The following is a 144,179-nucleotide window of genomic DNA, read 5'->3' on the forward strand; positions in this document are numbered from 1 at the left end:
TAGCCCATTCTATGCGTTTCTACCCTGGCCCATGTTTCCTGGAACATACAGATCTCATGTTGCTCTAGAAAGAGCCCCCATTCTGGATTTTCCAGTTTAGAGGATAGTCTGGCTAAGTTCCAGGAAAGAAGCTGTAGACTTGAGGAGCCCACGTGATTAACTAGTCTAGGGGAATAGATGTCGTGGTTCTCTTGAGTGCCCCTGGGAGATTGGCAAGACTCCATCAGCTGCATCGAACTACCATGGTCTGGTGTTAGATTCATAGAAGCCCTTTGCAACAGATGGGAGATTTACTATATCGCGCAGTTCTAAACTGTATGTCTGTGTACCTTGGTGGGGTGGATCAAGAAACGGTAGACTGGTAGCAGTTATCTTCTGTTTACCCCTAGCTAATCTGTGTTTTCCACCCCTATTTTCCAGCACCTGTGCCTCATTCTGCTTCAGGGTTCCTCTCCTCTGTGTGGACTCCCTGTGCTGGGGGAGGCCTTTCTTTGATGGTCAGGTCTCTCTTGTGGGGGCTCGATACTCACAAGTCAATCTACTGACTCCAAGTGGTTAAATCTGTTCGATACAGGTATGTTATAAAGTAAGGGGGATGATTGGTCTGTCCCAGTGTAGAGTATTGTTTTGTCTGAAACCACTCCCCCCTCTATTGACGATCTCTTCTTCTTGTGGGTGGTATGAGGCCGGGGGGAAGAAGTAGTCCAATGGGAGAGATCTGATGCCCCCCTTCTCCCAATGGTGGCAACGGTCTATAAGGGAATCCACAATCATTGTATTTCTAAAATTAATCACAACACAATCACCAGGGACATCTTTTGATCTCCAGCCCACGCCAACCCACTCTGCGGGTCATGAGGATTTCTTTTGCATCTCTGTATGAAAACTGTTTATGTTTGGCTAGCCAGTGTATGCATTTATTTTTAGGTCAAAATGTGATTCCTTGCTCCCCTTGTTAAACTCCGGAAGTCCTACTAATATAATTACATAGGTTGTTGAAGCTGGGGGAAGACTGATGCACAGTAAGGCTGGCCCTGTTTCATGACTGTTCTCACATGGGGCACTCCTCTGTCTGGGCCCCTGGTTAGGAGGATCGCATGCTTATGGCCTTGCTGTGGGAGGTCCATTGTTTCTTCCTATCTGGGCCCCTTGATTATACCCCTGGCAGTGAGTGCTGTATTCTTTTCCAGACCCCGCAAGACTACTCGAACATTTACCCTCGCCCTCCTGGTTTGAGTGGATTGCCATTTTGGAAGTGAGCATATTATCTATTATTAGGGGTTCCGGGCTGGTACTTGGAAGGGCTGATTTTGAATTCAGAGGGTTTACCAATTCCTTCCCGCTTAGGGCTACCTCTGTCCTATCAACCCACAGTTCGACCAATTTGGCGAGCTTGTCTATCCGTTCCCACAAATTTTGTAACTCGTCTTTCACAATGATCCTTACTTGGACCTGTATGTCCACCACCACGTTGGTCACCCAAGCTGGCTTCTCCAAGCCTGCTTGGGGTGGTGCTCCTGGCCTGGCCACCCCAAATCGCCATTCATCACGTGGTCTGTGGTTTTTTCATGTGTTTTGACCCCATAGGTGCAGCAGATTTGGTCTTCCATTTTTTAGTGCGGGTGCCTTCCGGGTGTGGCTCATCCACAGAGCCCGCTGCACTGGTCCTTGGGTGGGAAATTGGGGTTTCTTGGGCCGGGACAATGAAGATCCTATTTCTTCATGATTGCTGAGGGGTTGAGCTAGATCAGTAGTTAGCGACAGACATCTTTCAGTTAATTCAATTTCTGTGGAAACTACACCTATTGCCCTCTGAAGCATCCTATCTATTGAGGTTGGTTGGAGGGAGGATGCCAATTGCATTGGTACCGTGTGGGATTTTCCCACGCAGGTTCGCCTTCCCATAGTTGCAAGGGGCTCGTGGGAACACCCAAATCTTTTTGAATAGCTGAATACCACGAACAGGCTTTTCAATAGGTCATGTTAAAAGGGCCTGTCTATGTGAATAGAACCCTAGAGTAGTAGTATCGTGTGGCTAGAAATGAAATCACTGACCTTGGAATCCTTGCTGAATCAGAGCTTCAAAAATCCATCGATCTTCTGTTGCAGGCCTAAGGGGGTGGCCCTGCCCGGCCTCTTTTGGCTGTAGTGTAGTTCCTATATCCCTGATAGGCTCTGCGAATTGGAATAACATACACTATAGATTTGACATAGGACTGAGACCAGTATGTCTCTATCGAGTACATTAAACTTAATTACTTGTGTGTGCCAGCTAACTCAGAGGTCACTAGAAACTTCTCGAATAAACAAGAAGGGATTAGTTTCTGACAACCGCATAAACATGACAACTTTATTTCCCTTAGAGTCGGAACAATGTCAGAACCGTGGAAACAATAGATAACAGTTTCACTCAGTCAATCGTGCATGCTTCGTTTCTGTACAGTTACATAGAAATAGAGAGACAGGCGTTGCAATAAAAAGGGTTTATTGAACAGTCTTATTTCTCGTGCAAGGGATATGAACTGCTACAATCATAAGACAGGCTGCGAAGTACAATATGTACAGAGTTATCAGTAAGATAAAATAATACTGCAATAGCATGGTTTGTAGCTTTGACATATAGTCATAAAATACATACATAAATAACACAGGCTAAAATGTGAATACTCATCTGATGCGTCTAAATTGTTCTACTCCAGTGTACCTAACCTAAGTGTAGCACGAGGTAAGAAGTAGGTGCTGTTTTCTAAAGTATAGCTAGCTATAGTTTAGTTTTGCCCAGAGATGCCAAACGTTTCTCTAAGTTCTAGTCTGCTCCATACCTTAGAATGTGTGAGGTAGGAATCTCTTTCCGGGACTCGATATCTAACACCCCGCAAGGGGAGTCAGAAAAACTGGAGCCGGATTCTCTGCAAGGAGGATGACAGCGTCTGGTCAGTGCATTAGGCTGGAACTCGATCTCCTTCCGAACTTGCCGTGGCGAACCGCAAGTAGACAGTCTAACTGGACCGTACCGGAACCGTGGTTTGCCATGGCAAGTGCAGGTATATTTATACCTTGAAGGTGTTTAGGAATGCCTGTAATTGACGTAAAAGTCGGGCATCGGAACGTCATGAATGAATCCCTAAGGAATAGATGTTCATGCATAATAATGAGTTCTTGGAGAAATCAATATCCAAGCTAGGGAAATTCCTAAAGGCTTAAGAGTCTGGTTTTCCAAGAACTCGTTGTGACGTGGATTGATGGATGTAGGAGACCATGTCTGTATTTGGTTAGCATGGACAATGCCTAAATAAGGGCTGGATTTTCTATGCCTAAATAAGGGCAATATGAATTATACCTATATAAGGGCCTAAATCGGGAAACCTATATACGGAATCTAAATCTACACACAACACCCACTCCAGTTTCGTATGAACGACATTACTAAATCCTAAACATACTAAACATGTCTAAAAGAGAGTGTTGCATGATAATCTAAAACATATCTAAAAACATATGTCCTAAAAATGCATTAACAAAACCATTGCTATGCATAAGGTGCTGTACATATTAAAAGCAATGTTTCATTCGGATCACTGACAGAATATCGAGGAGGAGAATATCGACCTGCCAAAATATCGAGGAAAAAATATAGAATGCCAAAATATCGAATTCCTATCTACAAACAGGTAAGTACAAAAATATTCAATCCAAAATATCGTTATAAAAAATATAGATGGTCAAAATATCGAATTTTTTTAAATGTCTTAAAAGTAATGTAAAATTAATGAAATAATAAATATAATTAACTAAAACATACTTAAAAATACTTAAATAACGTTACAATTAATAAATAATTAATGTAAGTAAAAATAAAACTGTACATATATATATTCACGTAATATTATTAAAAAATATTCAATATTTTTAGCGTAGGATAGCGGGCGGGTAAAATGTACTATTACCACTCCAGTAAGTGCAACAGTAGGGAAAGCGTTGGATAGCGGGTTGGTAAATATTACTATTCCCACTCCAGAGAGTGCAACAGTAGGGAAAGCGCTGGATAGCGGGAGGGTAAAAATTACCATTCCCACTCCAGAGAGTGCTACAGTAGGGAAAGCATAGGATAGCGTAGGGGTAAAAATTACTATTCCCACTCCACAGAGTGCAACAGTAGGGAAAGCGTTGGATAGCGTATGGGTAAAAATTACTATTCCCACTCCAGAGAGTGCAACAGTAGGGAAAGCGTTGGATAGCGGGAAGGTAAAATTTACTATTCCCACTCCAGTGAGTGCAACAGTAGGGAAATCGTTGGATAGTGTAGGGGTAAAAATTACTATTCCCACTCCAAAGAGTGCAACAGTATGGAAAGCGTTGGATAGAGAAGGGGTAAAAATTACTATTCCCACTCCAGAGAGTGCAACAGTAGAGAAAGCGTTGGATAGCGTAGGGGTAAAAATTACTATTCCCACTCCAGAGAGTGCAACAGTAGGGAAAGCGTTGGATAGCGGGAGGGCAAAATTTACTATTCCCACTCCAGTGAGTGAAACAGTAGGGAATACGTCAGATGGCGTAGGGGTAAAAATTACTATTCCCACCCCAAAGAGTGCCACAGTAGGGAAAGCGTTGGATAGCTTAGGGGTAAAAATTACTATTCCCACTCCAGAGAGTGCAACAGTAGGGAAAGCGTTGGATAGCGGGAGGGTAAAATTTACTATTACCACTCCAGTGAGTGCAACAGTAGGGAAAGCGTTGGATAGCGTAGGGATAACAATTACTATTCACACTCCATTGAGTGCAATAGTAGGAAAAATAATAATTTATTATTTTATTAAAAATAAATGAATTATTAATACTAATAAAAAAAGTATTAAAATTAATTACCAATCACACAATCTTTAAGAATTAATTAATTATAAATACCAATAGATATATTTTTTAATTAATTACCTATTAATAATTAATTAACAACCAATTAATTTTCAATCCCAAAAAAATATAAATACAAATGATACCAATTAATAATAAATTAATAATAAATTAATTATCAATATACAAAAATCATTTCAATAACTAATTATTTACAATTAAATTACTTCCCACCATATTCCCCTATAAACCCACAACCCGCTACAAATAATAAATTAATACAATTAACATAATTATCAATTAAACAATTAATACAAATTAATTACCAATTAATACACATTAATTACCAATTAATAATTAATCAACAACCAATTAATTTTCAATACCACAAATTGATAAATAATAAAAAATACCAATTAATAATTAACAGTAAATTAATTATCAATACCCAAAAATATGTTCAATAAGTATTTAATTATAATTAAATTACTTCCCACCCTATTACCCTATAAACCCACAACCCACTCCGAATAATAAATTAATACCATTAATATAATTATCAATTAACCAATTAATACAAATTAATTACCAATTAATAAAAAAGAATTACCAATTATTAAAAATTAATTACCAATGAATAATTAATTACAATAAAATAATTATCAATACCAATTAATAATTACTTAATAACAATTAAATTACTTCCCACCCTATTCCCCTATAAACCCACAACCCGCTACAGAAGTAAAACGCAAAATTAAATTAAAAATAATTAATAATTCCTAAAAATTATTATTTAATGTACTATAATTAAATTACTTCCCACTCTAATCCCGTATAAACCCACAACCCGCTAAGGAATTAAATTACAGAAAAATTAAATAACATAAAATTAATTACTTTAAAAATATTCATACTTACGTTCCAAAATTAATACATACATTTAACACATATACTAACACTTAAAACACTATAAAAAAATTCGATATTTTTAACAACTATATTATGACTGTCGATATTACTTTCTTCTATATTATGTAAATCGATATTTCTTATCTGATTTTCGATATTCTTCACCACTATATTTTGGCAATTCGATATTCTGTCCATTCTATATTAAAAACTCGATATTCTGTCGAGTCGATATTTTTTTTTCGATATTATGACTGTTTACCGTTTCATTCTAAGCATATGTGTGTATTGGAAATGCCAAAAAGAATGAACCAGAAATATATACACATGATGAAATGGCTCGTTAATACAGAAGAAAAAGGGCTGAAACTATTTCATATCAGGTTAACACAAATCAATTGTTGATGTGACATGGTGGCAAAAAATGTCCCTGGAAGATTTTCAAAGAATTCTGTTCTCTATGAATAGTTTTTCTACTAGCATTACTGTGCCAAAAAATAAAAAAAATACAAATTTGGAGAAAAAAAATTAATCATAGGAAAAAGTTCCAAAGTTAGTCCCTTGTCTGAAAAGAATGAAGGCCAAATCCAGAGTCTCATCGGAACACTGCGTGCCGGAATCAAAAGTCAGTGTGTGGGCTTGGAGAAAACATAACATTTTCTAATCCTGTAGACAAAAGTCATCTACCGTTGTAGGTGAAAGTTGGAATACCTTGTTTAGAAGATTAACTGCACATAGATGTGAACTATCGCCTTCAGCATTGGTTGCATCAGCAATGTTCGAATCGGATGTTACCTGCATGCCTGATGTTTCCTCTCGTACCTCAGCAGTAGCAATTTGCGTCTGTGAGACCTCAATGAATGCCGTCATCAGTATTGGTAGCGGCTGGGGACAACACAGAGCATGGGCTGTTACTGGGTCCAGCAGTGTATTGATATCCGTAGGCATGACTGATGGGAGTGTTAGACAGAGGTTTTGTAGCGTCCAGCCCAATAGCATGATAGAACGTAGCTGAGACTGACCATGTTGCAACATGACCAAGTCTTGTTCCATGATGTCTATGACAGAAGACACAATGCTGTCCAATGAATATATTCTGGACGACAGAGTCGTTAACCCATTGTCTACCACAGAGAGAGTTTTCTCTAAATTAATACGATCAATTTCTCGTATTTGTTCTGCAGTCTCTGCTTGGGTAACCTTCCATGCTTCATTATAAGCAGCGTAGATACCGGCATATGTGAAACGTTTTTGACGCAGTTTTCTTGGTCCTAGCAAGAATTCCCTAAGGTCTGCGCCTTCTTGAAGTAAAGTTAAGTGTTGTTTTACATCCTTCAGTGGATCTTTCTGTAGCCAATCAAGGCAAAGTTTCCCTACACTGTTTGTTGTTACTACCCGTGGATGCTGTCTTTGAACATAGCGTGGGTCTGGCCTATTGATAGTGAAACCCTGTGTTCAGGAATCAATCTTGACAGTTATTTGTGTCTGTGGGCCAGAGCAACCAATTTTTCCATTCTGGATCTGATCTGTTGTGATGCAAAATATTATGTACGTCGACCTCCCCCGTGTAGTGCTATTACTTGTAGGTATAGGTATGGTCGGTGTGTTCATGTCTTTGATCTTGGCTAATCCAAGGCAAGACGTTTGTTAGACAGTGTCATTCACAAAACATAATTTGCTCAGGGATGATACAGGCTCTAAACAAAGCTTCTACCCCCTATACATGCCAATCTTTAGTACCCCAGACAGATTTTGTCTCAATGTTGTCTTTCCAAAAGTCGAACCCCTGTCTAGACAGTTGGGCAATAAAGGCTGCAGAATAAATCTGTTTCGTATTGGTTAACATATTTTTCGTTCCTGTCTTGTTCACATTTTTAAAGTAAAACGTTTCTGGATTAGACAAATTGTAGCCTGAAAAATATGGAAATTTAATTGCAAAAGTTTTCAAACTATCCTTTGGCGGTGTAGGACACTGTTCCCATTGGTTATACATAAATACATTTCTAGGTGTAGCAGATTTATGCAAGAAATGATGACCATAGTGGTTATAACAATACATTTGTTCATAGTCTGATGAACCTTCTAAATATTCATGATTTGTGAATACTGTAGACATTGCTAGATCAGACATCATGTTATTAACAGTCTCAAAGTCCCAATCATCAGAAAAGGTACTAGAGGTAATAAAGTCACTTAATGAAATCTTACATAAATATGGAATCTTTAAAATCTCTGAGGGGCCAAAAATGTCATATTGAGTTTGGCCCCAAACTATACCATCGTGTATAGGAACGGCTAAGGTGTTCACTGCTGATAAGTCTCTTGCTTCACGATGGGATGATTTGTGTGGCTGGAGAAGTAAGTTCACTCTTTTACTTGCTGTGTCCAGATGAAGATATCTTCCATTTATCAGCATACCCAGAGTTAATACCAGAGCTAACCAAAGTAGAAAGAAGAATATTCCCAAAACAATCCATAGTTCAATCCATGGTGAAACCAGATAAGTCTTTTTCAGGAGATGAAAAAAGTCTGTTGCTTGTTCTTTGAAAGTTCTTTGTGCTGGCGTCGTTTCAGGTTCGCTGTGATCCTCAGAAAACATATCAAAGTTCATGAAATAGCCAGAGGCAGTTCTGTCAATGGTTGGAATTACATCAGGGTTTGTGGAATTCGCTGGAACCAGGTGATCACTTGTTACTTCATTGTAGACAGGTGTATCAGGACGAACTGTTATTTGGATTTCAAGAGGGATGAGCTCCATAGCTTTGTTGCGTAGTCCTTTATTTCTCACTGTAGAATCTTCAAGGTGATGAGTCTCTCAGTTTGAACCTCTTGGATTGTAGCTAGAGGAGTGCGTCTGCTACATTGGCAGAGTCCACTTGGCCTACTGCTTAGTATCGGCCACATAGTGTGGTTTGATCAGGTAGATGGACACAAATCTTTTCTCCTTTTTACCAGCAAGGGGCGGCAAAAGCACTGTTCTTGATCCGTGGATTGCTAGGACAGGTTCTGGTTGTCTGTAAGAAGACCCAAATTCCTTCTTGCCCACGATCTTCTCTCTAACTAGATCACCAAGCTTTGGGATCCAGACAGGCCTTGCTGGGACGGCCTTTTTTTCCCCAGTGATGGTTGGCTTCAGGAGCACGTTGTTTTGTTTGGTTCTTAGTTCATTTAAGTCCTGTAAAACAGCCACACGATATTTTATATCAAATTTCTTATTTTCCATCACTGTGCCTTGCATATCAAGGTCCGGTACCAACATTCTGGTTCCAAATAGAACTTCATATGGAGTGACACCCCCTAGAGAACTTCTTGGCAAGTAGTTAAATGCGCGCTGGACCCCATAAAGGTGTGACCCACCCATTACCCGAACCTAATACCCTAGCTGTTATAGACTGCTTTATGTCCCGTTTTTTCTTTCCACAACAGAATTTCTCTCAGGATGGAATGGAGAAGAATACCGCAATGCTACGCCCAAACTGGCCATGGCTTCTTTGTAAGCTCAAGAGCTAAACGCAGGACCCTGGTCAGAATGTAGTGTGCCAATTGCGTATGTGCCGATAAAGACTCGCAAATCTTTTTAAAAGTTTGAGCGTCAGTCGAGCGCTGAGGCCACATCCATAGGAACCTAGAACATGAAACCACTGTGACCATGATATATTTATAGTTAGTATCCCTTTGTAAGCGACCGCAGTGGTCCAGGTAAACACATGCTAATGGTTTATCTGAAATTAACAGGGGCGTCTGCGCAGGACGTTTCATAGTAGAGACTTTCATCTTCTTGCATAGGTCACATTCCTAAACATAATTCCTGGTCTGTTTCCTAATACCTGGCCACCAGTGTCTCTGTTTTAATAACGATACTGTGGCGGAAACACCTGCATGGGCAGAGGCGATCCCTTCATGTGCTGCTAGGATTAGTCCTAATCTATGTTCCATGGTTTGTATCACCCTATCCCCCACTCCAGGGATTCGAGCAAACAGAACATTGTTCGCATCAATTATATATGAGTATTTGAGTGGAAATTTTTTAGGTAACGCTGCACCGCTGCGTTTGCTTGAAGCATTGACAGCCAGCATTATTTCACTGTCCATTTTTGTTTTTGAACGAGTGATTGCAGCTACAGAAGCCGTTTTCACAGCCCCCTTCGCGGCTTCATCAGCCAATGAATTCCCTTCAACGTGAACGCCATCACGTTGATGACTCAGCGTGTGTATCACGTGAGTGTTTTGTAGTCCGCTTCACAACTGAACTACTTGTTCCCAAAGCATTTTATGCTTGATTGTGCCACCTTTTGCATCTTTAAACCATTTTGAAGCCAATTCTGCATATATTAATTGTAAGATTGAACACAGTAAAAAGAATCGCACACTATGAGTGTGGGGAATTCGCGATCCGTGTTTTCAAGTGCCATCTTGAATGCTTGTAGCTCAGCTCGCTGAGCTGTACAATCTCCTAGAGATTGCGTTTTTGTGACCATTGGTATGAATTTGCCATCGCGCATACGACCTTTAACGATCGCGCATGATGCACTGTACGCTTATTTACTCTCTGTAGCAGGTTGTGCAGATCCGTCAGTATAAATTATAAATTCGTACTGATCAAGAGGGAGAATTTCAGTAGGCAGAGGACATTCGTGTTCGTATTGCAGGAATGCTTGTGTTTTCAAGTAAGGATCAAAAACATATTCAACATCAGTTGCAACAAGAGAATTAACCCATTGTATCCATCTCGGATGTAAACCTTTTGCATTCGGAATACTCGCTTTTGTAACTGCCTCTAAGGCTGGTACAGGGGTGACGACCATAATGCGTTTCCCCTGTGCTAGGGCTCTTTCTTTTGCTACAGCGGTTTGAACTGCTGTCAGAATTTTTTCGGTAAAAGTGAATTTCTTTTCTGCTTGTGTATACAAGTGTGATTTGTATGCAATTGGCACTTTTTCACCTTCGTTAAAAGTTAAGTAGGTGAATCCGCATTGACCCAAAATTATTCGGATCACTAAGTTGCGTATGATTACGCGTGTTTGCAAGTGTTTTGTTGGTAACATGTCTGTTTGAAGTGCACTCAGAATTTATGTGTGGTCTTGTGTCAAAGTAGTGGCTTTGAAATCAGGTTTGATTAATTTGTAGAGAGAATAAACCCTCTCTGCGTAGTTTAGAATGTATGTTCTTCCAAAATTCAGGAAACCTAGAATCGACTGTAAGTTTTTCAGCGTTTTTGGAGGTTGGAGCAGCGCACACTTTTCTAAAAAGTTGGCTGCCAGGCTTTTGCCTTCACTTGAAAGTTCATATCCTAGGAAAAGGACGTTGAGATGGACAATTCTGGACTTTTTAAAGTTGAATTTTTAACCCTGAGAAGCGAAGCCCAATATAATGGTGTTCACCCTGTTCAAGTGTCTGTCTAGGTCATCGTCTGTCAGATATATATCATCGACATATGACAATGCCTCACCATCATAAATTTGTAGTAACTCTGTTACCCTTGCTGAGAATAACCCCGGGTTGGTTTTGAACCCCTGTGGTAGTCGACAAAATTGACGCTGTGTCCCCATTATTGAGAAAGCGGTCAAATATCTACTTTCAGGTGCAATGTTTTGACATAAGAAACCATTTGAAATGTCTAATATGGTTTTGTACTTTTTACGTACAATGTTATTCATTAATGCTGTACTGTGTGCATTTTGCACTGAAAATGTTGTACAAGAAGAGTTTAGGTGTCTGTAATCCAAAACTAGACGATATGTATTGTCTGGTTTGGAGACAGGAAACAAAGGATTGTTCATTGATGAGGTGCATGTTTCAATCAACCCCTGGTATTTAAGTTGATCTAAGATCTCCCTGACTTGTTTTTTAGCTTCTTGCTTAACTGGGTACTGCCGTTGTGCAGCTGGTTGATTTTGTAACTGGATTTTGTGGTGAGGTGAGTCCTAATCCCATCCTACATGATTCTTGTATAATGTTGGGGCCTGGGCCACTGTCCATTTCCTGGCATAAGTATATTTTAAGTGTACTGGAATATCATTGGAGAAGGCTGGCATAATGATGTCTTCACCATGTGGGCACTCCCTGACACATTCTGGTGGCCAGTCTTGTTCTGCTAGAAGTATATCATAACTCTTTGAAAGTCGCTCCCAAAAGAGTGCTTTCACTTTTCTTGGTATGTATCCCTCCATCCGGAGTGTTATTTCATATAACCTATGCGGAGAACTAACCCTGGTGTCTGCAGTTTCAACTTGAATGTCCTCATTCAAGTCCACTGTCTCCAGAAGCCCCTTCAGGTTCTGGCGAGCTACTGTAACTTCTGCTGCACTGTCCAACATTATCTGAGCCCATCCTCCGTTCTTGAGTTGTGTTCTCAGAATTCTCGGCATGTCTGATCTGCAGACCTGCTACTTTGTTTTGGGAGAATTGAGGTTTTTGTTTGTTTTTCTGAACGTTTTGATCGTCTTTGGACGTCACGCGTTCTTCTTTGTTGTCTGACCATCCTCTTCTTTCGGATGTCTGTGATGACATCTGAAAGGTACGAGAGGAACGTGTATCAGTATCTTGATATCTGTCAGGTTTTCTCAAATTATCCCTATTCCTGAGACTGTACCTCCTTTCAGAGGGCTCCTTTGGAGGAGACCTGCCTCGGGAATGAGGTCGCTTCTCTTTGGAATGCTGTTTGCTATTTTCCCGCTTCTTTTTTAGAAGAGGTAGGAGTGTTTTTAGCAAAGGCCTTTTCAGGTCTTTCAGACAGTTGTGGTTTAACTGGTTTCCCTCCCAAACTGCCTCTGCCTAATTCTTTATAGGATTTTTCAATTATTCTGGCTAGTTCTTGTGGTTGTTCTGTTACATTAAATTCCCTTAATTTCTGGCGGATTGCCACTGATGCTGCTTCTCCTTTAATATTAGATAATATTTTTGTTGAGACCTGGTCGAAATTTTTAAGTAACTTCATACCTAAATTCAGAGCAGGCTCTGCCTCGTATTCGTTTTGTATCTGTTTCAGGACATCAGGTATTACAGCCATAGATGGAACACCATGTGTTTTTGTGTAGATTGCAGCAAAGACTGTGCCCCAAGTGGTGCAGTATTCCAGATGTGGTGTGATCCCCATTAGTAAACAGATTGTTAGAATTCTGTGTTTCTCATAAGGGCTGCTATTAGGAAATACTGCTTCGATTTGTGTAATTTTTTGAGCTATCCAGAATGGAATTTGTTCATGTTTTGTGGGCATTTTACCCATGACTGTGTGTAAAGTCTGTGGAGTGATTTTTACTGTATTCCCCTGATGAGGGGCTGGATTTTGAATGGTTAATGGTGGTTGGACTATGAAAGTCCGCATGACATATTGAACTAATTGTCTGTAGATTTTGATTAACTCCTTGAGTTGAGCAAGTAATTCTATGTCTGACATTTCTTCAATGTCAGGATGAGGTGTATAGCCGGCTAAAATCGGTCATGTTGCTCCTGGTCTACCTAATGGACCGAGCCTGTTAATGTGATTGTAATGTTTTAGGGCGCCTTTAAACCAGAGATTATGCTCCTGGTATGTGAGTGGGACTTCAATATCCTCGAAAGGAATATATTCCTCAGGTGGTTCATCTTCTTTGTAGAAGTGAAACGTTTTAGTTACTGGATTTGATTCTGGGAATAATATCCATGAATAGAATACCTCTGTCTGGTGAGATTTATGTGCCTCTATCACAAAAACTGCTCTACCACCTCTTGGTGTTAGGCCATGTTTTATAAGTTTTAGAGTGATGGCTCTCCTTAAATTTGGAGCGATGGTTTTCGCATTTTCATCGGTTTAATTAAAACCTGTATTATCAAAAAGTACCGCGACATCGTCGGGTACAGCTCCACCAGTATCGGTGTTTCTGCCGTTTTCGGACATTGTTTAATGAAATTTTGTAGAGCAAGTTTCAAGAGAACAAAGATAAGGTGCACACTATTTTGGAACACTGTATCCTTCAACGTTGAACAAACCAAAGAGCTAATACATAGGCTGATATTAACACTACCCACTCCAGACATCTTATGGAGTATTATGAGTAGGGGTCTCTGAGAAAAGCACGACTGAGTTACTTCAGTATCTAGCGTTAAATTAGTGCCTTACCAAACCGTTGGGCGCCATGTAGTGTAGTTCCTATATCCCTGATAGGCTCTGCGCATTGGAATAACATACACTATAGATTTGACATAGGACTGAGGTCAGTATGTCTCTATCGAGTACATTAAACTTAATTACTTGTGTGTGCCACCTAACTCAGATGTCACTGAAAACTTCTCGAATAAACAAGAAGGGATTCGTTTCTGAGAACCGCATAAACATGACAACTTTGTTTCCCTTAGAGTCGGAACAATCTCAGAACCGTGGAAACAATAGATAACAGTTTTACTCAGTCAATCGTGCATGCTTCGTTTCTACAGAGTTGCATAGAAATATAGAGATGGGCGATTCAATAAAAAGGGTTTATTAAACAGTCTTATTTCTCGTGCAAGGGATATGAACTGCTACAATTGTAAGACAGGCTGCAAAGTACAATATGTACAGAGTTAGCAGTAAGATAAAATAATGCTGCAATAGCATGGTTTGTAGCTATGACATATATTCATAAAATACATACATAAATAACACAGGCTAAAATGTGAATACTCATCTGATGCTTCTAAATTGTTCTACCCCAGTGTACCTAGCGTAAGTGTAGTACGAGGTAAGAAGTAGGTGCTGTTTTCTTAAGTATAGCTAGGTATAGTTTAGTTTTGCCAAGAGTTGCCAAAAGTTTCTCTAAGTTCTAGTCTGCTCCATACCTTAGAATGTGAGAAGTTGGAATCTCAATATCTAACACCCCGCAAGGGGAGTCAGAAACAATGGAGCTGGATTCTCTGCGAGGAGGATGACAGCATCTGGTCAGTGCATCAGGCTGGAACTCGATCTCCTTCCGAACTTGCCGTGATGAACCGCAAGTAGGCAGTCAAACTGGACCGAACCGGAACCGTGGTTTGCCAGGGCAAGTGCAGGTATATTTATACCTTGAAGGTGTTTAGGAATGCCTGTATTGACGTAAAAGTCGGGCATCGGAACGTCATGAATGAATCCCTAGGAATAGATGTTCATGCATAATAATGAGTTCTTGGAGAAATCAATATTCAAGTAAGGGAAATTCCTAAAGGCTTAAGAGTCTGGTTTTCCAAGAACTCGTTGTGACGTGGCTTGACAATTGTATGAGACCATGCCTGTATTTGGTTAGCATGGACAATGCCTGAATAAGGGCTGGATTTTCTATGCCTAAATAAGGGCAATATGTATTGTACCTATGCAAGGGCATAAATCGGGAAACCTATATACGGAATCTAAATCTACACACAACACGGCCGTAGACACCCATGTACGTCCCTCTAGGGCTTTTGCAGTGCCTCCAGGCGCGTGATGCGGGCGGCAGCAGCAACGTGCCGCAAAGGAGCCTGGGACCTGGAGTCCTGTCCCGCTCCCCGGCAAAGTGGCAGCAGTGGCGGCAACAGAGTTCCGAGCTTCCCACGCTGGGGGAGTCCTCTAGAGCTTTTGAAGCGCCTCCAGGCACGTGATGCGGGCGTCGGTGGCAGCAACGTGTCGCAAAGGAGCCTGGGACCTGGAGTCCTTACCTGCTCCCCGGCAAAGTGGCAGCAGTGGCGGCAACAGAGTTCCGAGCTTCCCACGCTGGGGGAGTCCTCTAGAGCTTTTGAAGCGCCTCCAAGCACGTGATGCGGGCGTTGGTGGCAGCAATGTGACGCAAAGGAGCCTGGGACCTGGAGTCCTGTCCCGCTCTCCGGCGAAGTGGCAGCAGTGGCAGCAACAGAGTTCCGGGAGTTAAACAAGCGTTTAACTCGTAATGCCTGAAATTACGCTAGCATAACTTAGATTTCGCCAAGGCCTAAATATGAATTAACTTTATCATTCATTTTGATGGAAAGATGGTACTAAATTTAATTGAATTCCATATAAATATATATGGCAGAATAACCTATAAAACTAAAAAGTATAATGCACATGAACTACAAGAATAATGGCAATTAGATTAAAATATTTAATTCAGTGCTCTCGTTCTCACATACGAGTGTTCACATTCAGCACATAATAGGTCACCATATTTTCCATAGATTGCTTCTATTGTAAAATTGTTATTTACAGACCACAAATACAGATAAAGTCAGCCCACCATTCTCTAACATCAGGAGGAGAGTCAAGCCATGTCCTGGCAATAAACAGTCTATAGGAGCAAAAACATATACAATATTGACAAGACTACAGGGAATTACTGGTGAACATCCAAGACTACTCAAATTAGAAATTTAAATAATTTTAATATGGAATATTTTCCTTGATTCTCTAAACACTCCGACCTGAAAACCAATATGTTTGATTGTAGGAGCACTTGATAAATTAATGGACAGTGTTTGTTTCCATGATTGTGCAACAGAAATATTACGTTTCCAGTAGCGGCTGGTTGCAGGGCAGAGTGGCAGGGTGGTGGTGGGGGTGGGGGAGGGACGACGACAAATATACATACAAAGAAGGAAAAAAAAACTTAACCTGTCACCCGCTAAATCGACAATCTTCAGCTACTGACTGCAGCCAGTTTCCTGACTCCTTATGGCCAATCCTGATGCTACTCTCATGCATGACAGTAGTGTCAGGATTTGCCTGAGTGGCCTGGTTGTACGCTCCCAGAGACTGGAAGCCTGTGCCTGCTGTCTCCAACCCGGAAACGCAGCTCGGGTTGGAGACAGCTCAGTGCGCATGTTGGGTTGGCCGTCCTAAGACGGCTGGCCAAACTGACAAGCACACTGATAGCAGTGCCCACCACTCCTTCTCTGTGACTGTCCCTGCGATAGCCCTGTTTCTTTGACTCGGCACTCAGAAGCTGAAAAATAAAATGATAATAAACCTATTTTACTATTGTTTTATTTTTCAAGTTTTTGGGCCTCTGGCAGGGGGGACGACGCTCGTCCACCACAGCGGAGGAGCTGCCTCTGAGAATTTCCCCTACAGCCCTAGGCGTTTAATCTTTTAGGAGTGTAATAGAGCTCCTGCAATATGTGGTCTGGATGTAATTTAAGGTGGAGTACATTCAGTGCTCTTTTCCCCAGCATAATGCTCTGAGTGATTCCCTTTAAGTGAACAGTCTCCCAAAAGCAAGCTGGTGAACCATTTCTTAACCTGGTAATGCAGGTTGTCACTCTCCTCTCTGGTAATAAATGGCAATTAAAAGGCAAACTCTACTTTTTAGCCCTCATCTACGTAAGACCTTAAATGCATCCAAAGATCAGAGGGGCATATTAACAAGGGCCGGCGATAAATATCGCAAAGCGCGCTTAGCGCTTGCATATTTATCGCCGGCTTGCTCTGGAATTTATCGCCCGGTTTGCGCGTTATTAACAACGCGCATCGCCGAGGCGATAAAAATTCCAGAGATAGTTGGGATATCGCCGTTTTCCATGGTGGAAAACGGCGATATCCTAGATGATAGGGCCTGTGGTCTTAGCCACAAAATCCACCCCCCATGTTAAGTATGCCTTAGTCAGGAATTTAACAGACGTTAAATTCCTGCATTAAGGCACACTTAACGCGATTTTAAAAATCGCTACTCTCCCTTGTTAATATCGCGAAGCTGCCTTCGCGATATTTTCCCAAGGGAGTCTTGTCAGGCACGCCTCCTTTGCATCTCATTAGCGATGCGATTGGAGGCGTGCTGCAAATGGGTGCTAAGTCAGCAAGACACGCGATAGCGTGTCTTTGCTGATAAGGCGATGAAATTATCGCCGCTTTTAGCCCGAAAACGGACGCAAAAGCGGCGATAATTTCATATCGCCGCCTTGTTAATATGCCCCTAAATGGGGATAGATTAAACTCAAAGGGAGTAAATTGAGAAAAATATGCTATAGTCTATAGATACTTAAAGAATTCTGTAGCTGGGAAAGTTTGCGGCCCAACAGATATCAAATGAATAAAAAGTTGTCCCTTCGAACTGTTGACCCACATATTGCAAAGATTAATTAGCCCATTGAGAAACAAGTTTATCATGTGAGAAGCTGAAAAAGAGAGGATTATGCCACAAAGAAATTAATTCTTTTCAAAACTTGTAATATGCTGCAAGTGTCATATACCTAGTTCCTTTAAAGTATGCAGGATAAAAAAAACTACATGTGATAAAGGATCTATATGGAATCATATATGGCCATGGTTGATGGACAAAGCCCAACATTTGGGAGAGTCTGTGGGCTAATGCTGCAGGGTGCTAGAACCTAACACACGGAAGAGCCCGCCGTGCTTGTAAAGGCATTTGGAGATCCCACACTGCTCTTCAGGGCATCATCTACTGCCAGGTGAATTCTGTTCAAAAGGATTGAATAACATGAAAAAGGGCAAAAGGCACCAGAGAGATATAGAGTAAAATGTATACAAGAAGCAAGGAAGAATGGTTACCTAAGTAAGAGAGAAAAGGGTTATCATTTAATTTGGCTTCATCTTCCATCACAGTAGACATTTTTACTTCTACGCTGATGACAGAAGAAACAAAACATATATCATTATCAGTACCCTGTCATTTATATATTGTCAGAGTCTTAAGTCAATTTCAGAAATAACCAGAAACTTTACCAAAATTACCAAAAGCCTCTTTCGCAATAGCTTTAATGGCTGTTGATGGATCAGAGGAGGAAATGACGATATCATCAGTTCAGGTAGTTATTTACATTCAGCCTTGTGCACAAGAAGGGGCAGACTTTCTATAGAACTTTAGAGGAGCCTCATGAATGGCTCCAAATTAAGTGCAAAGATTTGAGGTGAAAGTGGAAATCCCTGCTTCGTCTCTGTAATATTTTTAAGCACCAGTTAAAGGGTGAAATTGACCAATAAACAAACAAAATCTAGGATCCTTGTCTTTCTTTAGGAACATTGAAATATAAGCTCCTTTTCATGAAGATGGGATTTTCGTATCCGATCAAAGGTATTAAAAATCCTTCGATGAACATGGAAAGGAAACTGAGAAAAAGGTTTGCAAAATTCTGAAGGAATTATATCTGACCCTGCAATTGTGTTTTTGTCAAGTGAGTAATGGCCTTTTAGTTGTGCAGATGAAACAGGAGATTCTAAGGAGTTTTTCTACATGACCGTTAAACTACCCTTATCTACAGGACGCAAATAGTCATCAATTTGGATTTCTTGATTTATCGCCCACCTGGCAGAATGTTTGACTTCACTTCCACTTTAATGGAAGCCATCACTCACTTAGCACTTAGAAAGTCTAGACTTCTGGTGCTAGGTGACCTTAATGCTCATTTTGAAGATCCCCTAGACAATGATGCCGTTGAGATTCAAACGCAGCTTCTCTCAGTTCAACTTGAAATGAAAAACAAGGAACCGTCTCATCGACTAGGTCACCTACTGGATCCTATCTTTGGGAACTGGCAGGGAGTTCACACCTCACAGTCTATACCCATACCCTGGTCGGATCACCACATTATTCCGATCACGATGCAACTGGACAGAACTGAGCATTTTCAACATCAATCTCTGCGGTATAAACGCAGAAAATGGAGGAGCTTCTCTATAGAATCTTTCATTAAAATCACTCAGGAGGAGGGCCCTCCCAAAGGGGAAGACTGTGAAGCAGCTAATAATAATTTAAATATTATCGTAACCAAGGCCCTCGATATCACTGCCCCCAGTCGCATCATGACTAATGCTAGGAGACTAAAAAAAGCTGCTCCCTGGTTTAGCCAAGAACTGCAGACCATGAGAACCAACTGCAAAAAACTAGAGAGAGCTTGGCGCCTGAACTTCTGCGCAGAAACTAAAATAAAGTATAAAGACTCTCAAAGAGTGTACTATAAATCTGTACGGTTGGCCAAGGCAGAACACTATCATTCCCGTATCATGGAAGCAGGGAATTCCTCGAAGGAATTATTTCAGATTTACAAAGAAATATCTGTAGTAAACACTAACTCCTCCATTCACAATGATTCTGTGGAGTCATGTAATGAAGTTGCACAGTACTTCTCAGGTAAAATCAATAAAATATATACCAGCTTTGCCAATCATGTTGAGTCGGCCTTCGACTTCACAGAGAATGACAGTCTTATTAAGACTCTAAAGTGCCTCAAATCTTTTGAAGTTCCCTCATACGAAGCCCTGGCTATACTATGTAACAAAATCAAATCGGGCTCTCCCCGAGACCCGGCGCCTCCGAAAATTTTAACTGAAGCCTTCCCTGCTCTAGAACCTCACTATAGACATCTACTTCAGATCTCATTCTCCACAGCTTGCCTGCCGGCGGACTGGAAACAGGCAGTTGTACTCCCTATCAAGAAAAAGCCGAATGTCAGCCTAGACAGTATGGACAACCTTCGGCCAATTTCCCTGCTACCTTACTTAGCCAAGCTAGCTGAGAAAATTGCCAACATCCAACTCATGGAACATCTAGAAGAACATGATGTTTTCCATTACTCCCAGTCGGGTTTCAGATCCAACTTCTCCACGGAGACGGCTCTCCTCAGGGCCACTGAAACCCTACGCAAGGGAGCAGACGAGGGCAAGACCATGGCCCTCATCATGCTCGACCTTAGTGCCCCGTTTGACACTGTAGCACACTCCATCTTGCTACAGTGTCTAAACAAAGCTGGAGTAACCAACAGAGCTTTGGGATGGCTGAAAGCCTTCTTGATCAATAGAAGCTTCCAAGTCCAAAGAGGGACTTTCCTCTCAGACAGTGTGCGGCTTGAACAGGGGGTGCCTCAGGGATCGGCCTTGAGTCCCACCCTGTTTAATCTATACATGGCCCCCCTGGCTGAAGTGGTGCAATCGTTCGGCGTGGAGCTTGTCTCTTACGCCGACGATACGCAACTTCTAATATCTTTGACGCAGGCCCCTTCCACGGAAGCCGCTAACTTTAACAACTGTATGAGCAAGCTGGCATCTTGGATGACAGAGCACTGTCTAAAACTGAACGGAACCAAAACAGAGGTCATCATCATTGGAGGTGATGAGACCAATTGGACTAAAGAATGGTGGCCTACCTGTTTAGGTCCCTTGCCCCCTCCCAGTCGGGAGGCGAAGAACTTAGGAGTATGGATTGACAATAAGCTATCTTTTGATAGCCACATAAAGAAAACTGTAGGCAAGTGCTTCGGAGTGATGAAGACTCTCAACCGCACCCTTGACTTGCTGCCTCTCAATTCCAGACGGACAATGACGCAGGCACTAATTACCTCCCGGATTGACTACGGGAATGTTTTACTCTTAGGCACATCGGAGAAAAACATAAAGAAATTACAGGTCATACAAAATTCGGCAGCACGCCTAGTATTAAGACTGCCTCGCAGAGCCCCTTCTCGACCCTCATTGGTAACTCTCCATTGGCTGCCTATCAAGCAGAGGATAACTTTTAAAGCTCTGCTATGGTGTCACAAGATCCTCCATAACAAGGCACCTGCCTATATGTCGGATCTGGCCTCGCCATATGAACCTAACAGAACCCTTAGATCCAAAGGTACAGGGCTGCTCAGAAGTGCCCGTCCTAAAAAGGCCAGAATGGGAGGTAGATCTTTCCGCACAGTGGCAGCGAAGTCCTGGAACCTCCTGCCCATGGACATCAGGTTAGAGGTGAATGAGACCTCTTTTAGGAAGAAACTGAAAACTTTCCTCTTCGATCTGTGATAGGCTCTTTTTTTTCTACTCATTTCACTCTCTCCTCAGCGCGGGGACACGCCGGGAGGCGTCACCAGGCGCTTTACAAGCTCCTTTAAACTTAAACTTAAACTGAATGGATGTACAATCATCTTTGTTAGGGATTAGTAATAAATATGAAAAACCTTGGTTATTGTGTCCTTGCCTGTAACTGCAGCCCCTCGAAAATTAAAAATAGTATTTATAAAATTGCTACTTGCAAGCTCCTTGACTTGAAAGGTTGGCAACTGCATCATGCTTTCGCTATTTTCCAAACAGCGACTGGGCAGTTGTTGGGGTGTTCTTTATGAATTAGTCCAGAGTCTCGTTTTTTAACATTTTTAGGAAGTTGGAGGCATATTATCAAGAAACGGCGTTACAATTATAAAGCGGTGATAATGGGCTTGATAATATGCCCTGAAGATTTCCCATAGAAGCCCATGTTCTGGTGTCAACATGGGCTTCTATGGGATATTATCAATTTCATTATCGCCGCGTTAGCGGCAGTTGTCTGCCGCCAAAGCGGCGATAATTTTAACGCCATCCTTGATAATATACCCTGTAGTTTCTTCAGAAAACAAAACTGTTTTATGTGATTGTAGATTTTGTTCCTTCATCTAGCATGCTCAATTTCCAGAGTGAGTGGCTGTTCTCTGAGCGTTTAAGTTTCAATCGTTATCTTTCTTATCACTGTGGATAATGTAACTGAGGGTAACCACTTGTATCACTGCTCTCAAGGTATCCCCTACACAATCGAGTGAAGCTGAACCTTCGTTTTCTTTACAAATTTTAATAAACTTTCAGTTATGCAAGCGCAATAGCTATAGTGTACGACTTTACGGTTGGAAGCCTCGCTTCTGTGGTGCATCTGCGGCTTGGAATATTCTGAGGATAGAGAAAGAGCACGTTGAGTTGTGATCAGATATATTCCAGGGCTTCAGCATCATAGAGAAAGTGGAATAGATTTACATCAGTTCTTGAACTCAGCCTATTGGAAACAGAATAAAAAGTAAAGCCAAGAATAGTAGCCACACAATGGGGCAAACCATCTATAACGCCTTAGACATTCATGATATATAGCTAAGCAGCCCTTGAACATCTCATTCGAAAGGGAGTAGTAGGTCTACATGTGTTATAAGTGCTGCCAGAGGCAGACTAATATCTCCAGTAAAGTTGTGGTCCTTCCCAGAGAGTCAACTCAGTAAATAGGCTTAGAAACATTTCAGGTTAATCTAGATTAGATGCAAACATAGTATGTACAGTAAAAGACATATTAGTTTAAGTAATTCTGCAAACTACCTACTACCTCTGAGGGACACATTTTATGTTAGAACAGTGGGCAGTGCTTACGCTGAAAGGCAACTGCCAAGTCTACCCTGCTTTATAGCCGCCAACATCTTGAAACCCTCTGACAAAGATTATCAGCATCATTCTTGGTCTGATGAGATTCTTGCAAGCACATATGTCTGTGCTCTTTCCCCAGAAAAAGGAGCTATTCCTGCATGCAGATTTTTTCCCCATGGATCTTAACCCTATAAAATTCCAAGTAAGAACTTGGGTACTCTGTCTTCTCATATCATTTTTCTGTATTATCAAGACAAGAAGACCTTATTAATCAAGATGTGATCCCAAACACATCAACAATATTTCCTTTTTAAACATGAGGATACCCCTCTTTCTGCTTGGTGCAAAATTCACCGGCCCTCTTCCCCAACCCAAATCCCAATGGCAACCCCAGTACCTATTTCCTGGTAATCAACAGGTTCAGAGAGTGAACGGACTGAGCCCCCTCCTCATAGTACCAACAAAAATAAGTAATCACACTGGCAGATGTGTCCTTTGAAGACCCACCCTACCCTTCAGAAACCACTTCCAAGCTCACAGAGAAAAAAAAAGGACATGTGAAATTGAAATTAAGTAAAGCCTTGGCCCTCGTGTCTGTGGCACAGAAGGTAGTTTGGTTGTTTAGTAATGTCTTTAAGTGAGCTGGTTCTTGGACAAAGTGTTGTGATCCCAATGTCTGAAGAGGTGCTATCATTTGTTCAAGTCTCCAAAAATTCTCAACTGTGCCTTGGAAAAAATCCGATATGCCAAACAAAAAGAGCTCGACGACTTAAGTGGGGCTATATGGATGTGCTAACCGAGATATCAACTGATGGAGAAGATAATTTCTTATGTATATATGAATAGTTTGTGAGTGGAACGTGTTCCATTTTTTGAAGGAGAATTGATAGTCACATTGACTCTGCATGCCGATGTCCCACTCACTCCTTTTTGGAAAGGCTTTCTGGAAAAGATGGACTTTCAAACATCTAAAATCATCCTCCTTTGTGCCTTCCACAATACCCAGTACAAAGTTTTACCTCATGCAATCTTCTATGACCACAAGCAATCCAGTTAAATCTTGAGCATGATGTTCTTGCACAATAAATCAGTGTTGCAGTGATGTGGGTGTATCCTCCAAATTACTAGTTTGTGTGTTCTTCATGGTGGTACTGTCATTTCTTACCTCTTCATTCTGTGCAGATAGGAACTGATAAGTAAACACAGTAGTAGGTTCCCCGCTGTCAACAGAGCCTACCCACAGAGACCACATTTTCAACATCTTCTGGCTGTCAGACACTACTAATTGCACAATCATGACATCAGCAGTGTGTCTCACTTGGTCAGCAGAATGGTCCCACTATAGATGGTCATGCACTTTATCAATCCTCTGATTACCACATCCTCCAACCCTGGGTTTATTTTCTCAGTCTCTCTTCTTCCCATCTTTACTCCAAGTGCCTCTCGGTTCCAGCTCATCATGAAGCGAACAGTGCTAGCCCAATTGTGTTGCATCAATCTCTATCTCAGGTACTTGCTCAGATACGTCCAAAGGTCAAAAGAATTCATCTTGCTTCTCCAGTGTTTCTTCTTTCTCCTCTATAAATACTTTTGTCATGCTATTAGTCATATTATCAGTTATTTTATGGCTAGGATTGTCAGTTGGACCAGCAGAGTGACCTTGTTTTTGCTCTCTATAGTTGAACATGAAGTTTGGGCTACATGCCCATCTGTGGTCCTGTTCCATTGTTTTCTCTGTTGTTCCTCGCCTCCTCTTCATAGTCCCCCTTATGGGTTAGATGGTAAGGTGGAGGGAAATGACAGACAGGCTGAGGTCAATGGATAATGAGGGGGCTCAGAGGACACTGGTCCCAGCAGAGAAGAGAACCACTCTGAAGCAAATGTTTACTTTGGTATCAGAAGACAGATGCTTCTTCCTAGAATATTCTGTTGCTTCTTGGTCCTATTGAGAGTGAATCATTGATTCTACCCCAGCCAAAACTTCACAATTAGAGGAAGGCTTTGATGAGGGGGTGCTGCAGGAGCTTTCAGTGCCTCTCTCTTACTGCTGATGCTTATCTCGGATGGCAGAAGGGTCTGAGCTGTGGACACCTCAGAGGAAGTCTGTCAGTGTTCGGCTTCCGAGGTACTTCTTGGGTCCCATAGCAGGAGCCGGAGCCCGGCCCTTCATGGAAGCGGGAGCTTGGTTGGCTGCAGTCAAAGGTATCCTACATTCTTTGTCAGTGCTCACTTGGCTCACGGGCCACCAGCAAACAATTATGTTCCAGCAGATATAGTCTGGAAGGCAAGTAAGATGCTGTCATATGAGTGGAACTCTGCCAGTACTAAGACTCTGTCAGAAGTAAGAAGGAATTTTTGGTATCCAAGTATTTTTGCTGATATGAAGAGTTATGTACACACATGTTCGATCTGTGCCTAAATTCAAAGTTCAGATAGTAAACCAGTGGGGTTGTTGAGCCCTGTGCCTGTTTCATCTATTCCTTCCCTTACAGCATCAATGTTGTGTACTAGAGTTAAACAACAGTTCAATGTTGCACAGATATTCTAGCAATTATAGATCATTTGAATAAGATGGGTCTTGGAGACTCAAACCTAGTGCCCTGCCCCCTACCAATACTGATCCACACAGTGTGGAGCTAATTTCATTTCGTGCCCCACTCGATTTGATACATACACTTTTATTGAAGGTTTGTCTAGCTTTGAGGTACCTACTATTAGGGGTGGAGGCAGCCCCTCAATAATAGACTATGTCTTTGTTGTTCGCAATCTAGAAGACTTTCTCTTAGTTGTTCCATCTAGTTATAGCGACCACAATCCTATTGAAATCACGCTATTGCTCCATCCTAAGAGAAAGTTTAGGCGTGATATTGAGGCCTGTCATTGCTACTGATAACCTGAGGCTGTTGTGGCGCAATAATAGGAGGCAATCTGGAGTTGGTGACTTGTGTTTGATTGAGGAGGACCATGGCAATCAGGTGGTGAAGGCCTTCACTGATCTCTGTTCAGGGATCAGGAAGGCTCTCCCGAAACCCTACCGGTCTACACCAGACACCCCAAGATGGTTTAATTCTGAATGCTCAGCAGCAAATAGGGCACTCTCCCTAGCCCTGGTATCCAAACCCAGGGACTCAATATTAGTGGCTCTCCTGTGCAAGCAATACAAAAAGATAACCACTAAATGGTGGCAGGAGGTAGGTGTAACAGAATGGAAAACGTTAGTCCCGGCATCACAGCTGGACAATCGTAAATCATTTTTTCACCACTGTATCTAAGCCGACGCGCAATATTAGGCCCTCCAGCTCTATCACAAGTAGTATCGTCAGTAAGATCTGGGAGTTGCATTTCGGTAGAATATATGCAGCACCATCATCCCTTGACACTTTAACTATAGATTTCTGCTATGGATCATGCTTTCAGGTGACCCTAATAGAAGTTGAAGATGCCCTTAATCAAAGTGTTGGCAGCAAGGCGTCGGACCCTGATGAGGTTTTAATAAAAAAACAACGTTATCTTTTGGGCTCCCCTTCTCGCGAACGTTTTAAATGCCCTCGCCCACTCTTCTCTGCCCTGTACATGGGGTCCTTCTATCATAGGGCCTATTTCAAAAAAGGACATCGCTCACTTCCAGGTTGCTACCGGCTTATCTTATGAATTGATAATACTGCTCAAATACTGGGTAGAATTATCTATAATAGAATTATGGAATGGGTATGAGAGGAGTCAGTGTTACATCAATGCCAATATGGGTTAATTCATAAAGAAGGAACGATTGAGCAGCACATCAATTTAAATTTGGTTCTACGAAAATACACAGTGGCTAAACAATCCCCTCTTTATTTAGCATTCATGGATCTAACATCAGCTTTTGACTGTGTGAACCGGGTTAAATTGTGGCTTCTGTTATTGCACCAGGTGTGGATACAGCATTAGTTCATTTCCTTGATGATCTACATATGGATATGAGGGCAAAGGGTCCTATTAGTCCACAGGGCAAGGTGTGAGGAGATGTAGGCATTCATTGTGGAGCGAGGCAAGAATGTGAGCTGGCCCCCCTTTTATTTATCCTCTATATTCATGATCATCGCCCTTTATTAGTGCGTGCCACTCTAGATTCACCCATCATCAAAAGCACGCCGCTCCTCACACTTCTTTAGGCAGATAACGCACTGCTAATGGCATGCACCCCCAGGGCACTGCGTCAGTTAGGGCATGCCTTTGTTGATTTTATGGCCTCTCCTGATCTACTGACTAAGTTTGCTAAGTCTCATATGATGGCTTACGGCCCCAAGTGCAGGCCCTTTCGAATATGACAATTGGTACACATTGCTTGAGCAGTAACAATACCTTTCCATATCTAGGCATTATTTCTTCGGCTCATGGGTCAAGGTCTTCAAATATCGTGCGCCGTTCTACCAAATTCACCATGGCCAATGGATCGTTATGCAGCCATCCACAACCTGCAGGGTTGGTTCTCTTACCCCCCTGTTAGAAATATAAATGTTGCCCTGCCTACCAATTGCTATGGTTGGGGGGAAGGTGTGGGGATCTCTAACTGTTAAGATACCACAGTTGTCAACTTTCCCAAGAAGTTTATTTCATAGAACCTGCGCCACCAACACTGTCAGCAGCCCAGCTCCAAGCTTACAATTGCCATCGCTAGAACACCCCGTCCAAAGGCTGCCAACATTCCCTGCATGCGCTGCTGACTCGTAATAAAAAAAGCATTGGCATAGCCAATAGGTCTCGCCTTTGGGACCTTATAAGTGTTTAGCCATACAGCAGTTGCATAACTAAATACTTATAAGGTCCCAAAAGCGAGACCTATTGGCTATGCAAAGCAAAGTAAAAGTGATCGCGATCAAACATAAAAGCGGCCGTGCGGCCGCTAAAGTGAAAGTAATCGCGGTAAAGCGCTGCGCGCGTGCCCGCGCACATGCACTGTAGCTCCAGGCTGGCCTGGTAGAACTTTTTGGAGCCCTCTCAATAAGTCTCACCAGGCCAGCGCATGCGCTGGGTCAGGCGAGACCTAAAAACAAGTATCTCATGTCTAAGCTGACAATAGGCCCCCAACAATCTGAGCAAAAACTTGAAGGTTTTCAGGGCTAATAGGTTTTTTGTTTTTTGTTTTTTTATAGCAGTTTAATTTTTTAAAATAAAAATAAATGTTTGCTGAGGCACTGCCTGAAACTTGGAAGTCTCTACGCAAGCTTACAGGGCCATCAGGACGCCGTTGTACTGATGGTTCCTTTGAAGGCACAGAGAGCTCCAGCAAGCAGGGGAACCTATCTAACTAGGGTGGGAAGTCGTCCACGAGGGTGGCTGAGGTCATATCCTCCACCACCAGGGAAAAATTCCATTTGGCAAGGGTGGGGCGGGATTTATTGTCAGCCATCATCACGGACGACTCTCTGACATTTGGTGTGCCATCACAGAACATACGAATAATAAAAAAAGTGTGATAAGAAGTGTAGTTAATGTAGGGAAGGTGTTAGTAGAGGCTGCTGCTCATATTGTTGGCTTTCTTCTTGAAATTAATTCTTGTACAATTGTGTGTTATCTTGTGTCTAGCATATGAAGAAGAATGCGTCTGCCTAGGCCTTTGATCTTGTTTCACTGCTATTGCTGCTAGATTCTACGCCAGCATTTTATAAATGAAAGTGGCAAATGATGAAAGAATGCTCTTTTAACAAATCATTATTACTAATTGGTATTGTCAATGACAGTACTAAGCCTGAAACTGTATGAATAGGAATAATGCGATATACTCTCTGGCAGGAAAGAGTGATTTCTGTGGAGAGGCCAGTGTGTCCAGGGTTGGGACTCTCTAGACTTGGTTTGCTTGAGGTCTGAGTCTCTGAAAGCAGGTTAGGAGAGTCAGGTTTAAGCATCTTGGTGGATGACGACACTTAAACACTGGCTTGGGTGGTTGGTGTGGGGAAGACCACAGTCAGAGCGCTGTGCGGGTGAAGGGACTACCACCTGGGCGCGGAGATGTCTCAGCTGTGGTTCTCTTTTATGCTCACACTAATCAAATAGTGGCCAGATAAGCAGGTGTGTTAAATACTACACCCAGTACACATTCTCACTTCAATTTTAAATTGTTTTAATTGGTAGCCCGCACATGCTGTGTGCACCTTTGGGATGTCAGCAAATATAACAGATGGAACAATTCACTTATGACAAGATCAAGGTGCGCATGTTCTCCAGCAAGTTGGTCTTCTGGCGTCCTTGGCCAAGAACGCATTTTATGTTTACGAACATCACCACTGAGATCTCCACAAGTCGGAGAGATGGATGCTACTCTCGAAGACGCCTGGTATCGTGTGGTCTACTACTTTAATTATTATTTAAATTAGATGCTGCAGTTCTGTCTGTGTGCTATGGAAGGTACAGGGGACTGGTTCCTAATGGATCAGCCGGTTTCTGTGTGACAGGTAGCTGTAGCGTCCCATTGTGGATCATGTGATCCCCAAATCTCTCCATTGACCTGTAGGGGCTTGCCTCCAATGATGCTGCTTACCTGTTCGACTCTGGCTCCTACAACCTTCCTAATGGCTGACGCGTCTCTGCCATGGAGAGGTCGCCTTTCTTTGGAGTGTTATTTGATTCACCAGATATCTTACCTGTTTGTGGATCCTTGTTTTGTGCACCTGATGGTCTTATGCTTCTTGCGCACTCTAGCAGCCTACTACTTATTTTTCTTTTACAGTCTACCGAATGTGTGAGATTCACTCCTATACACCTGCATGGTCCTCAGACGATCGGCTGAAAGATGTATTCAGGTTGTCTTTTCTCTTAGTGGCATATGCTGCTGGTTTCCCTTTCTGTGGAGGCCGATGCTTCTTTGAGGCTGGGGTTATTACTCATGACAAGAACTTCCTGACAAACATTGCTCCTCCAAGGCCGGTCCTTTCCTGGGCCTTGGAGTGATACACACTTCATTGCCATGACCTTTCCTTATGCAAGGCAGTTCACCAACATGTCCTGTCCAGCGCCTTGAGACCCTCATGGGTGAGTGGCGCGCTTGACAATTTCCTGATTGATTGATTGATAAAGTGGGCACAGAGCTGCAACTATCATTAGTGCAGCAGGTGCAGTGGCACCCAGTCTAGTGTGGGGCCCAATGTACCCAAAGAAGACCTGTATGTCCTTCCCAACCAGAGGCAAGGTGGCCCATGTCCCTTGTTTGTGTTAAGGCACTGAAGATGGACCAACACTGCTTCCCACCACAGCTGGACGTAAACATCAGTCTGTTTCACTAGAACATTGTTTTTCAAAAAAGATTACATACTATAGATACATTGAGGGGCTTTTGATCAGCAGGCTCCACCTATTGGTCAATCCCATTTTGCCTCCTTCCACCACAGCACACAGCAGATGCAAATGGGTCAGTGAACTAAACCCACAGGCTCCCTTCACTCTCAGTGGCTGCACAAAGATTCTGCCATCATTCACATCTACTTAAAAAGAGTTTCCTTCTCCTCCGGGACAAAGCTCTTTCAAAGTATGCTCTCTTAATCTTAATGTTGTATACTATCTTTAAAAAGCTGGCTGTTTCCTTTCCCTGCACTTCGGCTGCGCGTATACATGTCAATTTACTTCCTGCCTCCTTTTCATAGCTGCTCTTATAAAGTGTGTAGGTGGCATTGTGCCAATGTGGCTGCCTGCAATTTGAGCCCTTAGTCGGGAGATGATTTCCTATTCGTGCCTTCACAAAGAAAATAGGAAAATACGAGGCAGGACTAAAAGGGCTAAAACATGACTTGCATAACATCTACATTACTAATTTATCATTTAAATATTACATTTTTATCGCAGACATATGGCCCGTGCTTGCAATATTTTAATGAGCCGTTGCGCCAGCATGCCAAGGCAGGCCTGTTGGCTTTGCCAGTGCTTGTTTTCCAGCGAGTGTAGGCTGTCGTCGGATCGGAGCAGTGTCATATTTTAAGCATAGTAAGTCCTCAGAAGATTTTTGGACGGCGGTGTTTACGCATCTGTGCACGCCCTGGACCGTGTGAACGCTGCACCCACCTTCCCAGCCTTGATAGTTTGACGTGACTCGAACTAGTATTAAAAAGTCTTAAAACGGAAACTCGCGTGCACATGTTTATGTTTCATTGCATGATTCAAGTGTGAACACGGGGGGGGGGGGCGGCCCCAGAAAGCCCACACGCATGAGAAAAGGCTCCCGTTTTGCATCTTTTAGAGCAGAGAGCTAACAACATTTTACAGCACGTGCAATTCACACCCTAATGTCTGACACGCACAAAAGACAGGTAATTGCTTTTCCACAGTTACCCCTCCATTCATTAGGGGACCAGACAATTAAATATGACGGGGGTCCTTTCAAGTCAGCAGCGATGGATGAGCGGCACCTTCCAGTCTGCCGGTACAATGGGGCCTCCCTCCTGCACCCCTCGAAATCGGGCAGCGTAAAGCCCCGAGAGGGGACTCCGCGTCTAAAGTCGCTGCAATTTACGGTTTCGAGTGACTTTCGCACCTACGTGCTACCGACCTGCTCTGGGGCAGCGCTGCCTTTCCGCGGATTCTCTGCCCTGGCAGCAGGGGGCCTGTTCTCTATTGATAAAACAATGGCTCACAAACAGCCCTGTGCATACAAATCCACTAGCCCTTTGGCTAGCAACATTTTGAAGTCCCCTATACACTACAGAACTTGGACTCCGTATGCCAGTGTCGGGAACAATCGGCAGAATTATTGCAGACATTTTTGCTTTTTAAACCGTGATGATGAATTGCTGTTCGGGGTGCCCAAAATACAACAGCTGGAATCATGCCACATCTGTGCTTGTGAATTTTCTTCTGTGGGCTTGGCTCAGCACTTTCAACCCAAAAATAAAACCAAGACAATATTAGTATTCAAAATGGTATTCAGACTAAATATGGGTTATGCGAAACATGTTTTTTTAGAAAGCGTTATCACACTCCTTATGTATAAGAATAAAACAAGACTGACATGTGCAAACAGGTATGTATGTATGTATGGTATACACTTTACGGTAGTCAGCTTAACGAAACGTTAATATCCCCTTGTGCAGAAAATAGTAGAAAAGAAAGATCTCCTAAACCCTCTAATCGGTTCATAGAGAATATATATATATATATATATATATATATATATATAGCTTGACTTTATCATGACATGCACATTCTTTATTATAGATTAAACTTATATTTTTATTCTCAGATGAAAAGCGTTGCTCTGCTTTCTTTTGTGTTTTTTATAGCTCAGCCTTCAATGCACGCGCCAATATAAACAAATATAAACAAGTTGCCTTTTAACTAAGGTTTTTTTTGCCTCAAAAGACACAGCGTAAATTTTAGCGCCTGGCTACAGCAAAAACCGGCAGATTCCACAGATTTCTCTAAAGTCAGAGATATTATTGCAGCGCGTGCCGTGCTGGCTTGACTTTGAAGTTCCCATTAGCACTCGTAACCCTGGGAAGGGCCTACAAAAGTCGCATTTCTTTAAACCTGGCCTTCCATGCAAGTTACAAGGAAAGCGGTTTCTGCGAGAATTCCCCGGATGTTTGGCACCCAGGGGAGGCACGTTGACTCTTGTTAGCCGGACTTCAGAGCGGCAGCGCAGAAGCAGCCAATGGGGTGCTGGGTACCGGAGGGTAAAAATATCTGTGTGTGCGCAGGGGTCCTGGCCATGGCAAGGCTGGTGTTAAAGATCCGCACCTCAGACAAGGCCCCGAGAGCTCATGACAGCCAAAGATCAAGTTTGAATAAACTCCCCTGGAGGTGACACCCCCTCCCACCCTCTCCCTCGAGCCCACTCTCTGTGCAAGGAGTCTCAGTGCAGAGGCGCACAGTGTGCGGCTCCCCTTGGACGGCAGAGCCGGGCTTCTCTTTTTACTGCGGACTCAGGGCAAGTCCAGCCCGTGTGGGGTATTTTTAGAGCTATCCACTCTGGCCGGACCACGTGTGCCCACGACCACCAGGATGACCCTTCCACCCGCATTCCTGCCCGTCGTGCTGCTGGGGCTGGTCGCCAGTGGGGCAGGCGGCCTGCCCCTCTCGTCCCAGCAGCCCAATGGCACCCTGGAGCAGCGCTGGGGCGCCCTCTTCTCCCGCTCCGTGGCCCGCCTGCCTGGCGAGAGGCACGACAACTCTCACGACAGTGATTATCTGCTGGGCATCAAGCGACTGCGGCGACTCTACTGCAACGTGGGCATCGGGTTTCACATCCAGGTGCTGCCCGATGGCAGGATCCTTGGGACGCACAACGAGAACCGATACAGTAAGCACCCCCATTTATCTCATTGGTCCCTGGAAAGAGGTCACGAGGAGCCAGGACCGGGGTTTAAATGGCAAGGGTCAGTGACAATGTATATAAAGGGCTGGGTGAGTACTATTGTATAGGACTGGGCGAGTACTCGTATATAGGGCTGGGTGAGTACATGTGTATTGTGCTGGGTGAGTACTCTTATATAAGGATGGGTGAGTGCTTGCATATAGGGCTGGGTGATTACTTATATATAGGACTGGGTGAGTACACTGACTCGTATATAGGGCTGGGTGAGTACTTGTGTATTGTGCTGGATGAGTACTCTTATATAAGGATGGGTGAGTACTTGCATATAGGGCTGGGTGATTACTTATATATAGGACTGAGTGACTACACTGACTCGTATATAGGGCAGGGTGAGTACTTGTGTATTGTGCTGGATGAGTACTCTTATATAAGGATGGGTGAGTACTTGCATATAGGGCTGGGTGATTACTTATATATTGGGCTGGGTGAGTACTTGTATATAGGTATCAAGAGAGCAGGTGGCAAAGCCGTGCTATGCCAGTCTGTTCATTGAATGAATGAAACATCGAAGTGCCTAATATTTACAGCGCTTAGAAACGTGATTCGTGCGGCATGAAGCGCTAAATGCAAATCCAGCATTATTACCATTGCTAATATGAATCTGATGTTTAATATTATTGTCACCATTATTGTTCGCGTTTGCGCCGTTCTCCAGAAGTCTTCTCTACTCACAGAGGCACGGTTCAAAGAACAGCGCTAAACACGATTCTTCATTCATTCATTAATTCATTCACATTGGTGAAACTCTTCAGCAATCCTCTCATGCTATCATTGGGGCGGGTTCATAGGGGTATGCTATACAATTCTCTTCATTCACAGCGCCACTACTTTCCAACAATTCTGCTATTTTGTAATGAAGCAGCTGTGATGTGCGAACCCGTTCGTTCGTTCATTCATTCATTCATGGTTAGAGCTGCCCGTCTCAGTAGTGCTGCGAGGTGACAGACCGCTACAGTGGCGGTCCATTCATTGAGGCCTCCATTCAGTGGAGGAGAAACGCTTCTCGGCAATGCATCTGTGCGTGCAAGGGGTCAGTCTGAAGGGCGGCCCGGCACTAATTGTCATACGCATTTATTCTTCCACTCACTCAACCCTTCATTCATTCACAGTATCAACAAAACTGCTAGACTTTCACAGGGGCAGGCCAGAAGTTCGTTCACTCATTCCTTCAATACATCTATTCATTCATTTTCAATAGTAGCGCTTTTCAGTGGTGCTCTATACTTCCTTAGGGACATCGGGCAGTTTGAGTTGTACAGCTCCCTTCATTCATCCATTCATCCATTCAAAGTAGCAGTATTTGTCAGTAGTGCCTCTATATTTGCAGTGCATTACTAACAAGAGCTGTGCTCTTCAAGTCTCTTCCTTCATCCATCCATTCATTCATTCATACGTCTATTCAAAGTAGTAGTAACTCGCATTCGTGCTTCTATACATGAAAGGGATAGTTTGCAGAGCTGCGCTCTACTGGTCTTTTCATTCGATCATTCATTTAAAGTAACAGTGAGCTGTGATTTACAATGCCCTTCATTCATTCGTTCATGTATGGTAACATAACGTCTCACCACCACTGCTTCCAGAGTCGCAGTGGGGCATTTAGGAGAGCCGTGCTCTTTGGGTGGGTTCATTCATTCATTCATGGTGCAGCGCTTCTCAAAAGGAAGCAGGCTGACTATGGGTGTTTTTATCGTACCGCACACCGGGGCTCAGTCCAATGTCCCAAGCTGGGCAGGGTCCATCTCTCGTGTTCTGGTTCCGTTAGCACAGGCAGGCCGCGGGGCGCATAGATCATTACATGAAGGCCTCTGTGCGCTGGCGGGCTCGACCATACTACCCCAGGGCCCGCCCTGAGCTGCACGCCCCTCTGATTCAGAGCTGGCATCTGTAATCGCTGCGTTTTCTGCCACCGACGTCCTTCCCTCTCGCTCACACTGGCCTTGGGTGATCCTTCACCCCTGGCATCTATCACTGGTTACAAACCGCACACCTGAGGCACCGAACACACACCCGGACGTCATGTACATGTGTTTATATTAAATGGAGCATCGCTTCAGCTGACGTCATTCTCAGCCTGGTTAAGATGCTGGGTCCTGGCATTTCTCAAGCCGCTTGGTTCTGGGACGCCTCCCCTCCGAGCATCTCAGCCTGTCTGAGAGGCCGGAACCGGCGGCTCATCCACGAAGGCATCCACTTCAGAAATGTATGAAATCTGGTAGGTCCTCTCGGCCTTTCATTCTTCTTAGGTCTATCACATTGGTATTGTGGAATTGGCTGTCGATAGGCATCTGTTATGCAGCGCCAAGTGACACTAATCGGGAAACGTGCGCTCTACAAATACACGTCTTTGAAGTGCTGCTACTGTCCAGCATCTTTGATGTGCTAGTGTTGTCTTATCCCGAATAAAGCAGTCTGTCTGAGAAGTACGGGTATTGACTCGTGCAGTGTATAACAGTCTGTCTATGAAGTGCTGGTACTGCCTCATCCCGAGTAAAGCAGTCTCTCTAAGAAGTGCTGTTACTGTCTCATACAGAGTATAGAAATCTGTCTGAGAAGTGCTTGTACTGTCTCATCTCGAGTATAGCAGTCTCTCTAAGAGTGCTGGTACTGCCTCATGCAGAGTATAGCAGTTTGTCTGAGAAGTGCTCGTACTGTCTCATGCAGAGTATAGCAGTCTGTCTGAGAAGTGCTGGTACTGCCTCATGCAGAGTACAGCAGTTTGTCTGAGAAGTGCTCGTACTGTCTCATGCAGAGTATAGCAGTCTGTCTGAGAAGCTCTGGTACTGTCTCATGCAGAGTATAGCAGTCTGTCTGAGAAGTGCTCGTACTGTCTCATGCAGAGTATAGCAGTCTGTCTGAGAAGTGCTGGTACTGCCTCATGCAGAGTATAGCAGTCTCTCTGAGAAGCTCTGGTACTGTCTCATGCAGAGTATAGCAGTCTGTCTGAGAAGCTCTGGTACTGTCTCATGCAGAGTATAGCAGTTTGTCTGGGAAGTGCTTGTACTGTCTCATGCATTGAATAGCAGTCTGTCTGATACGTACTGGTACTGTCTCATGCAGAGTATATCAGTCTTTCTGAGAATTGAATGTACTGTCTCATGCACAGTATAGCAGTCTGTCTGGGAAGTTCTGGTACTGTCTCATGCAGAGTATGGCAGTCTGTCTGAGAAGTGCTTGTACTATTTTATACAGTGTAAAGCAGTCTGTCTGAGAAGTGCATGTACTGTCTTATGCAGTGTATAGCATTATGTCTGAGAAGTGATTGTACTGTCTCATGCAGTGTAAGCAGTCTGTCTGAGAAGTGCATGTACTGTCTCATGCAGTGTATAGCAGTCTGTCTGAGAAGTGCTGGTACTGTCTCATGCAGAGTATAGCAGTTTGTCTGAGAAGTGCTTGTACTGTCTCATGCAGTGTATAGCAGTCTGTCTGAGAAGTTCTGGTCCTGTCTCATGCAGAGTATAGCAGTCTGTCTAAGAAGTGCTTGTACTGTCTCATGCAGTATATAGCAGTCTGTCTGATACGTACTGGTACTGTCTCATGCAGAGTATATCAGTCTGTCTGAGAATTTAATGTACTGTCTCATGCACAGTATAGCAGTCTGTCTGAGAAGTGCTGGCACTGCCTCATGCAGAGTATGGCAGTCTGTCTGAGAAGTGCTTGTACTATTTTATACAGTGTAAAGCAGTCTGTCTGAGAAGTGCATGTACTGTTTTATGCAGTGTATAGCATTATGTCTGAGAAGTGATCGTACTGTCTCATGCAGTGTAAGCAGTCTGTCTGAGAAGTGCATGTACTGTCTTATGCAGTGTATAGCAGTCTATCTGAGAAGTGCTGGTACTGGCCCATATCTGACAAGTGTCAATATCATCCTAACGGTCCTATTTTTCTAATAGGACAGTACTGGTATTTCTCTGGAGAGCTATGCATTGAACAGGGGGGGGGGGGGGTACTGACCCAACTCAGGAATGCTATACGGTTAATAGGACAGTACTGATACATCGCAGGAGGGCTGTACATTAAGTAGGACAGCACTGGCATGCATCAATGCCATTCTTCTAACAGGGCAGTACTGGCATGTCTAAAAAGTGCTATTCTTCTCTTAGGATAGTACTGGCCCATCCTAGGAATGCCAGGTTTAGAATAAAACAGTACTGGCACACCTCAGTAGTGGTACACTTCGATTAGGACAGCACTGATACATTTTAAGAATGCTGTATTTGTATAGGACAGTACTGGCACACCTCAGAAGTGGTACACTTCGATTAGGACAGCACTGATACATTTTAAGAATGCTGTATTTGTATAGGACAGTACTGGCACACCTCAGAAGTGGTACACTTCGATTAGGACAGCACTGATACATTTTAAGAATGCTGTATTTGCATAGGACAGTACTGGCACACCTCAGAAGTGGTACACTTCGAATAGGACAGTACAGCCGTGTCCCACACGTGATATCATTCTAAAAGGACAGCACTGGAGCAACCTAGCATTGCTATACTTTGATTAGGACAGTAGTGGCACATCTCAGGTGTGCTACACATTGGATAAGTGAGCACAGATTTGCTGCCAAAGTGATATATGATATATGTTAAACAGGACACTACTTCCACGGATCAGGGCGGCTTTATTTTGTACAGGACCCAATAAACACGCATCACTGGCAGAATATCGAAGGTCAGAATATCGACCTACAGAAATATCGATGCAAGAATATCGAAGTCAATAATATCGGCATCCTATCGACATTATGGTAAGTACAAAAATATCGATCTCAAAAATGTTGTTGTTAAAAATATCGTTTTTTATTTAAGTTAAAAAAAGAATGTAAAATAAAGTAAATAATACATATAATTAAAATAAACATAGCTAAAAATATTTTAAAATGTTTAAAAATTATAATATATTTAATATAATAATAAATTAAACATATACATATATATATTTACTAATACTTTTTAATAATTATTTTAATATCATTTAAAAAATATATATATCATGCATTATAAATGCATCTATACACATAAAATAATAATATAAATGCTGAATAAATAAATATATATAACAAATAAATAAAAAAATTATTTTTAATCTTTTTAATATTAATTATATACTCCATTAACTAAAATAATACAAAAACTATTTTTTTTGAGTAGTGAAAGAACTTTATTGTACAATGCTCCTGTGTCTAAAGGAGAAGATATGTCACCACACATCCCCCTCTTTTATATATAACAAAGAATAAAATACATTTGGTTCAATAATGAAAATATTGAAAGACAAGGAAGGAAATAATAAGTGATACGGATACAGAACTAATAATTCTAATAAGTTGCATTTGCATATAATTCTAAAACTCTGAATTCTTAAATTTAAATAGTTACACATCCCCCTCCTTTAATATCAAACACAAAACTAAACAAAAAAACAATTTCAAATCAAATCAAATCAAAAATCACTTTATTCGGTTTTGCAAAGAAGACCATAAAAGTTCATAGAAATACATTTCATACATTAGTTCAATTTAAAAAGACTGTTAAAAAATCATGAGTTTAAAATGCATTTTGTAAAATCATTAAAAGAAGAGGTTAGACTCTTACTACCAACCCTTGTAGTCTCTTCATACATTTGATTTTCAGAGATTAGACCTATGGCGTATGCAAAATTTCAAAAAACGTACAGTTGCTTTTGCTATCAATTCATTTTCTAGATATTGTAACGCCAGATAGGCTGGGCGACATTGGCGTAGACCCCAATATTTAAATATGGGCAATAGCCATTGTCTGCGGGGTGCCTCAAAAAATGTACAAAATAAGACTGTATGTATTGTCGACTGCTTTGATTGGGTGTCACAAGGGCACAATGACATTTTTGATGACCAATCATTTTGTGTGGGAAAGCAGACCATTAAGTGGAACATGTTGAACCTGAAGCGTGTCAGAAGTAGTTTTTCAAATTGGGTCATGTTATACAGCAAATAGGGTTCAATGGATGATACTGTTTGGACTAATAGACTTTGTTGTACAGAGGATTTATGGATTTCTTTTAGCAGACGTGTTTGATGCAGGTGTGATAGACATGCTTTCCTCAGATCTCTTTTGGAAATACTGTATAAAGATGATGGATCTGTAAAATAATGACTGTGTCCCATATCTGTAAGAAAGGCTTTTACATAGGCTGTCCATTTCATCCGCCCGTAGTGCTCCAGCGTCTGAATGTCTTGAATGATGAGTCTGGTTAAATTGCATTGTTCAGTGACCCAAATTCTTCTCCAGAGCATTATAGGTTGTGTTCTTATAATGTCCTCTAGGTGGTCTATGCCCAGCTCTTCGTGACAGGCGTATGTTGAAGAATTTTTCGGCAGCCCCAATAAGAATCTTAAGAAGGCATTTTCTATTTTTTGTAATTCAGTCACGTTTGCGTAGCCCCATATCCCTGCCCCATAGATAGCAGTACTGACACATTTTGCCTTGTAGATTTTTAAGGTTTCTAGAGGGGGCTTGTGACCCAGTTTTTGGACAAATGTTCTCAAGGCCGCTGTTGTTTTTAGAAATGATAGTTTTCTCGCCGAAATTGCCGCTTTCCACTTAAATTTATCGTCAATGACAATTCCCAGGTATTGGTAAGTGGGTGTTCTTTCCAGGACTTCCCCTTTCACAAATAGTCTTTTAGGTTTCATGTTTTTCCTCCCCGCATGCATAGTAAAAGTTTTTTTAACATTTAAAAACAAGTTCAAACTTAACATGAATTCACAGTATCTATCCAATTCTCGCTGCAGTTCCACAGATGTTCTCGCTAAAATGACCGCGTCGTCGGCATATAGCAACGCGGGTATATGCCGACGCCCGACCGCTATCTAATACAAAAACTATTAGATAGCGGAGGTAAAAAAAATTACTATTCCAAATCCAAACAGTAGAGAAAATGTTTAGCGTAGGGGTAAAAATTACTATACCCACCCCAGTGAATGCAACAGTAGGGAAAGTGTTGGATAGTGTAGGGGTAAAAATTACTATTCCCACTTCAGTGAGTGCAACAGTAGGGAAAGTGTTGGATAGCGTAGGGGTTACAATTACTATTCCCACTCCAAGGAGTAAAACAGGAGGGGAAAGTGTTGGATAGCGTAGGGGTAAAAATTACTATTACCACTCCAGTGCGTGCAACAGTAGGGAAAGTGTTGGATAGCGTAGGTGTTAAAATTACTATCCCACTCCAGGGAGTGCAACAGTAGGGAAAGTGTTGGATAGCAATGGGGTGAAAACTACTATTCCACTCCAGTAAGTGCAACAGTAGGAAAAGTGTTGGATAGCGTAGGGTTTAAAATTACTATTCCCATTCCAGGGACTGCAACAGTAGGAAAAGTGTAGGATAGCGTAGGGGTTAAAATGACTATTTCCACTCCAGTGAGTGCAACAGTAGGGAAAGTGTTGGATAGCGTAGGGGTGAAAATTACTATTTCCTCTCCAGGGAGTGCAACAGTAGGGAAAGTGTTGGATAGCGTAGGGGTAAAAATTACTATACCCACTCCAGTAAGTGCAACAGTAGGGAAAGTGCTTGATAGCGTAGGGGTTAAAATTACTATTTCCACTCCAGGGAGTGCAACAGTAGGGAAAGTGTTTACTAGCGTAGGGGTAAAAATTACTATTCCCACTCCAGTGAGTGCAACAGTAGGGAAAGTGTTGGATAGCGTAGGGGTTAAAATTACTATTTTGACTCCAGGGAGTGCAACAGTAGGGAAAGTGTTGGATAGCGTAGGGGTAAAAATTACTATACCCACTCCAGTGAGGGCAACAGTAGGGAAAATGGAGGCTAGCGTAGGGAGTTAAATGAACATACTTATTAATTAAATAATTTTTGTAAAATAAATAACATATTAAAAATTAATGAACTAAAAAATTAATAATAAATACCAATAAAATAAAATTACTATTTACTTTAATAATATTAAATTACTTCCCACCCTATTCCCCTACAAACCCACAACCCACTACACATAAAAAATCTACATAATTATTGTAATTATCAATTAATCAATTAATAAAAACAATTACCAATTAATAATTAATTAACAATAAATTAATAATCAATAACAATAAATAAAAACATATTAATTAAAGAATTATAATTAAACTACTTCCCACCCTATTTTCCTATAAACCCACAACCCGCTCTGATACTAAAGCGTAAAATTTAATTTAAAAAAATTACTAATTTCTAAACATTTAATACATATATTTAAAAATAATAAAAACGACATTACAAAAAATGTTTAACATACATATAAAATACACATTAAAGGTGTGGCGCAGCAGCCAGGGCAGCTGACTTCAGAGCACAGGGTTCACGGTTTGATACCCCCCTCTGGCGTCAGCTCAGCTCAGCACCATGTGACTCTGGGCAATAGCTCACTTAATTTCCACGGCGGCCTCAGCGCCTTGAAACCCGTAAGGGTGAGTAGTTTGCGCTTCACAAATACGGATTTACATTTACAGAACACTAATATAAATATCGATATTATTGACAACGATATTTTTGCTTACGATATTACTTACTTCGATATTACTAACTTCGATATTACTTACTTCGATATAAACAAAATCGATATTACTTACCTTAAGGTCGATATTCTGGTCACCGATATTCTTGACATCGATATTCTGTCCCTACGATATTAAAAACTCGATATTACTGTAGGTCGATATAAAAAAAACGATATTTTGACTGCTCACCATAAGCACATCTCAGGAGCCCTTTAAATAGGACAGAACTGGCACATCTCAGGACTGCTGTATTTTGAATAGGACAGTACTGGCATGTGTCAGAAGCAATGTTCCCTCTAATTTTCTTCCCCTGTGTGCAGCAGTGTAAGGTCTCTGTGCTTGTGCGGTGCAGCCACGGCTATGTGCGCCAGGAACCTGACCGCGCGTGTGGATGCAGTAACAAATATCAAGTGCAGATTATGAATATTCATGTTAACCGCCGCGCCTGTCGTGTGCTGCAATTGACATGAATACTTTCTCAGAGGCACAAAATATGCCCTCACGGTGACTGCCTTAGAGCTGGTGGCGGCCTGTGCGACAAAGTTTGTTGGCGGCCCCCCAATGACCACCTCTTCTAGTGATTCCCTCACTATTACCCTTCAACAGTGCCCCTCAAGTCTCCATTACCACTCTCTCTCAGATGCATTCCATTTGTTTTATAGCGCCCCTCATACTAGTGTAGGGTGTACTTTACATTGCACACACATTCAACAGAGACAATCAGTCATAGGTATGAAATCAGGGTATAAGAAATATTACATATGGCAGAGGACTGCAAGGTGTAGGAGTGACATGTCATTCATACTAGTAGGCAGTATAGTTTAAGAGTACTTTATCTGTGGAAGTACAAACTCAGAAATTAAAATTTAACACCATGGTTAGGGTTTCTCTTTAATAAGAATCGCTTCGTACCCAAATTAACAAAATTGGCAACATTAGGATAGTGAATGGCTGGGGGGAAATCATAACCCTCTAATCTATACCCTGCAGCATGCATCAAGTTAGGCTGGTGGCTAACAACATAACTTCTAGTGTTGATGGCTTTCCAGCTGGGTTTTACTCAACATTTAGATTATCTTTCCATTTTGGCCAAAGCTCCCAGCAGGGTAGTAATGGTGCGTGTCAGGAGTGCTATACTACCAGCAGGGTAATAATGGTGTATCTCAGGAGTGCTATACTCCCAGCAGGGTAGTAATGGTGCATGTCATGAATGCTATACTCACAGCAGGGTAGTAATGGTGCACCTAAGGAGTGCTATACTTCCAGCAGGGTAGTAATGGTGCATGTCATGAATGCTATACTCACAGCAGGGTAGTAATGGTGCGTGTCAGGAGTGCTATACTCCCAGCAGGGTAGTAATGGTGCGCGTCATGAATGATATAATCCCAGCAGGGTAGTAATGGTGCATCTCAGGAGTGCTATACTCACAGCAGGGTAGTAATGGTGCACCTCAGGAGTGCTATACTCCCAGCAGGGTAGTAATGGTGCGTGTCATGAATGCTATACTCACAGCAGGGTAGTAATGGTGCGTGTCAGGAGTGCTATACTCCCAGCAGGGTAGTAATGGTGCATCTCAGGAGTGCTATACTCACAGCAGGGTAGTAATGGTGCGTGTCATGAATGATATACTCCCAGCAGGGTAGTAATGGTGCATCTCAGGAGTGCTATACTCCCAGCAGGGTAGTAATGGTGAGTGTCAAAAGTGCTATACTCCCAGCAGGGTACTAATGGTGCGCGTCATGATTGCTATACTCCCAGCAGGGTAGTAATGGTGCGTGTCATGAATGCTATACTCACAGCAGGGTAGTATTGGTGCATCTCAGGAGTGCTATACTCACAGCAGGGTAGTAATGGTGCTTCTCAGGAGTGCTATACTCCCAGCAGGGAAGTAATGGTGCGTGCCAGGAGTGCTATACTCCCAGCAGGGTAGTATTGGTTCGTGTCAAGAGTGCTATACTCCTACCAGGGTAGTAATGGTGCGCGTCATGATTGCTATACTCCCAGCAGGGTAGTAATGGTGCGTGTCATGAATGCTATGCTCACAGCAGGGTAGAAATGGTGCATCTCAGGAGTGCTATACTCACAGCAGGGTAGTAATGTTGCATCTCAGGAGTGCTATACTCACAGCAGGGTAGTAATGGAGCATGTCAGGAGGGCTATACTCCCAGCAGGGTAGTAATGGTGCGCGTCATGATTGCTATACTCTCAGCAGGGTAGTAATGGTGTGCGTCATGAATGCTATACTCCCAGCAGGGTAGTAATGGTGCATGTCAGGAGTGCTATACTCCCAGCAGGGTAGTAATGGTGCGTGTCATGAGTGCTATACTCCCAGCAGCGTAGTAATGGTGCTTGCCAGGAGTGCTATACTTCCAGCAGGGTAGTAATGGTGCATGTCAGGAGTGCTATACTCCTAGCAGGGTAGTAATGGTGCATCTCAGGAGTGCTGTACTCCCAGCAGGGTAGTAATGGTGCGTGTCAGGAGTGCTATACTCCTAGCAGGGTAGTAATGGTGCATCTCAGGTGTGCTATACTCCCATCAGGGTAGTAATGGTGCGTGTCAGGAGTGCTAAACTCCCAGCAGGGTAGTAATGGTGCGTGTCAGAGTGCTATACTCCCAGCAGGGTAGTAATGGTGTGCGTCATGAATGATATACGCCCAGCAGGGCAGTAATGGTGCGTGTCATGAATTCTATACTCACAGCAGGGTAGTAATGGTGCGCGTCATGAATGATATACTCCCAGCAGGGTAGTAATGGTGCGTGTCAGGAGTGCTGTACTCCCAGCAGGGTAGTAATGGTGCGTGTCAGGAGTGCTGTACTCCCAGCAGAGTAGTAATGGTGTGCATAATGAATTATATACTCACAGCAGGGTAGTAATGGTGCGTGTCATGAATGATATACTCTCAGCAGGGTAGTAATGGTGCGCGTCATGAATGATATACTCCCAGCAGGGTAGTAATGGTGTGCGTCATGAATGATATACGCCCAGCAGGCCAGTAATGGTGCGTGTCATGAATGCTATACTCATAGCTGGGTAGTAATGTTGCATGTCAGGAGTGCTATACTCCTAGCAGGGTAGTAATGGTGTGCGTCATGAATGATATATGCCCAGCAGGGTAGTAATGATGTGTGTCAGGAGTGCTATAGTCCCATTAGGGTTGTAATAGTGCGTGTCATGAATGATATGCTCCCAGCAGGGTAGTAATGGTGTGTGTCATGAGTGATATACTCCCAGCAGGGTAGTAATGGTGCGCGTCATGAATGATATACTCCCAGCAGGGTAGTAATGGTGTGCGTCATGAATGATATACGCCCAGCAGGGCAGTAATGGTGCGTGTCATGAATGCTATACTCACAGCTGGGTAGTAATGGTGCGTGTCAGGAGTGCTATACTCCTAGCAGGGTAGTAATGGTGTGCGTCATGAATGATATATGCCCAGCAGGGTAGTAATGGTGTGTGTCAGGAGTGCTATAGTCCCATTAGGGTAGTAATAGTGCGCGACATGAATGATATACTCCCAGCAGGTAGCATTGGCATGTCCCAGGACTCAGTACTCTACTTCCAATAGGACAGTACTGGCACGTCTCAGCAGTGCTATGCTCGTAATAGGACAGTGCAGGAATGTCCCAGGAGTGCTCTACTTCCAATAGGACAGTACTGGCATGCCTCAGGTGTACTCTACTTCCAATGGGACAGAATGGACACATCTCAGGGCGCTGTACTTTGGATAGCACAGTACTGGTCGAACCGTGGTCTGCAGGTCACACATGAATCTCTGCAGCAGGCGCTCACTCCAGTAAACACGGCCTTGCAGTGGTGGTGACCCAGATCTCGCGAGAATGCAACGCACAGGGCCTCGCGCCAGGAATGCAGGTGGCCATGGCGTGATTTCGGATGCAGAGAGCACTGAGGTGTGCGCGCGATGAACATCTGGGGGCACGGACATTTAGGGGCAGCTTCTGAAACCTGTGTTCGGACGCGCTGTCCCATCCCCCCGCGCGCCCTAACCCCGCGCGCCCTAACCCCGGGAGTGTGACGGCTCTACGGGAATCGTCGCAGCTCACGGTAAGTTCCATACAGTGTGCTACAGGCTGTCGCCGTCTATGCAACGCTTTCTTATTCTATTAGGATATGGTATATCCTCATTCACCGAGTGGTCAGTATTTCGTACCTTTGATATTTTGTCAGATTGTGTGATAACAATAAGGAATGGAATGATGCGATATGTCATGTTTGACATGGTTGTCTTTGCATGCTAAGTTGTGCTTTAGTTTTATTGTAACTTTACCTGGTTATATTTTATCGATATTGCATATTTGTATTTTATGTTATGTCCTAATATTTTATATTGTTATAGGTTGATATTTTATGTAACGGTCTGTTAAGTTGTAATTTTATGTTATGCTACGTCATGTTATGAGCGGATATTTTAGAACTATGTCATCATGATACGGTTACATTATTATTATAGAACTATGTCATTATTATACGGTTACAATGAGTCATTGTGGGACATATTTTGTCCTGCTTCGACGTGCCGTGCTGTCATTTTATGTGGCTGTACCTTTTTGCATGCCATGTTTTAATTTTTTGCTATTTGATGCTACACTGTGCAAAGATGTTACGTAATATGCTAAGTTATGTTATGATATATTATGGAGATTTAAAGAGCGCTGTATCACCTGGGCGGGTTTTCTGGTATGATACGGATGGTATAACATGCTTGCCCTGGCATGACATGCTGTACTATAGTGTTATGTAGCCGCATGTTATGTAGCCGCATGTTATTGTCTGATACTTTTGACATTTTATGTTATCTTACATTATAGTGTGTTATTGTATCATATTTTATAACTACGGTATGATCAGGACACGGTGTTTCATTGTGTGGTATATATTAACGCGGCATCATGTTACGTCATGTAACATTAAATATTCTGCATTTACATAAAAAATAATCGTCTTTCTTACACATACCACACACACACTTACAGCCCTTCATCCTGGGACGTTGCCCCCCAATCAAACCTCACCAGAAGCTGTGCGTGTGTGCAGTGCTTTAAATGGGAATGTGAAAGTGCAGGTACTCACTATTTAGAGTACCTTATTACTCCTGAGAATTGTCGGTTCTCTCCCATTAAATATATTGCAGCAGTGCTGAGAGGAGTGGAGGCACTCAGTACCCGGCAGTACCTGCCCATTTAAAGAAGGGGGGGGGGGGGGAGAGAAAAGAGAGAGAGAGAGAGAGAGAGAGAGGGGGAGGGAGGGCAGACATCAGCTTGTGTAATGTGAAGGGCACAGCGAGCTCTATATGAAGCACATAAGGGGATCATCTGCAGGCAGAGGGAGTATATTCGAGGTTATCAGTCACTCAGAGATGTCTGTTTCTGGGTGACACCAGCTATAAATCACGGCGTCATCAGCGCAGGAAGGTCCATTTTGTTTCTCGTCCGTGCAGACATGCCATGTCATTCTCCTGTTCATCCCTGGGGCGGACTGGCCTACAAGGCCGTCTGACAGTGCCCGAAGGGCCGGCCGACAGGTCATTGTGTGAGTCTGTTTTTTGACTGTTTGTGGGACTGTTTTATGGTCTACTTGGCCAGTTTTGTGGTGTCGCCTATACAGTGTGGTTGAGAAATCTATTGCTTTAAATATAAACTTAAAAGGGACTTACATCCCACTTCTTTTCATTCCTGGCTTTATTCCTGGCTTCTAATTAGTGTCTGTGTGCCACTTACCTTTCCTCCATTTCTATTGACTGTAGCATTTTTCCTTTGTTCACCAATGCTTGTTCCTAGTCTGCACTCCTATTATTCTCCCCCCCCCCCCCCCCCCACCGAAATACTGTTAACATCCGCTTTGGTGGAACTATATTTTCATAAAGTCTTGCCTTTTACTATTGCAGCTTATTTATATTACAATATATCACCGGAAGAGATCACGTGATTTGCATAGAATCATAGAATCACAGGATGCTGCAAGTCCCACCAAGACTCTAACCAGGATCCCCAGCTCTCGAGTCCGCAGCTCTGACCACTGCCCCACATCCTCTCCACACTCCTGTTGTCAGAACGCTCTTTCCTTTTCCCAGACGATGATTGATGAAAACCGTTTTTTATTTGAAACATAGGGGAAACCGATGCATTATCAATTCTTGTTGCAGTTGGTTTCTCTGCTACTATCACAAACATTGTCAACAGCAAGCACACAGGCATGGAGCCTCCCATACCTTGCAGAACACATACACAGCTTTTCTTTACAAGTTAAAAAGTGTCCCAATTTGCAAATGTCGACCACTTTTCAGTTATGTAATCCATTAATGGGGCCTGGGGTCCCTTTTATTCTTGTGCCCGGTCCTGTTTTCTGCCCCACTTTGTTAGTCCCGAAATGTAGGTCTTTAAAGTTTGACAGCCATCAACAATGAATCATTCGAAAATATATATTTGCCCAGGATTACACAATTTTTTGGTGACGTGGGGATACTGGCATTAGGAGACAGAACATTTTCGGAAGTCGCGGGTGTTTACTTCTAGAACATTTCCAGTAATTCTCCAAGACTATGAGCAAACATAGCTCAGAGATGGTATGCGTAGCAGAGGCATGTGAGATATGACTAAAAGGTATTTAGTTTGACATCCAAGCTAATAATGTAGCTCGGTCAAATAATGCACCTGCTGAAAATCTACATGTTCAAGCAGCAAGTCAGTGGTTGATTCCCAATAGACTCGACTCTAACTTTCATCCTCCAGAGGTGGATAAAATGAGTACCACTCTGTCGGACAGCAGTATGTGTTATTCATAGCGCTGTGAAGTACGAGGACTGTGGCAGCAAGAGATGTATAGAAACAATAACGTGAAGTGTGGGCTGTGGGACTCCAATCAATCAATATTAATCCCGAGTCGCTTTCATTCTTAGGTCTGCTCGAAATCTCCCCGGTGGAAAGGGGCGTGGTCAGCGTACTGGGCGTCAAGAGCGGTCAGTTCCTGGCTATGAACAACAGAGGCAAACTCTACGGATCTGTAAGTAGCACTTTGTAATGGGGTCTGGGGATGAGGGAGGAGGTGTACACATTGACAGGACATGACGTATGCGAACACATGCTGCACATATAAACATACCTACCGATGCTCGTCCTGCCGCAGGCCTCAAAGGGTGAGCGTGCCCTGCTGGGAAGCATCTTACATCTTTGAGGCACGCGCACGTTGGACTGTAAAGAGAAGCTGTCCTTTTACTCCTGCCCCTCCCCCACCGCTGTCTACACTTCCAGTCGCAGGGGGGTTGTTGTCTTCTGGGGGCTGTAAGGTGCTGCCAGGGCCACAGAGCCTTCGTTCCATAGCGCAGTCCGGCTGTAGTTGGCACAGGCGCTATACATACACACTGTTGTAACTAGATGCATAGATCTTGGCCTCAGGGAAGGCGTGCGTGGCTCATCAGGCATAGCCGCGTCCCTGCCTGAGCTCACATTATGCGCTCTGTCTAGGGGATTAATCAGAGAGTTACACAGGAGACAGCACTGAGGAATGGGCCAGTCAGGGCCTTTTCAGAACTGTAATTGTAATTGCATGCAAATAGTTCTTACTGCCCCTGATGAGTGCGGCACTCAGTCGGGGAGGGGTTTCCGCGGCAACCATCCTTCCTATGGCCCCCGCCACTGATACCTTATTCCATCTTTCCTTGCTCCAGCTGCTATTTCAGATACCTCCAGTGGCCTAAGAAAACTTGAGGGAGGCCCAGTGGTCGAAGTGGGGGAAAAAAGTAGGGGAACTGTGGGTGGAGAATCAGAGGGCGGGAAAACCTTAGGGTTGGATCAGTGGGCGGAGTTAGAGGTGTGGCCAGGATGCGCAAAACATCCCAATTTTTTGTATTTGTTTGACATTTCACTGACCGGTTACAGCTTATTATGTTATTTAATTCAACCAATGGATACACATGATTATTTAAAGCTTTATATGAGTTATTGACATTAAAATACATTCACAAAGTGGGATATGTTTCAATCACAGAATGTCCCACATATGCTTAAAAGTGGAGGCACAAGCTATTTGTCACGAGCCATGTCGTCTCTGTCATCAGCACTTCTCCTCCCTTTTTTCCATAATAGCAGTTCAAACATAAATGGCAAAATATCCTAGTTTGCAAATGTTTTCTATATAATTATGGCTCTGCCATATTTGACACATAATACATCATCTGCTGCATAATCTGACAATTTTAACGAATTATTTGTTTGTAGCTGAAACGGATCAAAAGTTACTAAAAAATGTGACTTGTTGCAAAGTGGACGGCCCTTTGCAAAGGTCGAGTGATCACCTCTCTCACTGCTGCATTTGTATGTTACACTGGTACTAATAAGGCTACATTTTCCCAGAGACTGTTAGCATGTGTAAACATGCCAAAATAGTAAAGTATCAGTAAATATACTGCATTACGCTGCAGCCTTTTTTTTCCTGCATAATTTACTCAACGCTGTGGCATGATTTTGGTCTCCATTGCTGCATAATTCCAATGGCCCCAAAGCAGGCAGCACGTTTAAAGTGCTTGTGCATAAAGTAGACAGACTGTGAAATTTGCAAACTTAGGGGGATATGTACAAGTGAAGTGGCGGAGTGAGGGGGTTAGCCGTCATGGCTTAACACCTCACTCCGCCACTTCAGAAACGGAAGGCTGCACCATATTTACAACGATATGGTGCAACCTTGCGTTTCCCCCTGCGCTGGCGCTACACTTAACAGTGTAGCGCCAATGCAAGCACGCTTGCACCATAGTGCAAGGGTGTCTGCATGCAGGGGAGGATTGTTTATGTGTAGGAAGGTGTCCCTTCCTGCTCATAAACAATCCTAAAATGCCATTTTGTCACTTTTATGTGTGCTGCTTCATGCAGCACACATGAAAGTCACAAAATTGCATTTTTTTTTACAGATTCTTCATGTACAGGAAGGGGAAACCTTCCTGTACATAAAAAACCCATGCCATTTTGTTTTTTCCATCTGTGCAGAAAAAACAAAAACGAGGAGAAATAAAGCATTTCTCCTCGTTTCGCCAAGACCAGGTTTTTGCCTCCTATGCACGTTGCCCTTGTAAATATGGGGCAGCGTCAAAATGAATGGGTGTTGCGATGGAACGCCCACCGCAACACCCACTGCCCACCCCTTTCACGTTAACCATTGCGTGAAAGGAGGCCATATTTACAAGGCAGCGTTAAGCCACATTAAGTGGCTTTACACTGCCTTGTAAGGGGAAGCCCCTATCGCCACCACAACGTCAGAAAAAGTGACGTTGTGGTGGCGATAGGGGCTTGTACATATGCCCCTTAGTTTGGTGTGTATGCAAATCCTGCATTGTCGATCCCTGGTAAATTGTAGCTACTACTGCTGAAACAAGGCCAATGGAGGTACCAATGGGTGAGGCAGACTGGCCTCAAGGGCAACAATGTTTGTTGGTGCCCCCCAATGACCACCTCCGCCACGGATTCCCTCACTACCACCCTTTAACAATGACCCTCAAGTCTCCATTACCACACTCTCTCTCATATTCATTTAGTTTGATTTACACAGCCACTGATACCAGTATAGGGTGTCAGAGCACTTTACATTAAACACATTGCTTAGAGACAATCAATTACACTTGTGTAAATCACTGTATAGAAAATGTTACAAAAGACTAAAGACTGCAAGGTGTAGGAGGCACATGACAACCATACTAGTTCGCCGTATAGTTTAATAGAGATGGGTCTGGAAAAACACAAACTCAGAATTTAAAACACAATACCATGGTTGGGGGTTCTCTTTAATAACCAGAGTTGATTTCTATCCAAATGAACCCTATTTCTGCAACATTAGGATAATCAGAGACTGGGGGGAAAAACATAATGCTCTAATTTATACCTTGCAGTTTGCATGCAGCTCTTAGATGACAGTTAATAGCTCACTATTCTATGTTAGGATTTTAATTTATAAACTGCAAGTAACAAAAATATCTCTCTGACAAAAGCAGTAACCCACAAACCTATTTACATTGTGTGCACTTTGTGATCTGAATGTTACATGTCCTTTGCAGCAGGCACATTAAGCCTCTGCGCTACCTTTCCAGGAGACAAAACTTCCACTAGACAAACTCTGACCTCTCTCTAGAAGAACATTAATCACCGGAGTTATCATGGCATTTTTATTGTTGCCGAAAATGTCTGGAGCCCAGGAAGGAGGCAACAAGTGCATTTAAAACCATAATATACTTGCAAACATGATGGCCCCACCCCAAGTCAGCGCCCAGTGCGATCGCACCGCCCTAGAGCCGCCCTGCTCAAAGGTCCTGTGACCTCAGTGACAGGGTTACTGTTGGTCTAGGATGTGCTACTTCGTAGGCCTGCCCACAAGACTGAAGGTGAACTTCAGTATGGATTGTGGTAGACAGGCCTTCAAGGTTAACCCACACTTGCCACTGTTAGGGTCCAGCTGCTGGTGCTAAGACACCTAGACATCTAAAGTCTTGCGGGCCTTCTAAGGCTAAGTATGGGAATGAGCTCTCTCAGGAGATTGATCTGGTGGACTGGTCATGAAGGCTCAACCTGGTTCCCCAGTTCCAAATTCAGCAGCTCTGACCATAGTGCCACATCCTCCACCCCCCCACCAAACACCATACTGCGCCACTGGGAGAAACTCGCACTGCCTTCAACTACAACCCAATTGTGCCCCGTATAAACACCTGGAAGTGACTCAATTCAAATTACGCACTAGACAAGAGCAATATGCTGCCTAAAAAGAAAATGATATCCTGGAAAAAGCAAACACTCAATGGAATGCAAAATTAAGTAAAGCATGTGCAGTGTAAGCAGGAACAACATGTTTATCCTAATGCTTTTATATACTCATTATTCATGAATCAATTAGTGATTTTGTCTGAAAAGTTAAGGAGGTGACTACAGGGTCCGGAAGGGACCCGTTTTAATGTCACTGCTTCTATCCATACAGAACGTGAGCAGTATGGTTTAAAAAGACCACATCCCTGAACACATCAGCCATGAACTGTAGCACCCCCAGGAATGGTGCACTTCCCCACCTGGGGAAAACAATGTTGCTCGAAGAAAGACGAGAAAACAAAAGTAGCGCATCACTGGCAAACTGGAAAGTGGCGCTAATGTGTTTAGGTGTGAAGAAGAAAAACAATCTGGCCACTTTGCGACAAGTTCATCTTGCTTTATTTTTTTAATTTGCAGATTTGTAACCTTTTATTTCTCTCCATCCAGAGGCTGCACTTTGGAATAAAAAAATGTGAGAAAAAGATTACCTTTCCAGCAAAAGTGTTTTTGTTTTTTGGATCCATTTTACAGGGGAACAAATAAACGAGCAGAGGAAAGAGAGGGTGAGAACCGAGGCTTGTGGTTTTCAGTAAGTGAGGAGGAGCAAGACAGAAAGAGAGGGAATGCAGCTGACAGCAGCAAAGCAGAAGTGGACACTGTCCTGGTCTTTTCTGGGGATGAAGGAAAAGCAGGAGTCCTTCTCTGCTCACCCGCGCCCACACGCCGAGCTGTATCTGTAGGCTATTTCTGCCGTCCTGGGACACATATTTTAGACAAAGAAGTAGGGGTACGGAATCAATTGAATTTAAGAAGTAGGGGCACCCCATGCCCTGCCGATCCCGCCCACCGCCCACTTCGGTCCCTGGGGAGGCCCCATCTGCAAAGTGCATGAAGGATGATTTTGGGCAAATCACTTAATCTTCGGATGCCGACCATACATAAATGTGTCCTTAACTGACGCTCATGACGAGTGCATGTGCTGATGATTAACTGCTGGTGCTGAGCCCCGGAAACCACCAGCTCAAATTAAGCACTGTGTGACAGGCTGCAGGCACTGGGAAGTTAGAAGTCAAATGTAGTAACCTTTTACAGTTGAGCAGCATTTCTTGATTTCAGTTGACTAAAGTAATCATAAGTCACGTGTGATAGGGAAATTAGCGATGGTTTTTTGCACAGGGTTTGCGCTCCTGTGCATCAAATACTGCATACTTTACCCAAACACTCACCTTTTAAAATGCAAGGTTATTTAATATGGCGGAATTCAACTGATGCTGTTGCAGGGGTTTGGTAGCAAAACTGCTCCAGCCACAAAACCTACCAAGCTGGCTTAATATGAGCTTCTTCTGTAAGCAAATGTTTCTGAATTACAAAGCTATGCAAGAGAAAATCTGGAGCAGACTAAAAAAAGCAGGAAAGAAAGCAGGGCCAACGCTGGTGTAAAGTGGACAGCTGGTTATTTTGGCCACCTTGATTGGACAAAAAACAGGTCATTTCCAGTTTTCCTAAAACATGCAAAGCCATTTCATGGAATTTTCTCTCTGGGATCAAGAGTTATCCCAGGGAAAAGGTAGTAACCACGCCATGTCACTCTGCCCCACTGGATAACACTTAAAAATCAAAAACCTTACATTCTCACAACTTGGTATCCTTTGAAATAGATGTGAAAACAATCTGCATAACGCCTTGAGAATAGAAGAGCGCATAGCAGACATATTGACTTTCTTCATTCTATGAAAGAACAGAGGGACACCTTAAACTCACATTTATACCTTGGCTGCTTGTATATTTATAGTAAACTTTCTTTCTGTCTCTGGTAGATATAGTGCCTCATTCTGTGTAATACGCTGTCCAAATTCATCCGCATAAAGCAGTTTCTGCCCGAATTGGGGGTTACAAGTAGTGCACAGATTCAATTTTTTTTATAAACTTTCCCCGCACAGACAACTGTTGCTAATTTTTGTGAGGAGGAAAAACACAATATTCTGATCAATGATTGGTGAGCGTGATACAGGTTGCAAACCGTTAAACTGCTCATAACTCAAAGGTTGGGGTAGCAAATGATTTGTAAAGGGGCGGAGTCCCATTTGGATCAACTTCTCCTTTGTGAATTGGGGTTGCAGCTTCTGGGTGAGTATATCGTGGCCCCTGGGTCAACTGCCTGCTCTAGCTAAAGTTTACAAAACTGAAAACTTTTATTTTTAATCCTTATATTTATATAAAAGCAGCCTCAGTTCCTTTAAACTAAGGCTGCATCAATCAAAGGTTTTCTGTTTTAGAATACAGCCAAAGGGATGGCGGTTGGCTCTCTCTTGCAGACTCCCTTCCCTGTGATTGTTGTCAATCAAAAAGGGTTGGAATATGTGACTTACCTAATAGATAATAATTAGGCAGGATATTCTGCTAACCCCTTTAATTTGTTATTTTTGAACCAACCTATTAGTACATAGGTCGGTTCCCAAAATATAAAAGTGGTCGCAAAAAGTCAGTATGCAATTTGTGACCTTTCTTGTGTGGGCTATTATAGTATATCTGGTTCATAGGTCAGTGTTTACTTGGTATTCTGGTCAGTGGCGGCTGGTAGGGAACGGGGTGGCGAGGAGCAGGGGATGGGAGGTGTTGAAAAATATAAAATAAAAACCCACTTAACTTTTCTGCCGTCTCTCCTCCGTGTCCGCTTCCCTTCTCTTCTTGACTCCGGTGCCGGATGAAGCTGCAGGAAGCACCCGGGCACACAAGCTCCCCTCCGCCATTCACAACGCTGCAATGCAGCATTGTGTTTGACCCGAGCGCTGTGGATTGGTGCTCTGATGAGGACAGGGAGCCTGTGCATATTACCCGCTGGGCTGTGCATTACAGCCTGTTGGGGAATATGTAAAGTGTGCATGACTGTTTGGCTGAGCCAAGACAGCCATGCACACTCAAGTGTGCACAAACCACTCCTCCTCCCTGAGCCACCAGCCCATCTCCACCTTAGCCCCGCCTTACCCCCGCCTGCAGGAACGAAAGATAAAATGATAATAACATTTTTATTTCCCTTTTCACTGCTCTACGAGCAGTTGGGCAACGAGAAGCCGCTACTGATTCTGGGACATAAAGTGCATCATTGACAGAGAAAGCCACAAAACCACAAGAAGCAGAATTCAAAGACAAGACTCAGCAGGGGATGCATTCAGTACATTAAGATTCCAGTATTGATGCCACTTCAACATGTTCTTTAAGAGTGTAAATGCTCACTCATATTGACCTTCTGCACCATCTCACACTGGTCTAATACTTTAAGGATAACTTCTTCCAATATTCATCTATCTCCTTCTGCAGTTGGAACTCTATTGAGGAGTCTTGAGTTTCTCCAGCTTCGAAGTGAAGCTGAGGTGTTTTGGAAGTTCTGTCTTAAAACATTTCCATGTTCATTGCACCCATGCCTTGTGCGACTCGCACTTGGGCTGGCTGTGGGACTAGCCTCATGGTTGACATCCTACAGAATGGTAGAACCCCCCTTTTAGTCGAGATGGCCTCCCTGCTTCTTCCCCATAGCCGAAAACATCATCAACCCCTTGGTTCCCTCTTGACCCAATTGCCTCAGCGTTAGCTTGAACCATTTCTGGATAACTGGGCGCATGGGGCAGTGACAGGACAGAGAGCTGCAGCTAATAGTCTGATATTCCGACTGCTGCATTTAAAATATACAGGTCTGTTAATACAATCTCATAACGTCAATTCCAAATTGTTAATTACTCATAAATGCACTGAGGCCCTTATTTACTAAAAATCACAGAGCTCTGCATGAAAATCTGCAGACCTGCATTATGCGAATGGGGTAAAAACAATAGCACAGCACAGTTTTTACAAAGGGTCGCGTACCGATAATGGCATTATCTGCGCTCCCACAATAAATGTGTTTTAGTGTGATACCATGCGTTGCACATGGTGCAGTGGCCAGTTAATGCGTGATGTCTTGCACCGGATTTGTGTTTGAGGTGCTCCTTCCAGTATGGTATACAATGACAAGCAACATTGGGTAAGCTGCAAAAAAAGTATATTTCAGAGATATTATGTATGTTATGGGTGGGAATGTCATGTGGTACTCCATTTAACTATTGTGTGGGCGTGGTTTCTTTTAGTGTTATGAATGCATGCAAAGACTAGCAACACCGTTTTAGTAGATCAGGCTTTGGTGGGAATCCTGGCGGTGCTTGTCCTCTGCCCACCCTCCATGCCCTATATGCCTACATGAGGTGCTACCAGACTACGCAGCTTTGGTTTTCAGCACCCTGACATTCAGTAGCACCAGCCGCAGGTTTCTGAGCAAAACTTTGGGCGCCAGCACTTATTCTTTTACAAATTAAGCACTGACGAGCGCCCATGCACATGCGTAGTAGATCTGGGCTAAAGTTACCTAAAATATAACACTGTTGTAAAAGTTAACACAAACACTCTTAACAGCCCTTAGCAGCGTTCAAAAGAACCATAAGAGCTTCTTTAGTTAAGTTCTCTTTGCTAACATGGTCTCCTTGTTTCGCAACGCACAAGGGGGCAAGAGACAATGCTATACTACTACAAGATAAGTATGAAGCGGTGCTTATTTTGAGCGGGTGTTTTCTGGTGCTCAGCACTGGCACTTAATCATCAACACCGTGCTTTTGATGATCACCAGTTGTAGGAGAGTAGGGTCTGCTATCCTATGGTCACCCCAAATTTTTGCTTTTTGCTTCACTGGTTTTTGACATATTGAGGCTGAGGGCCTGCCAATCAGACCCCCAGCCTGCTGTTCTCTCTACTAAATTAAAACTATGCACCCTAGGTGCATAACCAATTGGAAGTGGATCACCCTGTCAGCCCCTGTACCAGTGTACACTAGGTACCCAGGGCATTGGTGTACCCAGGGCCTGCCAAGGGCTGAAGCATGTATTATGCCACCCCAGGCTTGGCCTAACAATTTGACACCACTGGCTGATCACTCAGCTGGGGTAAGTTGGTGTAATCACCTCTTACTTAGGTGTAGTATACCTATACCTAACCTTAAATGGGACACCTGGTAACCTATAAGTCACTCCTATGGCAGGCCTTAACAATCCTGAAGGCAGAGTGCTTGGTTCCATGTGAGATGGTGCTCTGGCATGAGCTGAGCCTGTCTGCAGTGGTCGGAACAACTTCCTTCTACTGTTTCCAGATATCGTCATACCATATACTCTTAAGTGCATTATGAACCTCGCGGTTAAATGCTATCTTTGGTTTGGCTTTATCAAAACATGTCGAGTAAGGTGTCATACGAATTGGAATACTAACCCCTCGCCAATTCTGGCGACGGGGTTAGCATTCCACCCTTCTAGAGGGACACGACATGTACAGTACCTGAAACCCGGGTAAAATCAGACATAGCCTCAGCTCCACAAAATGGATGCTGCCACCACAGACACAAGTCTGCCCTCCTGCTGCTGGGAGTCCTTCCAGCTTGGGAGGTGTGGCCAAAGGGTTTCCTGCCAGGGGAGGTGCGTGCACCACCCCAGACAGGATTTTGTGTATTGGTCAGGTAGGGCTTGAAAGAAACCAGACATGCCTGTGGCTCACAAGGAGCCTCGGTGCATATGCCAGTTCAAACCGGTCCTGGGGCACACCAGTCCCGGGCCTGGGGCGAGCTGGACAAAGGATTGGGGGTGTAACCACCCCCCTTCCTGGTCCCACCCATAGGGAGGGACCTAGCAGGTAGTCCGGCCCCTAGAATCCGCTTAAAGGTAGGAGCTGTGTCCTTAGACTTCAGACATCCTGGAATCAACTTAACACTAAGAAGAAGACGGGAACTTCGACGCTCTGCTGCACAGAGGACTGAAGCCAATCTCCCCTGTGGTCAGGGAGTGACCACCTTGCTAACGCAAGCACCATCCAGCGAATCAACGTCTGCTTTGCCGCCGCCTCCCGCCGGAGCCCGAGCCCAGAGACTGACAAGACCTGGACCTCCAGACCTCTCACCGCCCGATCCACAGTCCCTGAAAAGAGGAGACCCGTGGAGGCACCGAGACACGTGGAGCCAGCCATCTTGAAACGACCACGACAAGCTGACAAGCGCAACAACCGAGGCTCCCTCCAAGTTGTGCTTTGGGATCTGAGAAGCCCAACACCCGAGTAGCATCTGCACCAAAGGTGAGCCCTCCAGCATCTCCACGATCTGCGTGGGGCCCTTCTGCATTTTGCCACTCGACGCGCCCAACCGGTTGCTGGCCCGCTGGCTAGTAGCCATCTTGGCGACGAACTCTACAAAATACACCACTGGTCTGGTTGCTCCAGACTGGCCCTTGCTCCCCTCCAAAGGAGCAGTCCTTCTGACCTTGCTGGTCAGAACCATCAGCTTATTTCATCTCCTACAACAATTGCTTTTGCCAAGGCTTGTTTGCTTCGATCAAGTCGCCGACACGGCCGACAGCGAGAGCCTGCGTGGGACAGCTCGTGAACCGACTCCTGGACGTCGTCGACCTCCAGGGACCACGTGGCTGCAGAGACAAGCTATACCTCTCTTCCTGTTTGCACCCGACATTGCCTGGTACCCACCTGGTCCCACGCTGGTCACTGGCTAGTGACTGTGAACACTGTCCCCTCTGCTTACAAGTCTTCAGCATCCCCGATCCACTCTTGGATCCACTGCATCTCTCCCGGACCGACCGCCTGCAGCATCTTTGTCTTCAGGCTCCACGGAACAGATAGAAGAAACCCGACGCACTTCGAGGCCTATGCACCCGCTTCCTGTGGGTGAGGTACAGCTGGCACACCTGTGCCCAAGTGTAGTAATACATCTCTAGTGCCTGTGTTCCAAATCTTGAGTTCCTAGTCCATCCGGAAGATCCTCTTTGCAGTAACTTTGTACTTTTTACGCACCCATTGAAACCTATGGGAGCACGCGTGTGACTATTTGCTCTGCACACGCCACCCGTGGACCTCCTGGTCACTAACTGAAGTTAGCTCCTTGTAGGCCCAGCGATTTTAGAGGCCCTAGGCCTTTTCCCTTTTCTGTTCGTGGTACTTATACCACTATTTTAGTATATGGTTTGAGCGGCCACCAGGGCCTATCCATATAAAGTGCAACTTCTGTGTATTCTACTGTAATCTTGTTTGACGATTTGTGCTCCTGTGCTCATAAAGAGACTAGGGGTTACTTTGAGAAATAAATACATATATATTTTGAATATATATCTGTGTGGTGTCCTTTCATTGGTATAAAAGGGGGTTACATTTGGTAAAACAGCTGGCTTAACACGCTTCACGAGTTTAGCCTCAAAGACTGCTTAGCCTACGCTATCACTAGGGCAGCTAGTCCGAAAAGGTTGACTTACAACCACACCATAAGGGTTGCTTGGTATGGTACAAGGTGATCACTTTAACTAGTGAGCATCATATACCAGGCCAACTTCTCACATTGGTGAGCAGCGGTTGGATTTGAGCTTGCTGTGTTTTACCATTGTGATCTCTTGGTTACCAATTGAAAGATCACATAGGTACCTGTAGGTACATATAAAACAAGATTAGATATACATAAGTTCTACTGAACTTAGTTGTTGTAGAGCAAAGGGAGTAGCACACCCTGACTACAACTACTAGATAGGTTTAGTAGGTAAACCCAAGTGTAGGTAGATTGCAACACATCCACCCACACTTAAGAGCAATGGCCGGGGCAGAGGGGTCCACTGTACCCATCTCTGTTGAGAGTGACCCCCAGAGGGCACCATCCAGCTTTGCTACCCTTAACCAGAATGAGCTCAGGCATTTGGCAACTCTTAGAGGCCTTAAACAGCCCAAGAAGTGAGCTCAGAGAACTCTTACAAAATGATGAGAATCAGAGAGAACTCAGGAAAGCTTCCCAGTTAGCCCCCTTAGGGTCAGGAACAGGAGGCCCCCCTTCTGAAGATGCTACAGAGGTACCCGGTTCCAATAGCCATCCCTTAGATGAGAATCATACTACAGGGGAGGAAAGTGGTGAGGATACAGAAAGTAGTGATGATGAAGGGAGAACTAGCCCAGTGCCAAGTGTTATACTTGGCCCAGCTAAATTAAGGCTATTGGGGATTGACAGTGGGTTTACCCCATTGGATCTCCCCAGTGGACTTAACACAGGGCTTGGGAGGCAAAGGAATCGCTCAGGTGACTCCAATGCTTCCCATGGCTCTAGAGGCTCTCAAGGTCACTCCAGGAAAAGGATGACCACCCCTCAGAGAAGGGAACATGAGGCCAGAATGCAGGAAGCCCAGCTGAGGATCAGGAAGCAGGAGCTAGAAGTAGCCCTGATGGAAGAGAAACTGAACAAGGCTAGGCAACCTAGAGAGAGTGGGTCTATACCCACTGGTGGCAGCATTGTCCCTAAGGACAAAGATAGGGTCTTTGATAATAGGAACCTGTCTAAGGTTGTGCCCCCCTACAAAAGTGGGGATGACATCCACAAATGGATAACTGCTCTTGAGAGAGCCTGCAAAGTACAGCAGGTTTTGCAGCGTGAATCTTTCTGGATTCACTATGCTGTGCATTATTCCGCGATCTTGTGGTTGGGTCCGGATTCGTAGTCTTTTCTTTGTTTCCCTTTTTTTTTTTTTTTGTAGCCCAGGTGGGCGTCGACGTCCACCATTTGGTGCACCTCCCGTGACGTCGTCGTGCTTCCTGCGGAAGTCCCACCTTTGGGGCGCCATCTTCAGATTCTTTTTTCCGCCGTTGGGTCTGGATCGTCATCGGGAAGCTCCAGAAATTCACTCGGAGGAAGAAGGAAGAAAAGCGAGTTTCATCGATAGAATCAAGAGAAGACATCAGGAATAGAACAGATTTCATCAGGAGCGCGAAGAAAGAGGACCAGCGAACCTTTTTTCTTCGACAGCCTTGGAGAATGCACGCTCAGAGACCCTGAGCGAAATGGACAAGACGCCATTCAAGTTCTGCCCAAACTGCCACCACAAGTTCGCGCAGAAAGACCAGCATCCGGTTTGCAACCTCTGCCTACCGGTGGATCACCGGAGTATCGACTGCAACGCCTGCTCAGCCTTCGCGCCGAAGACACTCAGAGTGAGAGAGAGGCAGAGAAGAGCCAACGCCAACATGGATGGCAAAGGGAAACCCCCGACACTCTACGAGCTGGGCCTCGACACGGACGACGAGGACAACGTCGCCGAGACAGCCGAAAACTTCACGGTCGTAGAGACCGACAAGAAAAAAGAAGACGAGGTAAGAGAATCGTCGAGCGCAAATCAAAAGACACCTCGAAAAAACGAGGGTGACTCGAGAAAAACTGAGTCAAGGTCCACGAAGGGAGCCCCGGCGCCGAAAACTTCGACGTCCAAAGGGGGAACTTCGGACAAAAGGCCAAGCGGATCCTTACAAAAGGACTCCCTGGGGCAGAAAGACGCCGAAAGGCAAGGGTCGTCGAAATCGTCCCATGAAACTGGCCGATCGACGCAGAAAGAACGTTCGACGTCGACGCAAGTTTCATCGAAGAGACCCGCGGTCGACGCCGAAAGCATCTCCGAAATGGAGAAAAAGAAGAGGCGGCTCGAGGCCGAAATGGAGAACATCCTTCAAAGGAAGAAGGAGTTCGACGCCAGGATGAAGGAATTCAAGATTCCAGCGGTTTCATCGGCGGACGTCGTCGAGGTCGAAGGCGAGTTCGACGCCGAAGGGCTGACAAGGGATCTCGAGGAAGAAGAGGAGCCCTATTATGAGGAAGAAGCCGAGGAAGAAGACCAACAGTCGTTCTACGAATCGGCGGCATCTACCAGCAACGACGTCGAATGGCACGATCTCGACACCGAAAACCCGGAGGAGGCCGTGGACACGTACCCCTCGAGGCCTTCGCCACCCGACGACATCGGGGTATACAATATGGTGGTGAAGAGCGCAGCAATGGCCTTCGGCGTCAAACTCGACGAGGAGAGGCCGAAAGCCGATTTTCTCGTCGAAACACTGCTCCCCATCCAGACTAGGAGTCAGTTCCTCCCCATGCTACAAAGCGTGATGAACCAGGGGAGAGAAGCCTTCAAGGAGCCTGCCACCTGCCGGTCGATCACGCCCAGGACAGAGAAGAAATATAAGCACTCCTCCCTGGACCCACCTTACATCAAGGGTAGCGTCACCGCAGACTCCATCATAGCCTCCACGGCCAGGAGAAGGGCCAACGTTCCAGCAACTTCGGGGCCACCTCCGGATAAGGAGAGCAGGAGGATCGACCTCACAGGCAGAAAGGTCGAGAGGAACGCCGCAATGCACTGGCGCATGGCGAATTCGAATGCACTCCTCAATAGACACCAATACCAACACTGGGATGAGATGGGGGAGCTAGTAAAGCACCTCCCCGAAGAATACCGCCAGAGAGCCTCTCACCTGGTGGATGAAGGCAAGAACATCGCCAACTCCTGTATAAAGACGGCGTTGGATGGGGCAGAGACTTCAGCAAGACTCATGGCCATAGGGGTCACAGAGAGGAGGCATGCATGGCTAAGAATCTCGGGATTCAAACCGGAAGTGCAGAACAACATCCTTGGCACCCCCTTCAACGGAGAGACACTGTTCGGAGCAACGGTGGACGAAAAGCTCACCCAGCTCAAGAAGGAAAACGAGACAGCGAGGTCCATGGGGGCCCTACAGCTGAGGGGAATGAGACGAGGTAATCCCTCGAGGAGACCCTACGGTAGGGGTGCAAGCCAACAAGGGACATCGCACCAGGCGTTCCAACAAGGTCAGCAGGGCGAAGGACACGGACAAAGTCAGCAGAAGCAAAGCTGGCAATATCAACCTCGGGGCCAGTCCTTTCGCGGGAGAGGGAACGGACGTGGCCAAAGGAGGAGAGGGGGCGATCAGCCCTCCTCGAAGTGACTCAGCACGCAAGAAGACGCCTACCCTCGTAAGGCCCCCAAGGGTGAGGCGCAAAAAAGTGTCATCAGGGGGAAGAGAAGATTCAAGAGCCTACGAGCATACGTCACCAGTAGGCGGAAGGCTGAGGTTCTACCTTCAGGAGTGGCGGCGTATAACCACAGACAAGTGGATACGGAACATTGTGCAGTACGGATACTGCGTAGACTTGGAGAAAAGACCTCCAAACAGGAAGCCGAAGGGAAGACAGAGATCGGCCCAAGAACTGGCAATACTCAGAGAAGAAACGCGGAAACTCCTACAAAAGGGAGCCATAGAGACAGTGCCGTTCAGGGAACGCAACAGAGGGGTCTACTCAAACTACTTCGTGGTTCCGAAGGTAGACGGAGACCTCAGACCCATACTGTACCTCCGTTACCTAAACAAGTTCATCAGAACGCAAAGGTTCAAAATGACTTCGCTGCAGGAGGTACTGCCACAGATAAGAGAAGGGGACTTCATGGTCACCGTGGACCTCAAGGATGCCTACCTCCACATCCCAATAAACAGAAGGCACAAGGGCCTTCTAAGATTCAACATCGAACAGGAACACTACCAGTTCACAACCCTGGCCTTCGGATTAATCAGCACCAAGGGTCTTTACAAAATGCCTGTCGGCGGTAGCGGCACACCTACGAAAGCAGGGAATACACGTATACCCCTACTTGGACGACTGGCTGGTCAAGGCAAACTCACGCGAGAAGTGCGAGAGGCACGCAAAACGCGTAACAGACACCCTCACAAGTCTGGGATTTTCCATCCACTGGGGAAAATCATCGCTGGAACCGGAACAGGTAAAGATTTTCCTGGGGGCAAAGATCAACTCCCTCAACAGTACAGTAGTGCCCAGCGACAGGAGGACAGATGCTCTACTGAAGGAGACGCAGCTCTACCAGAAGGGGCGAGTTCTGACAGTGAGGGCGGTGAGCAAGATGATGGGGATGATGGCGTCCTGTATCCAGCTGGTGCCGAATGTACGCCTGCACATGAGACCATTCCAGGAATGGCTGCAACAGCAATGGTCACAAGCAAACGGAAGTTGGGAGGATCTAGTGGTTGTTACGCACGCAGTGCAGGAGGAGATAACTTGGTGGAACAGAGACAACATAACAACAGGGAGAAGCCTGACACCACCAATCCCAACAGTGACCATTACAACGGACGCATCGCAGAAAGGATGGGGAGCGCACATGGACAACCTCAGAGTGAGGGGTCTATGGGCTCCAGCAGACGCGGTCCGCCACATCAACTACCTCGAGTTGAAAACGATACTGTTAGCCCTGAAGGCATTCCAGAGACACCTGTTCGGCCAGAGGGTGTTGGTACAGACAGACAACACCACGGCGATGTTCTACATCAACAAACAAGGGGGGACACAGTCGTTTCCCCTCTCATCCCTAGCTCAGGAGATTTGGAGATGGGCCATACCTCTCAAGATAGATCTACTGGCAATTCACCTACCAGGGAAGGACAATGTGGAGGCAGACTGGCTGAGCAGACAGACCTCGGCATCGCACGAGTGGGAGCTCAATGGCCAGGAAACGGAGAAAATCTTCCAGAGATGGGGGACTCCCACAATAGACCTATTTGCAACACGCCACAATGCAAAATGCCAAAGCTTCGCGTCCAGGCAACCAGATCAGCAATCCAAGGGAAATGCCCTATGGATAAGCTGGTGGAGGACATTTGCCTACGCCTTTCCACCGATACCCCTGTTGCACAGAGTGCTCGACAAGTGCAGAACCAGCAACATGACTCTGATCCTGGTGGCTCCACAGTGGGCGAGGCAGACATGGTTCTCACAGATTCAAGAAATGGCGCAAGGCAATCCGTACAGGTTCGAGAGGAGAAAAGACCTGCTCTCAATGCAAAACGGGGAGGTCCTGCACCCAGAGCCAGAGACACTCAACCTAGCAGCATGGCTCCTGAAGACCTAGAGTTCGCACACCTAAGGTTACCTCAGAGCACTATGCGAGTGCTACGGGAGGCAAGGAAACCTACTACAAGAAAGTGCTACAGCGCAAAGTGGAAGAGATTCACGGTGTGGTGCAGGAAAAAGGGCCTGCAAAACAGAATGACAAGAGACTCAACTGTGCTGAGGTACCTCACACACCTTCTAAAGAGTAACCTCTGCTCGAGCTCCCTAAGGGTACACCTAGCAGCGATCGTTGCCTACACCAGAGGTGAGAAGGGTGGAAGCTTCTTCACCTCGCAGGTGGTGAAGAGATTCATGGAGGGAGCCAAAAGAATGGCACCCCCGAAAAGGTTGCCGCCGCCGGCATGGAATTTAAACGTGGTTCTGACGGAGCTCATGAAGGCGCCGTTTGAACCCATTCACAAGGCCACTCTACAAATGTTGACGATGAAAACTGCCTTTCTAGTGGCCATAACCTCACTACGCAGGGTGAGCGAGCTTCAAGCACTAACGCTACAGGAGCCCTACATCCAAATTCACAAAGACAGGGTAGTCCTGAGGACGGACCCACACTTCATGCCCAAGGTAGTGTCGGCGTTCCACATGAATCAGAGTATCCAGATACCGAGTTTCTTCCAAAACCCGACTACAAACGCAGAAAAGGCCCTGCACACCCTCGATGCCAGAAGAGCGGTGATGCACTACATTGAGAGAACCAAGGAACTCAGGAAGTCGAAGCAGCTGTTTGTGTCCTTTGCTACTAGCTTCATGGGTAGACCAGTGACCAAGGGCACCATCGCTAGGTGGATTGCCCTCACTATTCAATTCTGTCACAAACAGGCTGGACAGGAGCTAACGGAGGGGCCCCAAGCTCACTCCACAAGGAAGAAGGGGGCCACAGTTGCCTTCCTGGCAAACACGCCCATCCAAGACATTTGTCTCGCAGCAACTTGGGCATCTGTGCACACGTTCACAAAGCACTACTGCGTGGACATTCAAATGAATAAGGAAGCACAGGTCGGACAGAAGGTGCTACAACACATTTTCAACGACCAGCGATCATCTTCCACCCAGCCACCACAAAAATAGGAAAACCGCTACAAAGTCTATGCACAGCATAGTGAATCCAGAAAGATTCACGCTGCAAAACGAAAAGTTTCTTACCTGTCGGTGTAGTTATGCAGCTTGAAGATCTTTCTGGATTCACTAGCGAACCCACCCACCTCCGCCAAGAAGATGAGGCTGGAGGAAGAGGGGGTGAAATGGATAGGATCAAAGAAGTGGAAACGTACAGAAATATGGACAAAAGGATTAATCAATCGCCTAGGGTTAAAAAAAAAAACAAAAAAAAAACAGGGAAAAAAGAACCCGAAGATGGCGCCCCAAAGGTGGGACTTCCGCAGGAAGCACGACGACGTCACGGGAGGTGCACCAAATGGTGGACGTCGACGCCCACCTGGGCTACAAAAAAAAAAAAAAAGGGAAACAAAGAAAAGACTACGAATCCGGACCCAACCACAAGATCGCGGAATAATGCACAGCATAGTGAATCCAGAAAGATCTTCAAGCTGCAAAACTACACCGACAGGTAAGAAACTTTTCGTTCCTGAAGACCAGTGGGCAGCAATCCTCTGGCTCTCCTTTGAAGGAAGAGGCAGAGACAGACTCCTCACTGTTAGAGAAGAGGATGTCAGAAATTACAGAGTCCTGAAGAGTGTTCTGGTAGATGGGTTAGGCTTAACCACTGAACAGTACAGGTTAATGTTCAGAGACACCCAAAAGACACAGACTCAGGACTGGTCTGAATATGTTGAATGTGCCACTAAGGCTTTGGAGGGTTGGTTGCTGGGAAGTAAGGTATCTGATTTTACAGGATTGTATAATTTGATGATGAGAGAACAGATTTTAAATAACTGTCAAAACCAGCAACTGCATCAACACTTGGTTGACTCTGACCTGACCTCTCCCCAAGAATTGGGAAAGAAGGCAGACAAATGGGTCAGAACCAGGGTTAAGCAAAAGAACCAGAACCAGGGCCAAGGGGGTGATCAGAAGAAAACAGACCAAAAGGGTGGAGATCAGAAATCTAAAGACCAGAAGTCTTCAACAAGGCCCCAAACTACTGCTAAGGAGGGTGGGTCCCAACAACAGTCCAAAAAGAAGAAAGAAGGTCAAAAGAAACCCTGGTGCAATCATTGCAAAAATACAACTCACTGGACTAGTGATTGCAAAAAGGGTGGAGCCCCCAACACTGTTGCCCCTAAGGCACCTGCTCCCAGTACTACTGTTAGCAGTGTTGGTCCCCAGACAAAGGGTGTAGTGGGAATCACTATGGGAACTGAAGGAGATTCTGACTTAGACAGAACCCTGACACAGGCAGTCTTGATCTGTGATGGGGACATTGATTTGTCCCTGACTGTGAGCCCCAGTAACCTGGGCAAGTACAGACAGACTCCTTTAATTAATGACAAAGTGGCTCAAGCCTACAGGGACACATGTGCCAGTGTCACTATGGTGACACCAGGCTGTGTGGACCCTGGACAGTACATACCAGGTGAGAACTACCTGGTGACCAATGCCAGCAATGCCACTACTTCACATAGTGTGGCAGTTGTTAACTTCTCATGGGGAGGGGTAACTGGCCTCAAAAGGGTTGTGGTTAGTGCAGACCTCCCAGTAGAATGTTTGTTGGGCAATGACCTAGAGAGTTCTCTATGGTCAGAAGTGGAGTACAGGACTCATGCAGAGATGTTAGATATATCAACACATGTCCTTGCTGTGACCAGGTCACAGGCCAAAAAGTGCCTCACTGAACCTCAGGTCTTGGATCCTGGAACAATGGACCAAGCACCTACCAAGAAGAAGAACAGGAGGGTCAAGGCTGTGCCTTCCCCCCTGCCTCAGAGTGATGATCAGCCTTCCCAGGAAGCTGATCTAGAGGACCCTGAAGGAACTGTCCCTGAAGAGCTTGAACCTGATCAGGTTGAGTTTCTGGGGACAGGGGGACCTTCAAGGGCTGACTTGAGGCAGGCTCAGTTATCCTGTCCCTCTCTTGAACCCCTCAGACAGCTGGCTGCTGCTGAGGCTGCTGGGAATGCTCAAGGTACCCATAAAGTGTATTGGGATGAAGGACTCCTTTATTCAGAGGCTAGAGACCCCAAGCCTGGTGCTACCAGGAGGTTGGTTATACCTCTGCAATTTAGGGGCTTCCTTCTTACCTTGGCCCATGATATTCCTTTAGCAGGACACTTAGGCCAGAACAAGACTTGGGACAGGCTTGTCCCTCACTTTCACTGGCCTCATATGAATGAAGATACAAAGGAGTTTTGTCGCTCCTGTGTGACCTGCCAAGCCAGTGGCAAATCAGGTGGCACAACAAAGGCCCCCCTAATACCACTACCTGTGGTGGGGGTCCCCTTTGAAAGAGTGGGAATAGATATAGTGGGTCCCATGGATCCTCCTACTGCATCTGGGCACAGATTTATGCTGGTGGTAGTGGATCATGCCACCAGGTATCCAGAGGCAATTCCCCTTAGGACCACTACAGCTCCTGTTGTGGCCAGGGCCCTGCTGGGAGTATTCTCCAGAGTGGGGTTTCCTAAGGAGGTAGTATCTGACAGAGGTACCAACTTTATGTCAGGATACTTGACAGCTATGTGGAAGGAATGTGGTGTCAACTACAAGTTCACCACCCCTTATCACCCACAATGCAATGGGCTTGTTGAGAGATTCAACAAGACCCTAAAGGGTATGATCAAAGGATTACCTGAAAAGCTCAGGCGAAGATGGGACATCCTTCTACCCTGCCTTCTGTTTGCTTACAGAGAGGTCCCGCAAAAAGGAGTTGGCTACAGCCCCTTTGAATTGTTGTTTGGGCACCCTGTAAGAGGCCCACTGTGTTTGGTGAAGGAAGGATGGGAGTTACCTCTCAAAAAGCCTAAGCTAGACATAGTGGACTATGTACTTGGTCTCCGCTCCAGGATGGCTGAGTATATGGAGAAGGTATCCAAAAACCTTGAGGCAAGCCAGGCCTTACAGAAAGCTTGGCATGACCAAAAGGCTGTCTTGGTTGAGTTTCAGCCAGGACAGAAGGTATGGGTGTTGGAGCCAGTGGCCCCGGCAGCACTCCAAGACAAATGGTCTGGACCCCATACAATCCTGGAAAAGAAGGGAGAGGTCACCTACTTGGTCGACCTAGGAACTCCCAGGAGTCCCCACAGGGTACTCCATGTTAACAGGCTTAAAGCATATGTTGACAGGGCAGACATGGGCTTGCTCATGGCTACAGATGAGGGACAGGAGGAAGAGAGTGACCCTCTCCCAGACCTGTTGTCTCAGAACCCTGAAGATGGCTCAGTTGAAGGAGTGACCCTTGGAGGCAACCTCACTGCCCATCAACAGACTGAATGTAGACAGGTTCTACAATCATTTTCACATATGTTTTCCTTGATACCTAGTCAAACTGACTGGTGTACCCATGTGGTGGACACTGGTGACAGTCTGCCTGTAAAGAACAAGCTTTACAGACAACCTGACCACGTCAGGGACTGTATAAAGGCTGAGGTACATAAAATGCTGGAATTAGGTGTCATTGAACCCTCAGAGAGCCCCTGGGCTAGCCCAGTGGTTCTGGTCCCCAAACCTCACACCAAAGATGTCAAGAGAGAGATGAGGTTCTGTGTGGACTACAGGGGTCTCAATGCTGTCACCAGGACAGATGCACACCCTATTCCAAGGGCAGATGAGCTCATAGACAAACTAGCTTCTGCAAAGTTTTTGAGCACATTTGACTTAACAGCTGGCTATTGGCAAATCAGATTAGCAGAGGAGTCTAAGGCCAAAACAGCATTCTCAACCCCAGGTGGGCACTACCAGTTTGTGGTGATGCCCTTTGGTCTGAAGAATGCACCTGCCACCTTCCAAAGGCTGGTGAACCAAGTCCTTACTGGGTTGGATGACTTTTGCGCAGCATATCTTGATGACATTGCTGTCTTTAGCTCCACCTGGGAGGATCACCTGATCCACCTGAAGAAGGCTCTTGAGGCTCTGCAAAGGGCAGGCCTCACTATCAAGGCTACTAAGTGCCAGATAGGGCAGAGTAAGGTTGTATATTTGGGCCACCTTGTAGGTGGAGGCCAAGTTCAACCACTGGAGAGTAAGATACAATCCATCAAGGACTGGTCCCCTCCAACCACCTAGACTCAAGTTCGAGCTTTCTTGGGCTTGACTGGGTACTACAGAAAGTTTGTTAAGAACTATGGGTCCATTGTGACTCCTCTTAATGATCTGACATCCAAGAAGATGCCCAAAAAGGTTCAGTGGACAGTAAGCTGTCAAAAGGCATTTGATGACCTGAAGGAGGCCATGTGCTCTGCACCTATCCTGAAAAGTCCTGACTACTCCAAAGAGTTTATTGTCCAAACAGATGCTTCTGAGTTGGGTGTGGGAGCTGTGCTGTCACAACTTAATGTAGATGGTCAAGACCAACCCATTGCTTTTATTAGCAGAAGGTTGACCCCCAGAGAGAAGAATTGGTCAGCTATTGAGAGGGAGGCCTTTGCTGTGGTGTGGGCCCTGAAGAAGCTGAGGCCATACTTGTTTGGCACTCACTTCAAGTTTCAGACCGACCATAAGCCCCTCTTGTGGCTAAATCAGATGAAGGGTGAAAACCCCAAACAGCTTAGGTGGTCCATTTCCCTACAGGGGATGGACTTTACAGTGGAGCACCGGCCAGGTACGGACCATGGGAATGCAGATGGTCTCTCCAGGTACTTCCACTTAGGACATGAAGACGAGACTGGTCAAGGCTAGTTTAATGTCCCAGCGTTTGGGGGGGGGGTTGTGTAGGAGAGTAGGGTCTGCTATCCTATGGTCACCCCAAATTTTTGCTTTTTGCTTCACTGGTTTTTGACATATTGAGGCTGAGGGCCTGCCAATCAGACCCCCAGCCTGCTGTTCTCTCTACTAAATTAAAACTATGCACCCTAGGTGCATAACCAATTGGAAGTGGATCACCCTGTCAGCCCCTGTACCAGTGTACACTAGGTACCCAGGGCATTGGTGTACCCAAGGCCTGCCAAGGGCTGAAGCATGTATTATGCCACCCCAGGCTTGGCCTAACAATTTGACACCACTGGCTGATCACTCAGCTGGGGTAAGTTGGTGTAATCACCTCTTACTTAGGTGTAGTATACCTATACCTAACCTTAAATGGGACACCTGGTAACCTATAAGTCACTCCTATGGCAGGCCTTAACAATCCTGAAGGCAGAGTGCTTGGTTCCATGTGAGATGGTGCTCTGGCATGAGCTGAGCCTGTCTGCAGTGGTCGGAACAACTTCCTTCTACTGTTTCCAGATATCGTGATACCATATACTCTTAAGTGCATTATGAACCTCGCGGTTAAATGCTATCTTTGGTTTGGCTTTATCAAAACATGTCGAGTAAGGTGTCATACGAATTGGAATACTAACCCCTCGCCAATTCTGGCGACGGGGTTAGCATTCCACCCTTCTAGAGGGACACGACATGTACAGTACCTGAAACCCGGGTAAAATCAGACATAGCCTCAGCTCCACAAAATGGATGCTGCCACCACAGACACAAGTCTGCCCTCCTGCTGCTGGGAGTCCTTCCAGCTTGGGAGGTGTGGACAAAGGGTTTCCTGCCAGGGGAGGTGCGTGCACCACCCCAGACAGGATTTTGTGTATTGGTCAGGTAGGGCTTGAAAGAAACCAGACATGCCTGTGGCTCACAAGGAGCCTCGGTGCATATGCCAGTTCAAACCGGTCCTGGGGCACACCAGTCCCGGGCCTGGGGCGAGCTGGACAAAGGATTGGGGGTGTAACCACCCCCCTTCCTGGTCCCACCCATAGGGAGGGACCTAGCAGGTAGTCCGGCCCCTAGAATCCGCTTAAAGGTAGGAGCTGTGTCCTAAGACTTCAGACATCCTGGAATCAACTTAACACTAAGAAGAAGACGGGAACTTCGACGCTCTGCTGCACAGAGGACTGAAGCCAATCTCCCCTGTGGTCAGGGAGTGACCACCTTGCTAACGCAAGCACCATCCAGCGAATCAACGTCTGCTTTGCCGCCGCCTCCCGCCGGAGCCCGAGCCCAGAGACTGACAAGACCTGGACCTCCAGACCTCTCACCGCCCGATCCACAGTCCCTGAAAAGAGGAGACCAGTGGAGGCACCGAGACACGTGGAGCCAGCCATCTTGAAACGACCACGACAAGCTGACAAGCGCAACAACCGAGGCTCCCTCCAAGTTGTGCTTTGGGATCTGAGAAGCCCAACACCCGAGTAGCATCTGCACCAAAGGTGAGCCCTCCAGCATCTCTACGATCTGCGTGGGGCCCTTCTGCATTTTGCCACTCGACGCGCCTAACCGGTTGCTGGCCCGCTGGCTAGTAGCCATCTTGGCGACGAACTCTACAAAATACACCGCTGGTCTGGTTGCTCCAGACTGGCCCTTGCTCCCCTCCAAAGGAGCAGTCCTTCTGACCTTGCTGGTCAGAACCATCAGCTTATTTCATCTCCTACAACAATTGCTTTTGCCAAGGCTTGTTTGCTTTGATCAAGTTGCCGACACCGCCGACAGCGAGAGCCTGCGTGGGACAGCTCGTAAACCGACTCCTGGACGTCGTCGACCTCCAGGGACCACGTGGCTGCAGAGACAAGCTATACCTCTCTTCCTGTTTGCACCCGACATTGCCTGGTACCCACCTGGTGCCACGCTGGTCACTGGCTAGTGACTGTGAACACTGTCCCCTCTGCTTACAGGTCTTCAGCATCCCCGATCCACTCTTGGATCCACTGCATCTCTCCCGGACCGACCGCCTGCAGCATCTTTGTCTTCAGGCTCCACGGAACAGATAGAAGAAACCCGATGCACTTCGAGGCCTATGCACCCGCTTCCTGTGGGTGAGGTAAAGCTGGCACACCTGTGCCCAAGTGTAGTAATACATCTCTAGTGCCTGTGTTCCAAATCTTGAGTTCCTAGTCCATCCGGAAGATCCTCTTTGCAGTAACTTTGTACTTTTTACGCACCCATTGAAACCTATGGGAGCACGCGTGTGACTATTTGCTCTGCACACGCCACCCGTGGACCTCCTGGTCACTAACTGAAGTTAGCTCCTTGTAGGCCCAGCGATTCTAGAGGCCCTAGGCCTTTTCCCTTTTCTGTTCGTGGTACTTATACCACTATTTTAGTATATGGTTTGAGCGGCCACCAGGGCCTATCCATATAAAGTGCAACTTCTGTGTATTCTACTGTAATCTTGTTTGACGATTTGTGCTCCTGTGCTCATAAAGAGACTAGGGGTTACTTTGAGAAATAAATACATATATATTTTGAATATATATCTGTGTGGTGTCCTTTCATTGGTATAAAAGGGGGTTACATTTGGTAAAACAGCTGGCTTAACACGCTTCACGAGTTTAGCCTCAAAGACTGCTTAGCCTACGCTACCACTAGGGCAGCTAGTCCGAAAAGGTTGACTTACAACCACACCATAAGGGTTGCTTGGCATGGTACAAGGTGATCACTTTAACTAGTGAGCATCATATACCAGGCCAACTTCTCACACCAGTTTAGGCACATTCATTTTTGGTAGGCACAGGGAGATTAAGTGATTTGTCCAGAATCACAGGATGTTGAGCCTGCACCACGACTCGAACCTATTTCCCCAGCACCAAAGTTGTCCACTCTGGCCATTATGCCACATTCTCTCCCCAATTCCATGGTTAGTAGTCGGTTCTGTTTTAGGCGGCGCAAACAAGAGAAATGAGGGCTGGTGCACGCTGCCTCCCGACGAGAGCCCTGGCACTTATGTTTTTTAAAAATTAATCACTGCTCTGAGTTGTTGATTTCTCGGGGTGGCCTCACCTCAACCAAGTGCAGCAGAGCATTATATCGTTTTATAGGTTCAGTGTGTTTTTTTGGGGGGGGGCGGGGTTATGCTACCTGCTGACCTTCTTTACCCTTCTGAGGGACATATTAAAACTCGACCAACAGAAGTCAGATCTGTTCCGGAGGCACTGCCGCCATCCAGGTGCCTGGCCGTCTCCAAGGTTGCACTGGAGTCCAGACTGCCCTGCCGGGTTTTCTTGATCCTTAACCGTCTGCATTTCCTTACAGTGTTCCCATGCAGATGCTGGGTGAGAGTGCACACTCCTTCGAGAGGTTAAGGCAGGGGAATGAGTGGAACCTGAATACTGACGAATTGTTGAGTTTGATCAAACATGGAGTTTGCACTGGAACGGACGACACTGTCCCAGCTTCATAAGCTCATTCTGCCTACTTGTTCCTTGCTATAACTTGACAAAAGGGATTGTGTCTGAGACACAAAACCAGGAAATGCCCACCATACAAGCGTCCTACTGAAATCCAGTGTCCGTAGATCTCAATGGAAGACGGCTCTTCAGTTTCCAGACCGTAAAAAACAGAAGTTCTGCATTTCGGATTCCTGGTCTCAAGCACCATGTGGTCCTGTCTTTCTACTTTCAGATTGGTTTCAGAACATTGCCAGATCCCACTCAGTCTTTTGGCAACCATTACAAGTGTTAGCCATGGCCAGCACACTCATGCCACCTTTGTGTACTGAAAATGGACTCGGACCTCAGCGGAGTGGAGAGGCGTGGGTGACAGGTGAAGGCCCCTGGGCCCCTCAAGTATGCCTATTTACCTTCCTGCTACTTACCTATAGACAGGGACACTGGAATTATGCAGCAGGGGGAGGCCAAATAGTGCGGCAGGGTTGAGTAAACTATGCAGCAAGAAAAGGCATTTTATGTGGCATGGTACACCACCTTTTGTTATAGTATTACTTCATTATTTCGTGATTTTCAAACTTGTTAACATTGTCTGGGCATTGGTTGCACCTCATTAGTACCAGTCTAACATCCAAATATAGCAATAAGTAACTAGTTAATCTTTGAAAGCTTTGAAAGGGCCTTTTTTTTACTGCACTGCAACATGTTTTTCTGCATTTTTAGTAACTTTTGAACCGTTTGAACTAGAAACAATTTTTGGGGTGAAAATCTGTAGATTATAGGGTAGATGATGGATTATGTGGCAAATGAGGTAAATCTATAATCATGCAAAAATCGCAGCAGCTGCACAATCGCATAATTCTAGTGGCACGGCCTATAGCTAAGGTTGCCACCTAGCCGGTCTGGTCAACATTGCATATTTCTAGTCTAGGCTTTTCGTTAGTTGTTGTTATCAGCGGTGTTTACCAGGTTATTTCAATGGAAGGAAATGTACGCTATGAGTCCAAGAAAACAGTAGATCTTTAAATGAATTCCCAGGAGTGGCAACAAAGTACAGCAAACTTTTAGAGAAGTGCTAGTTCTGTCCCCTTCGACGTCCAAAAGTGTTTCTGATAAGTGTTTAGACTGTCCCTGTCAGAGTCTAGCAGTCTGTGAGAGAAGTGCTGGTGCTGTCCAAATTAGAGTATAGTAGTCTATTGAGAATTGCTGGTAATGTCCCGTTCAGAGTACAAACGTATATCTGAAAAGTGCTGGTACCGTCCCATTCAGAGTACAAATGTATATCTGAAAAGTGCTGGTACAGTCCCATTCAGAAGTTAGTAGTCTGTCTTAGAAGTGCTGGTACTGTACCATTCAGAGTATGGTGGTATGTCTGAGATGTGGTGGCACTTACCCATTCAGAAGTGTTGTCTGTCTGAGAAGTGCTTGTAATGGCCCATTAAGTGTATAGCAATATGTATGAGAAGTGCCAGTTGTGTCGCATTGAAAGTAGACCAGCCTCTCTGAGAAGTGCTGCTGCTGCTCCATGTAAAATATAAGAACATGTTTGAGAAATTCTGACACTGTCACTCTCGAAGTATATCAGTCTCTGAGAAGTGCTGGTACTGTTCTCTTTGAAGTATAACCATCCTTCTGAGAAGTGCTACCACTGTCCCATTCAGAGTACAGAAGGCTGTCTGAGAAGTGCTACCACTGTCCCATTCAAAGTACAGAAGGCTGTCTGAGAAGTGCTAAAACCAAAGGAAATGATGGACGGAGTGTTGAACATTGCAAGCACTCACCCCCAGTCAACTGATCTGGGTTTAATCCATCACCGTTCTTTAGCCCACTCTGCCACCCCAGTTCAGACATGGCCATATGCAAATCAGTCTGACCCTGTGCCTCATGGGAACAGTCCAGCCCGAACTGCCAAGCCATGTCTTCCCTGGACCGGAAACAAGCTTCCTAGGACCGGTTTCTGGCATTTCAGCCGTCTTCAGCCAGGCTTGCTTGAATCCAGTGGCAAAGTGAGCAAGGGACTCACGTCTGAGCATACCCTGCCAACTTATGGTGAACAAAGCAAAAACCAAAGGAAATGATGGACGGAGTGTTGAACATTGCAAGCACTCACCCCCAGTCAACTGATCTGGGTTTAATCCATCACCGTTCTTTAGCCCACTCTGCCACCCCAGTTCAGACATGGCCATATGCAAATCAGTCTGACCCTGTGCCTCATGGGAACAGTCCAGCCCGAACTGCCAAGCCATGTCTTCCCTGGACCGGAAACAAGCTTCCTAGGACCGGTTTCTGGCATTTCAGCCGTCTTCAGCCAGGCTTGCTTGAATCCAGTGGCAAAGTGAGCAAGGGACTCACGTCTGAGCATACCCTGCCAACTTATGGTGAACAAAGCAAAAACCAAAGGAAATGATGGACGGAGTGTTGAACATTGCAAGCACTCACCCCCAGTCAACTGATCTGGGTTTAATCCATCACCGTTCTTTAGCCCACTCTGCCACCCCAGTTCAGACATGGCCATATGCAAATCAGTCTGACCCTGTGCCTCATGGGAACAGTCCAGCCCGAACTGCCAAGCCATGTCTTCCCTGGACCGGAAACAAGCTTCCTAGGACCGGTTTCTGGCATTTCAGCCGTCTTCAGCCAGGCTTGCTTGAATCCAGTGGCAAAGTGAGCAAGGGACTCACGTCTGAGCATACCCTGCCAACTTATGGTGAACAAAGCAAAAACCAAAGGAAATGATGGACGGAGTGTTGAACATTGCAAGCACTCACCCCCAGTCAACTGATCTGGGTTTAATCCATCACCGTTCTTTAGCCCACTCTGCCACCCCAGTTCAGACATGGCCATATGCAAATCAGTCTGACCCTGTGCCTCATGGGAACAGTCCAGCCCGAACTGCCAAGCCATGTCTTCCCTGGACCGGAAACAAGCTTCCTAGGACCGGTTTCTGGCATTTCAGCCGTCTTCAGCCAGGCTTGCTTGAATCCAGTGGCAAAGTGAGCAAGGGACTCACGTCTGAGCATACCCTGCCAACTTATGGTGAACAAAGCAAAAACCAAAGGAAATGATGGACGGAGTGTTGAACATTGCAAGCACTCACCCCCAGTCAACTGATCTGGGTTTAATCCATCACCGTTCTTTAGCCCACTCTGCCACCCCAGTTCAGACATGGCCATATGCAAATCAGTCTGACCCTGTGCCTCATGGGAACAGTCCAGCCCGAACTGCCAAGCCATGTCTTCCCTGGACCGGAAACAAGCTTCCTAGGACCGGTTTCTGGCATTTCAGCCGTCTTCAGCCAGGCTTGCTTGAATCCAGTGGCAAAGTGAGCAAGGGACTCACGTCTGAGCATACCCTGCCAACTTATGGTGAACAAAGCAAAAACCAAAGGAAATGATGGACGGAGTGTTGAACATTGCAAGCACTCACCCCCAGTCAACTGATCTGGGTTTAATCCATCACCGTTCTTTAGCCCACTCTGCCACCCCAGTTCAGACATGGCCATATGCAAATCAGTCTGACCCTGTGCCTCATGGGAACAGTCCAGCCCGAACTGCCAAGCCATGTCTTCCCTGGACCGGAAACAAGCTTCCTAGGACCGGTTTCTGGCATTTCAGCCGTCTTCAGCCAGGCTTGCTTGAATCCAGTGGCAAAGTGAGCAAGGGACTCACGTCTGAGCATACCCTGCCAACTTATGGTGAACAAAGCAAAAACCAAAGGAAATGATGGACGGAGTGTTGAACATTGCAAGCACTCACCCCCAGTCAACTGATCTGGGTTTAATCCATCACCGTTCTTTAGCCCACTCTGCCACCCCAGTTCAGACATGGCCATATGCAAATCAGTCTGACCCTGTGCCTCATGGGAACAGTCCAGCCCGAACTGCCAAGCCATGTCTTCCCAGGACCGGAAACAAGCTTCCTAGGACCGGTTTCTGGCATTTCAGCCGTCTTCAGCCAGGCTTGCTTGAATCCAGTGGCAAAGTGAGCAAGGGACTCACGTCTGAGCATACCCTGCCAACTTATGGTGAACAAAGCAAAAACCAAAGGAAATGATGGACGGAGTGTTGAACATTGCAAGCACTCACCCCCAGTCAACTGATCTGGGTTTAATCCATCACCGTTCTTTAGCCCACTCTGCCACCCCAGTTCAGACATGGCCATATGCAAATCAGTCTGACCCTGTGCCTCATGGGAACAGTCCAGCCCGAACTGCCAAGCCATGTCTTCCCTGGACCGGAAACAAGCTTCCTAGGACCGGTTTCTGGCATTTCAGCCGTCTTCAGCCAGGCTTGCTTGAATCCAGTGGCAAAGTGAGCAAGGGACTCACGTCTGAGCATACCCTGCCAACTTATGGTGAACAAAGCAAAAACCAAAGGAAATGATGGACGGAGTGTTGAACATTGCAAGCACTCACCCCCAGTCAACTGATCTGGGTTTAATCCATCACCGTTCTTTAGCCCACTCTGCCACCCCAGTTCAGACATGGCCATATGCAAATCAGTCTGACCCTGTGCCTCATGGGAACAGTCCAGCCCGAACTGCCAAGCCATGTCTTCCCTGGACCGGAAACAAGCTTCCTAGGACCGGTTTCTGGCATTTCAGCCGTCTTCAGCCAGGCTTGCTTGAATCCAGTGGCAAAGTGAGCAAGGGACTCACGTCTGAGCATACCCTGCCAACTTATGGTGAACAAAGCAAAAACCAAAGGAAATGATGGACGGAGTGTTGAACATTGCAAGCACTCACCCCCAGTCAACTGATCTGGGTTTAATCCATCACCGTTCTTTAGCCCACTCTGCCACCCCAGTTCAGACATGGCCATATGCAAATCAGTCTGACCCTGTGCCTCATGGGAACAGTCCAGCCCGAACTGCCAAGCCATGTCTTCCCTGGACCGGAAACAAGCTTCCTAGGACCGGTTTCTGGCATTTCAGCCGTCTTCAGCCAGGCTTGCTTGAATCCAGTGGCAAAGTGAGCAAGGGACTCACGTCTGAGCATACCCTGCCAACTTATGGTGAAGTGCTACCACTGTCCCATTCAGAGTACAGAAGGCTGTCTGAGACATGCTACCACTGTCCCATTCAGAGTACAGAAGGCTGTCTGAGAAGTGCTACCACTGTCCCATTCAAAGTACAGAAGGCTGTCTGAAAAGTGCTACCACTGTCCCATTCAGAGTACAGAAGGCTGTCTGAGAAGTGCTGCCACTGTCCCATTCATAGTACAAAAGACTGTCTGAGACGTGCTACCACTGTCCCATTCAAAGTACAGAAGGCTGTCTGAGAAGTGCTGGCACTGTCCCATTCAGAGTACAGAAGGCTGTCTGAGAAGTGCTGGCACTGTCCCATTCAGAGTACAGAAGGCTGTCTGAGAAGTGCTGCCACTGTCCCATTCATAGTACAAAAGACTGTCTGAGACGTGCTACCACTGTCCCATTCAGAGTACAGAAGGCTGTCTGAGAAGTGCTGGCACTGTCCCATTCAGAATATAGAAGACTGTGAAGTGCTGAAGCTGTCTCATGAAGAGTAAGTCTGTCTATCAGGGCAGTGCTGGTACTGTCCCACGCCGAATATTAGAGTCTGCCCGGGGTATGTCTGTCCTGCCCCATTCAGAATACCGCAGTCTTCGACAGGATATGATTTCAAACAAAGAAAAGGTGGAAAGATGAAGTTGAGCTTCATAAAGTGAAGTACTAGGAAGGAATGCTGTGCAAGGAAGGTGAAACGAAACCCGAATAATGAGCTGTGTGCGCATGGATTGTAAATAATCAATAATTTTGAAGGCCCCTGAACACATACAAAAGCAATAAAATCAATAAAAAACTAACTGTTCAATAATAAACGCATCGTGCCACAGAGAGGGTCTCCAGATAGTAAATAGATGTGTTGATATACAGAAATCTTTCGGAGAAGTTTTGATACTGACCACTCATTCTATAGCAAACATTCTGAGCAGTGCAGGTGGCACAGCTACAGCCCCTCCCCCCACCCCCACGTCTCAAGAGTACTCTTTACTTATTGACCTCTACACCTCCTTACTTCCATGCCATGGCTGTGTCTGTGCTTCTTCTGTTTGCCAGTAAAGACATCGGTTTGCTGCCGTTACCTGAAAAAGGCGTTCCTAATAGTTTACAATGGCATTAGGGTATACCATAAGCAGCACCTGAGGGGGTGTTTCTAGGTTCGCTGTGATGCAACTTGAAGAAAGACATTGTTTAGACTACATTGAAACCACGTGCTTGTGCCAGCCTGTCCTCACCTCCTCCTGTCCCATGCAGGTCTCTTGACTCGGTGGAGTCTAGGGATAAGTGTGTCTTCGGACGATTTTGCATTTCGATTTCAGACCAGGTAGTGGTGCTGCCCTCAGCTTTAGCTCATATGCACATATGTTCATACATGCCCACGCCTTGGAAGACATCTGAGCATGCAGCTGGAGCGCGTCCATTTAAGCTGCATTGGTGGACGCCATTGTTTAGTTATTGTGCCTTGCAATACCACTGAGTGTGCATCATGAAGTATTTGATGGGACACTGTGCTTTGTGAGGTGATCAGCTTCTTTGCTAAAATGCATGTATTAAATGACAATAATGGCTTTCCCATTGTAGCAGGGACTGGGTGTTGTTGCATTATTTCATCAGTAATGTGGGGCCAGTTTTATTTGTTGTTTTCTCTAAGTGGATGATCCTTTACATACTCATTAAGGCAGTGATGGTGAGGTCGTTTAAAAAAAAAGGGGAGGGATGCGTTAATAATGAGGCAGCCGCAATCATCCATTGATTTATGAGACACAGTCATATGCCTCAAGTGTCTTTCCAGCCCCTCTCCCCCTTTTCCAAGGGAGGCTTCCCTGGTGCTAGAATGGCCGGCTTTGCTATACACATACATACAAACAATGTAAGAAAACCCAAGAAGAGGAAGTGGATTTTAAAGACCCTAGAGGCCGTATTATGGAAAGGAACCACAGGGGCGCAAGCCCCGGTGTTGCAACAGGCATGGGTGCCCTCTTTGCGTGACCCGGGGGCACTTGAGTATTACAGAAAGGGCAGCAGACACTTGTGTGGCCATTTCTGTAATACAGATAGCACAGGCGCATATCACCAGAGGGTGTTCCCTCATTTGCATGGGGTGTGCTCCAATGCAAATGAGGGAATCTCTTTGCCTCTGCACCCACACCGCATTATAGACGCAGAGACTAAGAAGCTGTCAGGAGGCGCACTTTCAGAGCGCCCCCTGATGTAAGCCCTGTGAGGAGGGAATGAGGGCCTGTAGATCCTCCCCGTCCCCAGATATCCCCCTCCAGACAGGTGCAGTCACTCACTACACCTGCCTGAAAGAGGATCTCTCTCCCGTCTTAAAATGCAGTTAGGTTGCCGCCCGCACAGTGAAACACAGAGCGGCTGCTTCAAAGCCGCTATGATTTTCACTTGAATGCACTGCCCCCAGGGCAGCATGACTTGGCGGCTGACTTGGGGACAGCGCATTAAATGTAATATGGAGCACTTTCCATGTCTGTGCCTGGCACAACTGTTTTAAGTTAAAGTGCGCTGTGGCACAAACAGGGAAACAGCGCCCTATGTGTAACAGGGCCCCAGGTGTTTATATTGCACATTTTTTAGCTCTTGCATGAGACAGCACATGTACTGTCGCTTGCAAGATTTTTTATTAACTTAACCATAAAAGGCGTTAAAGTCTGCCTATTATGTACCAATGGTTAGTGCCATCATCACTCATTTCCTTGCTGCTCATTGGTCAGTGTAACTTTCTCTCTCCGATGGAGCATGGACAAAGTACTGATTAATTTCTTCATTAGTGTCCTTCTGCTGCTCATGTTCAGATTGAGGAACTTTGACACTGTTTTCAAAAGCAATCTTTACTACGACGTTGGTTTTATATCATTCAGGGCGACACTGTAGCCATGGACTTATTTTATGTGTAAAAGCATTTCCTTTTTTTTCCAATATGCAATTTTAGGTTTTTATTAAAGCAGTCCATGCAACTGCATGTTTTTCTAGGCTGTTCCTCTTCTCTGTGATAACACTGTACCCAGGTTTAATGTTCAAAGGCTCCAGGGTGAAACTGGTTCAATGAACTGTTGAAATTCACTTAGTTCATTTTCGACTGGCTTATTTAATGTTTAAAAAGAATTTCCTTTTGTTTTTTAATGTGCAAATACACTTAGTTTTCTAAGTGCAACTTTACTTCAATGTTGCTTTTATATCCTTCAGGGCTACCCTGTAGCCAGAGACTTAGTTAATGTTTAAAGGCATGTTCTTCCGTTTCAACATACAGTTTTACCTCTGTATTACAGCAGTTTGTGCAACTGCATGTTATTTCTGTGTTGTGCCTCTCACCGGCTCCAACACATTAGCCACAGAGAGCAGTTTTTCCATACCATACACAGTGGCAGCTGCTGCAGAACAGAAAAGGTGGGACAGAGAGGGGGGTAAACGGGAAAAGAAGGATGGGATGACTTGCCTGCCGACCGCCGACTCTCCTCTGTCCTCTTCTGTTCCTGTCAACTCCCGGCAGCTCCCAGGCTCCCAGACACCCCGAAGCCAATCACGAACCACCTGTCATCCTTGTGATAAAATTACCAGCATTACAGGATCATCGTGATTGATCTGAGCGACCTGATTTGCTACTGGACAGTGCCTGGGAGCCTAGGACTGTTCTCCACCTGATTGTGCAACACTGGTGGTGGAGAAATGCTAAGATGGGCGGCCAAAACGACATGGGCCCTTATGGTACCCATCACTCCTCCTCTTCCCATCGTAATGACAGCCCAGCCCTGCCCCGTCCTGGCTGGCTCAGACTCAGCACTGACAAAAATATATAATAACACTGTGTTATTGTTTTTTGCACTCCTCAGGGAGCAGTGGGGCGATGCTCCTCCTCGTTAACGGAGGAGACGCTGCTGGCCATACCTTACAATTAAAGCTCATACTGTACTGTACAATGACAGGCCATACCATACCATACTAGACAATGACAGTCCATGCCATACCATACCATACTAGACAATGACAGTCCATGCCATACCATACCATACCATACTAGACAATGACAGTCCATGCCATACCATACTAGACGATGACAGTTCATACCTTACCATACCATACTAGACAATGACAGTCCATACCATACTAGACGATGACAGTTCATGCCATACCATACTAGACAATGACAGTCCATGCCATACCATACCATACCATACCATACTAGACAATGACAGTCCATGCCATACCATACTAGACAATGACAGTCCATACCATACCATACTAGACAATGACAGTCCATACCATACCATACTAGACAATGACAGTCCATGCCATACCATACCATACCATACTAGACAATGACAGTTCATGCCATACCATACTAGACAATGACAGTCCATACCATACCATACCATACTAGACAATGACAGTCCATACCATACCATACTAGACAATGACAGTCCATACCATACCATACCATACTAGACAATGACAGTCCATACCATACCATACTAGACAATGACAGTCCATGCCATAACATACTAGACAATGACAGTCCATACCATACCATACTAGACAATGACATTTCATACCATACCTTTCCATTCTAAACAATGACAAGCCATACCATACTATAAAATGACAGCATGTACCATACTAAACTATAGGATACAATGATTAGCCATAACATACCATAGTAAAAAATCACAGGCAAAAACATTATGTATCATTCTATACAATCACAGCCCATACTTACCATGTTACACAATAACAAGCCATACCATCATTCATACTAAACAATGATGGGTCATACCATACCATATTATATAATTACAGGCCAACCCACACCATACCATACTATACAATGACAGGCCATACCAGACTATACTCATACCTAGATGTGGGGGTGTCGGCATCTTCTTATGCCTTAGTGACTATTGATTCTTACTACACTGTGCTTAGGCTACCATCCCATGGCATCCCATGAACTGCTGCATCAACCGTGTGCAGATGGAATTTGACTGATCACCATATTTTGACCTATGACCTCACAGTAACCTCATACTGGCTTATACTTTGGCTGATACAGTAGGCACGCACATTCAAGTCATGCACTTGTTTCACTTCCTGGCTCCAGACTGGTCTGTGACTTCCTTTCACGGGCCCTGTCAGCTGCATGTTTCATACATGTGCCACCTTTAAGCCTCTTCAAGTTGTTATTGTAGGAGAGTGTGAGCAGGAAGATGAGGAAACAGGAGAAAGCAGAGGATGGAGAGAAACTGTGAAATGATGCCCTGCGAGTAACTTCTGTAGTGCCTCTGAAGCCATACCTATGCAGCTTCTAAGCGCTGAGGCACAGCAGAAGAGGGAAGGGAGGGCATGTGATGGAAGGAGCAGATAGAAAATAAAATAGGAGAATACCCGGAAACAGTGCTTTGCACAACACTTACTTGAGGATTACGGCAGTTTATCTCAATGCGCTGTTGCACATGCTGTGGAAATCTGGGACAATTCTGACATGTATAGGTTGATTCGGTCACTTGGGATATGGGCTTGATAAAAAAAAAAAGAATTGTGTAATAGCGTAATAGTGAAACATCGTAACGCCTACTGCAGAATTAATATTGCTTAATTTCGACTTCAGTGGAGCACCAGCGTTTTTATCACGTTTTAGCCACCCTGTTAGATAAACTGTTTAGTTTTTTTTGACACAATGAAGCTAAAATAAACCTTTGCTTGTGTATTCTAGAAACATTACAATGAAGAATGTAAGTTCAAAGAGACGCTCTTGCCGAACAACTACAATGCCTACGAGTCTTGGAGGTACCCGGGGATGTATGTCGCCCTGAGCAAGAACGGAAGAACAAAGCGCGGGAACAGAGTGTCTCCCACCATGACCCTGACACACTTTCTCCCTCGGATCTGAAATTTCAGGCCTCAGAGGAGGGGGCTCGCAGGGGACTTGGAAACACTGGGCACTTTTTCCTGGAGACTTTTTTTTGGCACGAGCCGGTGTAAAATATTTAAATAAATTATTTCAATTTGTATATAGAGACGATGGAAAACACAAAAATGTATTTATGGGTTTGATATTTTTTTACGTTGAAAAAACAAAACGGACTTTCTTCGATGGCATACCCCGTGGAATATTGTGTGTGTGTTTTTTTTTAATCTTAGATTATCACAGATGTGCTGCTATTACAAGATAAAAAAATACACAATTTTGCACACGTGGAGTGTTTGTGAATCGACAATAGCAGAAGTTCATAAATTATTTGTGGACACCATAATAAGCTTTTATCCCAATCAGTATTAGATGTTGTAGAGAGAGAACAACTCAAACATTCTTTCCCAATAAGGCGTGGACATACAACAGTATGCAAGTCAACATCTACTGCATGAGGGACTGGCGCAAGTATTTGTCACTTGGTAACTTTACATTTCAGATGTCACATGAAACATACCCCGCTCCCTGGCCTGACAGCTTTTGATGGCGGCTTGTCGGAACCCACAATGTCTACACTCCATGGAACCTCCATGCGACAGCGGTCCTCTTCATTGAAGTGGTGTTGGCTTACCTCATGCGCAAGCACCATCTTAGAGTGCCACCCAACCGATCTGTTTTTAGATGTGTCGCTTCTGACCTCTGACCCCGCTTGCCGTCAATCTTTGTTAGAGCCATCCAGTCTCCCATCAGGGAAGCAGGAGGTGCCCCGATTCCTCACCCAAGTGCTCCACAATGTTTTTTTTACCGCAAGGCTGACCACAAAAACCGACAGGCGCGCCTGACTCCTTCATATTCTATATTAAGTTTGGGAACATTTTAAAATCCATCAGGAGCTCAAGAAAAAAAGGGAACATGGTCGAAATCAGGGTCAGAACAAAACATGAAATTTGTACATAGGTTTTTTTGAGAACCATTTAGGTCAACATCTCTCATTTCTTGCAAGTGGACAAAATGCAGAAGACGAGAAACAATGCAGTAGTTTTGTTGTCGCTTCTAGAACGAGGAAACCGGAGTTTATTTTTCAGGCTTCCTTCTTGGCTGAATAAGGGATCCTGGCCAAACCATCCCCTCTCTCCATGCTTAGCTGCCTTCATCCATTACATTGCAAATACAGTAACAGGCTGCACAGGGCTAGAAGTCAGAGAATAAACAAAATGGGAATGTTCCTCATAGATTATTTAACTTGATTCCGAATTAACACTCATTCACCCAAATTGTGAGAGTATGAGATGTATATTTAAACTGAAATAAATTGTGATGCGTTCCCCACGAAAACAACATATACTGTCTGCAGTTTAATGCTGTTCTAGTTTCAAACTCATGTCCAATAACCTTTATGAAATAAAAAAATCCTCACTTATCCGTGAAGCAAGTTCCAAGAAATATCTGTAAGCCTTGACGCAAATTTTTGCATCCCAGATATGTGTTTCTGCATCTGAATCCAAGCGTGCACAGCCCAGGGCTTCCAATTTGAGCCTCGTCACGTTCGAGCTATCTTTACCCAGTGATGTACTTTTAGAAGCTATATTCATGGTGCAAATATTTGCAGACAGCTGCTGGACTGTACTATAGGGACCTGAAGTAACCCTATATTTTTCTTCATATATTTCTGAAGTTGAACTCTTGCCTCTGAAGCAGACTGGAAAATGCGCCCTTTAACGTTGCAAAAGATTTGGAAAAATTGGGAAAAGTTTATAAAACATCCAGAGTGTTATGACCTTATAGTCACATAAGGTGACATTTTCCCTAATTTGCTAGATGCACGTCAGTAAGGACTTTGTTATAATTATTATTAGAACATTGGAATGTTTAGAGCTCCATTGAAGACAATAGAGTCACTCCGGGCTCATAATGACGGGTATAATGCTCCAACATTCCAATGTTTGTCTTTCATTTTCTCCCTATTTTATTTAGAACATTCTAGCCTTAGTGGCTAGAATATTCTATTTGCTTTATAGCCCTTCTACCTCGGGCTACACCAGTTGTTAAACACCCTCACTCTCGTGATAGACCGGAGCTGTGATTTGAGGGCCTTTAACATCTGATATAGCCCTTGGCAGTAGGCGATGAGGCTATACTGAAGATAGGAATCTAAATGTCCGTGGAGATCATAATATGAGGTCTAAATTCACCGTTTATTTTAACATTCCTTCAAAACTATCTCTCTTAGCAGTCACAGGGGTTCATAGTTTATTTTCATCGGCTTTCTAACGGTAATGCAGATTTCCAATTTCCATGAGATCAGAAAGTGGGGGTTGGGGGCAGATTATAGGCAGAGTAAATCAAAGTTTTTATGAGTGGGAGGGAAGCCTTATAATGTACCCACATATTGCCATGTGCTTAGCTCCTATGGCTTTCCTTATCTGTACACTCTGGTGTACTTCTTACGCGTACACTGGTGACATTTCCTCACGGCTGCTTGTTGGCGCTAAAAATAGAAGAGCTGTTCTTTTGTAAGTTAACTTTAACACCGTTTATTTACGACACTGAAACTGGGGATATTTTCTTACCTCTCAGCAACTTCAAAAGGGCGCAAAAATGCCAATTTTAAAGTGAAAACCAATGCTCAGAAAACTTAATGAAATAATGGGGGAAACTGTAGTATCATAAAAAGTGTGAAAAAAATGTTAAGTATCACTAACTGCTGTAACCCCTGACCATGCTACTCATGTGATCGCATTGATATTAAAGATAGTTATTCGATATGGGTTCTGATGTACTCAAGTAGTAGGAAAAAGTTGACTGTACTGGACATTCTGAAGTACATGTGCCAAATCTGTAGTTTTATACAGGACCTATTTAATACTGTGGTGTATGTGCTGTGCACATTCAAATGCTTAATAAATGTTACATTTTTACGAACTCGTGGATTGAATTTCATTAGAGTGAGCGAGTATAGCATGTATGGTGCATATCACTATCAGTAGAGTGACTGAGTATTGTATGTATTGTGCATATCGCTATCAGTAGAGCGAGTGAGTATTGCATGTATTGTGCATATCACTATCAGTAGAGTGAGTGAGTATTTAATGTATTGTACATATCATTATCAGTAGAGTGAGTGAGTATTGTATGTATTGTGCATATCACTATCAGTAGAGTGAGAGAGTAGTGCATGTATTATGCATATCACTATCAATAGAGTGAGTGAGTATTGCATGTATTGTGCATATCACTGTCAGTAGAGTGAGTGAGTATTGCATGTATTGTGCATATCACTATCAGTAAAGTGAGAGAGTTTTGTATGTATTGTGAATATCTCTATCAGTAGAGTGAGTGAGTATTTACTGTACTGTGCAAATCGCTATCAGTAGAGTGAGTGAGTATTGCATGTATTGTGCATATCGCTATCAGTAGAGTAAGAGAGTATTTAATGTATTGTACATATCACTGTCAGTAGAGTCAGTGAGTATTGCATGTATTGTGCATATCGCTATCAGTAGAGTGAGTGAGTATTGCATGTATTTTGCATATCACTGTCAGTAGAGTGAGTGAGTATTGCATGTATTGTGCATATCGCTATCAGTAGAGTGAGAGAGTATTGTATGTATTGTGCATATCGCTATCAGTAGAGTGAGTGAGTATTGCATGTATTGTGCATATCACTATCAGTAGAGTGAGTGAGTATTGCATGCATTGTGCATATCACTATCAGTAGAGTGAGTGAGTATTTAATGTATTGTACATATCACTGTCAGTAGAGTCAGTGAGTATTGCATGTATTGTGCATATCGCTTTCAGTAGAGTGAGTGAGTATTGCATGTATTGTGCACATCACTGTCAGTAGAGTGAGTGAGTATTGCATGTATTGTGCATATCACTATCAGTAGAGTGAGAGAGTATTGTATGTATTGTGCATATCGCTATCAGTAGAGTGAGTGAGTATTGCATGTATTGTGCATATCACTGTCAGTAGAGTGAGTGAGTATTGCATGTATTGTGCATATCACTATCAGTAGAGTGAGAGAATATTGTATGTATTGTGCATATCGCTATCAGTAGAGTGAGTGAGTATTGCATGTATTGTGCATATCGCTGTCAGTAGAGTGAGTGAGTATTGCATGTATTGTGCATATCGCAATCAGTAGAGTGAGAGAGTATTGTATGTATTGTGCATATCGCTATTAGTAGAGTGAGTGAGTATTGCATGTATTATGCATATCGCTATCAGTAGAGTGAGTGAGTATTGCATGTATTGTGCATATCACTATCAATAGAGTGAGTGAGTATTGAATGTATTGTGCATATCGCTGTCAGTAGAGTGAGTGAGTATTGCATGTATTGTGCATATCACTATCAATAGAGTGAGTGAGTATTGTATGTATTGTGCATATCGCTATTAGTAGAGTGAGTGAGTATTGCATGTATTATGCATATCGCTATCAGTAGAGTGAGTGAGTATTGCATGTATTGTGCATATCACTATCAATAGAGTGAGTGAGTATTGAATGTATTGTGCATATCGCTATTAGTAGAGTGAGTGAGTATTGCATGTATTATGTATTATGCATATCGCTATCAGTAGAGTGAGTGAGTATTGCATGTATTGTGCATATCACTATCAATAGAGTGAGTGAGTATTGCATGTATTGTGCATATCACTATCAGTAGAGTGAGTGAGTATTGAATGTATTGTGCATATCACTGTCAGTAGAGTGAGTATTGAATGTATTGTGCATATCACTATCAGGCTCTCTCAGAAAACTGTAGGACAACTAGTCTTTCTAAAATGATTCCTCAGCAGAACCAATGCACCTCTCAAAAAGGAAACCTTTCTGCTCGACGATCCCTACATACACACAAGATGGTTTCTGCTCCTTTATCTGCTGGCCACTGACTGTGACAGTGGGACTTTCCATGCCTGCCTTCTCACAAATTGTCAAAGTATGCAGGATAATATACTTAAATTACATGTAAGAATGCATACTCAACATTGTGAAACATCTTTTCTAAACAGAAGGAAGCGGGGCGATGGTGGTGGCGACAAAGGTTCAATTATTATTGTTACTATGGTTATTTATAGTTTTGTTGAGGGTACACCGGGCTACCTCAGGTGTCAAAGTACTGAGTAGGTCAAATTATATAAACAATTATGGCCACCAGGTGGGCACATTTTTATGTTGTTTGGGTAAAGATAAAAGACAAAAATGCAAATCCCTATGGGCAGGTGATATAACATGTTTGGTCGCTTTACCCACCCATTTTTCTTTGATGCTGCATTGTGGTACAGTTCCCTCCACTACATGTGGATAGGGTGTCACTGGTTCTGCCACAGATGTAAGGGGTACAAAAGGGGGTGGTGATGGACGGAGCATCAGAACCAATCAAACACTCACACCCAGTCAACAGATCTGGGTCTGATCCATCACCGTTCTTTAGCCCACTCTGCCACCCCAGTTCAGACATGGCCATATGCAAATCAGTCTGACCCTGTGCCCCATGGGAACAGTCCAGCCCGAACTGCCAAGCCATATCTTCCCTAGACCGGAAACAAGCTTCCTAGGTCCGGTTTCTGGCATTTCAGCCGTCTTCAGCCAGGCTTGCTTGAATCCAGTGGCAAAGTGAGCAAGGGACTCAACGTCTGAGCATACCCTGCCAACTTATAGCGAACAAAGCGGTACAAAAGGGGGTGGTGATGGACGGAGCATCAGAACCAATCAAACACTCACACCCAGTCAACAGATCTAGGTCTGATCCATCACCGTTCTTTAGCCCACTCTGCCACCCCAGTTCAGACATGGCCATATGCAAATCAGTCTGACCCTGTGCCCCATGGGAACAGTCCAGCCCGAACTGCCAAGCCATATCTTCCCTGGACCGGAAACAAGCTTCCTAGGACCGGTTTCTGGCATTTCAGCCGTCTTCAGCCAGGCTTGCTTGAATCCAGTGGCAAAGTGAGCAAGGGACTCAACGTCTGCCACAGATGTAAGGGGGTTCCCCTTGAATTCCCCACACTCATACAGAACACTGCATGCAACCTTTTGTCACTTCCTAGCGCTACAGACAATATGAGCGATGCAAAAATAAAACTCCAGTGGGTGATAGGGTGGCCTCAGTCTGGTACACGTCTGTCACTGCATGGAGTGTGTCTGTTTTAGCTGTAGAGGAGCAGGCGCAGTTTACCTCCCAGGTTGTTTGGTTCTGCTTGGGGCACACATTGGCTTCATTCCATAGGTGAAGACCATGGACTTCCAAACCCACGCCTAATGCCTGATCCGTGTTTGTTGGGTGACCAGGTATGCGGTTGGAGAGCTCATGGTTGCATGGAGTGCACGGCGTGAAGGCAGTTTCTGCAGGAATCCCGAGTCTCTCCTGCAGTAGGCCTCACCTATTCTGCACAGCACCTCGGCCTTGATTCTTGCATCCTCCACAGGACAATGGAACACTGTCAGGCAGGCCGTCAGTGGCCCCACTTTCGGAGGTTCAGGAACATGGTGGACAAGCGATGCAGCCTTTGTCACTGGCCCATTAGCTTCCTTCCCAGCCCAGTGTATACAATATTACAATACTCTGAGCAGGTCAACATGAGGGATTTGACCAGCTCCGTACAGTGATGGGTTTTGAGGAGGAGGTCACACCAGAGGAAGAAAGATGAAGGTAAGTAGCCCAACCACTGCACTAGCTTGTTGATAGCATAGGAAGAGTGTGTTGAACCTTAGTATAAGCAAGAGAGACGGGCCCAGCGTGGACCGGTCCAAGCAGCAAAATACAGTCACGTCTGGGACGCCCTTGTCCTCGCCCAACCCTGGGCCACGATGCCATTGCACCTGCTGTGCCAATGATCCCCTCGCCTCTGGCTACCCCCAGGATCTTTATTTTCATTGCTTGTGTGGTATTGCTCCAAGACGGTTCCTAGTCCAGCCGGAGTGAGGCAAATGGGATTCAGTTTTCAGGCTTGTTCCATTGCCTAATGTAAGTAAAGACTCTGATGTAAGGACTATTTCACCTGGAGATCCATACAGGGCCATCCATATTTAAATCCCACCCTCCACCTGGTTTAAATAAAACAAAACCTCAAAAATATTAAAATAGAAGAATAACGCCACGTAGAAATACAAAGTAGGCAGCAGTATCTAATTGCCATGTTCTTTTTCTGACAAACACCTATTCAATGAAGTCAGGCGCTGTCACTCTTAAAAAGTAGTCATCTTCAAGAGCCAGCGGGAAAGGTGGTTCCAAAGTTCCATTCGACCACCTGTGAATCGCTCGCAGGTACAGTCTGCACTGAGTTGTCAGAGGTCTCCTTATCACTGCAACGCTCCTCCTGCGCTCTCCATTTACACCTCACTGCCTTCTGTCCTTCAGCTGCGCCATGAAGCCGTCTGGTCGCCCTAAGTCTGCTCTGAGCCTACGTCTCTCTATGATGCACCTCACTCGTGCACACTCATGTCCAGTGATCGTTAATACCTCGAATGCCCAAAGTCTGGGTCGGATCCAGCCCTGCCAAGCTTCATAGGTCCATGTGTGACCAGCTGCTCCAGTCCAGGTTTACTCCATGAATCTGAGACTGCTAGTCCTATTATTCGGTTATAAAACCAGGACTACAAGTCCCAGAATTCAAAGATAAACTGGGTCTGGAGCAGCTCTTTATGCATGGACCAGGGAAGCTTGGCAGCTTTATCTTACCCTGTTCCTGACTTTACACAGAAAACACATTCAAATGGCAAACCTCTTCCTGTAGTTGCATTCAGCGTCTATGGTGCAGGTTTTGCATGTTCGAGTGGGTCCCGCAGACCTGTTCTTTCCTTTGCTTTCCACGACTTGTACTCCCATTTATCGTACTATAAAATCAGGATGCAAAGAATAAAATGTCACCGTGTTCTACCCAAGCATGGTCCTGGGCATCTTCTGAAAGCAGCACATAGCAACCAGGAGATGTTGATCCCTCCCCACCCCCTCCCCATGACCACTTGAGAAGCTCCGATGTAAATCACGAACCTGTAAACAACCACCTGTCTTAAAAAATAGAACAGGCCTGCAGCCATCTTTAAACCTTATCGGCATTACTTGTTAGTTGAGAGCAATGTAGGGTGACAGAACCGGGACATGCCACTGACACAGATAAAGGACTACAATGTTGTACTTGTTACAATTAGCGCTCTAGCGTTTAACGCTAGAGCGCGCCGTGTGATTACGCAATGCGTACGCCACGAACGTGGCGTACGCCTGTCTATAAATAATAAAGGGGCGCGGCCTGAGGGTCAGTCAGGCGCCGACACTAGAACCGAGTGTTGCGTCCATTATTGCAGCGGCGGCGCGAACACCTGGGGGCCCACACCAGCGCAGGCGGCCCCCGCAACACTGGCGACGAGAGCGGATGATACACCACGTGTGCCCCAGCTGAGCGACGCGCTCCGCGGCAGTCCCGCGCGCGCGCACGTGCTCCTGAAAGGCCGACCAGACGGATCAAGCTCGATCTCATGCAGGCAGAGTGCAGCTGAGCCTACTCAATCACTGGTGAGTGCACGTATGCACCAAACACAGCCCATCCTGGCAGACGAACATCCCTGCCATTGAACTGTAGCCCTCTGTGTCCCTGCTGCGTCCTGGCTGGGCCTTGAAGCCCTCTGCCTCAGCTGCCTGCTGCACCAGGGCTAAACCCTGCCGCCCTCCATCACCACCAAGAGTGGGCATCTCCTACCACTGCAGACTCCTCTGCCTGCTGCCGTCCCGCCTGCTGTGCTGTGCCCCAGAGAGCCATGGGGGATGATGAGCGCCCCGCCCAGGCAGTGCCACTGCACCCCGCGTCCGGCGTTCTGCCGCCGTTTAGTGAAGCTGCTGACCCTGCCACAGCCGCCCCACGCTGGCAAACGTGGATTGGCCGGCTCGACAACTACTTTGCGGGCACCAGAGAAACGGATGGCACCGTGAAAAGATCCCTACTACTTCACTACGCAGGGGAAGAAGTATATCTCCTTTTCAAGCACCTCCCCAACACAGGGAACGCGGACGACTATGATGCGGCAGTGAGAGCCCTCAATGCGCATTTCGACCCCCAGCTGAACCCAGACTTTGAACATTTCAAATTGCGCCAAGCGAGACAAAAGGAAGGGGAGTCGGTGGACGCATTCCACGCTCGACTGAGGGTGCTGGCAGACACACACCTCGTGGGCGATAGAGCCAAGGAGGAGATCAGGGCCCAGATAATATGCGGAATACGCAGCAAAAAGCTGCGGACACTCATCCTCCGCCAACCGAACATCCCGATGGCCGACATTCTGGTGCTGGCACGGTCCCATGACCTATCCGACGCCCGCGCGGAGGAGATGGAGATGGCGCTCACAAGAAGCGCCGGATCAGGAGTGACAGTCAAGACAGAGCGGGCCGACGCAATACAGTCGCGTGGAGCTTCCCGCCGGCCGGCGGCAAAGAAGCCGGCAGCCCCGTGCGGGTACTGCGGGTATGATGAGCACGGAGGCAGACCGTGCCCCGCGAAAGGAAAGGTGTGTGACAACTGCGGCGTGATGAACCACTTTGCGTCGGTTTGTCGCAAACGCGCCACGCAACGCGACCGGAGAGGAAGGAGGCCGGAGAAGGCCATGGTGAGACAACTATCCCAGCTGTCGCTGTCCTCTCCCACCAACCCAAGGGGCAAGCAAGCACAGGCCCTGCAGGAGAACGCAACGGAGTCCGATGATGACGAAGGGGAGACGTACCTGATCTCATTCACCAGGGCCCTCAAGAGTTCGAGGAGGCCCCAACCGAGGTGCGACATCCTAGTCGCCGGGTCCCGGATAAACGCAGTAATCGACACAGGGGCGTCAGTCACCGTAATGGGAGTGCAACAATACAATCGCCTCCGACCCAAGCCGGAACTCCGACGATCAAAAGCTCAAATTTATGCCTACGGGAGCGACACACCCCTGCCGTTGGCAGGAAAGATGACGGTGCCGGTGAAGTCAGATGACGCAGAGATAACGATTGACATACATGTAATCAACCAAGAGGCCGACACCCTCCTCAGCGGGCACGCAGCAGAAGACCTGGGGCTGATCGCATTCCTCCGGAAGGTACAAGAATCCCAAACAACTACCCTGCTAGACCAGTTTCCAGAGCTGTTCACTGGGCTGGGGAACATCCGACGACCACCAGTCAAGCTCCACATTGACCGGTCGGTCACCCCCACAGCGCTGAAGCACAGGAGGATTCCCTTCCACCTACGCCCGTTGGTAGAGGAAGAGCTGAAGAGGCTGGAAGAGCAAGGGGTCATAGAGACAGTAACCGGACCCACCCCCTGGGTATCACCCATGGTGATAGCGGAAAAACCCCGGCAACCAGGCAAGATTCGGGTGTGCATCGACATGAGGCTGCCCAACAAGGCCATCAAAAGGGAGAGGCACATCACACCCACGATGGATGACATAATCGCAGACCTTAACGGAGCACGGTGGTTCTCCAAACTAGACCTCAACGCGGGGTACCACCAACTAACGCTGGACGAAGAGAGCAGGTATATTACCACATTCAGCACGCACCTGGGGCTACGCAGATACCGACGCCTCAACTTTGGCATCTCTTCAGCAGCCGAAATATTTCAGAACACCATTAGAGACATCTTGCAGGGGCTACCGGGAGTACTAAACGTCAGTGATGACATACTAATACACGCCACAACTGTGGATGAACACTACCCACGAGTCCGGTCCACTTTGAAGAGGCTGAGGGAGTTTGGAGTCACGTTGCACAAGGAGAAGTGCCAGTTCTTCCAACAAAGCATTGAGTTCTTCGGATACACGTTTACCAACCATGGCATTCAAGTAGATCCAAGAAAATCCCAGGCCATCAAGAACGCCCCACCACCAACTTCAGCGTCGGAAGTCCGCAGTTTTCTCGGGATGGCCACATACTGTGGGCGGTTCATCCCAAACCTGGCCACCACGGCGGAACCTCTCCGACGCCTCACGAAAGCAGAGGCCCTATGGCGCTGGGGGCAAGAGGAAGAAGACGCCTTCAATGCGATCAAGACCACGCTCCTGGACCAGGCCACCCTGGTATACTTTGATCCGACCAGGAAAACAGAACTGCTTGTCGACGCCAGCCCGGTGGGACTGGGCGCGGTCCTTACGCAAGAGCAAGAGCCAGGAACGTGGGCCACCCTGGCATACGCCAGCAAGGCGCTCACCCCGACTGAACAGCGGTATTCTCAGATTGAACGCGAGGCACTAGCCATCCGATGGGGTTGCCGGCATTTCCACCTATATGTCTGCGGACACCCATTTACTGTGGTGACAGACCACCAGCCTTTGGTGCCCCTATTCAAAGGGACAGCACCACACCCCCCCCCGAGGATCGAGAGGTGGGCCATTGGCCTACAGCAATACCAGATGGAGGTGACATACCGGCCAGGTGCGAAGAACCCGGCAGACTTTCTGTCACGACACCCGGAGAAGGAGGTGACATCTTCGGGCGGGAAGGATGAAGAAGAAGAGACCGAGGCACACATCGACCTCCTAGCTGCTCTAACGTGCCCGCGGATCCTGACAATCCAAGAAATCATACGTGCTGGGGAGCACGACGCCGTGCTGGCAAGGACACGGGGGGCTCTTCAAAAAGGGTCCTGGGTTGATTTCCTGCACACCGCCAACTCATGGGCAGAGGAGGACAAGAAGGACCTGCAGCAGATGTGGCGAGTGCGGAATGAACTAAGCATGACCCGTGATGGTGTCGTCCTGCGAGGGTCTAGGATCGTCATGCCCGCTGCACTACGCCGTCAGGCCACGGCAATTGCTCACAAAGGCCACCAAGGGACGGAGAAGATGAAGACGCGGATGAGGGCGAAGATATGGTTCCCGGGGCTAGACGGCATGGTGGACGAAGTGGTAAGAAACTGTGCCGCGTGTCAGGTGACGAGCGGCCCGGAACCTCCGGCCCCCATCGTGACAGAGGAACCAGGAAAGTACCCGTGGGACAAGATCAGTATAGACTTCGGGAGCCTCCCAAACGGGAAAGTGTCGCTAGTGGTCATGGACAACTTCTCGAAGTATCCCCTGGTCGAGGTTCTGCCGTCTACAGCTTTCATGTTCGTGGGACCAGCACTGGAGAAAATGTTTGCCATGTTCGGGCGGCCCTCGGAGGTGAAGAGTGACAATGGGCCACCCTTCCAGGGTCATGAGTTCCGGGAGTTCCTTCAGAGTCAAGGAGTACAACATCGGCGAATCACTCCCCAGTGGCCACAGGCCAACGGAGAAGTAGAGCGTTTCATGAGGACCCTGAATAAAGTCATCCGAATAGCCGGAGTAGAGCAACTAGACCCCGAGAGGGAAATCCAGCGATTCCTGGGAGAGTATCGGAGCACGCCCCACTGCGCCACCAAACAAGCCCCGTGGTCTCTTATGCTCAATGGACCCCGCCGCGATGGGCTACCCACAGCCCCAGGGTGGGCGCCCCCACCGTTCGAAACGGAGGAAGTCTTCCAAAGACGAGCACACCGCAACCGACAAGTAAGCCGAGCCAGAGGCAGTCAAGACCGCGACATCAGACCAGGGGACAATGTCCTCGTGAGGGACAGAAGGCCAGGAGGAAAATTCAGACCCCGGTATGAACCAGGCAGCTGGACTGTGGCACAGAGGCAGGGTACAATGGTCACAGCCGAAAGAGGGGCGGAGTCGACCACAAGGAACATCTCGTGGTTCAAACGCATTCCGGAGGCCACCGACCGCGACCCGAGGGGAATGGACGGAGCGGAGGAAGAGATCTCAACCCCAGAGTTGGGACCAGGACTGACGTCCAGTGGGGCCTGCAGCGCCCCAGAGCAGAACCATCATACCCTCACGGAAGGTGAGGCCCCGAGCAACCACCCACCCTGTTCCAGCACTCGTGCCACTGCCAGGTATGGTCTGAGAGCGAACCCTACACCCAGCAGCCGCCTTAAAGACTTTGCCTGCCACGCAAGTGAGTGACTATTATGGACTTTAGTTTATTTTGTTGTTCAAGTTGGGGAGGGATGTTACAATTAGCGCTCTAGCGTTTAACGCTAGAGCGCGCCGTGTGATTACGCAATGCGTACGCCACGAACGTGGCGTACGCCTGTCTATAAATAATAAAGGGGCGCGGCCTGAGGGTCAGTCAGGCGCCGACACTAGAACCGAGTGTTGCGTCCATTATTGCAGCGGCGGCGCGAACACCTGGGGGCCCACACCAGCGCAGGCGGCCCCCGCAACAGTACTGACAGTGGGGTGCAAAGTGACTGAAGGGACAGTGCTCCCCAACGGTGAACGTCGATGACAATGATAAAATATTGTACTTGGCGACCATAAAATAGGATAATTTGTAATGCAAATTTGGCACGCGGTTTCTGTGTTGTTTAGACTGCTTCCTGATCGGTGCTGCTACGCATTCCTGCACACGCGCACATGAAGAGTCGCCATCGTGAGTGATTGGTCGACACTCGTCCCAAACCAGAACATGCGGTACACTTACATAAATCTGCAGGGAGAGACACTTAAAATACCTGGGGGTAGGGGTACCAGGAAATCCGGGGTATCCGTACACTTTACATCGATAACAATCCGCACTGCTCTGCTGTCCTCGCGCCTGACAAGAAGATTGATCTTTGCTGCCAGGTACAGAGCTCTGCACATTGCTCTTTGCTCTGCCCACTCCATCCGTAGTCCTAAAAAGTTAGGCCGTGGTTCTTTCCCTTTCCAATCTTTCTTCCACGATATTGCATTCGCGCCTTCTCCCTTGAACACCTCCAACCCTTTCTTTTTTAAATTAAATGTCTACCACACATGGAGTCTGCATAAAACGCCAGGCTGGGCCATTGCGCCGTTAGACCTCATCCCCACACAGAAGCTCGGCAGCTTCCAAATCTCATTAGGCCGTCTGGACACCCCCCCCACACCTGTCGGACATGTACCGCAGACGTGGCGGCCATAGGCAAAGCGAGTCTGTTCCAGGAGAAATTGCGGCCCCCCTCAGGCGAAACTCAGCAGGAAAACAAAACTTCTGCTCGAGGGGGCTTGAATGTGTATTTGGAATGAAGCTGAATTCATGGCCCAATCGGTTATTTCAATTGACAAAGGACTAGCCAAGAACAAAGCGGAATGACGCTGCAGGCTTCTAGTACACGACAGCACGTCCTTGTTAATGCAAACGATTTTTTTTTTTTAGATGCCTCTGTAACAAGCCCACCGTTTCTAACCTCGCTGGCACGTAACTACTGCAGAGAGGGAAGAAGAGGCTGACTGCATGCAAGGCCGCACAAAGTACCCCTCGGCCTGCCCCCTCCCTGCCCACTGCCACAAGGTCGACTCCCTCTTTGCTCTTTAGCCGTGCTCTGGTGACCGCTGTCCATGCAAAGCAAACAAAGTGTTCCTTCTGAAATGAAAATCGAAAGATATTCTTAGAAAATTAATTGTAGCACCTACGATCTTTTATTTCCATCGCATCTTTATGTTATGAAAATACCTCATCTAGCGTACTCTTTACTATCACCTCATAGACTTGCCTCTTGTACCCTATAACTACCTGCTCAAATTTCTTTTTATCCCAAATGTAGTGTCGACCTCAACTATGATGCACCTCAGTGGATTGGAAACCTTTTTTTATTTTTACTTTGCATGCTTCAATTTTTCTCCCTTATGTAGCTTGGACTTTAAACTGCGTGCTCCTCCTGTATCCCTTTCTCTCCCAGTGGGATCCCTCCCATCCTTATGTTTTATTCCCCCCCCCCCCCCTTCAATCCTGTAAAGCGCTCTGATACCCTCACGGGTCTGGTTCGCACTCTATAAAACTGTAAAATAAATAATTAATAAATAAATGTTCAAAGAAATAAGGAACGCATATAAGAGTGACATTATTATGATGCGTCATTGGTATAAAAAAAATCGTACCATTACTAGAATTAAAAACACATATAGCGTTCGTGATGATGTTTACCAACATTTTTTGTTTATTTAAAGTAAACTTTTACGAAATTGAAATATATTGCTGTCTCCAGTTTACAAACAAGTAAGAGGGTTGGGTACATATCTCATGAATTAGGTATTGGAGTTATAATATCCAAGGCGCTAAAATGACTGAGAGTTAAACGCTCGCTGCTCATTCGTGCAGTTGTCACTCACGTGTTCGATTTCAAGCCAGACCGCATCAGATTTAAAGAAGGTACATTGGAGGTAATGTCATACGTTACTCAGGGCGCTTAGGTTAATCTCAGAAATCAGCCAAGCTTCCTGAAAAACGTTCTTATAAGGGTGGCTGCCGAAGGGTCCCGTCAACTGTGCAGAACACGCATCGAATTCACTGGCACGTGGTGTACAAATACATCACCTTTTTATTTTCCCAGAAGTTAAAAAGTGAGAAATGTAGGTCGACACCTAAATCTAGAAAAGGCGTCTCTAGAACCCACCACACTTGACCCACCCCACCCAGTCCTGTCTGCTTTTCCTATCCCGTGACAATTACTTAACCTCGCCAGCAATAAACAAATCCCGCCTAAGCCGTGTTGTGATTGGGCTCAGCAGCTGTATTGACAGGCGGGGGCTCTGCGGGTGGACAGGGCCCTCCCCTGTGGATTTAGCTGCAGGACACACTGCCTGTCCCGAAGGCCCAGCCACCTGGGGGACACCTCTGAGCCGCCGCCCGGCCGATTTGTACTTCAGAGGAGCCCTGATGCGCCGCCCCGTTGTAAGATGCAGGCGCTAATTGGCTCAAACAGCCTGTAAATCACTTTCTACAGGCGATGGGAGGCAGTGAGCTGACGCCCGCGGTGAGCTGGTGATCGGCGGCCACAACAGTGCTCAGAGCGGTAGAAAAACGACTCCTACATGTGACCCAGAATCATAGCAGTAGTGTGAGAAGTTAAACAAGAAATCCCACGTTCTGATAATCATAACCGGTGCATGTCTCGGATTGCCAGGTGACCCCATGTTACTGAACTACCAGTGTTCCAGTCTCAGATTTAACATCACAAATCGGTGCCGTCAACGCGCTCGCCAAGGCTATTACGCGCTTTATACATGTCGTTTTAGGTCAATTCTAGTCAGGACAGGAGCGGGTTGATTCCATTAATCCATCTGCACTAACACACCTGAAAGTAAGTACTGGTAAGAGGAAGCACATGGCTGGGAAACTGGTGCCCTGTTGACATGGAGGGATTTTGTCTTAGATAGCAATAGGAAAGGAATCTGCCTCTTATAGTGCAGATTCTCTAATCATTACAATTCTGCTATTTTCGTTCTTAATATTCAAAATAGTCCCTCAGCTGTTCACATTGCACTCCATGTCCTGCAGTTAACTCTATACTGTCTCCTTTTGTATGTCAGCCCGTCTGGGTATATCATTAATATAAGATCTATAGGCACCAAGAGTGGTGTGTCTGCCCGTCCATCCCTCGATTGATAATTTTACATCTCTCTGTCCATCTTCATTTCTGTCTATCTTTATGTATGTTTTTGTAACTCTCCATGGATTACCTAACTCTCCAGGTACACATCCATTCATTTGCCTGTCTGTCCATGCCTCCCTCTCTGCATGCACCCATCGGTCCACCCAGAGATCTATCCATTTTCTCCTTTAAGCCGTCCCTCCATCATCCACCCACCTGTCATTTCGTCCATAGCTTGACCCATCCACCCTCTTCCTCTGTGTGTCCCTTCGTCCATCCATCCAGTCTATCTGTCCATCAATATATCCATCCATTCCATTCCCAGCTGTCCATCCATCCACCCACCTGTCTGTTCTCCCATATATCTATCGATTCTCCATCTGTCCCTTTATCTGTCCAGCCATACATTTTTCTATCCCTCCACTACATCAACCATTACATCTAGTAGTACTCTAAGGGATAGTGTCAATTAGACATGGGGGAATTGGCCACCCATCCAACCATTATCTCTGATTGACTCTATCCAATAGGTTACTTATATATTTTGTTGATTTAATTATTATAGCTAACTCCGTCTTTAGTATATATCTATCCTGGATTATATATCTGTCTCAGATAGATTTTTCCTGTAGCTGTCGTCTCCTAAGCGTCTTGGCCTGTCTATCAACATTTCTATATGTGTACATTTTTGTCAGATGGTGGATGATTGTCAATATTTGCCTGTCTGTTTTTCTGATAAATGTTGTACTTCGTAGTCAGCGACCACCCTATATATATAGCTATATGGAAAACACTGGACCCTATCGACAAAGAATCTTTTTAGTAGTCATAAATCTAAACATCATAGGCTTCCTAATATGATTTGCGTAGTTCTTGACTTTTACAATATTCACATAAATACGCAGGAGTACTCATGAGAAACCATGGAAATCATGTCCTTTTTCTCTAGGTAAAAATATGTTTCGGGTGGAACAACGACTCTTCTCTTATGTCACCTTAATAACACTTCCCACCCTGAAAATGCAGTTATTCTGCAATGGAAATGCCCATGCAAGATGATTGTGAATACCCACAACTAACATAACACTGGTGGACTGTCATTGTAGGTGACAGTACACTGCCTTTGCTCAGCGTCCAAACCAGTGTGTGCCCATACACTTTATCAGTTGGAGATTTATTACTAAAATCAACGGAATTTTTGCATGTAAGAAGCACTTTCTTATTTTATAGCATATCTTTACTGGTTTCATCCTTTCTGTCACAGCCTTCTTTGTATCGCCAGATCCATGTGCATCATGTTATCCTTTAGTCTCACATTACTGGCCTTGTTAAGTACAGGTGCTTGTCACAATTCCTGCTTCATGCACAAGGTCCATCTCAGCTGACAAGACAGCACAAAGCATCTTAAGCACAAGGAAAGGAGTAAGTTTAGTGTCACCTTCCATACCCTGGCAGAACCAACTTCCAACCATCTCATCATTTTTAGGTCTCGCCTACGCAGCGCGCATGCGCTACTTAGGAGAGACCTTTTGGAATCGATTCAGTTTTTTCCCTAAAAACGTGCACGCGTTGCATTGCTTTCAATGGCAACGCGTGCACGTTTGGCGATTCCCTTTTGAGAGCGAGCTTTGACACCATATGTTTGTAATTAACTTGCAAACATATGGTGACCCTGCTCGCTCCCGCAAGGGAAACAGGTGCAGGCCCCCTCCTCGCTCCCCTCCCCCTGCTGCCTCTGGTCAAACTTTTTAAAAAATTTTTACATTGAGCGCGAGGCACGCGCGCTTGTTTCCTTTCTTACCCGCACACACAGCAAGCCCAATGGTTCTGGCGGAAGGGGTGTGAATTGGAGGGTTCCTCGCGGAGGTCAAATGCTTTCCAAACTATCCTCGTGCCATTGAGCCTCTCCGTCCGGTCAGCAGCTGACAAACAGTTTACGATCCAAGTTTTCATGTCCCACTGCTGCATTCCTTGCTTGTATGAGGGTCCAGCTTTTATTTTGACTTTGCACCACCCCCGCTTTCCCAGTGGAGGAATCCCCTCAATGCCGCTTCCCCGTGTCTCAGTTGTCTGCTGCTATCCTTCACTTTAAATAACATAAAACCGAGTCCCTAGAACCCGCTGCTCGATATGAGCTCACCACTCTTTCATTGTGGAGACCGCCCCCACATCAGAACTGTATCCAGCCTAACACCAACCACCTTCCGTCATTGCCAAACCCTTTGCGGTCCTGCAGCTCCCTTCATCTCATTTTCAGGTCCCTTCTCTAAGAGCCCTCCTGCCCTACAGCACATCCAGTAGTGCAGTTCGAGATCTCTGGGCTGTGTCCCGGGAGAACACCTTGCCTGTTCTGTCACACTATCGAACATCCTTCACCCCCAGCTCCGCTCTCTCTGTGGCGAAGCATCTTGCTGCTATGTACTTACGAGCAGATAGCACCCGCACCGCTTTCAATACTCGACTAGTTTACCGTAATGTTACATTGTTTGGAGTTCAGAGCTTCATACCGAACTGTTGTTATTTCAACGTGCTCTAAATACTATCGATAATACTCCTCTATCCTGCAGCACCCCTTGCTGTTTGTTCTCTGGTCTCGTCCACTCGAGTGTAATGAAACACTGTTCTGTGCGCCTCAACCCAGGTCAGCTCGCACTGTCCGCCGCCATTTTTGGGAGATCCTTCTTATGTTTAAACCCCGACAGTGTAATCAATATCGAGTCTGTAGCAGTGCAAAGAATGTGTTTAGTGGAGAATTCTTCAGAAGTTGGACGCCGGTTGCTCAAGCGCTTAGCAGTAAGTGTAGATATAATGCTTCATAGCCCTGACAGGAGGCTGACATGCTTTGTAAGATGGGTAGCGTGTTCTACTGTTAGTTGTGTTTAGTTTGAAAGAGGATGGGTTATAGTGTGGGTAATGTAGGAAAGTCTCATGTGATGACCAGAGTGGTGCTTTTATCCTGTCTTCTGCCACTGTGCTTAAGTGTATGGTGGAGAAAGGAAGTGAGGGATAGGATGCTTGAGCTTTATATAATTGCTGTTGTATGAGTGTGGCTTGTGAGAGAAGCCTGGACGTTGTGCATAATGAGAAGTGGATTGCTCTTCTTGTATCACTGTGATAGTGTAGCGGCATTCATGTCTGGTGTGCAAGAATGCAGAGTGAGAGAGGGGACCCATTGGGCAGTGCCCACCATCCTAATAGAGGAACAGTCTTGTGATCTTGGGTGAGATGCACCCCAAGCCATCTCTCTTTGTGTGTGGTTCTTTCTGTTTATTATTCTAGATGATCCTGGATCATCTGTTGAAGAAGAGCCAGGTCCTTACCACCTTCATTAATTCCAAGGGATTGTCTTTGCTAGATGGGGAATTCCGTACCAATGTGTTTCTTTTTTTGGTGAAGGATGAGCTGCTGAGGTGTACTGGTATGTAAATACCTTGGAACTGTCCTTGGAGGTAGCATGGCCCTTTGTCATTCCTAACCGCAAATAGATCTGGCTAAACACAAATAAGGTCCCAAAAGCGAGACCGTTTGGCTATGCCAATGCTTGTTCTGTTTCCCATTACACTGGCATAGTTGGCAGATATGCCATTTCCCTCGACTCTCTCTGAAGTCCGAACTCTGTACGGTACCAGTTGTGTTATTCCGTATTCAGTCAGTGAGCAAACTTTTCGAATTATAACCAGACGCAAATGGCATCTCTTAAAGAAGCATGTCCTTGTGTAAAGATGTACTTGAGCAACAAAGTGATGTTGTCCTACCGTAATATTTGCCCCTTCTTATGTTGGAAGTAGATAGATAAAACGCAGATTGGTGGCTTAAAAAAGATGCTCTCACGGGGTCTGTCACAGCTCAGCACCCATCAAGATGTTTATCCTCACTTTAAAGACAGTAAGGGAAAGTATGGTGATACAACTGCCAACTGATGAGGTGAAACTGTTCCAATACCAAGTTAGAGTTTAACTTCTCTTCTGTCTCAGGCTGTTGAGATGGACTCTTACATTTTAGGACTATTGCATTCTCTGCAGAAATATATCTTTGCCCTTCTCTGGTCAAAAGACTAAGGGTTCATTTAGTTGGGCTACCATGATCAACTATCTGTCAGTAGCACCAAGGTACCCTTTGGGTTGTGAAAGCGCCCTACAAAGTTGCATGTTATGTTAACCCTGCTAAGGTACTGAAACCAGGAGGCATTGAACTAGTCAGCAGCCCATGAGCCACCGGCTAAGAACATATCTCTGATTAGCATATGCCATGTGATAAATTGTCTTGTTAAGAACTTATCTGTGATTAGCATATGCGATGTGATAAATAGTCTTGTTAAGAACATATCTGTGAATAGCATGTGCCATGTGATAAATTGTCTTGTTAAGAACATATCTGTGCTTAGCATATGCCATGTGATAAATGGTCCTGTTATCAATTACTCATTTTATGTGACTTTATGTTGGGAAGTATAAGTAAGATAATCCTAGCAATTGTACACACAGGGGCCATTCAATAACAGTTTCTGCTAAGAGATATTTATATTTCTTTCTTAATAAACCTGTCAATATGAATCTTATTATTAACCTGATTTTATATAGCACTTCGTAGAACTTTTTAAAGTGTTGTGACCTATGAGTGCCATCATTACCCCCAAAGAAGGACATTCATTTTACTAACCTTGGAAGGATGCGAGGCTGAGCCAGCCTGCTGGAATTCAAGCTTGTGATCTGCAGCTTAGAACAGATGTCAACAGAGAACACGCTTAACTCACTGAGCCATTTTATCGAGGGTGCCACAGCACGTCTTGAGGATTTTGGCGCTTTCAGTTAATGGGTGCATTTTGTGCGTTTTGTGTAACCAACTTCAGATAAGATCCTTTGGAGGAACTTGCATCAATGTATAGATATTCTTTTGAGAGTTCTGGAGAATTCATTTTGGGGGGAAAGTCAAGCCTGTTGTCGAGTTTTAAAACCATATTGTTGCAGTTTTTTCCCAGCAACTATTACAAAGGAGCTAGCAAGGCCCAGAACCTCCTGGCATCCCAGGCTGTGAAGTAAGCATCACCTCTCAACAGGTCTTGCAGCTTCCAAAATGTATTGATTAGATTATCTGCCAATCACGCTGCACTTGTAATGTGACGCACAGCATCAGATGGAGATGTATCCAGGAGCCAGTAACAGGGCAGCTTCACAGGGGCATGAGATGCCGCGTTGCCTATGGGGGTCTCTTGTTGCATATCTCACACACACAGAAGCGTGCATTTTAGGGCGCTCGCTTCCACCGGAAGTCTGCCTCTATTCATTTTTAAAACGAGGGTTTCCCTGGTAATTGAGTTAGAGACATCAATAGAATAGGCAAATACACATCGCCCCGGGGCGCGAGGCGCAGGTTCGCACGTGATTTGTCTCTGGCACTTTAGCGGGGTCTCGGCAGACATGCTTTAAGTAGTAAGCAAATAGCCCCGCCCGCCCCCTCCATCTCACACACAAACACTCGCCGACATCCATTAGCAGAAGAACTTGCCATTTCGACACTAGGCGGTTGGCATGGGGAGAGGTGGGGAGAGGCAACCTGGCCTTCAAAACTCACTGTAACTATATATAAATATAGTTTGAGGCTACAGTGCCCGTAATTTTTTGTACTTTTTTTTTAGACAAAGTCTTTTAAACAAACAGCAAAAAGCTGTAAAGCAGAATTATTTGTTCTACACTATGTTTGCCTACTAAGCACCAGTAAAAAAACACAAAGGTTGGTGCTTATTTTTCTATCGTTTACAGCTTTTAGTTTCCTTCGATTCATTTGCATTAAATTACAATGTAGTGCGCAAAACGACCAGTACTACTGTTCTGGAATGCATCTTTTTTTCTTAAACATTTACATTTAGTTCGTGCATTTACGTTACACGCTCCAAATTAAACGATACCTCACCCCATCCGTGGTATTGTTTTACCAACCCCAGAAGGCTAAAAGGCTAAACTCTCAGACCAAGATTTGAACCTGAGACTTCGAATCTCTAATCAGTGGCGGCTCCTTACTTTGAGCTCTGTTCATTATGTAGTTTGCTGTTCTGAATACGTTTATGATATATGTGTGTGTGTGTATATGTATATATATGTGTGTGTATGTATATATATATACATATATATATCTATCTATATATATATTCACTGAAAAAACCATAGGTTTCACACATGTTATAGTTAGCGGAAATTTTACTGATAAAAAACCAGTGAAATTCCCCCGTTATAGTTAGTGCAGGCAACTATAACTCACGCGACCGCAATCCTCTGCTGATGCTAATACTGTATTTAGACACTTATTTGCCCATGTCTTCTTCCATACATTTTTAGCTATACATATTTTACAAATATTTTTTTTTCATAAAGACACATAGGTCATCAGCAGAAGATTGCGGTCGCGTGAGTTATAGTTGCCTGCACTAACTATAACGGGGGAATTTCACTGGTTTTTTATCAGTAAAATTTCCGCTAACTATAACATGTGTGAAACCTATGGTTTTTTCAGTGAATTTGCAAGGTTTTTTAAATGCTAATTCCTAACTATAACGTGTGTGAAACCTATGGTTTTTTCAGTGAATTTGTAAGTTTTTTTAAATGCTAAGTTACTTTACGCCATTCGTGGCGTGCGCGCCCACTTAACGCAGTTCGTTCCGTGCGCGCACGGTAAGCACGCGGTCCGCTTCGCGCACCGCGCGCCCACTTTACGCAGTTAGTGCCTTGCACGCACGGTGGGCACGCGGTGCGCTACGCGCACCGCGTGCCCACGTTACGCTAGATGGGCCATGTACGCACGATGCGCTTCGCGCACCGTGCGCACATGGAGGACATATGATGCACTTCGTTTTGAAAGGTAATATTTTAATTTTTCGTAATTTTTATAAGCCATGCACAAATGGTGCCCTTCTGGCACAATTTGCACACGGGGTGGAGAGAGTGTGGATAATTTTTTCTTTTATTATTTTTTTTAAAAATATTATAGTTTATCACACCGCTTATAAGCCAGGCACAAATGGTGGCCTTCGGCCACCAATTGCACACGGGGTGGGGAGAGTGTGGATAGTTTTTTTTTTTTAATAATTTTTTACCGTACGCGTACGGTAAGCGTAATCGGCGAAATTAGCGAAAAAATAAAAATTACATTTTTGCCCTTGGGGGATCTTTGGGTACTCCCTCAACATGGCTATGTGTGTGGGAGCTGTCTAAACAGCCCCTTTACATGTTTTTGGGCTTTATTTTAAAACCTAACTCTCAGTGCGAGAGAGAAAATGGCGGACGCCGCTTCCTGGTTTCGGCCGATTCAAATGTTTACTAAGATCTAAGAGCCAATCAGAATCGCGCTCGCGCACGCCACCGTACGCGTACGGTAAGCGTACCGTAAGCGCACCGTAAGCTGGCTCAGATATATATATTGATTTAAAGGCTATTTTCTCAGAATCTACTGTAGAGATTTACACCAAACCTACAAAAGGCACTTCCTTGACCTGAGGACTACCTCTCTGCCAAATTTCTAGTAATTCTGTTCAGCCGTTCGGGCTGTAGCCCTGTCTAAAGGTCCTATGGAAAAATGCATGGGAAAAACGCGTTTTGGGACCCCCCTTTTATCTCAGCCCCCGCTTGACGAATCCCCCCGAGACTTTCAGGGTAGGAGCGGAGCGTAGCGCCCCACCTATTTTGAAAAATTCGCGAGGATTCGTCGACCGGCGCCAAAGTTATTCAAAATAGAATGTTGCGGATTTCCTATGGAAACGTGGTCCTAACTATAACTACCTACTGGCGACCGCCAGTAGGTAATATATAGATATATATTATCTACTGGCGGTCGCCAGTAGATAGTTAGTTAGGACCGTGTTTCCATAGGAAATCTGAAAATTCTATTTTGAATAACTTTGGCGCCGGTTGACGAATCCTAGCGAAATTTTCAAAACTAATGGGGCGCTCCGCTCAGCTCCTACCCTGAAAGTCTCGGGGTGATTCGTCAAGCGGGGGCTGGGAAAAAAGGAGGGTCCCAAAACACGTTTTCCCCATGCATTTTCCCATAGGACCTTTAGTCGAAGGTACAGCCCGAACGGCTGAACAGAATTACTTGAAATTTGGCAAAGAGGTAGTCCTCAGGTCAGGCATGTGCCTTTTGCATATATGGTGTCAATCTGTTCAGTAGTTCCTGAGAAAATTGCAGTTAAAAGCACATAAATATCTATAGGCGCGCACCGTGCGCGCACAGTGCGCGCACGGTACGCGCACGGTGCCGTGCGCGAGTGTAATTCTGATTGGTGGATTCATGTCAGTCAACATTCGAATCGGTCGAAATCAGGAAGTGTCGACCGCCATTTTGTGTGTGACAGTGAAAAAGAAAGGTGGAGAACATGAAAAGGGGGCAGGGTACAGAGTTCCTGACCCCTAGCTTTTGTCAGGGGGTCCCTGAAGGACCATGAAGTGTGAAAAAAAAAATTTATTTTAAAAAAAAAAAAATCGCAGGGTGCGCGTACGGTGCGCGCACCATACGCGCACCGTCGCGAGGTGCGCGCACGGTGCTCGCACGGCGGAATCATAAAAAAATAGAATTAAAAATCAAATTTAAGTGTTTAGATGTTAGGTGGCTCTAAAATGAGCCGTTGTGTTAATTGAGGGAGAGGAAAAAAAAGACATGGCAAAAATTATAGGGTGCCGCACGTGTTCTGCTGTATCTTGCTCTCTATTAGCGGAATGCTGGTGTCCGCATAAGAGAGAAGAGCATTGCACGCATTGCACCGTATATGCACCCTCTTAAACAGAGGGTGTATATCCAGAGGAACCGAAGAAGGTGAAGCTGTCGCCGCAGATGAAGTGCTCGGCTGAGCTGCCGATGATGTGCTCGGCCGAGCTGCTGCGGATGTGCTCGGCTGAGCTGCTGGAGGGTTTTCTCTAGCATCTCGAGCATAAGCCACAGGATGTACATCTCTAACGTGCCTGATCATAGCGAGGATACTAAAAGAGTATTTCTTTTTAGGATCTCCTCTTGATAAGACACGATCACAAAGAGTGCAGGTAACTTTTGGGGCATTCACCTTCTTCTGCCCGTCTGGAAATGTAAAAAATTGCCATATAAAAGAGTCTTTCTGTTTCCGCTGTCTCTGTCTCACAAGGGTCTCCTGCTCACCCCCAGAAGATGACTGCTGCTCTGCCATTCTCAAGTACTGGAGTACTGGAAAAGCTGCTCAGCTCCCTTTCCCAGGGAATCAGAAGTTATAATGAGGGGAGTGGGTGTGGTGTTGGAAGTTTCTGGAACTGAAACTACTATAAACCAATGAAAAGTGTTGTTTCTAAATCACATGACTTGCCGTGCGCGCACCGTGTGCGCACGGTACGCACACAGAGCAGGCACGCATGCGCGCACGGGACACGCGCGCATGCGCGTACGGGCATGGAGCACGCCCGCATGCGCGTACGGAGCACACACGCATGCGCGTACGGAGCACGCGTGCATGCGCGTACGCGCACAGAGCACACACGCATGCGCGCACGGGGCACGCGCGCATGCGCGTACGGGCACGGAGCACGCACGCATGCGTGTACGGAGCACGCGTGCGTACGTGCACGGAGCACGCACGCATGCGCGTACGGAGCGCGCGCCCATGCACGTATGGAGCACGTGCGTATGGAGCACGCGCGCATGCGCGTACGGAGCACACGCGTACAGAGCACGCACGACGTACACATGCGCATGTGGAGCACGTACGCATGCGCACACGGAGTACGTATGCATGCGTGCACCGTTCGCGCAAGGACAAAAACCCTTATAAAAAAAAAAATTGCCATTCCATATTACAGGGTAAAGTTAATCTATAACTATATATATAGGTAGCTTATTGTAAATAAATATTTAAAAAAATATAAAAATACATTCATAAATTAGCATTTAAAAAACCTTGCAAATTCACTTAAAAAACCATAGGTTTCACACACGTTATAGTTAGGAATTAGCATTTAAAAAACCTTGCAAATTCACTGAAAAAACCATAGGTTTCACACATGTTATAGTTAGCTGGACATTTCACTCGTAAAAAACCAATGAAATTCCTCCGTTATAGTTAGTTCAGCTAACTATAACTCGCGCGCCCGCAATCCACTGCTGATGACGTCACATATTACATCACTCATGACATAGTCAGTGACATCACTCATGACATCACTCATGACATCTCAAATGACATCACCGATGACATCACTGATGACGTCATCCATGTGATAAATTACCACATCTTCTCACACCCCAATATAACCTTTGATACACCGACTCAAAATGTAAGAGTTCCATTCTCAAAACCATACATACTGCAATACCAATAACTACATAGCCACTTATTAACTCTTAGGTCTACATACACCTCCACTCATTCACCTGTACTGTCACTCATACTTACAGTCACAACATACAAAACTATCATATGCATTTATACACCTATATAGACACTCACACACTACCAATCATCCATAGAGGTACTCTCACACCTACTCAGTCATGCAAATAATCACACTCCCATTTACTCACCTATGTGGTTATACACACTCCAGTTCACTTACTCATAAAAATAGTATCACATTCTTACGCTCTTATAGAATCATTGATGCAAGCACACACTCATCCATACAGTCACTCTCACAATCACACACTCTCACATCTACCCACTTATATACTCTTACACGCACATATACTGCCTTTCACATATGTAGTTAGTCACAAATGTACCACTGAGATCTACATTCAATCCCTAACACACCCATACATACACTCACTCAACCATACAGTCCAGCACAGATGCACTCTTAAAACCATGCACCCATAGAATCACCCACTCACACATCTATGCACAGAGTCACACACCACCCTACCCACACAAACACTCAGGAACCCATACAGATACTCAGAGAAGCAATCAATAACTCATATAGACACTCATATAGGTATTCACAAAACCATGCAGCCACTTATACACCAACATACAGAAACATACAGACATATACACAGTTTAGTCACTAGTCTGCAGTAAGATACATTTAATGACTCACTTATAGAGTTAGTTACGCACCACAGAAAATCATCCATTTACACACTTGTACACCCACTCATTCTTCAACAGGCCTTTCCCTATATATATTAAACATATTACAATTGTTAAGAAACACATACTCAATGGATGATGTCATCAGTGATGTCATCAGTGATGTCATTTGAGATGTCATCAGTGATGTCATGAGTGATGTCACTGACCATGTCATGAGTGATGTAATATGTGACGTCATCAGCAGTGGATTGCGGGCGCGCAAGTTATAGTTAGCTGAACTAACTATAACGGGGGAATTTCATTGGTTTTTTACGAGTAAAATGTCCAGCTAACTATAACATGTGTGAAACCTATGGTTTTTTCAGTGAATATATATATATATATATAGATATAGATATATATATACAATAGTTGCTGTGCTTCTTCCGCCCCCACACGCCCGTTGGTACTTGGTGAGCAATACCAGCGAATCCCACCTCCGAGGTAATAATTGCAAAATAGACCAAGTATGCGCTCACTCAGGGGATCAATTACCGAGCTGTATATTTTATTGCCAGTAACGAGTTTCAACTGACTTGCAGTCTTGTTCACGTGTATATATATATTGCTCAGACCTGGTACCCAAGGCCACAAAGAGGTCGGTATTGCAGGCCAGTCAAAATGAATATAAATGAGATGAAAATATCTGCAATGTTTCTGAATAAGACTAGTTTACATGTTATCATATGAACCTGCCCTTTCAGTGGCTAGCAGACGCTGGCAGAACACCACTATGTTGGTTAGAAAATAAACAGGCTGACTTCTATGGAAATGAAATCCCAAGCTGTGCACCTGGACAGTGCCAGAGATCGGCATAGTATAGCCAAGTTAGAAGTTGAAATGTAATGCTAGGTGGATTTGTAGAGCACTGCTTGTCACTCGTGAGGCTTTAGATGCGCTGAGTAGGTAAGAGTAGGCATGTGGTGAGGCTGGGCCTGAGTACAGGCCGTTTCGTTGGTCTCGCAAGAAGACTAATTGAACAGCCAGATCTTCAGTTTCTTGAGAAATTCAAAAAGTGAGGGGAGGCCCTGATGTGTTGGGGAAGTCGTTCAAGGATTTGGCAAATTGGTAGGAGAATGATCGACCTACTGTTCTGCCAAGCACGAAATATAATGAAGCGCGCACTTAGGACTCGGCCCCCCGGGCACCCGGTCGCGCCCCTCCCCTTTGGTGGTTCTCGTCCTTGGAGAAAGCGGGATTGCAGCAAGAAGTACTTCCGGGTCAGCAGCGACGTGACATCACTTCCGTCCGGAGCCGGCGCCTCGAGGGGTGAGAGGCCGTGGGCCTATTTAGGGCAACTTGCCCTTGTCCTCGCCCTCTTTCTGACTGCGCCGGCCCCGGTATGCAGGGGTCTCCTGTAATCTCCTCTACCGCGCTGCCCTCGGTATGCAGGGGTTTTCTTGAATCTTCGGTTCGAAGGAGTCGGGAGTGTTGCGCGGCGCCGTTGGAGGATTGGGAGCCGTGCTCGAGTGAGGGGCTTGGTGGAGGCCTCATGCGGGGGTTGGCTGGCCCGGTTGGCGTCGTGGTTCTCTGGTGAATATGCAAGCTCTGTTTTTACTGTTTGTGCGGTATTGTTTGTCGCGGGGGCCAAGGTTGCGATCCCTTCTCGACTTCACGACGCGCCTGGTTGGTGATTAGGGTTATGGTCGGGCCTAGTAGGTGTGGGTGAAACAGGCGGAGGGAGTGATGGTTTTTCGTCCGGGAATTTCGCTTTTTTCATAAGATGAGCCCAGGGGTCACAGTTGATTCACTCTTTCGGTCTAAGCTCCTGGTAGATGCTGCATGCTCGGAAATGCAACTCCCCTCAAAAATCTGTATCAAACTGCATTTTCTGTGCCACATTCGGTATTCTTTGCCTGAATGGTGCGTACCGACAAGAGTCTGAAAATCATCCCTTGAATTAATTTAGGTCATATTTTGTCTAGTTATATATATTTAGTTGCACATTCGCTATTCTACCGTTTTATACGCACTGTCCATAGCAGGTGCCATTAGTACTCAGGGTAACGGTACGCAGAGAAGGATGAAAGGATGAGTCAGCTTGCTGGTGTTGTAACTCGTTACTTGCAGATCATCAGTTTTAAACTCACGGGACTGTTCCGTTGGTGGGCTTTGCGCCGTGGCAAGTCACCAAGGGCATTCAATGACTTCTTTTATTCCAAAACTGACCTTCCGGGACTCCCAGGTAATGGGCGTTGCATACTGTAGATGGGCGACGCTAGTAGGTGTGGGTGAACCGTGTGGTGTCGGATATTGGATGGGGGCGGTAGGCATTCCCCCACCCTGTTTTCTTGTGGTCCCGGGCGGAGGGAGTGATGTTTTTTTCGTCCGGGAATTTCGCTTTTCCATAAGATGAGCCCAGGGGTCACAGTGGGGCTGCTGGTTTATGAAGCGATTCGGCCCGCGCTGCATTTCCTTCAGGGCCCATGTCGTCAATGTGGTATCGGGTTTTCTGTGTTGAGGGACAGTGAGTCACGCAGGCGAGCGAAGGTTCTACATTGGGGTACAGGCGGATGTGGTGGCTACAGCGCCTGTGATTCACTCTTTCGGGCCTAAGCTCCTGGTAGATGCTGCATGCTCGGAAAAGCAACTCTCCTCTAAATTCTGTATCAAACTGCATTTTCTGTGCCACATTCCGGTATTCTTTTCCTGAATGGTGCGTATCGACAAGAGTCTGAAAATCATCACTTGAATTAAATTTAGGTCGTAGTTTTGTCAAGTTATATATATTTAGTTGCGCATTCGCTATTCTACCGTTTATACGCACTGTCCATAACAGGTGCCATTGGTACCCATGGTAACGGTACGCAGAGAATGATGAAAGGATGAGTCAGCTTGCTGGTGTTGAAACTCGTTACTTGCAGACCATCGGTCTTAAACTCACGGGACTGTTCCGTTGGTGGGCTTTGCGCCGTGGCAAGTCACCAAGTGCATTCAATGAATTATTTTATTCCAAAACTAACCTTCCGGGACTCCCAGGTAATGGGCGTTGCATGATGTAGATGGGCGTCGCTGTGCACATAGACGCAAACTCATGCCGACATGGGATTTTCAGGTAACGATAGGGAACACTATCTGAGGCAAAACACTTAAGCAACCAGGCTAGTAGAAACAATCAAGAGATTCTGTGTAAGGCAGTGATTGGGTGAATTTTATAAATGGCTTGCTTAATTAGTGTTTGCATAATTTAAGGATAATGAATGTAATAACTACCCATAGAATAAGGGATTCAGGTCCGTGGCAGCCGCAATGCAAAAGTGCCCCTTCTTCGTTATTCGTGTAATGACGAAACTTTCATTCCTCTCGATTTTGGTGTCCAAGGAGCTATTCGCGCAATTACTTTGATCCTTTGCGGCAAAGACATGAAGTTAAATACAGACTTTGCATCCTTGTGGGGGAGGTAGCAATGGATGATACCGACGGCTGTGATTCGGAGGTGGGGACATACAGGTGCCGGTGGTCCAGACGCGCAATATTAGGGGCAGTTCGTTTTTCCATAAAGCTGAATAGCCGGGTTCGAGCTTCGGCGGGAATGCTCGGGAATCAGCGTCTTTGTAATAATCACTCAATTAGGCATTGGGTGGGTTTATCTGTGGCGCGATTGGTGCTTAGGCGGGGGGCTTCGGTGCCCACATCGCTCATCGATGCTGATTTGGGTGATTTGGCAAAGTTCATTGTGCTGAGGTTGGATTGGGCACACCGTTGATGGGTTGCCCCATGGGCTGCTCTAGGCTCGGTGCATTTAGGGGGGGTGGCGGCTTGGCTGCATAGTGATAGTGTTAAAATGGCTATGGTGGAGGACCCAGCGTTTGGGTTTGAGGGTCGGTGGGGACGCCCAACAGTCGGGGATTAGACGACAAATCACTTAAGTCCGTCTTCTAGGGGTCCCTCTGTAAGGCAATTGGGTGGGGGAAAAAAGCTCGGATAAACATGGGGTACAAGGAGGTTACTGCCGGACTCGCTTAATGACAGCATGGCGTGAGTTCTCCGGTAACGCAATTAGAGCTCTGGTGTAGTGCGCTGAGGCTCACATGATTAATCAAGAGATTGGGTTGCATCCTGTGTCCTTAGACCTCAGAGAGGGGGCGTCGCCAGCAGCATGGGGGCATCTATCACACGAGTAGGGGAAAAGGGCACTAGGGGCTTGCGTGTGCGGAAGTGGAGGTGCTTCATGAACTTTGCGTGGGGAAAGTTAGAAGACAGGTAGGATTAGGGGGGTGTACTAGAACACAGACCGGGCAGACTAGGGTAGCAGGGGTAGCTTCTGCCTTAAGGCGCTCTGCCACCTTTTTTCCATCTCTGGGTCCCTTGCCCCCCCCACCCTCCCTCTGCTGCATTGCTCCCTCCAGGGGAGAGCGTACATGGGGTAGGGGTGGGGCTGTATACCTTACACAGGTATGTTCGCAAGACTGGAGGAATCTCTCCTTTTTTCCGTCATAAGTCAGTTGCCTGTTTCACGGGGTCTAGCATGTGTCCCATTGTCTGCTGTGTACGGCCAGGTAACATGCTTGCAAAACTAGTGCTTATGGATAGCTTGTTCGGGTAACAGGATTCATCTGAGTTCACCTTAGTAAGTCCAGTAGGCCGCGTACCTTCCTTAGGATACTTGGGGTCGGGGGTTAAAGCGTCCTTTCAACACCACCCTTGTAGGCATCTTGTAACCCCCCCCTTTTGTAAGTAGCCACACCTCCTCTGGGTCTGGTAATTTTTTGCACTTTACTCAGCTTCGTCAGGCTCAGTCTTGACTGGATTGATGGCTTGACTTAAGGGCTGGGAATCTTCCCTTTAGGTAGCGTTGCACTGGGAGGACCCGCAGGTGACCCATTCGTCATATGAGATTGATTGCCCTTGGACAAATGACGCCAAAAAAAAAAAAAAAAACGGCACAGTGTCCATGTGACCATGCATAGCAAATTTATTGTGTCTGTCTATATTGCGATTGGGGCCCACGCGCAGCGCGCGTATACCTTCGGGTCTTCGCGCTATATAAAACTCAGACAAAAGACGTTGGGGAAAAGGGGGCTTTTCAGCACACCTTCCTTTATAAGGCATCACTATTTTCGGTTTCACTCAGGTACTTGCTGGGTGACACATCTGGGAGGATGACTAAGGCTGTTTAGAAAGATAGGGCTGGGCCAATGTAAATCGGCATTATTAGTTTCACCCTCCAGTTCTATTTCAAATCAGCAGTACCAAAACTTGTCAATGGGGGGGTCTGCAGTTCCTGCTCACTGGGTTTGTGAGGTACAAGCTTACTCCCTGGGGGAGGTTATGACCTGAGCTTACTAGGTACGGAACTGTAGTGGCTGGTGGATGCCCAGGGGGGCGCGCAGACCCTCGTTTAACAGTTGCGGACTTGTGCTTAGCGAGTGCATATGGCGTGCTGGATTATTTCCTGCAGCTGGGCGATCAGGGTAGTTGGTCATTCTAATCAGGAGTGGTGCCACGTTATGCGCAACAAGCCAGATAGTACACCAGACAAGAGGGAGTGGGTATGTTTGCCAAAAGCAAGGTAGATATGGGGCCACTTGCCCACGCATTGGGGCAGCATGTCTCTTTTGCAAGCAGCTGCGCGAGTTGCAGTCGGGGGGTGACTCCGAACCCACACATTGGCAGCTAGCAAATGACGCCGTGTGGGACTACTGTCCCCTGAGTTGGTTTATCTTGCGTTACTTAGGCCAATGGGCCTCGAGGGAGATCGGCCTGATTTTGCCCATACTTAGGTAGGTCTTTTGCCAAGATAGCGTGGTTTCATGACGCCAGGGAGAAATTAAGAGCCACAATTATGGTTAGATGCCCTGTTAAATTTCGGCCAAGTGCTGGGAAGGCTGGTATGGCCTAGCGTTGCCCTGGGTAGGGGGCCTGCTTGTTGATGCAGCCGAAAATTGGGGATCGTGGGGTTCACTGCAAAGGTGGGCACAGGTATACCTGGGATCCAGGAGAAGGAATCCAGGCATTTGAATCCGACATGGCTCCGAGCCGGAGGATTGGTAGGAAATGAAGGATCCAGGGGTTGCCTCGTGGTGGGGAGGGCGAAGGGCGGTCTGCCCTGGTCCCCCTTGTGGCGGTAAAGAGGCCACATAAATTGTCTTTACATTGTTAAGGGGAGTCCTCCTGCATACTCCTTAGGCCAGCACTGAGGTGGAGAGACGGTAAGCTCACCCCAGAGAGAACAGGACACCGGCTGGGGGCAAGGGCGCCAGTTTAAAATAGGGCATGGGGCTTCCGCCCCTGGTTATTCCCTACGAGCCCCGATGGGCAGCCTGGTGGTGGAGGGGTGGGCCCCTCAGGTGGCGGACAAGGACCAGATGGCAGGGGCTCACCCCTCAAGGACGCAGGTGGGTTGCGCCTTGCGTGGTTCTCAGTTGGTTGGGGGACGCGAGCCAGAAGGCCCCTTAGTGCTGGAGCAATAGACAACATTCTTAGTGTAAATAAATTGAGTTCTGCCCGACTTGCGGATGGAGCATGAAGATAGGGGCAACTTAAATATAAGTATTAATTAACGATTGAATTTGATAAATCCATATCGTATTAAATTGTATGAATTATATATTGTCATGTTTGTGTGATGATTTGTAATAAACATGGCCTTTTTAACCCACAGCTCTGGTCGTCAAGCATTGCTTTGTGGGTTTGGTTGGGGGCAGGGCCGGGAGCCATCCTGGGGGGTACGAGTCCTATGCCAAGCGCGAAATATAATGAAGCGCGCACTTAGGACTCGGCCCCCCGGGCACCCGGTTGCGCCCCTCCCCTTTGGTGGTTCTCGTCCTTGGAGAAAGCGGGATTGCAGCAAGAAGTACTTCCGGGTCAGCAGCGACGTGACGTCACTTCCGTCCGGAGCCGGCGCCTCGAGGGGTGAGAGGGCGTGGGCCTATTTAGGGCAACTTGCCCTTGTCCTCGCCCTCTTTCTGACTGCGCCGGCCCCGGTATGCAGGGGTCTCCTGTAATCTCCCACCCACCCGTCCCTAAAGTTAGAGCTTGGGGAGGTGTTGCATGTGGAATATTCTAAGCGGCGGTAAAGAGGCCACATAAATTGCCTTTACATTGTTAAGGGGAGTCCTCCTGCATACTCCTTAGGCCAGCACTGAGGTGGAGAGACGGTAAGCTCACCCCAGAGAGAACAGGACACCGGCTGGGGGCAAGGGCGCCAGTTTAAAATAGGGCATGGGGCTTCCGCCCCTGGTTATTCCCTACGAGCCCCGATGGGCAGCCTGGTGGTGGAGGGGTGGGCCCCTCAGGTGGCGGACAAGGACCAGATGGCAGGGGCTCACCCCTCAAGGACGCAGGTGGGTTGCGCCTTGCGTGGTTCTCAGTTGGTTGGGAGACGCGAGCCAGAAGGCCCCTTAGTGCTGGAGCAATAGACAACGTTCTTAGTGTAAATAAATTGAGTTCTGCCCGACTTGCGGATGGAGCATGAAGATAGGGGCAACTTAAATATAAGTATTAATTAACGATTGAATTTGATAAATCCATATCGTATTAAATTGTATGAATTATATATTGTCATGTTTGTGTGATGATTTGTAATAAACATGGCCTTTTTAACCCACAGCTCTGGTCGTCAAGCATTGCTTTGTGGGTTTGGTTGGGGGCAGGGCCGGGAGCCATCCTGGGGGGTACGAGTCCTATGCTTCTGTGGATGAGGGGTGTGTGTGCAATTGAGAGTGATGCTGATTGAAGTTGTCTGGTGAGTTGGTAGTAGGGAAGCCAGCGATTGAGGTATGCGTATTCCGTGTTGTTTGGTGACTTGAATGCATGTGTGTCAAGTTTGAACTGGCAGCGCTTTTGGATGGGGAGCTGCTGGAGCTCTCTGAGGAGTAGTGTGGTGTGGGATCGGTGCAGGAAGTCCTCAGAACAGTCCCAGGTACCTGTCCTGGGTTACCGAACTGCTCAGAAGGATGACAGCTTCTTGGTCCATGCATGGGAACAGGTGCTTGATGACGCACCAGAGAAGGTAGGCCCTTTCTTCCAGTGCCTAATAAGTGGCAGGGCTCTGACTAGGCGGCCACTGCCGCTTGCACCACCCATCGCCCTTGTCATTGCTGCCAAAACAACTAGTAACCATCTCTTCGGCATGTGAATGTGACAGTTCAGACTATTCCAGGTCCCGAAAGCTAATGGAATGGCTGGGGAGGCAGGTGTGAGCAATTTTATTGTATATTGTATTCCTAAACAACCATTGTTCTCCTCATCTCTAAATTAGATGAGCAGCGCAACCTTGTGATAGACTGTTCTAAATAAGGTGTTGACAATTAGGTGCCGGTGCCGAGCACCGGAAACCAACTAAGTGCCCGTGCTGAGCACCGGAAAGCACCGGCTCAAATTAAGCACTGCTTTCTTCTGTATTAAACGAGGTCTTTTGTACTGGATGATGCATGGTGATAACAAAACCATAGAACATGTTAGGGCCACAAGCTTTTCATGAACAGTTACTCCATTTAGCACATAGTCAGGTAGAGGGTGGGCATTGTGGTCAAGAACACACTGTAAAATATATACGAGAGCAATATTTATGGCCAGGTGTGTATAAAGAAGTAGCTCACCTCAGTGTCACCTGTCCCCATATATATATATGCCCCTGGTAAACTGGTTAATCCCCCAGGAATACAGAGAGCACCCCATATGCCCCCTTCCCATTACAGAGGTTCCTTTCCAGAGTGTGAGAATGGATCTCGTGGAGCCTCTAAACCCTGGACCCGAGGTCACCAATACATATTGGTGTTAGTAGATTATGCCACCCAGTATCCAGAGGCCATAACCCTGACCAGCAGGACCATGACTGCAGTCGCCCAGGCCATTATCTCGTTTTTTTCTTAAGTTGGATTTTTACTGGAGCTATTAACTGATCAGGAGACTCCTTTCATGTCGTGCCTAATGGCTCAGATTTGTAACCTATTGGCCATTCGACAGATCCGTACCTATGTTTACCATCGGTGCAACGATGTAAGCGCACCAGACACTCATACACTCAGTCACTGACCCGTTTACACACTCACACACCCACTTACAGACCCACACAGGCACTCACACACCCACTTACTATGACTAGACTATGCTAAAAAAAAAAGATGGTTGACGATGCTGTTAGAGATTGGGCCTGACAGCTTCCCTTACTATTATTTACAGTATGCACACATGAGCAGAAGTGAACAGGATTCCCTCCCTTCGAACTCTTGTTCTGTAGGAAGCCCTGTACCTTATAAGATATTGCTCTCGAACAATAGACTGAAGAGGAGGATGAAGGGAAACCCCCATTGGCATACAGTGTAGCCTTAAAAGAAACACTAACAACATTGTGGGAAAAAGTACACAAACACTTAGAACAGGCCCAAAGAAGACGAAAAGGAGCCTACAACTGGGGAACCGAGCTGAGGGAATTTCAAATGGAGGACAACGTCTTAATTATGCTGCCCACCTCTGAGAAAAAACTGCTTGCCACTTGGCAAGGCCCCTATACAATATTGGATAAGGTGACACAGGTGGCTTATAGAGTCTCCGTACCCCATAAGGGAAAGAGGGGACAAATCTACCATGTAAACCTTCTTAAGGTCTGGAATAAATCACAAATTCTTCCGACCAAGAGTGAAACTAGTATCCAAGCATTACATGTACAGTCCGTTTCCTCCCCGACACAGATGCAGGAGCCTGTAATAAGCACAGGACCCAACTTAAGACTAGAATAGAAAGATAACTAGAGGCCTTGCTAAACCAATTCCCGGGCCAACTATCCCCCACAACTTTAGCATACCATAACATCTAGACTGATGGGCACTGGCCCATCAAATTACTTCCAAAGCGAATTTCAGAATCCAGCAGGCAGGCAATAGAACAAGAGGTAGAGGACATGTTGCAAGTGGATATCATTGAACCTTCACAGAATGAGTGGTGCTTTCCCATGGTGTTAGTTCCAAAAGGGGATGGCATTCCATGCTTTTGCATTGACTTTAGACAATTGAATGCTATGTTTCGCTTCAATAGTTATCCCATGCCTCAGGTGGATAAACTGCTAGAAAAACTAGGTAAGGCGACCTTTCAGATACTGATAGATGTGTTATTGAAACTAAGGGTGGGCGGAGTTCGCATAGCAGCAATACGTGAAACTCTGGAAAGTCGCATAAAAACTCTGCCACGCACCGCTGAGTCCAGCGAGCTGGGGGTGCTCCTTGTCCTGCCCGTTCGTGTGACGTGTCTGCCGTACGGCAACACAAATTGCATTTGTGGGCAAAAATATCGCTAGAACTGCGCCACGCGGTCACGCATGGGTGCGGCCATCATGTTTCTCACTCTGTTTATGGTGCTGGGGCCTACCTTTTGATCCTTCTTGAATCTATTCAATCCTTATGTTCTAGACCTTTCTTTTCTCATCTTTTTTATTTTGTTATCTTACCACACAGACACTCACACAACCACGCATACACTCACACACCCACTCATAGACCCATTTACACACTCACACACCCACTTGCAGACCCACACAGACAAACACCCACTCACTGACCCACTCGGACACTCACACAGCCACTGACAGATCCACACATACACTCACACACCCACCCACTTGCACAACCACTCACAGACCCATTCACAAACCCACTTACAGATCCACTCAGACACTAACAAACCCACTCACAGACCCACTCGGACATCCAGTTACAGACCCACACAGACACTCATACACCCAGTTACAGACCCACACAGACACCCATACACACAGTCACAGACCCATTTACACACTCACACACCCAGTTACAGACCCACACAGACACTCACACACCCACTTACACACACACTCAGACACTCACACACCCTCTCACAGACCCACTCACAGACTCACACACCCACTCACTGACCCACTCATGCATTCACACATCCACTCGCAGACCCACTCAGACTCTCACACACCCACCCACAGACCCACTCAAATACACACATATGCAGCCATACAGCTACCCCTAAACGCATACAAATGAATTTTAAATGTGCTGCTTTGTATTGAGTCTGTGCTTTTTGTTTCTCCTCATGAATGTTAAACTAGTCACATGTACTATTTTAATTTCACTTATAAGCAGTGTGTGACATACACATACAAAAACAATTTGCATAATTACCAATGACAGGCTTGACCCAGGTTGCAATAAGAACATTGTGGAAAGTATTACTTCTATATTCAACACAATCGTATATAAGTGGAGTAAACGAAAATGGCTGCTAATTGGATTGGGAAAGGCTAACAGAGCTGAAACGCATTTCCATGAGCTGGTTTTTAGTGCTGCAAGTAGCATCTACTAAGGATTCATTGATGTTTGTCTGGCTCAATAAAGGAACTGATCGATCTATATATATCCAGCGCTTGTCTGTCCCACCTTCCACTGAACAGATTCCGACACTCTACAGGAATGAAATTTTAAATATATTCATTTTTATTTTGTGCTTGTGTGTTTTTTGAAGGCCAGGCTGTAAATTGCTGCCGGACCCTCTGACTAAAAAAAAAATGCTCCTCTGCTAGTGAAATTTCATTTTTTTAAATTTCCTGATTAATTTGCAATTGTAAATGAAAAACAAAATGTTGTCTGGATAATTTCATGACAGCGTGCATGTGTGGTGACTGATACACATACTTGCCTGATAACGCAGTCATGTACATACACCATCAAGCATGAGCACGCCTATGAAATTACATGGCCAATGCAGCTGCCACATCCTCGCACCATTTTGTTTTCTATTATGGTCAATGCTGCTCAGCAAAGTCAAGCAACATTGGCAAAGACAGTGGGACCAAGGGCAAGACTTATTGGATTTGCCAATGCTTGTTCTCCCTCGGCCACTCACTTTACATTTTGAGAGCCTGCTGGCTCACCTACCACGGTGGCACTGTTTCTCCTCCTCTGCCCCCAGACCACACGGACGTTTGAGGTGCTTGAAATCACTGCTTCTCGCTGTCTTCTCCTACAGGCTGTAAACAGGTGGTTTTAGGTTTCAGATCAGACTTCTACCAAAATGGTTTGCACATAATCGAGGAGTAAATAAAAATAAAATTCATCATTCTTCCTCACCGCGTCCTTCTTGTCCTGTCTCTTCTCTGGCCGGAACAAGGCACAGGAAGCACCCAGGCTCAGGTTCCCCTGAGGCAAACACAACGCTGCATTGCAGCATTGTGATTGGTCTGAGCGCCAAATCACAGCACTCAGATGGGAACCGGGAGCCCGGCCATGTTCTCTGCCAAGGCTGTAATGCAGCCTGGGTGGAGAACATGCTAAGTGCGCATGAATGGTTGGCCAGCCCCAGAGGCGGGGTCACAGTGCCCTAGTCAGTCTCTGCGTCTCTTACCCAGTTCCCCTGTCCTAGTGCTTGTGTTTCACTGCCAGTGTCCTAGTGAACGTCCAGGTCAGTGTCTGCTCCACATGGTCTGTATCTTTTCTGGGTCTGTCCCATGCCCGTGTCTCGGTTCCACTGTTCTTGTCCTAGTCCAAAATCCTTCTGAACTCTCTGTATGAAGACATGCCAGTGGTATGTAAAATAAAAATGAAAAGTTACCCACATAAATTCACAATTATAAAAATATACGTGCATGATTGTGATACTTATACATCGAAAAAGGCGACGAGTTTTGCATACAGTTATAGAATTAAACTTGCCTGGTTTCGAAAGCTGGGTCCGTCAGAGCTGCAGTGTAGCACCTCACGGTGTGTTCATGAACCAGATCGCAAAATGACCCCTTAGTCCCTCCGCTGACCATAGGCGCGCTTGAAATGTAAAAAAAGTGCATTACATCCTGGGTGCATGAAAACAAGCTTCATTTACGAACTATTTAAGGCTGATGGATAAAAGCTCCAGCCCGTGTTTCATTCGAGAGTCAGTCTCTCACCATTGTGCCTTTCCTGATTATAAAAGTGTTTTCCCAAGGGCCCGATCCTGGGTTAGAGGTCTGGAATGCGCTGAAACGTGCTGGCGTGTATAATCTAGTACTGCTGCTAAAGTGGTGAATATTCATGGGGTCATTTTCACAGTGCCCCATTAGGGGCACGGCAGGGGGCTCAGCAGTGAACACTGGTGACTCATCGGCATTGGGAAATTCGCCATCCCCCTGGATTCCCAAATCCCTTGCACCAGGCTGTTAAGCTTGTTAGTGTAAGTGATTTGTTCACCACAAGAGTCCCACTGAGACCCCCGTGTGGATGCAGGTGGGCCACCTCTCCCCGACGATGCAGGGCTTTTGTAGGGTGGAAATTAAAACTAAAACCTGTACTACATGTGGTGGGCACAGGAGCATTGTACAGATGCCCACAGAAGTTGTGATGAAAACAAGAAGAGGTGTTTTCATTGAAAAGAGTAGAACAAGGGGACATACGGTTATTCCATAGACTAGATGAGCAGAACAAGGGGACCCACTGTAATTCCATAGGGTAGAACAAAATGCGCACTGTAATTCCATAGACTAGATTACTACTACAGGAGTATATACCATAATTCCAAAAAGTAGTAGGACATACCGTAATTCCATAGACTACATTAATCGAACAGGAGGACATGACATAACTCCATCGGTTAGATGGATGGAACAAGAGAACATACCATAGTTCCACAGAGTAGAGGTGTAGAACAAGAAGATATACTATAATTCCATAGAGCAGATTGGTGGAATTAGAGGACATACTTAAATTCCACATAGTAGGTGACTGGAACAGGAAGATATGGTTATTTAGATAACGCTGTCTAGTTTTTCCACAGGGAGTGACCCAAAGTAGAATAGATGGGCAGAGTATGACATAGTTCAATATAGTATATGATAGCACAAGATGACAAGTAGTTAGAATCAAGACAAATGGGTAATTAACCGTGTGCGAAATTCTTCAATCATGACCTGTGTTCTGTGTTGAGTTCAGTTGAAAGGAAGTCTGAAAAGTTTGTTTTTCTAATGTTTTTTAAATCACATTTAGTTGGTTTCTGTGCTCCAATTCTGACTGAAGATATTTCAAAGCCTAGACTTTCTGCACCCAGTGATCTACCCCCTGGCTCCTTGTAAGAAATAAGGATTCTGGTTGTCAGAGGTTTGCACCCTGTCCAAGCAGGAACAACCACCCTAGTCAGGGGAAGCTAGATACACACTAAAATATAACCTGTGCTAACCATCTGGTAGCTTGGCACAGAGCAGTCAGGCTTAGCTAAAGAGACAATGGGGTATATTCACAAGAACGTATGCTAAACATCAACAAAAATGCTAATGCAACTTCACACATCGCAGCTCATCGTGGGAAAATAAACCCGTGTTAACGTGGAATTCACAACATGGCGGTAGCATGCGATAGTCTGCCGAAAACGCGGCCAATGTCCGCGATACAACTGCCCCGACGGAGATAAAAACACAAACCACAACACCAGAAATCGTGCGATGAGCCCATTCGCGATGAGGAAAGCAGGGATAAGCACCACCAGGACCGCGAAACACACGGCATGGGTGGGAATAAGCACAACAAAAGCCTGAAAAAGTAAGACAGACGAAACAGAAAATAACAGCCAACCACAATGGAGGCACCCCGAGCCAGCAGACAACCCCACCAAACCCATTGGCCACAAAATATTGTACATGGCAGGCCATCTTGGACAAGCTGAATAAAGCCTGAGAGCGTAGGAGGACAATGGCAGAAAACCAGAACTCTAGCAATGATGCGAAAGGCACAAACAAGCAGAAACATGCCAACAACCAGAAGGCAGCAATTCGCACCGGAAGTGGGAGTCCAGCGCCACACCAGGAGCTGGATGACATGGAGGAAATAGTGTTTACCACATCAGTCTGGAGATAGTAGCAGGACTCGGGGACCGGAAACTGCACCAAACAACAGACGCAACAGCAGCAGGCAGGGAGAGGAACCAGCAGGGACTGGGGGACGGGGGGAAGATAGGCACAATGGCACACATGCACAACTAAGCACAGCACAACTGCAGACAAACCATGCCCAAGAGTAACAACACCAACCAGGAGCCCAAGTCACACAACCCGGCAATGTCACACCACTGAACAAGCACAGAAGTGAAGACCACACCGCCCGAAAGGGAGAAGGGTGAGCCAAATCAGAGCTGAAGGGACATCTCACACACAATGCAGAACACACACATAGGAAGCAGAACACCCCAACATCGAACACAATGTGGTAGAAACACCAACTTGTGAACAACCAAACACAGGACACAAGGGCACCCGCCTGTGGCTGGTAAACGGACATACGCATCTGGCAAAACACAAAACAGGGACATGATAATGCACATTGCTATTCTGATGGGGTAGCAATGCACATATGGCAGGGAGCCAGAGAGTCCATGACACACACATTGGCATACAAATCAGGACACACCACAGTTGGATACAAGTGAAAGTGCGGACACTTTATCAACAAGTGTGAGTCAGTACGGCCAAGACGTGCCACGATATGCAGACAAATGCAGCAGCATGTCTGAATGAGGAACGTAGGAAAGCGCCCATGTCCACCTCGGGGGAGTCCCTCACCAACACAAGTCAGTGCCAACCCACGTTGGTTGCCCGCGCCTGGAACATGAGTCCTGGCCAATGCAGCCATGTCCACATGTGACCATATCCACAACATGCAACCATGTGTCGGGACATGTGCAATGGCTCACATCCAGTTGTGGCTGCAGGTACCTTGTCACTCGTCCATGAACGCTGCGGAGGCCAACATCTCCAATGAGCAATCGTCATCCACCACATCTGACAAGTCATCAATGTAATCCATCAGCTGATCCTGACAGATGTGCTGACTCCAACCACTGGACCCAATGTGCACCAAAGCCCAATCGGGTTGTGACTCAATGTGCTCACTGCACACGACGGCTCGTGCAATCTCCCAGGTCCAGTTTCCAGCCTGCATGCCAAACATCCATGCATGCCATAAGCGGTCATCCTGGTGACACTCCTGGTCGTGGACTAACACGGGGCGCACACACATGTCGTAATCCAGGTCAGCTACCATTACGTTGGAGAGGCAGACATCCATGGACCATTTGAATATGCACAAGAGACAATGCAACACAGGCTGCATGCAGGTGACATGCGCAAAGCGGAAGCCCAGCCGGTAACTGATCCAAACCACTGCCAACGGCAGTGCCCCCAGTACATGTAGCAGACATGCACGGTACAGCTCCACGTGACTGGAGTCAAGCATGTGTCCGGGATGGTCTGCCATTACGCCAGTGGCTCTGCTTGAAGCGGCACTGGCTTGCCCTGAGACAGTCCTGTGGATGAAATGGCACAGCTCGGTGCAATGAGCAGTGTCTGTGTGCAACGGGTGCAGGCCTTAGGTGGCGGGGGAGTACCTGTGAACTACGACCAAGGACTACTGCATGTGGGATGTGTACACATTGGTCTCACGTCGGGCAGTGCGTAGTGTGGGAGTCGCAAGCAAATGCTATTGTATCTGTCAGGGGGTGCTGGGCACATGCAAGTTCCTGCTCGGAGCTGCAGATGTGCTACCGCCTGATAGTACAGACAAAGGACCTTTCATTCCTACAGTAACTTCACCAGCTGCATGCATACAGGAGAAGTACAGAGGCCGGTCGTGGGTGTGGTGGGACGTCTGCGACCCAGGGAATCATGGATGATATACCCAGCACGATGCACATGAGCGGACTCACTGTGTGTCACGCTTCCACACAGCTGCTCCTCCCTGCGATGGGCAGCCACACTTGTGTGCGCTGCACGGTTGCATCACATGCACTCCTACGGGACACCATTCTAATGCCTGTCCATGCATGTCCAGCGCCATGCCAACAGCACCGCGACACTGGCTTATGAAGGTGTGCGCCCACTTGGGTGTAGGCCAATGGTCCAGAAAGGGCGGAAACAGTTGTTCTGCCCATGGCTGGCTGGGATCACGCTGCAAATGAGGCCAGGCAACAGACTGATGCAGCCACAAGACTGATGCACATAACACCTGGCATGCATGTGCCAAGACCCCAAGCGTTCTTGCGCACCTACATGTCCCTGTACCTGCGGGCCCTCCCTCCTGGTACATGCCACATTGCAACATCGTGTACTGTGGCCCTGGTGGCGACAACACCCCAAAACAGAGACACACTTACCACACTTCCTGCACCGGGCCAGGTCCGGTCCACGCCCTCCCCTCTCTGCCAAACCAGCACATGCAGCCTGTGCATGCAGGGGGATAGGTGCTGGGCTACATGTCCAGGGTCACTGCCAATGCTGAGGTGACATGGCAACATCCGCAGAAAACAGCACACTGTGATGTTGCAGGGCCCGTACCCATCATGCGGACACAATGAACACACGGACACACTAGCTCAGATGGTGTGAATGGCTCCGGGCATGTGCGCACAGCCACATTTATTATCAGGCACACTTACCGAGTGACACCTGTGTTGGATGTGTGTGGGGTGTGTGCACACCAGCCGGTAAGGGCTGCCTGGTGCAGTCAGAAATCAACAACAATGTACATCGTAAAGGACACAACCATTCAACCGTAGAGGCCCCATGATTTGTGCTGCACAGTTAGTAGCCCCGTGCACAGCATCCTGCACGGGCCTGCCGGCTTGGCCCGCTGACTTGCGGTGCACTGGAACAGGGTCACGGGTGCAGAGCAGGTTCATGGGATGACAATGGGCTTTGTCGCGGAGTGTCACGATGGACAGCGGAAGGTGTAGCCCCAGGGCAGGATGCAGAGGGCAGGACCACACTGATACAGTCACTATGGTGGAGATGAATGGAACAGACACATGTGAGACACCAAGTACGGTGCAGCCAGAAGAAGATGTAGAAAACCACCAGGCCATGGGCTCTGACGCCACCAAGGTCCAACCAGATGGTGCCCATTACTCATTGCACACGGAGGTAGTTCCACCAGTGGTGTTAGGGGATGCCGCCTGCGATGAGGCGTGTCCAATGGTGTGGATTCCTCCACATCTTTCCCAAGGCACAGTTCCACATGTGTGACCTACTGGACCGCAGTGTAGGCCTGAGGCTGCGGTCAGCACAGGCTATTCACCGAGTGTCGCCGGCATAGGTTGAATGGCCCCACCGGCCGGCGTAGTTCAGGTTCAGTGGCACCACGAGACGCAGACTTGCGATGAACAGGGTTGATGGCACCAGGTCACTTGTTGATAGTGTTCGGTCACCTCAGTGACTGTGACCCAGCTTTCGTCTGGACTGAGCCGCATCTTCCTCTTACTCCTCTCCGTGCGACCACTGGTGTAGACTCTGCCATTCGTGATTCACGAATAGGTGCTGGATGTGGGACCTACTGGTCCGCAGGGTAGTCATGGTCCCTCATCCATGTGTCGCCGGATGGTGTTGAACAGGGTTAGTGGCACCACGTGTCACCGTCAGGCGTTGAGCAGGGTTAGTGGCACCACGTGTCGCCGGCTGGCATTGAACAGGGTTAGTGGCACCAAGTGTAGCAAGATGCCCATATGGAATTATGCCTCACTGATCGGGGGGTCTGGTGCTGTGGCCACTGCCCCTTTGGGGTCACTGCCATTCAGGACTCAGGACACAGTTTCACATATAGGACCTACTGGACCGAAGAGGACATCGGTGTAGTATGTGAATGAGGCAGGAGTAATGTGGGCCAGAGTCAGAGGGCCAGCGATGGTCTGCTGAGGCTGCAGAGGTCACAGAACTGGTGTTTGTAGCTTGCACCGGCATGTGGTGGGCCCTCCTTGACACACGCCGGTGTCAGCAGGTGATCAGTGCGGCCTGGCTGCGCAGGAACGGGCCTGACGGATTTGGGGTCCAGCGGGCTGGGGTACGGCAGGCACACAGGATCGCAGGCAACTTCGCTCACGAGAACGGCGTTGGCCTCATGTCGTGGTGAGAGGCGCCACCCTGGCAGAGACGTTGGGCTTTCCAGAAGAGGACCACGCCCAGGGCCACGTGCCTTTTATTCACACCCCTACGCTTGCCTGGCATACACCGGGCCATCCCACTCCGTTCACGCTTACGGGGGGGATGTAACAGGCAACATTTCCACAAACTCCCCCACTGGCTGGGGAGACATGGTTGCGTCCACTGTCCACTACACTCCATACACCAGAGGTGTATGTCGCCATAGATGTGGGTGTGTTCGGCATACTGCGGTCTGTCCAGCACATCTCCGTCACTCTTGGCATTGTATACTTTTCCAATGATGGTTCTCCTGCCTCCTTCACACATGCTTGGTTGCCACCTCTCCCCACATTCGGCTAGTGTGTGGCTGAGGTGCCATGCCGTTGATGGCTCATGTTCACGGCTTGCCCAGGTTACCATTATGAGTTGTTCTGTTGTGTCTGGTGGGTGGGCATGTTGTTTTGCATGTTGGTTTTGATTTTGTGATGTGTGCATTGCCAGAGTTGTGAGTTGCATGGTTGTGGAGTTAAGGTGAGTGGGGTGTTCATTTGGAACTTGCCAAGGGGCTGCACATTTCCCTTTGTGCCATCCTGGGAATGCTGGTTGCTGATGGACTGTCTGAGGATGGAGGAATCATGCACACTGGCTGGGTATTTGGAAGCAAGATTGGTGGAGGTTCCATGGTGTTCGGCTGTTGCCTGCACATTGATGTGAGATGTGTTGCGGGTATTGTGTGCTGTCTCAGCAGGGGGCACAGGTATGACATGTGTGCTGTGGATTGCCCCCAACACGTGCGTGCATCCAGCTATGGCGTATGGTCCTTGCTTGGTGTCCAGCAGATCCTGCGCATTGGGTTGGACGTATAGGGACTGGGGTACCAGGCTGATGGTGAAGTCCAGGACAGGTGTGAGAGACTTGGATGTGGCTGGCTGTGTGACTCCTCCGACTCTGACGGGTGTTGGTTGGGGTGCAGCACAGCCAGCAGCTTTGTTTGGGGTGGGATGTTGGTTGTCGGCTGTGTTGGTGCCGTCAGCCTGTTGGGCGATGTTGGTCAGGATGGTTACGATGGTTGTCCTTTTGAGCCTGTAGTGGGCAATGACATTGTCAGGTGTTGGGTCTGTGTGGCTTAAGCAATTCCTGGTGGTCCGCTGTCTTTGTCTGCGCTTCCTCTGTGGTGGTCCGGGGAGGTGTTCCGGGTGAGGGTTGGGGTGGTGGCGGTGGATGGTGTGGCCATCTTGGGTGTCCGGGCCACATGACCAGTAGCTCTATGGCATCTGTTGCCCTTCCAATGCGGCTGTGGGCTGTGCTCCCTTTTGTGGTGCAGGCTGTGATCCAACTTTGCACCAGGTCAGAGCAGGTGTTATTTTCCTGTTGCTAACGCGCCTTATCGCCTATTTTGTGTTCTTATCGCAGTTCTGGCTGGTCGTTGTGAATGTTGTGCAGTGGTGTTGTTGCGGCTTTTGGCATCAGAACGCCTACTCTGCATCTCATTAGCAATAGTTGCGGGGCTCTTCTGTGGCGATGTTTTTTGCGGCTGCTATCGCGGGTAAACTGGTGATGTGGGCTGTTACCACCAGCTTGTGAATAGGGCAATAAATCTATAGCAACTTTGGCTGCGATTAAGTGCCGATAACTCGGCGATAGCTCCTTGAGATTATGCCCCAATGTGTATTATATTTGTGCAACACAGATAGACAGTAACACAATGAAAACACCACAAAAATACTCCACACAGGATTAGCAAAATAAATAATATTTTTATGAGTTATGCAAGACCAAAACGACAAAAATCCAATAAGTAGAACCAGAGTTATGAATTTTTAAAGAATAAATCGAAAAGGAGTGCTCAGAAGCAAATATCGCTTAGGGGTTACTTGAGGTTGCACTGGACCGGGGTAAATCCAAAGTTCAGGCTGACCACCATGAGGGATAGGCCGGCACAGGTTCACACAGGTCCCGCTGAAAAAGTACCTTGGATGGAGCAAGCGTCGTCGTCTGAGACTAGCTGCATCAGCTCCAGCTCATGCAGGTGATGAAGGCTTCATCGACGAACCCCCTTATGATGCAGGCGTCGCGTCATAGTCGAGCCGCACTGTCTGTCATCATTAAGATGTGCATTTTTTCGAGGCGATTTTGTTGATCAGCTCCTGCGTCCACGTTGAAGGGCAATGTTGTTTCAGATCAGCGCATAGTCTTCAGTGCGTCAATTTTGATGGCTACAGACAGCAGAAGTCAGCTTTCAAGGCCCCAGGACTGGATTGGCACCACTTGTCAGGGCAGGACTGACAGATGGCAGAGTTCATGTGCCTTTGCAGTGTGAAAGGAAGTCCTTGCTGGTTCTGAGACTTCAGAACAGGGGGCAAGCCAGCAAGCCCTTTGATTAACTCTGGGTCCAAGTGAGGTGGGTCCAGTTCTTGTTCTCAGCAGGGCAGAGATCAGCAGGCAGCAGGGCAGCACAGCAAAGCAGAAAAGCGGTTCTTTTCGAGCAGCAGTCAAGCAGTGGCAATATTTGGAGCATATCAGTCTTTACTCCTGGCAGAGTTCTTCACAGGTACAGTAGTGTACTGTCTTGGTAGGGTCAGAACCCCAATACTTATACCCAGTTGTGCATTTGAGAGGGATTGACTTCAAAGCAGGCCTTTGATGTGCACATCTCGCTTTCTTCCCAGCATTGGCTCCAGACTATCAGTAGGGAGTAATCATACTTTTGTGTGGGAAGCAGGACACTGCCTATTAAGATGTGTCATCTATCTCTCTCTCTTTATGGCCAGGAAGAGTTATCACACAATGTAGATGAATGCAGCTGAGTTCTCAGTCATACCTACCCTCTCTGTGTTTGTGTAGTCGAGAGGGAATGCACAAAGTGCATCTGTCGCCCACCCCAGACATGTATTGGAGACAAGAGCTGTTAGAGCAGAGAAATGTCCACTTTCTAAAAGTGGCATTTCTAAAATAGTAATATTATTTCCTACTTTACCAGTAAAGATGATTTATCATTACCATTTCAAAGATATGAAACATGATGCAGCTACCCCTTTCTAATGAAGATTTACAGCCTAACAGGTGGATTAAGGAATTGCCAATGTTAGTCATTGAGAGAAGTAGGCATTACAGTCATGAAAAATTATTTTGGGTGTTTTTCACTACCAGGACATGTGAAACTTGAAAGTACATGTCCTACCTTTTACTTACACAGCGCCCTGCCCTTAGGGCTACTTAGGCTATACCTTAGGGGTGACATATATGTAATAAAAGGGAAGTTTGCAGTAATTGGCAAGTTGTTTTAAATGCCAAGTAGAAGTTGCAGTAAACTGCACATACAGGCCCCGCAATAGCAAGCCAGAGACTGGTTTGAAAGGCTACTTGTGTGGGTAGCACAATCAGTGCTGCAATCCCACTAGTAACATTTAGGTTACACTCCCTGGATATATGGTATACCACTTTTTACAAGGAACCTACGAGTAAACTAAATATGTTAATTGTGTATACACCAATGATACCATGTTTAGGGGAGAAGCATATGCACTTTAGCACTGGTCAGCAGTGGAAAAGTACTCAGAGTCCTAAGGCCAACAAAAGAATACAGCAAAAAGAGGAGGTAAGCAGACATAAATTGTGGGGATTGACCACCCTAAGGATGACAAGTCTAACACTCATATTCTTAAATGATCTTTGACTGAGCCAATGAGGACACTGAGAGAAGAGCTCTGGTTGTGGCATTGTGGTAAGAAAGTTTCTTTAGGTTTTTCGGACTTCTTCTCAATGGGAGTCAGTGGAGGTCTCGTAGGTGCTGGGTGATGTGTTTGTGTAGAGGGATGCCGAGGAGGAGTCTAGTCTGGAGCTTGCAGAGCAGGGATTTGTTGATCCCGGCATAGAGGGCGATTCCGTAGTCCAGTCTGCTGGTTATGAGTGCATAGGTGACGGTCTTTCTTGTTTGGTTGGGGATCCATTTGAAGGTCTTGCGAAGTATGCAGAGGGTGTTGATGCATGTAGAGGTGATAGCATTGATCTGTCGGGTCATGGTGAGGGTCGAGTTGAAAATGAAGCCAAGGTTCCGGGCGTGGTCCATGGGGTTTGGGGGCTGCGAGGGCAGTGTACCACCAGGTGTTGTTCCATGCAGAGGGGGAGGGTCCGAGGACGAGGACTTCTGTCTTCCCCCAAGTTAAGCTTCAGGCAGCTGCTGCTCATCAAAGAAGTACCGTCATTCATTCCTTCCTGGAAGCTGAGTCTGGTGGTGAGGGAGTCCTTAGTGAGTACGAGGATGATCCGGGTATCGTTGGCATAGGATACTATGCTGTGTCCATGCTGTCAGACGATGACGGCAAATGGGGCCATGTAGATGTTGAAGAGCATGGAGCTGAGAGACGATCCTTGGGGTACTTCGCAGTTAATCTCTGTGGGTTTGGAGAGGAAGGAGCGGATCCAGTCAAGGGCAGTTCCCTGAATACCGACGTCTTGGACTCTGGCAGTGAGAGTGCCGTGGGAGACAGAGTCGAAGGCTGCAGATAGGTCAAGTAGGATCAGGGCCCCGGGGTGGCCTTGGTCAAAGAGGGTACGGATGTCGTCTGTAGGGGCGAGTAGGGCAGTCTCGGTCCTGTGGCTGCTGTTGAATCCGGATTGGGAGGGGTTGAGGATGAAGCTCTCTTTGCTGGATTTCGTTAGTTGAGCGTTGATGATCTTCTCGGTAACTTTGGCCGTGAAGGGGAGGAGAGAGATGTGTCAGTAGTTCTTGAGCACCGTCAGGTCTGCTGAGGGCTTCTTGAGGAGGGGTTTGATTTCTGCACGTTTCCAGTCATCGGGGAATGTGCCGGCGTCAATGGTTGCATTGATGGTGCATCGTAGCTCAGGTGCAATGGGGGCGGCGGCTCTGTGAAAGATGTGCGGAAGCAGGGGTCCGTGGGGGATCCTTAGTGAATGCCTTTCATGGTCGATGCAGTGTCTTCGGTGGTGACTGGGGTCCAGGAGGAGATGGCAGGCTGGCTGTCGTTGCTTGGGGAGTAGTGGGTTTGGTGTCCATAGTCCGTTAGTTGAAGTTGTAGTAGAGGGATCTTATTTTCAGGTGAAGGTAGGAGCCGAGTATGTTGCAGAGGTCCTGGGATGTGATGTCTGTGGCTTCGCTGGGGAGCTTGGTGAGTGCCTGAATGATGCTGAAGAGTTCTTTGGAGTTGCTGGTGTTGGCATGGATTTTGTTTCGGATGAAGGTCCTTTTTGGTGGATCTGATAAGTTGGTGGTATTCTGTCATGACGTTCTTGTAGCTGGTGCGGTCCTCCAAAGTATGCTGTTTCTCCAGATCTTCCAGACATTTGCAGGTGTGTCTGGATTCTTGGAAGTCGGCGGTGTACCAGTTGGCCTTCCTGGGATGCTGTCTGTCGGGGTTGCGGAGGGGGACGAGCTGGTCTTCAGAGTTGGTGATCCATCTGTGAAGTTCTTTGGCTGCGGAGTTGACTTCGGTTGAGGTGGAGGGGCATTGCGGTTGAGAGTGAGGGTGGAGCTGATATGCTGTTGAGAAATGAGACCTGTATTAAAACAGGAAGTGAGAAATGCTGTATTGGTATTTATACATACTATTGGATTATCAATATCGATCCACAGAATTATCGAGTTTTAAAATCATAATTAGGGCTCCCGGTTTTCCGTATTTACGGATTTATACATATAAATACAGACGGAAATCGATATTTCCTTTGTCTGTATTTATATTTATAAACGGTAAAATACGAGTAAATGTTGCAGCGCTAGTCTCCCGCCTCCCGATTCCTGCAAGCAAAAACCCGATGCCTCTGGGTTTCAGCAGACAGGGCAGCGCATCTCGAGAGCCTGCTGTGTTCACTGCAGTCTCCTCACACCGTGGGTGGGCGGTGTCTGCTGCCGCTGCTCTGTCCCAGGGTGCCACATCTTTGTTCTGTGCCTCGGGGTGTCTTCATCGCCTGACTTTGTTTCGGGGGAGCGTTCATGTTTGCACTTTACCAGCGCCTTGAGTACATTTGCAATGCAATCTGAAAGGCCACCTCCCGCCCCCGTTGATAACCTTCAAACTACTCACTGAGCAGGCCTCTCGTGCTTTCGTAGTGCGCCCACTGCTGCCGAGGAGCACAGTGTGCGGCAGAGGGCGGCCAGTGAAGGCTTAAACCAGGAACACTTTTTGAGAAACACAAATATCAGCTGACAGGGCTTGATATTGTGTAACGTGCTAATTCTTCCAGCAATAGTCGGAGTGGCGATGCAGGGGCTCTAGAAGGGGTGAACATTGAACAAAGCCCCATTAACAAGCGAATGGTCTTTTAAAGACCTGTGAAGTGCTCGGGGGCGGCTGTGTGTAAGCTGTTTCAGTGGCTCCTAATGACTGCATATGGACCTTCACCTCTCACTAGGATTGAATTTGTTTTTTTTACATTTCAGCTGTATTCAGATTCTAGGTTTGATAATGAGTGACATAGAAGGCATCAGGTGTGCTCCTGGCCTGTCATTGACTGCTTGTCAAATATTTGATTTCGAAGCTTGGGGCATACTTCTAAAGCACTGGAAACATATTGGGGCTGCATTATGTTTTGGTCTGCATCATTGTAAGAAAGGTATGCAAATAAGCCTGGCCCCACACAAGCCTGAACTGCTAGGCCATATCACCCTCTTTCATGAGACAATATGCACAATGATGGCGTGTTTCTGTTTCATTAGGTCTCATCAAATTTCTTTTGTATTTTTGAGTTATCATAGGTGGAGCTTAGAGGTGTGTAAACCCACAAATTAGCAAGGGAGCCGAGCCAAGCCCAGGGTCTGGATTGGCTTCAAGAGCCTGTGCACGAGCCAAACCTTGAAAATATTCGGCAGACAAATCAAGTCACAGGTATCATATACAATGTATGGTAACTCCTTTCCAAAATGAAAAAGAAGGGTACACGCGTCTCATTTTAGCACATCAGATTATATCACTGCATAGAGAAGAATTTTTAAAAGCGGTAGTTTTTAATACATAAACTTGGAAGGATTAATGCTTCTCCATGTCGACAGTGCCACTAGTGTAGTTAGAGGCAAGTCAGTTATCATGTGTATCCTATATGTGGCATGGAATTTTATTATGCATGAAACAAAATTATAGTCTATTAAATCAAACACAAGAGGTGTTTGTACAGTGTGTGGCTTAACTGATGCTGATGTATTTGCAGATGTTCTCATGTGTGATAATGTATAAAAAAGGAGGCTTGCTGAAATAAAATATTTGACAAGGTTTACACAGTTTGTTCAGTTGGGGATGCCGGGATTGAGCTCAGGTTTTCTGGTCTCACATTGTGCAATTCACTCACTAGATGGTTATTTCTTGCCCTTTATTACATCAAAGCTTCCGGCTTTGCTTTTTGTGGGTGACTTTACAGCGTGAGTGGCAGATGCCACATGAAAGTTCAACTCATTTTTAGCTCGCAGGTCCAAAAAACAAGCATTTGCAATGCAATAGGTCTCGCATTTACTTGAGTTTGAGCTACTGGCATTGTAAATGACAATGCTTTTATTTATGTTTTGGTTTTTAAAACAGATAAATAAAAGGCATTGTCATTTACAATGCCAATAACTTAAACTAGCGTAATTGCGAGACCTATTGCATTGCAAATGCTTGTTCTCTTCTGCACACACAAAACATCAATCCTCATAGTGATGGCCAGGGACAGCTTTTAGCGCTAGTGGGGCACAATTTGGGTTGCAGTTGAAGTCAGTGTGAGTTTCTCTCTGTGGGGCAGTATGATGTTCAGTGGGGGAAAGGATGTGTCACTCTGCCGATGACAGGAACTGCAAGGCTCTGAGACAAATGGCTTGTGATAGCACTTTTAAGCATATTTGGGACATTTTGCAAATGGCAAAGTTTTCAGGTGAATGTATAGTGTTGACCAACAACAACTGAGCGCATGTGTGCATTGTCAATTTAAATAAATGTGGAAAAATACTAGCTGTAGCGTCGTCTTTTGCTTGTGGCAAAAATAAATGTGGATAAATACAGAAAAAATGCCCGAAAAATAAATATGGATAAATACAGACGGAAATGGCAAAAAAATAAATACCATATAACCGGGAGCCCTAATCATAATGCAGAAATATCGTTGGCGTAAATATATTTTTTTATGTAAATTGTATAATTATTATATGTTTAAGTGATTTTTGGTGTGGGATGTTTTTTTTTGCAGGGGTGTAGGGTGGGAAGTTAAGTAATAATTAATTAATTAATAAATATTTTAAATTATTAATTAGTTAATTGATTTTTTAAATGTAAATTGTGTACATTTTATTAAGTGATAGTTTAGGTGCATGTTGTGTTTGTAGGGATACAGAGTGGGAAGTTAATTAGGAATAATTAAATATCAATTAACTAATCATTTTAATTAAATATTTAACTAACTAATAATTGTGTAAATAGTTTATTAATTATATTTTTGTTGCTATGGGCAGTGGGGGATAGGGTGGGATGTCATTTAATTATAAATAATTAACACATATTTAATCATTTCTTAATAATTATTTTATCTATTGCTTAATATTTTAATTATGTTATTTTTCTATTTTAATTCTATTTTAATTGTGTGTTGGTATGTTTCTGGGAGTGTAATGTGGAATTTTAATTTAATGATCAAATAATTTCAACATTTTAAATGTTAAACTGATTATTAATTCTTTGATTGTTTTTAATTGATTAAATTTATATGTTAATTTTTTATATTAATAGTGGTGAAAGAGAGCAATGTGGATTCCTTTGGCAGAGCACAAGAGTGAGAGAGCGACAAAAGTGTGGGTGTGAGAAGCTCATAAATAGAGAGCGCAAGGGAGGATTAAAGCACATTAGGAAAACAGCAGGCAATCACATGCACTCTCATGGAGTGCTTAAAGAAAAGTAAAACTGTAGAAAACATGACTATAGAGGCCGTGCTTCATGGCAGGGATAAAAGCAAGAATGACAAAAAAATCGAATAGGAAGCAGGCAAACGATAGTGACAGGAAAAAAAACTAATGGTAAGAAAATGGCCAGACCTCTATATGTTCTTGGTAAAACCACAATATGTCTTTTGCAACCAGATAATATGCTGTCTGGAAGGCACAAACTAAAAATTACCTTTTTAGGTGGGTCGCAAAAGACACAGATAGAGCAGATACAGCCACATTTTTGTTCAAGAAGTACAAAAGTTAAGAAGCAATGGTTAGCTAGAAGTAGAAACTAAAAAACTCTACAGGCCAAGTTAGCATTTATGATGACCAGCATAAAACAGCCACTCTCTGTTTTAATAAGACATACAGCTTTGCATGAGATGTTGGTGTCCCATTAGAGGTTCTTGCAGATTTTAAGTGTACTATCTTAATTTATTCCTGGATAAATCTATCGAAGCCCTTCTGGTCAAACTCACATCATGGGTTCAGTTTATTTTTTTATGTGTCAGATTATCATTGATACATTTCCCAACGTTTTTCAATTTTGTCTTCATATGCCAGTGTACAAACGGACTCAATTAAACACATTGTGCGTGTGTGTGTGTGTGTGTGTGTGTGGGCATACACTTGTACATTATACTTTACATATCACATTATACAATATATATTTATAGATATATAGATATAATTTTATTAACAAAAAGAAATACATATCCACTGACAAAGCACTTGCTACAGCACTGCCATACCCAATAATACAATTATTAAATAAAGCTCTATATTCAAATTAAAAAGAAAAAACGAGGGCTATTCACAGTGTTAGTATTTATTAGACCAATAAATCCCAAAACACCATTATTTTGAACTTGTAGTATAGTGACTCAGACTATTTAATGTTGTCAAGTCCTGTAATTCTGTGCAGAACATTTACATCCTAAAGCAATAATAATTGGAAACAGCCTTTACCACGCATCCTTTACCATGCAAATTAAGTATAATAGGGTAAGTTTATGTGACCAAGGTGTTCAGACACCGACACGCATTGATGTCTCTTTTGCATCCGAGAAAATACAAGTCTATTGGATTTGCACTCAGTTTTGGAGTGCCGTGGTTTCTTTGTGAGAGAAAACCTTACAGCCACTTGCACGTGAGGAGGAACCTGCAGTGAAAAGTGTTCGGTGCTCGAAAAGTGGCACTGGTGGTAAAAAAAATATATATATATGCATATATCTATATATATATAGATATATTACCTACTGGCAGTCGCCAGTAGGTAGTTATAGTTAGGACCTATTTTCCATAGGAAATCTGCAACATTCTATTTGGAATAACGTTGGCGCCGATTGACGAATCTTCGCAAAATTTTCCAAACTTTTGGCCAGCTCCGGTCCGCTCCTATCCTGAAAATTTCACGGTGATTTGTTAAGCGGGGGCCGAGAAAAAATGGGGGGGTCCCAAAACGCGGTTTCCCCATGCATTTTTCCATAGGACCTGTTGACGCAGCTACAGCCCGAACTGCTGAACGGAATTACACCAAATTTGGCAAAGAGGTAGTCCTCAGTTCAGACTTGTGCCTTTTCCTTAAATGGTGTAAATCCATTCAGTAGTTCCTGAGAAAATTAGAGTTAAAAAGATAGATATATCTGGGCGGAGCCTAACCACACATCTCATCGTGAGATCTGATTGGTTCTCAGCACTTCATCCAAGAAGTGTTGGCAGCCATCTTGGGACCAATATACATGATAGCACCTCATTAAAAAGCATTGCAGTTAATAGATTGTTTTAAGACCTTAGTTACAATATAAATCATTTGTTGATGGTGCCATACCCATTTTAGGAATTGTGGTGTATTCTAAGGTGATTTTACCATGTGAAAAAGCCTTCTGCTGGGATATCATGAATCATGTTTGAGAGAAAAGTATTTTCTCATGATTTCCCACAGAGGTTTGGAAGGTGATCTATAAGCTAAACTGAGAGCATATTTTCTGTAAATTCACATTATCTTTCTCAGTCATGTGAGAATGAAGTCTGACATTCTCAGTAAAACATGTACATCCAACAAGGGCAGAGACTGTCAGTTGATTCCTTTGTGTTCTACTGCAGCTTCCCAGAGTGTTCTAAAGAACAACTAGAGCGCTAACAGTCCTACTTATGACAAACTTATTGCACACCTGAAGCCATCTTCATTGGAATAAAGTGGTAACTCTTAAAACATTTAATTTCAAAAGGAACAAAATGAGGGGGTTCATTTTGTCATAGAAAGTATGATTAGTGCTGCAGAAAGAAAAATTAGGGCACATTTTGAGTGCCTTCTCAAATCCTCTTCTGTTTCATTAAAAAATTCTGACATGCAGACTGAAACATGCACTTTCAATACCAGCAGCAGACTTCCCTGGTGAACAGTAGTGTACTACAGTGATCTAATGAGCAGAGTGCTAACATCCTGAATTTATGGCAAATGTGTGACATATCTGAATGCCTTCTTGATGGAATCAAAGTAAAAAACTGAAAGTATTTCCTACTGAGGAGACTGTAGTAAATTTAGGAAATTAGGAAATATCATGACAAATAAGTCTCCCAAGATGGCCACCAGAGACAAAAGAGCCCAAATGTAGCCCAAATATCTCCCAGATGTAGACCAATTATAGCCCAATGACAGAATGCCCCAGAGTGTTCTAAAGAACAACAAGAGCGCTAACAGTCTTACTTATGACAAAAGTATGGCACACCTGAAGCCAACTTGATTGGAATAAAGTGGTAACACTTAAAACATTTAGTTTGCAAAAAAACAAAATGAGGGGGTTCATTTTGCCATAGAAATTATGATTAGTGCTGCAGAAAGTAAATTTAGGGCACATTTTGACTTCTCAAATCCTCTTCTATTTCACAAAAAATTCTGACATGCAAACTGAAACATGCACTATGAATACTAGCAGCAGACTTCCCTGGTGAGCAGTAGCTTTACTACAGTGATCTAATGAGCAACTACAGTGCTAACATTCAGAATTTATGGCAAATGTGTGACACATCTGAATGCCTTCTTAATGGAACCAAAGTAAAAAACTGGAAGTATTTCCTACTGAGTAGACTGCAGTAAGTGAGGAAATTAGGAAACTTCATAACAAATAAGTCTCCCAAGATTACCACCAGAGACAAAAGAACCCAAATGTAACACAAATATCACCGAGATGTAGCCCAAGTATAGCCCAATGACATAATGTCCCAGAGTGTTCTAAAGAACAACTAGAGCGCTTACTGTCTTATTATCGCTGCTTCCGCCTTGAGTGATCGCTCCCCTCGCTGCTCCTCACAGCGTGGTATCGTATTGCTGCATTGTAACCAAGTTGTGATATCTGCATAGCTCCATTTTTAGTAAGCTTCGTAATTTCATAGCGCTATTATCCCACAGCGCTTACATTGCTTTGATTGCATTGTTGTGTGTGATTTCCCCCGGCGCCCTGCTCTGACCTCCCCTCCATTTTGATCC

At 45.9% G+C, this 144,179-nt stretch overlaps 1 protein-coding gene across 1 annotated transcript; it reads left to right on the forward strand.

Annotated features, from left to right (window-relative positions):
• Nucleotides 1-32,536: 32,536 nt before the first annotated feature.
• On the forward strand, nucleotides 32,537-88,325 carry FGF4 (fibroblast growth factor 4). The gene is made up of 3 exons (XM_085646297.1): nucleotides 32,537-33,059; nucleotides 48,587-48,690; nucleotides 85,270-88,325. Exons 1-3 carry the CDS (start codon nucleotides 32,762-32,764, stop codon nucleotides 85,444-85,446), a joined length of 579 nt encoding a protein of 192 aa, XP_085502423.1. The 5' UTR covers nucleotides 32,537-32,761; the 3' UTR covers nucleotides 85,447-88,325.
• Nucleotides 88,326-144,179: the final 55,854 nt, after the last annotated feature.

Source organism: Triturus cristatus, chromosome 3_1 (assembly GCF_964204655.1).
Source record: "Triturus cristatus chromosome 3_1, aTriCri1.1, whole genome shotgun sequence".
Classification (NCBI taxonomy): domain Eukaryota; kingdom Metazoa; phylum Chordata; class Amphibia; order Caudata; family Salamandridae; genus Triturus; species Triturus cristatus.

Bases quoted from the DNA above. Each gene is read 5' to 3' on its own strand.
- FGF4 (XM_085646297.1), top strand. From the start codon at position 32,762: ATGACCCTTCCACCCGCATTCCTGCCCGTCGTGCTGCTGGGGCTGGTC. The intron at 33,060-48,586 runs GTAAGCACCCCC...TTTCATTCTTAG, and splicing joins GCACAACGAGAACCGATACA to GTCTGCTCGAAATCTCCCCG. The intron at 48,691-85,269 runs GTAAGTAGCACT...TGTGTATTCTAG, and splicing joins GAGGCAAACTCTACGGATCT to AAACATTACAATGAAGAATG.